This window comes from Microtus pennsylvanicus, chromosome 10, assembly GCF_037038515.1.
Source record: "Microtus pennsylvanicus isolate mMicPen1 chromosome 10, mMicPen1.hap1, whole genome shotgun sequence".
Lineage (NCBI taxonomy): Eukaryota > Metazoa > Chordata > Mammalia > Rodentia > Cricetidae > Microtus > Microtus pennsylvanicus.
The window spans coordinates 27,944,432-28,054,742 of record NC_134588.1 but is presented as its reverse complement, the minus strand read 5'-3'; the positions used below and the strand labels follow the sequence as shown (position 1 = coordinate 28,054,742).

At 50.4% G+C, this 110,311-nt stretch overlaps 1 protein-coding gene across 1 annotated transcript; it reads right to left on the bottom strand.

Moving 5' to 3' along the window:
- Positions 1 to 1,871: 1,871 nt before the first annotated feature.
- On the bottom strand, positions 1,872 to 61,154 carry Lrrn2 (leucine rich repeat neuronal 2). Its single transcript, XM_075987931.1, has 2 exons — positions 60,711 to 61,154; positions 1,872 to 4,875 (listed from the first exon to the last, which is right to left on the bottom strand). Exon 2 carries the CDS (start codon positions 4,656 to 4,658, stop codon positions 2,520 to 2,522), a length of 2,139 nt encoding a protein of 712 aa, XP_075844046.1. The 5' UTR covers positions 4,659 to 4,875; positions 60,711 to 61,154; the 3' UTR covers positions 1,872 to 2,519.
- Positions 61,155 to 110,311: the final 49,157 nt, after the last annotated feature.

Sequence of the window (110,311 nt, the reverse complement as noted above, 5' to 3'; positions counted from 1 at the left end):
CAATGCCAGCCGTTCTTGCTTTCCTAAAAACACATAAGATGCTCTTCAAGGGAAGCTGTAAAAAACGAAAACAAACGAAACCCCAAAACAAACAAACAAAAAACCAAACCATTCTCAGATGGGTGAGAGCCATACAAGGTAGACTGAAGCAGGGACCTAACACTTGTGGCTCCCATGAGGAACATTCACTGGTAAAGTCACACTAGACAAGGCCTTGGTAGTGTGAGGTGGGAGAGCAGGCGTGACTTTGTCATGGCAGTGCCGTCTCCCTGGTGACACACGTTCACAGCAGAGGCAATGCAGAAGGCTGGGAGAGACTGTTCCCGCCACCTTAAGTAAGCTTCCACCTGTGTTATGAGCTGGGCAAAGCACAGCCTACAAATGCCGTGATGAAGGCTTGCTTAAGTAACAGGGGCTATTGTGACGAGTCTAGCCAATCAGGAGCACAGCCAAGGTACATCGGAAGAGAACCCTGGGAGGTCAACAGTGCCCAGCAGGGATGCGGTCAGGCACAGTATGAAGACCATACAACCCTGGGAAAGAGCATCGGGTGCTCAGGGTAGTGGAGACCACCCTGTAGTTGCTACTCCAACTTTCTTTAGCTGTCTATAAAAAAGCCAAAAGTGTGATGGTACGTGCCTGTAATCCCATCACTCCGAGGGCTGAAGCAGGAGGATTGCCAATTTGAAAACAGCCTGAGCTATAGAAAGCTTCTAGACCCTGCCCCCCCAAACAAAAACAAAGCAAGGTGGGGATAGCAGAGGTGTGGAGTAGGTATGGAAAATTCTAGCTATCTTAGGCTGGGCTCCAGTGATTCTGAGTGTAATGCCAGGTTGGCAGCATCTGCCTTAGCCATGTACATGGGAAACATTCAACCAGGTCTGCAGGGGAGTCTGCACACTGATGTGGGAGTCCCTGCCAAGGAGATGGCACTTCTGAGAGCCCGGCTATGGAGGAAACTGCCCTCTGATTTTGGGGGGTCATCCCAGTTTAGGTTCCTGGGACTGTGCAGATGCTGATCTGGTGCCCATCTGTGTGTTCATTTGCAGTCTTGGTGACGATTTGGGATCCGCGTCACCAAGTCTACCACACATGTTCTGTAACTAGATGACCCTCAGACTCCTGTGTGGATCTGACAAGTCTCAAGAAACTCACTCCCTTCCCCAGCTCGGTTGCCCAGCGGCCTCTGGTGTCACCTGTGGCTTGGCCCCTCAGCAGCTCCTTTAGTCCTCTGCTCTGACGGCTTTCCAGCAGATGCTTCTCTTCACTCCCAGTCGCCAGAAGTTAATCAGTTAAGAACAAGAGAACCAAAGCAAACCAGGCTCATTGTGAACCACAGCGGAGTGGAGCGGAGATAGAAACAGCAATGTCCTCCTCATCCACCACCTCCCTTCCTCGCACCTTTGATCACCCATGCTCGCTCCTGCCTGCCTGAGAGCCAAAGTTCTTGCTGTCTTCATGATCTGTGATTCTCTGCATGGTCCTCCTACCTCTTGGGTTTGTTTAATTATAATCAGGCTGGGGATGTGTGTCCCAGGCATGTTAGCTGCTCAGCAGATGAGAAAGGAGGACCCGGTCTGGGGATGGAAATTCCCACTCTCTCCCTGTGCCTGTGTTCATCTCTGTCTTCCTCTCCCACTCCGCCTTTCCTTGCCTGTGTCACGCTCTTTCTAGCTGGCGACACCTCCTCAATTCCACTCTCTTCCCCCAGTGCCTCTGCTCCCTGCTATGGGGACACTTTGTGTTTGGAGCAGACATAGAGGCCAGCATTCAAAGTGTCTTCTCCGGGCTCTTACCCTACCCCTGCCGCTGAAGAGATCCAAGAGATTATTTTCTGACGCCCACATGCAAAGGATTTTTCCTCTCCCCGCGGCTGTTGTTATTGTTTATTTTTATTTTTTACAAAACGGGAGAAAAGAGTGAATTGGGTTGGGGACAGGTGACACATTTCTCCACAAAGGTACAAAACTGCCTGTAGAAAGTCAACTTCAGAGCCCAGGCTATGAGACGAGGCATCCCTGGATACCCCTCTCCCCAAATATCCTTCAGATCCAGCTGGGGGACACTCCCACTTTGGGGCAGGCTCCCAAGACAGAAAGGAGAGGCCTCTTTCAGCCCTTGCCCAGGAGGGGGATGAGCAAGCAACCGAGACTGTACAAAGAAAGGGAGGGAGGGGGCAATCCTGTGGGCCAGGGGCCTAGGGACACAGGCAGGGGACAGCCAAGCTGAGGTTCAGATGCCTCTGGGGAGGTAGGAGGCTCTAGGCAGAGTCCTTCCTGTTCCTTGGAGACACTCCTCAGAATAGTAGCTGAGGACCCCCAGAAGGCAACAGCCACCATTTCGGAAGCTGCAAGAGCACCCCCAGGAGCCACAGAGCCCCATCTTTCTTGGTCAAGCTGCCAGGCCTCGAGCACGTGGATTGACTCCACTTTCCTGGCAGGTGTCTGGCCCAGATTACTTTTCTTTTAGTGTAGAGTTGGCCTAGTTATATTTCTCTACTGCTGAGACCTGGCGGAGCTTCAGGAATGTTGAGACAAAGGTGGTAACACTGTCTCTCCATCTGAGCATCTGGGCAGGTTCCTCCCTGGATTCCAGGGCAGGACCAGGGGTGCAGACACTACTCGGAAAGAGGGGGTGCTCCAGCCCCAGAAAGCCCAGGCTGGAAGCAGAGGCTTCTCACCCACCCCCTTCTTGGGCTGGCCTCTGCCAAGGTGGGCTGCAAGCCCAGCTGCCAGCAGAAGGACGGCAAGAGCCAGAATGGCTATGAGCCCAGGCTGGTCCCCCAGGGCTCTATGGCAAGGAGAGGCCTCTTTAGTCCTGGCCCAAACACAAGCCAACTGGGTGTGGGCATCAGCGAAGGCCACTTGCAGGCAGGCCCAGTACTCTGTGGCCGGCAGGAGGCGGGTAATGTTGTAGTGGTGGGTGCCCTGGGGCAGCCGAGCCAAAGCAGTGGCTTCATGGTCCTGGAGGGAGGAGGCGCTAGACCAGGTGAGGTTGGTGGAGACTATGTTGGGTGGGGGTACCCAAGACAGCAGGACATGATATGGGTGTGTCTCCTGCACACGGAGCTCCAGTCCTGGTCCCTTGTCCCTGCCTTGCTGGAAGGGAGTATGGCCAACCACAACACTGACTGTCTTGGTGTCAGTCCCAACCAGGTTCTGGGCCACACAGGTATATAGCCCCGCCTCTTCTGCTGTCACCCTTCTCAACTCTAGGGTCCCCTCGGGGAACACCCGGTACCTCCTGCCTGCATGAGCAGGTGTCAGTCGCACTCCAGCTGGAGAGACCCAGTAGATCTCAGGCTCTGGTTCAGCCAGTGCCCGACAGTGAAGTACCATGCTCTCTCCGCTGGCCACCTGCAGCCTGGAAGGGAAGCTGCGGGGAGAGATGAGGGGCAGGCAGTGGTCTGTCATCTCCCGGAATGGTACCTCCCGGACTGGGAGGCGCTGCAGGTCCGGAGGTTCAGCACACAGGGTGGACTGTGGTTCAATGAAACGGACGTGGGTGCCCGAGGCGTTGGCCCAGCGGATGACACAGTCGCAGCGGATGGGGTTGCCGTGGAGCCCCACCTCCTGCAGGTTGGGCAGAGATTCTACTGTCTGCTGGTGCAAGGCACTGAGAGCGTTGTTGTTGAGCATGAGGGTCTCCATCTGGGGCAGGTGGTGGAAGGCGCGCGGATGGATGAAGGAAAGCCGTGGGTTATTGGTGATGTCCAGCTTGGTCAGCTCAGGGAGATTTACCAGGGCGAACTTGTCAATGGAGACCAGCTCCTCCATGTTGTTCAGTCCCAATTCCTTGAGGTGCAGCATGTTGGCGAAGTCTCCCGGCCCTACCCGCTGCAGTGGGTTTTTGTTCAGGTCTAGGAACTTGAGCCCAGGCACCTGCTCCAGTGCCCGCTTGGGTACCTGGGCCAACTGATTGTCATAGAAAGAGAGGCTCTCCAGACTTTGCAGTCCTTCTAGGGCATAGTCTGAGATCTCCCGCAAGCTCATGCCTGCCAGCACCAGGCTGCGCAGGTTGGCCAGGGGTCGGAAGTTCATGTCCAAGATGGCGTCCACCTTGTTGCCACCAATCATGAGGATTTCCAAGCTGGGCAGCACATCGAACCAGCGGCTGTCGATGGTCCTAAGCAGGTTGGAGTTGAGGTGCAGTCGCAGCAGGTTGCTGAGTCCTTCAAAGGCCCTGGGGGCGATGCGGCACAGCTGGTTATGGTTGAGATAGAGTTCCTGCAGGCTGGTCAGCCCAGCGAAGCTGTGGTCCTCCAGCCGGCTTAGCTGGTTCTCTTCTAAATGTAGGCTCAGCAGCTGAGGCAGGGCCTGGAAGTCACAGTCTCGGGCATCTGAGAAGCTGTTCTGGGACAGATCCAGCTCTGTGAGGTTGGTCAAGTAGGCGAGCTCAGTCTGGTCTATCCGGCTGATGCTGTTACTCTGCAGGAGCAGGGTCTGTGTCCCCGCGGGGATCCCTGGAGGCACTGCCATCAGGAAGAGGTCATTGCAGTCCACAGTGGCCGCCTCACGGTAGGATGACCGGGGCGTGTACCAGGGCCGGATCTGGCAGGCACACTGAGGAGGGCAGGGCACACGCCAGGGTACCACAGGTACCGCGGCAGTGGTACCAGCTGCCCAAGATAGCAAGAGGGCAGCCACGAGGAGCCTCATGGTGGAACTGGAAGGCAGGGGACCCTCCACAGGAAGAGTCCTGCTCTTCACAACTTGCAGACCGAGGGTCAGCAGCCCTGCCAAGGTCTGGGGAACCACCCTCTCAGGGCAGTCATTCTACATGGCGTGGGTGGGCATCACTTCATGCCCTCCTGGGTGTGGGTCCTCATTTTTGTGCACTAGACTTGGACGTCACTCATTTCCTCGCTGGGCAGCCCTGGAAGAAGACAACAGATTTAGGGATGTGCAGAGTTAAGCGGTGGAATCTGCTCCTCCAGCCTCCCCTGGTGGACTCCAGAAACCAAGGGAGTAGCCCAGGAACTGGCCTGGATGGGAACCAGGCTTCCTGGGCCCTGTTCTGCAGCACTCCAGGTTCTTCTACCACCTTCTCTAAGTCTTTGGATAACTCAGAGGTGTGTATGTGTGTGGTATAGTGTGGTGGGCGATGGTGGGGAGTATAGGTTATGTGTATGGTATGGTGTGGTGTTGTGTGATAGGTGACGGTGGGGAGTATTGGTTATGTGTATGGTATGGTGTGGTGTGGTGTGGTGTGGTGGGTGACGGTGGGGAGTATTGGTTATGTGTATGGTATGGTGTGGTGTGTGTGATAGGTGACGGTGGGGAGTATTGGTTATGTGTATGGTATGGTGTGGTGTGGTGGGTGACGGTGGGGAGTATAGGTTATGTGTATGGTTTGGTGTGGTGTGATGTGGTGTGATGTGATGTGGTGTGTGACGGTGGGGAGTACTGGTTATGTGTATGGTATGGTGTGGTGTGGTGGGTGACGGTGGGGAGTATAGGTTATGTGTATGGTGTGATGTGGTGTGGTGTGGTGTGGTGGGTGACGGTGGGGAGTACTGATTATGTGTGCATGTTTAGGAGGAAAGAAGAATGTGTGAGCTGAAATTGTCATCACTGGAGCCCGGATAAATGTGGAATAGATTTTTTGACCTTTTTTGCTTTTTCACTGGGTAAGTGAGATAAATGATGGTTTCTAGACATTTCTCTGGTGAGGCAGGAGGAAGGAGGTAGTGGAAACAAACCCAGATCTAAAATATGGGGTAGGCTTCCCAGGACTCTGGAGCTGGGCAGTGGATCTTGACCACATTCACGTAGACTGGGGTGCTGGGCATCCTTCCTGGTCTCCTGGGTGAACTTCCCATCCTGAAGGCACGGGCCTTCCTCTCTCAAGGGCCTGTTAGAGATTGCCAGGCAGATGTTCGGGGATGGAGTCCATTTGCCTCAGCCCTCAAGTATGGTCTTCTGTAATCTGGCCTGCTGTTTCTGCCCCTCATACTCTCTCCACAAACCTTTTGGGGTGAACTGACATGCCGCCCCCTTTTGTCTCATTTCTCCCAGGCAACTTCTGCTTGTTCTTCATGACTCAAGTCAGAGAGTTTCTCTGGGGCTACAGGATTTCTTGGAGGACAATAAACTCGTAGACAACAGACATTGGAGCACACGTCTCCACTTCCGGGGCCGAGGTGCTAGCATGGTGCCATTGCAGTGTTGTGCTTGCTGCTGTCCCCAGCCCTGCCTACACCGCCTGGAAAGCTTCCTCTGGCTATAGCGCTGCCCTTTCATGACCACAGCTGTAACACAGGGCATGGCTGGTGCTCACTGTAGTCCCAAATCCTCAGAACCCTCCCCTCAGGAGTTTCCTACACCTGGAACCCAAGGCACTGGTTTCCTCCCTCCTGGGTGTATGCAATCAACCTGGCTTCTCTTTCAGACCCTCAGGGAAAGGACATCAAGCCTTGGCTTAGAACAGAAGATGGATACAAAACTGGGCCAGATCCGAGCTGTCTTTTTCAGCCTGGTCTGACTCCTCAGGAGAGGTCTGGTCTGGCAGCCCTTCAGCGGTAGGTATGCAGGATGCGTTTCTAAGACTCTGAGCAGCTTGTTTCCTGTGTAGCTGTCCTAAGAGGCCTGTGAGTATGTACACCTCCAGCGTGTATAGGTCCAGAAGCACCCAGAGAACTCTGGGAAACATCCACAGATAGAAAATAAGCCCAAACTAGAGGCTGTGCCGTTTATACGTCACTGCTCCGCCTCGGGTCTGGCCCAGTTTGCTTTGGACCTAAGGTTGGGGTGCCCTGGCTGTCCTGAGGCAGGCTGGTGCCATTCCTGTCTTCCCGGAAGCCAGGAAGCTGCAGGAAGCTCAGAGCGGTGTTTACCAGCTTCCAGGCAGTGCCTCTAGCTGGCCACACGGGGCTCTTTGCCTCAGCATCCTGCTTCCGGGCTGCTGGGAGGGGAGCCGTGGGGGCAGGGCGCCCCTCCCTGAGCCGGAGAGCGGCATGCCCGTGTACAGCCGACTGCGGCCCACTTCCCTCAGCAGCTATTTCTGAAGGTGGGAAAAACAACGGTGACTTGAAAGGCTCGGAGGTTTGCGTGGGGGGGAGGTCTGCGTGCACTGTCACGGAGATCGCAGGGTAAACAAACACACGTGTGCACATGCGTGCCTGCCTACATACATGTGCAATGGAAGCCTGGGGAAACCAGCCGCCCTGGCTAGTAACTGGGGCTCGTGGAGGGGGAGGGGTGCTGTGGTGTCCTTTGTGGGTTGGGAAGCTGCAGGAAACAAGAGGCACCTGCCATGAGATGATGCCTCTACCTCTGCCCTAGGACAGGCTCCTTGACCTCTCTGAGCGTCTGTTGCTTTCTGTTCCCTTTATTTTCTTAAAGAAAGATAGTCATGAGGCTGAGACTGAAATGGCATGTCGCTCACGTAGAGGGTTCTAGAAATGTTAGCTCCTTTTCCAGGGTTGGGAGATGCTTCTGCCACATAAGGACCTTTCTCTTCCCTCCCCTCTTTCTTTCTTTCTTTCTTTCTTTCTTTCTTTCTTTCTTTCTTTCTTTCTTTCTTTCTTTCTTTCTTCCTTTTGCTATGTGGCTGAGGCTGTCCTTGAACTCAGGACCTCCTTCCATCTCCCAAGTACTCTGAGCACAAGAAGGCAACACTGTGCTCAGTGGTCACATGACTTCTGAAGGAACAATAGTCTTCTAGGCAACAGACAACAGGGTGCAATAAGCTTCCTCTCTACTAAGCTTAGCCCTTGGGTTCCCAATACTGGGGTGGAGAGCTGTGAACTGGCAACATCCAGCAAAGAATGCCAATGGGTGAGCACAGCCCAGGACAGTTCCCAGCTGGAGAGAAAAGTGAGGTTCAGTAGGCAGTAAGGACTCCTCAGAGGGGATCTCAATATGTCACTTGACCTTTAGATAAGATCTGAGCCCCTTCCCTCTCCTCCTTGTTCTGAGTGTCAAGCTAGCGTTCAGCTATGCTCAAGGTGCTGGGAAGTCACCAAAACCTAAAGTTCCATGGCAGACAGCTCCCCTGCTGGCCTTATCCAGCTACCTATGCAGGAGCTGCAGAGTGTGCTATTCATGGGCTAGTAACAGGGCTGGTTTTAAGAGGAAGAGAGAAACGGCAGCTGAATCTGGGACCCTAAAGTGTGGCAAACTCTTAGAGGAGTTCTCCTCTTGAGGCTGGGCACCAAGCTCCTCCTTGGATGGAGCCCAGAGCTGCCCATTCGCTTGCCATCACTATAAAGGCTGTCACAGCCCTGCTCATTCAAGCTGGTTAGCGAGAGTTTCTGCAGAGGAAGCAAATGTCTTTCCTCTCTAAGGTCCAAGTGACCAGGAGTGCATGGGCACACGCACGTCTTCCAGCTGGTCTGCGAGCTCCCCCAGTCCACAGAGAATCAAGTGAAGCTGTGCACTTGGGGGCGAATATGAATAATAAAACCTACAGAATACAGAACATTACGTTTCATATCTCCACCCGCTCCATGCGTGGGCAACGGAGGGATTCTTTACTTAAATTCTGTCAGGGAGACAACCGAGGTTCAGAAAAGTTATAGCAGAGGTTACACAGCTTCTATGTGGTGAGGGAAACCCGATTATTATTATTATTATTATTTTACTATAATCTACCCCACCAGCCCAATCAACAGAGGTCAATGTTTGCTTGAGGGCAACTGGTGTCAGACTGGCTTGAAACACTTGCCTCCGTTGCAAGGACTTGGGTCCTTAGCAAATATATCTTGTCCCCTGATGGCCCACCAGCCCCCTTCCTTGGCTCCTGGCTAGACTGACATCTTTGAGGAGCATTCAGGAAGGACTCTGTTACTGTTTGAGTCTTGATGGGCCTGGAACCACAGGGTCAAACAAAGCTCGGAGCTGCACACGGACCCGACCTTGCCATTTGACTGTGAAGTGGGTGTTGGAGGGTCCTGGAGTCATCCTCCAGGCCCCACGGCTGGTGGCTTCCTCCAAAGGCACACCATTAGCTTGGAAGGGCTCACACTACAAATCCCAAAGGACTCATTTTCAGTTGGATTCGCTCCAGGAATCATCTTTGAACTTGGCAGAAGGCATGGAATCAATCTTCCAGTCCTTCTAAGAAGACCCTTGGCAAATCTCTGAAGGAAGAGTTTTGGGGGACACTGTCATTCCATTTCCCTTCTCTGTCCCAATCTCCTGCGGCACGGAGGGGTGGGGGTGGGGGCGGGGGGCGGAGTCTACTGAGGTGGAGGGAGTGCACCTAAACTCCCTCCCTTCCACCTTCCTACAGTCTCCCCCTTCCTTCCCTAGTTCCCGCCTCCCCCCAGCAGCCTTTCAGCAGGAGGCCAGCAGGCAGGAAGCTACCGGTTGCCTGGTCTTGACGGCTTTAGTACCAGGTCTCTCTGAGCTGTGGAGAACAGATGGGCGGGTGTAATTGAGTGCAGCATTGATAAACTCCGGCCTCCTCAGCAGCAGATAAGCCCTGGGCAGGAGCTGCAGAGGAGGGTGGTAGGCCGGCTTCCATCTCTACACGCGGCCTCCAGTTCCTCTGGGAGGTGACTAGGTCCCTCACTTCTGCCTCTCACTTAATCATACACAACCAGAGCTTCTGCACAGGAGCCCCCCATGTTTATCTAGTCTTCCAGAGCCTGAATCCCATAGATAACTTCTATGAAGGGGGGCCGTTGGTGCAGAAGGCTTTGCTTTGGAGTTTAAGCCCTGCTCTTCCACTCTGCATGTGACTTTGGGCAAAGCAGTCAGCTTCCTAGGACCTTATGTGTTGCAGGCGTGGAGACGGCGATGTAAAGAGTCTGTTCCCTTCACTTCTTCCGTCATCATGGCTTCCTATTGTATCTCTGTGCCTCACCTTTTGTAACACTTTGAGTTGTGAGGTATAAGGTTAACTACACAGGCGTATGTATAATGAAGACACTAGCCCCAGGCTCCATGAACTCAGGTGAATACCGGCTCAGCCACACTCAGATCTAGATGTGACTATCCCAGAATACATCCTTCATGCCCTTGCAGGTCAATCCGCAGCCCTACCTGGTAACTGCAGTCCTGACCTCTCACCTCACCAGCCAGTGTCCTGCTTCCCTCTTTCTTCTCCACCGTAAGTTGAGAACAAGGTCAGTGGACCTGGGTGATTCACAGAACAACTCTTATTACTCCCAAGTGGGTCAGAGCCTCTCTGCATCCTTCTCAGGCAAGGTGGGGCTTATTTCTTGTCCTTACACCTAGAAACAGTTCTATGCATCAGGGTCCCAGCTCTGACTAGAATCCTCATGGCCTGGACCTAGGTGTTGAGACAGGAAGAATGCTTGGTGATTTCTGCTACCCCTGTTTCTAGGTCTTCTCCTCACAGAGTCCCAGGGCAGTAGACAAGAGGATACACAGGAGTTGCTGTGCACTCTTAGCTTCCCCCATATCTCTCTACCTGGCAGTCTCAGAACCCCTCACATTCATCTCATCCCAAAGCCAGCAGCCCTCTCACCAGCCTGCTCCTTTGGTCCCATGGTTGTCGATTTCAGCACCCACCAGTGCCTAAGGCCGGAAATCACTATTTTGAATCGCACCTCTCCCCTTGGCAAATACACCTACATTCTGTCTTTATTGCCAGTCTCGACTCTTATGGTGGCTCTTCCATGCTGTCCTATTCACATTAGAGGGGACCTCACATTCCTCGCCCTGCCTCTTTCTCTGCCACACCCAACCTGCCACTGTCTCACCCGCAGGTTCTCACCCTGACTGTCAAGTTCCTTTCAACCATCAAACTCTTATGCAGCCACCAAACCTATCTTCCAAACCACTTCAACTGTAGGGAGATGCGTGGCTTTCCCAAGGGTTCTTGTGCCACAGCCACTAAACCTATTTCAAACACTGTGTCAACTATAGGGAGACATGTGGCATCCCTGGGGGCTCGTGTGCCAGGTTTCCTGTATGCCAGCTACTTTGCCAACAATCCTGTAAATGAAGTGCTTCTTAGATGAGAAACTTAGCTCAGAGAAGTTAGGGGACAGGATTGAGGTCCTACAGCTGGGACATAGAGGGTCAGAAGGGACCCGGTAGATCTCATTCACAGCCATGCTTATTTCTGGGATTCTGGTGCCAGAGCTCAGCTGGTCTGCCGGGGGCGGGGCACAGTGGGGAGGGTGAGATTCCTTTATTTCAGCCTTGCTTTCTCCTCGTCGCTGGAATTTTAGAGGTCCAGGTTCTGATAAATCTCTTTCCTGTGTGGGGAGGGAAGGGTCTTGTTGCCAGGCAGGAGTCTCTACAGTGTCCAGGCAGAGGGTGCGAGAGCTCCAAGCCTGGAAGGGAGCCTGCCTCATTATTTCTTGATTAGAACGGAGGGTGCCAGTAGGTAGCACACAGTCATTTCTGTCTGATCGCACTGCACCAAAACAAGCTGCAGGGGAGCAGGGCCTGCAAGCCCAGGCAGAGAATGGCTCAGGCTGAGCCCATCTCCTGATGCTGCCAGGGTTTCTGCAAAGCTGCAGGAACTGCTCCCTGACCAGGACCTTTCTCCTGAGCTCCTAGGGTGCCCTGAATCCCTCCGTGAGAACCTGCCTGTTCTCCTGCAGACTGAGAACTCTGCAGGGCCAGGTGCCTTGCTCAAGCTCACCGTAGGAACTCAGAATGTGTCTGGACGAGGGACAGGCAGGGCAGGGCAGGGCAGGGCAGAGCAGGTTTGGGCAGGGCTGGGCAGGGATGTCTGTCTGTCTTAGAGATCAGAAGCCACAGGGACCAAGGGCCCAGAGAAGAGGCCATTGTGTAGGCTATTCTTTCAGCCTCTTTTCCTGCCCTTAAAGGAGGCCAGCATCATCCTGGAGTCTGTTTTTCCTGGTTCAGGCCTTTCTATGGCTGTTTTGCCCTCCAGGTCACTGCTCCTGTGTGAAAGTCACTTTGTTCTCATTCAAGTTTCTATCTGGCTTAACAGGATCTTGCATTCACCTTCACCCTTTTGGAGCTTTCTCTGAACCCCTCCAGACTCCACTAGCCTCTGCTCTGAGGCCAGAATTACTGGCTGTGGAGGGGGCTCCACCATGGAATCCTGTTGCCTGCTGCGCAAGTGTTCTTGGGCCGCCTCATCTGTTACACCGGGAGAAATGTGCCTCCTGCTGGAGCTGGAGAAAATGGCCTTCCACAAGCGCCTGGGGCTCTGAGACCCCCTTTCCCTTAGCATCAGTGTCCTCACATTTCCTCGGCTGGACTGTACTTCGCCTTCTAGATCACCCATGTTTTAGGAGGTAGGGCCATTTCCGCTGCAGCTGGTACCCTTTCCAAGAGAATCAGCCCTCTTCCAAAGCGCTGAAAGTGCTCCCTGGCACCTTCAATGGGGATCCTTGGCTCCAAGTTTCAGGACAGCTCAAGGACACGAGCCACCAGCAGATCACAGATGCCTGACAAAACGTTTGCTCAATGAACAGGTCAGAGGCCGCAGCTGGTGAGCAGTGCCTCTGCGCCCCTCCTCTTCCCCGTGCTCCCTGCCAAGACCCCGAGGGCTGCTCCTGGGACGGACCTTCCACTGCCCCAGTCACAAGCCAGATGGGCAGTCTAGACCGGATGCTGCTCAGGTGGAGGTACCAGGCAGATCGGCAGCCTTCCCCGGCTATCTCATGAGCCAGGGCTCCAGGATGGCCCTTGGCCACAGGCAGCTAGGATCAGGAGAAACGAAGGCAAGGTAGAAAAGAGGGATGCAGATAGTTCTTTCCGGTCCCCGTGCCCTTGCTCAGTCAGGTCCTCAACCTGAAGTTCTGTTCTCCACGGTGCATCTAGGAAAAGCCTCTAACACTGGCGCCTCTGTGGATGAGTACCCCGTCCCGCTTCCCCCACTCCCTATGAAGCCACAGCCTGCAATCCTGAGGGGCTCTTGTCTCCTCTCTGTGCACGGTTAGGGAGGGTAGAAGGCCCCAAGGCCCCGATGACAGGGAAGCACGGAGAGGAAGGACTCTGCCCTGTGTTTGAGGAGGAGCTTTGGGTCTCCCTGGCACCTGGTGACGCGCAGGGGAAGGTGGGATGGCAGGGCGGACGGCAGAGCAAATGCGGAGCAGGCTAGTTAAACACGGAGAAAGGCTAAACCCTTTCTCACGGAAAAGGAAAATGAAATCAGAATGAAAATTGATGAGGCGGGGAGAAGAGGAGACTCGTTCCATCAGAGGTCTACCAGATGAAGCCCCGAGATAAATCACACTGCGGAAGGAGGCCCCGGGCTCGAGGGCACAAGCCTTCCCCTGTCAGATGTGGCAGGCAGGCTGGGAGATAAATGGCTGCAGATGAGGCTCTCAGTGGGCGTTTTTCTTTCTCTCTTTTCCCCTCACTGCAGCGAGATAGCCTGCGGGTCCTCACCAGTCTTCCAGGTTCACCCTAGCCATCCTTTCGCTCAGTTATTTCTTCTTTAGCTCTCCCGACCCCAGAGGCCTCATTGGTGAACTCGTAGCTCAGCTCTTTCTTACTCTCTCCATGATTACCTGGACTGCCCTACAGCCACAGAGAACACAGGGCAGGGCTTGGGGATCAGCGTTAGTCAGGGCTGGGAGCAGGCTTTGGATCATGGCCTCACCCCTGAGGAAGTTCTCAGAAACGCAGATTCTTGAGCTCACTAGCCCTCCAGGATCAGAGGCTGAGGGTGGTGCCTAGAAATCCAAGTTTGAGCTTGGATGACTTCTGCAGTCCAACTCTGAAAACCAAGGAACGATTGTTAGAAATCCCAAAAGCATCTACTCATGATGTTCTCCATGTTACTCTCTTGAGAGGTTAGGTTGTCTTGACATCCTAACAGGATGGAGTCTTCCAGAACTCCCTCACCTCCTCTGTCCCCGGCACAGATAAACTTCCAGGAGCATCGATAAAGGTCTGGTGGAATGCTGGGCCCTCTACCTATGGGAATGACAAGGGACACAGCGTATGGGAAGAGCAGGTGAGGTTGCTCAACTTGAGAACAAGACAAAGGAAAACTCCCTATGGAATAAAAAGTTGTTACAGGACAGTGGGCTCAACTGTGGGAACAGGCATAGCCCCACCACAGGTAGGAAGTTAGGCAAGTATTCAGAGGAAATACGCTAAAAATTTTTGTGCAGGCTAGTTTTATATAAACTTGACACAAGTTATAGTCATTTAGGAAGAGGGAGTTACGGCTGAGAAAATGCCCCTACCAGACTGTCCATTTTGATTGGTGATTGACATGAGCGGGCACTGTGGGCAGTGGGCAGGTTCTGGCAGACTGAGCATGAGGTGCAAGCCAGTAAGCAGCACTCTTCCGTGGCCTCTGTATCAGTTTCTCCTTCCAGGTTCCTGCCTTGAGTTCCTGCCCTGAGTCCTTTGATGACTGGAAGCTTAAGAGGCAATAAACCCTTTCCTCCCCAAATTCCTTAAGGTTATGGCATTATCACAGCAGCAGAAACCCTCGCTGAGACAATGAGTGAACTTGGTGGGTGCTTTGATAAGATTGCTTTAAAATCTCCCTTGGGGGGCTGGAGAGATGGCTCAGTGGTTAAGAGCACTGCCTGCTCTTCCAAAGGTCCTGAGTTTAATTCCCAGCAACCACATGGTGGCTCACAACCATCTGTAATGAGATCTGCAGGCAGAATACTGTATACATAAATAAATAAGTAAATAAATAAATCTTAAAAAGAAAATCTCCGTGGGGTGGAGGACGAAGATCCTAGAGGGAGCCTGGACCAAGAAGGTCTCTAGAAGTAGAGGATGGTGGAAGACATTCAGCACTTAGCAGAGGCCTGGGAGCAAACTGTACGAAGTAAATGCCGAGGAGTATTTCCCGAGGACTGCAGGTGAGAGGCAGCATGGTTGGACATGATCCTGTGGGCCAAGTGTAGTCACAGGGACCGTGGAGGTCATTACAACGATGCACCTTGCAATTGAGATTCTACCATTCCCACTGTCTCATGTGGCTGTGGTCTGAGTGCACGCCCCAGATTCTTGCATTAAAAGCATGATCCCTGGTGGGCATGGTGGCTCAAGTCCCATTACTCAGGAGGCAGATGCAGGACCATCTCTGAGTTTGAGGCTAGTCTGGTCTACAGAGTGAGTTCCAGGACAGCTGGGGCCATTACACAGAGAAAATAAAAAGGAAAAAGAAACACAATCCCCAATGGTACAGTGTTGGAGATGTTTAGGTCAGAATGGCTCTGCCTTCCTGAATGAGCACGTGATATTTTGAAAGTCGTGAGAGAGGGACTTGGTCTTTGTCTGCCAGTCTTCTTTCTTTTCATGTGGAGATACTGCATTTCCTAGAGAATCCAGAGTTCAGAAAACTATCTTGGAAGCAGACAGTAGGCCTCACTGGAGGCTGACGCCTTGATCTCGAGAAACCAATTTCTGGTCTTTATAGATGCCCAGTCTTTGGTGCTGTCTTGAAGCTGCTCAAGGGAGACATGTTTGACGGTCACAGATGCTACTGTCCCTATTTTAATGGGAAGAGTATCAAGTGACTCAATCAACTTCACACAGCAAACAGTAATGGGCCAAGACGAGAAGGCACAGTGTGCTTCCAGCCTGGTCCTGATTTCCCCTACGGGAAGGCAATAATCACGGTAGCCACTGAGACAGTCTGATGGTGATCCAGGCCTTGGACTGGACATCTGGCAGGAGGGGCTGCCTGTGTGCTCACAATGCCACTGTGATGTGGGAACGACAAACCCCATTGCCGTGTGAGAGGGTGAGGGCCTGGCCTGAGAGCATTCAGTAGCAAAGCCAGGTCACTGCTGGCTGGTGCCAACGCCTATGCTCTGGGATCTGATTCTTCATGACCCTCCAGCCCCACTGCCCAATTCTCTTCCATCCTAGAATGGAATGGGAGGTTCCAGTTGACTTCTTGTTCAATCTCTTTTGGGTCCGGGCCAATGCAAGAAAAAGAAGCAGGTCTCTGGCCCAGGTTTACAGGCCTTCCTCAAGGACGAGCTCTACCCGGGCACAGCTTCTCCTTCCTCCATACCTGTGCAGCCTCAAAGCCCAGAGTGCCAGGCAGGCTGACAGCTCCCGAGCCCTGAGCCCAGTGGAGGGAAATGCTTCCATCTGTGATCAATACCAGGCATAATTCAGTGACTGCAGCAAGTACAAAGGAGTGGAGGTTAAATCAATATTTAGAAGCTTCAAAATTAAACTAATTAAGAGCAAGCCTTAATGATTTTTTTACTGTCTGGGAATAAAAAAGACAAAAAGCCCGCCTATATTTCATGATTTCGCTTTGGTGGCTGGTAATAATTTGGAAGAGCAGAAATGGATGGCACTCTGGCTGCCCCGTGCTACACTGTGGAAGAAGGGCACCTTGTCTGTGGAGACAGAAGATGGGAGAAACGGGAGCAGCAAGGGTGCATGGGAAGAGTGCAAGGCCATTAGCCTGATGTCAGGGGTACTGTGTCCAGCACAGTGTCCCCCCAAATGAGATATCGAACTCCCACTCTGGGTATTTGTGGATGTACCCTTAGAAAATAGGGTCTTCATAGATGTAGTTAGGCAAAGTTGAGGTCGTCAGGGAGACCCTAATCCTATATGGCTGATGTCCCATAGGAGAAAGAAAATGGCGCATGAGGTGGATACTTAAGGAAAAGGGACAGGCCGCAGCTTCAAGCAAAGGAATGTTTCCCCCTCACCACCCTGCCACTGATGGCTGTCAGCAGAATCCAGCAGATGCAAGGATAGGTTCTCTGATCTTCTTGAGGGAGGCTTGTTCTGCTGACACCTTGAATTTGAACTTCTAGCCCACAAGACTTCGAGACAATGAGTTTTTATTGTTTGGAGGGATAAGTTTATAGTGCTTTATTATGGCAGTTCTAGGATGATAATCCAGGGATTCTGGGTTCTCATTCCAACTCTGCCCCTTACTAACCATGCCAACCAACTAGGGTGAGATGCTCACCCTTCATTTCCTCTTATAAAAAACAGGGTAAGACCACTCTCTCTTTTAAAGACCTGAAACGTGAGGGCAAACGTGCTTCACAAGCTGTAGGGCTGGCTCAGTCCCTCCCAGTGCCAGGCCACCAGCTGTCAGATGCACCTGGCCCTAAGCCCATTCTATAGATCCAATCAGATCACAGGGGAGTGTCCACTGTGTCACTAGAGAGGCTGTAGACATCAAAGGTGTTTTTATTGTCATTTTTAGTCGGGTTTTACTTAATGCAAGCTGATCTTTTCTAATCAATAAAAGGGAAGGATTGAATGATATCACCTAAAAGATAGTTTCATTATCATATATATACATACATATATATATATATATATATATATATATATATATATATATATATACACACACATCCCATGCGGCAGTCAGCATTCTTCTCAGAAGGGCGTCACCAGAGCGAGTGAACATGTGTTGGCACCTCTCTCTCACAGGGATGGGCAAGGACAGCACCACAACGGCCACCACCCACCATCGCAATGCCACCATCTGAGATTGACTGCCATGTCACCACGGCGGGGTCATCCCTCTTTCTCTCCACCAGCCCCATGACTGCCATGTGCGTCATTGCGACTGTGGTGGTCAGTGGCTCTGTCATCACTGCCCAATGAGTGACCTCCCTGGCATGCTCATCTTCACCTGCTGCCACCATCCTGGGCTCCCCAAGATCCTGATCACCATAAGAACACGGTCATGTCTCACAGCTGTGGAGTGCACGAACCCCAGAACAGACCACCGGCAAAGACACACGAGACAGCGAAATTGCAGTATGAGATGTGGGGACAGAAGTGCACACAGAGGAGTGTGCACACAGGCACGTGGTGCTCACGTGCAGAGTCAGAGGAACAGTCATGGCATGGGAGGGGAGAGCAGGGTTGGGCCCAGGTGTCAGGCTTTCGACCTACTGGACAGGAAAAGGGTAACCATTTGGCCCCTGTGATGTGTTTTTCAGCTCTTGCTATATCAGAGAATTATGAAGGCAATCTTAGCGAGGTGTGGTGCTGGGTTGCCATAATCTCCATATTTGGAAGGCACTGAGAGGGATCTCTGTCTGTCTGTCTGTCTGTCTGTCTGTCTCTGAGAAAGCATCTCACTACATATCTCTGACCAGCCTGAAACACTCTATGTAGACCAGGCTGGCCTCAAACTCACAGAGATCCGCCCGCCTCTGCCTCCCTAGTGCTGGGATAGAAGGTGTGCGCCACCACCGCCCGGTCTATCTACTCTAGCTCAACTGTATCAGTCTCAGAGGGGAGGATCCAAGTACGGCATTCCAACAGAACTTTCTAGGAATTCTTTGTATGTAAATAATAGTGAAACAAACAAGCAAACAAAACCCTCACAACACTTAAACTCCGGCGTTGTTGATGTTGAACTCTCTAGGGAGAAATGTACCAGAAGGAAGATGGATGATGGACAGAGCTGGTGGAGTTATGGTGAAACCAGGTGGTGGGAATGGGAGCATCACCAAGATTTCTCTAACCTTGAGGTCCATGGGAGACTCTATAGTTCCCATGGTGTTGGGGTGTGGGGGACCCCTGACTGTTATACTACTGCAGAGCTAGGGCTGGAAACCACGTCTTCAGAAGAAAGCAGATGTTTCTCACGCCTCTCCATGTCAGTTAAAGAGCAACCCTGGCTTCTTGTCCAGCCAGGCAGACTGAGCAGGGTTTTGAGGCTCTGCTGAATGAATACAGATGGATCTGCACAGGCTATCAGGGAAGGGAGAGGGGCTGCTTGGGAGATAGTGCTGCGGCCCCCACAGGGCTGCTCTGTAGGGCTGGGCTGGCACTCACCCCAGTCAGAATAGGAAGAAGTTCTACCCTTTGTAGACACCCCCAATCCTCCCAGTTCTAAAGCCCAATTCAGCATTCCCAGCAAGGATTCTTTCCCTCTTATGAAAGACTTGTTTCCTAGCTGACTGATGCAATGTGTGTGGAATGGGACCAGGGGTTGGGGCTGGTGCTTTGGGCATCACGGTGAGTGGCTGGGAGGATGCCATGGGCGGGCACCGTGATAGCAGGAAGACCTGCTCATCTGCATGCTCCTCCATAGCCTGCCCTGGTGCAAATGCCATAGCAACCTCGTGCTCTTTAAACACCGGAGTTTGTGCTGCCATTGCAGAGCAGAATTAGGCAATTTAATTAAGGAGCTGGCAGCAGACAAACTTTGTGAGTTAAAGGCATTTTATTAAATCCCATTGTATTCTGCAGCTTGGTTCCCGCAGGGACTGTGGAACTGGGAGAAGACGGGAGAATTCACAGGGGGTTTCTTTTCCCTGCCTTGCTGCGTCTGGTTCTCCCTCTAGCTTCAAGACAGCACAAGAGCACGGTGGGGGGCTGCGGGGACAGGAAGGCAACTGTGATTGCTTACTCTCCCACCCTTGGGCCCAGGGAAGCAGTGTGGGGAATACTATTCAAGCTGTGGGTTTTCTTCAGGCCTGGGTCCAACCCCAGCTTCAGTGTCAGCAGTGCAGCTCTGGGTTAGGTGGATCTTGGGGGGCTCTAAGGCCTCACCTCATTGGGCCCCATTCCCAGTTGTTCCCCTGCAGCAGGAACAACTGGCATTCCCATTTTACAGATGAGGAAATGGAGGTATAGGGAAGTGAAAGAAATAACTTCCCGAAAGTCTTGACAACTGCACGTCACAGAGAAGCCCTTCAGGTTTTCTGGGGTATCCATGGTGGTGATACGGACACCGTGAAGCTCATGTGACTCCTTGTTTGCACTAAGTGGAACAGGCCCCCTAGCTGGTAATCTCAGTATGCCCCTGGGAGGCCTTCCTGTGTTCGCTACCACAGGGGCATGGCTTAGTCCTGGCCAATTCTGGAGGCCACTGGCTCTTAGGTTCTCAGTGGGCTCCTGGTCATAGTGCCTCCTTGGCCTCCCTAGGTGCTTAGACCTGTCTGAACTCAAGAGGAGCTAGAGCCCTGCTTCTCAGTGCCAGGGCCTGCTGCAAAGGGAAAGAATTGCCCTCTCCTGACTCTCTTGGACATGGCATCATGGCCTGGGGCCACCCAGCCACCTGGCTCCACGCTTGCTTACCAGGGCAACCTCCTGGATATCATCTTCTCAGTTTTAGAATGGGGGGGGCGTAATGTATGAATTGGATGCAGTAAAGTTAGCAAAGTCCTCTGCCAGGTACTTGCCAGTATCTGGCTTCGTAGATCCTCATAGTTCTGCTGCATCATCCCCGTCACGCAGACGCGGAAACGAGGGATAAAAGAGGGGAATCCTCTGACCAAAGTCACACAGCTAGGAAGGGGCAAGAGCCAGCTGCCGATAACAGGTGGTTACGTATAGGCACACCCGTAGCTGTTTGTGTGCATAGCTGTGCACACATTCATACTCACTGGTCAGAGTTATGCTAATAACTTCTTTAGAGAGAATTCATGGACAGTGAGCTCACAGCCACATATTTTATTTCTTAGCTTGATTGGCCACTGCCTTAGCCTGCTTGGACACAGTCATGAAGCACCACAAACTAGGAAGTTAATAAACAACGGAACTGATTCTTACAGCTCTGGAGCTGGGAGTCCAAGGTGAAGGCATCAGCAGACATGGTTGAGGAGGGCCTCCTTCTGGTCCACAGGTGAACGCTACCTTCTCAAGGTGCTTGCATGTGGTAGGGCAGCTCAGGAAGTCCTGGGGCTTTAAAGGAGCACCCACCCCACTTGTGTGCAAACGCCAACGCCTTGCAAATTAGGTTTCAGCACTTGGACAGTGGACACAGCCACCCAGTTACTGCAGGGTGCAAAACCTTTGTGAAGCACTTCCTGGGTGCACCCCCTCCTTTTGCAGCATGCTCAAGAGCTGCAGCCCTGGGGTCTGGCTACAAGGTCTCTTAGTGTGGTTGGGAGGCCTCCTCTCTTCCCCCCTCCCTACCTCTGAGACCCTGGGGCTTCCATGTGGTTGCTCTTTGATCCTACAGCTTTGGACATCAAGTGTCAGCCTGAGCAGTGTCCAGGTGAGTAGACAGGACAGAGAGGGCAGAGCTACCACAGAGGAGAGTCAGGAGGCCGAGCGGGAGGGTGCTCTGTCCCACAGCACCACACAGGTCTTCCCAGAAAACAGTGACATTGGTAGTAAGAAATCTGCTCTCCCTGGGCAGTGGTGGCACACACCTTTAATTCCAGCACTCAGGAGGCAGAGGCAGGCAGATTTCTGAGTTCAAGGCCAGCCTTGTCTACAGAGTGAGTTCCAGGACAGCCAGAGCTATGGAGAAACCTTGTCTCGAAAAAAAAAAAAAGTCTGGTCTATGTGGACAGTCTAACCAATCTAAAATTTCTTGAGTATCTCTCTCGAGTGCTAACAGGTGCCATTTACTAAATGCTTACAGAATACTGGGTCTTTTTAGGCTTTGAAAAGAATGGTGGTTTGTTTTTTTTTTTTAAAAAAAGATTTACTTTTACTGTGTGTGGTCAGAGGCCAGAATAGGGCACTGAGTCCCCTGGAGTTACAGCCACCTGACATGGATGCTGAAATGGGCCACCGCCAGCCCGTTTTCTCAGGGAATGGACAGGGGGACTCTTCTCCCAGGAATAATGATTAAAATCCGAATAATGAACACCCTGTAGCTACTATGTCTCCAGTGTCTCTCCTCCAGACCTCAAAACTCTGGGCAAACAACCAACCAGCTGCCTTACAGCTACACACCAGGGCCCAGGAAGGCTTCAGGATGGGTAGATTTGTGTCCTCCTGTTGACAGAGAAGGGCAAGTGCCCAGGGACCAGCCTTGGAAGCTGCTGGTGAGTACCACAGGGGCAGCTGAAAAAATGGGTGCCCACTTCTTGTGACTCTAGTTGTACCTGCGCCCAAGATGATCTGGCCAGCTGAAGAAGGAGTGAGTCCCACCTGAAAACAGCCTCTCCCAGAGCTCCCCAGCTGCCTCTGCTCCAGTAAGGCTGTCTGTTCCCACACCAGAGGGGATCACATCCTGTAGGGCTAGCCCCGCCCCCCGCAGGCGACAGAGGATGGCTTTCTCTGGTCTCAGCCAGGAGTCATTACACACGGAATGCCTGGTTTAAACAAGTGATTAGGTGACTCTATTAGAAATGCAGGTGCTTCCCACCAGGGAAGGACGGGAACTTCCCAGACCAGCGTCTCTCCAGCAGGGACTATTCTGGGGACCCTGCATCCTTCCTTAGAATGCATCCAGCCCCTTTGGGAGAAGGGCTTTAAGCTGGACTGGTGGTCAGTCATAGAGCCCATTTCTGCTCACACCTGTCAGACACCAGGACCCTGAGCAGTTTAAATGATTTTAAGGCGCTCAGGAGTCAGTGACCCACCACGCTAGCGGTGACTGGCTGGGGTGTCGCGTTTCCTTCACCTTCAGGAACTTCAGGGCAGGAAGGAGTCAGAGGGGAGATGAAGACTGACTTCACAATAAATTTGCCCCACCTGAAAAGGTCCAGATATCCAAAAGCTCTGAGCCTGGGAGTCCATGATGGGGATTCTAGGCTAGGGCGGGGCTGTAGGCAGCCTGGGGCCCTGATTTGATGAGGTTCTCAGCAGCTGCTCTGCCCTCTCATGCTGCTTGGCCTCAGCTCGATTCAGGATGCTGGCAAGCCTCTGGCCACGGCCACAGCTTCCTCCTTCCCCACTCAGGGATGAATCTGGAAGAGGGACTGAGTGAAGATGCAGCTGAGGCGGTTTACAGAAGCCTGTGTGAGGCAGAGCGCTGGCCTCCTCCACTACACAGGCAGTGATGGAGTGCCTTCTGCACCGCCTCATTTTTCCTACTGTGACAGCTCCGTATCTACCGCTCCCTGTCACCACGCTGACAGCCTTTAATGATGAAAACAGCCCCACTGTCATATAAATTCTTCCAGCATCCTAGGGGCTAGAAGGAGAGCAGTTTCAGATGCTGGGAACCAAATGCTTTTCGCTGCACGGTGAAAGAGAACAAAGCCTCCAGACATTAAAGACTTGTGTTCAAGTCCTGCCCTGGCATCTTTCTAGGTACTAACCTGAACAAATTACTTAACCATTTTAAGCATCAGTTTCTAGATCATGAAATGAGAACAGTACCTCACAATATTATCTGGAGCGTTAGCTAGAATCTTGATAGAGAATCTGGCGTACAGGTTTAACAGCTGAGTTCCTTTCCCCGGTGGGCATGGGTAGGGACATGGAATTTCTATCTATTGGGCCTCAAACCCGGGACAAAAGCCTATCTGAGGTGCCTATTAACATATCAAAGTGGACACTTCCTGCCAGCTTCTCTTTCTCAACATCGACAAGTACCTGTTATGGAGACATCCTGGCTGGCATACCCTTCACTCACTCCCACTTCTTCCTACCCTAAACTCCCTGGTCTCTTGTCTCTTGGCTGCTGCTCTTGGTTCCTGGCTCTGCTGTCTCCCCTCCCCTCTCTCCTTACATGGGACCAGTTCAGTCTGTCATGTTCACTCTGGACTCTACCAGATGCCTCTGCCTCTGGCTCTGCTCGCCCTCATATCTGTAATAAACCCTCTCCATCCCTACCTAGGAACATCATGTCCTCCTTTTATTTCTTTTCATTCACTGTCATTTTGGCAGCACCAATGGAGTATGATGGAAAGGGGGCCCTCGGGGTGGTCGGGTGGAAGTGCTGGTCAGAGCTCCCTTCCTGTGCTGCTTCTGGCTGGAGTCTACCAATCCTCATGGCTTCATCACACAGCTGTCCCTGGAGTTATTCCTCGACATCCCACAGTGGCCATCTGGGCTTCCCTTCTGTGTCTCTCATCTCTTCTCTCTGTCCCCATGAGAGCTGCTAATCTCCTTAGTGACTAGGGCAGCTTCTCCTTCGGTCTTGCCACCACCTCCGTCTCCTGCACTCACAAGATCTGGAGCTTTCTAAGTCCTTGAATCTGTCCTTCTGAAATTTTCTTCTCTGCTCAGGGAATTCTTATTTATTTAGCTCTCTCTTGTCATACTTCCTGTGCTATAGTGCTGGTCCACCTTTAGCAGGCGCTGGTGGCCTAGGCTGCCTCTCTAGGCTGAGTTCTTCAGGGCAGGGGGTGGGCACATGGCCAGTGTTCATCAGTTTGTGTTAGGTGGAACAGATTATGGGGGTACCCTTTGAAGGAAGCTTCCTGTTAAGGGGGCAGTTCCTCTCCCACTTGGATCTTACCAGAGCAGGCCTGGCCCCTGTGTATAGACAAGACATAGGGACCAGGCCTGCTCAGTTGGAGAGGCAGCCACCTGGAGTCTGTACTTCTCTACTCCAGGCAAAGGCAAAGAGCGGCCATCAGTTCAGGTACCTGCTCCCTCTCGCACCTGCACAGCAAGAGGGAGAGGACATGGAGGGGACGAGGAAGGGAAAATGCAAGCATGAGAGAACTCAGAGTCTTATGTACCTCTAAGGCTGACACCCTGCTGTTATTAGACAGATGAAGAAACCAAGGCAACTGACTGGTCAAGAGCCATTTGAGAAGTTACACAGCTAAAAATGAAGCTATACTTGTCCAGCCAACCCTGAAGCAAGAATTCTTTTTTAAGATGCCTCCTTCTGTAGAAATTGCAACATAGGCCCCAGAGGAGTCGGGGAAAGATTCACACTGAAAAAAACTGTATCTGTGTGGTTTGTGTTCCTGCCATCTCTTCTTCGTAGACAACCGACTATAGGTATAGGTATGTGTGTATTGATGGGCTGGCAGGTGCATGGATGGATGAATGGGTTTATGGGTGGGTGAGTGGATGAATGGGGTGGGTGAGTGAGTAAGTAGGTGGGTGGATAGATGGATGGGTAAATGAGTGAGTGGGTGGGTGGACAGGTGGATGTGTGAGTAGATGTGTGAGTGGGTGGGTGGATAGATGGGTGGGTGGGTGAGTGAGTGAGTGTGTGAGTTGGTGGGTGGATGGATGGGTGGGTGGGTGAGTGAGTAGGTGGGTGGATAGATGGATGGGTAGGTGAGTAGGTAGATGGATGGATGGGTGGGTGAGTGGGTGGGTGGGTGGATGGATGGATGGATGGGTGGGTGGGTGAGTGAGTGAGTAGGTGGATGGATAGATGGATGGGTGTGTGAGTGAGTGGGTGAGTTGGTGGGTAGATGGATGGATGGGTGGGTGAGTGAGTAGGTGGGTGGATAGATGGATGGGTAGGTGAGTGGGTAGATGGATGGATGGGTGGGTGAGTGGGTGGGTGGATGAATGGATGGATGGATGAGTGGGTAGGTGAGTGAGGGGAGGGGTGGGTGGGTGAGTAGGTGATATGATTGCTAATGTTGATTGTCAACTTGACAGGATCTAGGATCACTGAAGAGACAAGTCGGGGTTCATTTCTATGAGGGATTATCTAGATTAGATTAATTGATGTGAAAAGACTGTTCCTAAATATGGGTAACACCATTTCATGGACTGGGGTACTGAACTTCATAAACAAGAGAAAGCTAATTGAACATCACATTCATTTGGCTCTGCTTCCTGACTCTGGATACAGTGTAACCAGCTGTCTGAAGTTGCTGCTGCCATGACATCTCCACTATAATGGATTGTAGTTTTGAACTGTGAGCCAAAACAAGCCCTTCCTCCCTTAAACTGTTTGTGTCACAGTAACGAGAAAAGTTGCTTATACGAGTGATGGACAGATGGATGCGTAGATGTATGTATGGGTTGCAGGGTGGAGAGACAGATGTATGGGTGGGCAGACGGATGAATACATGGGTGGATAGATAGGTGGATGGGTGAGTGAGTGGTAAATGCATGGATGGATGGGTGAATGTATGCATGTGTATATGTATGCAAGTATGTACGTGTGCTGGATAGTTTTATGTCAACTTGACACAAGCTAAAGTCATCTGAGAGGAGGGATACCTCAATTAAGAAAATGCCTCCAGAAGATCGGGTTGTAGGTATATCTGTAGGGCATTTTCTTAATTGGCGACTGATATGGGAGGGCCTGGTATGGGAGGGCCCAGCCCCAGCCCATTGTGGGCCGTGCTACCCCTGGAGTGGTGGTCCTGGGTTTTGTAAGAAAGCAGGCTGAGCAAGCCGCGAGGTGAAAGCCTGTAAGCAGTCCCTCCCTCTCTGTGGCCTCTGCTTATGCTCCTGCCTCCAGGCTCCTGCCTTGTTTAAGTTCCTGTCTGGCGTCCTTCAATTGTGGACTACAGTGTAGAAGTGTAAGGCAAATAAACCCTTTCCTCCCCAATTTGCTTTTGGTCATGGTGTTTTTTTTTTCAAAGCAATAGAAACCCTCACAGTATGGATTACTGATAGAAATATGGATGGGTAGGTGGGTGAGTAGATGGTTGGATAGATGAATATATGGACACACACACACACACACATGTCCATATGTGTCTGTCTGTCTGTATGGATAGAAAATTGGCTTATTTCATTGTTGAGGTACTGGACAGCATGCAATGTGGGTCCCAACATCAGCTTCTAAGGCATCCTCTACTAAGTGACACTATGTGAAGTGGGGGTGCCCTCTCTACTTACAAGAAGCTCCCGAATGGCTCCTTCTTTGGTTTGGTGACATCCCTGACCAGTTGGTGACTTGCCATTTCACTGTGTGTGGTCACCTGTACTACCTGGCCAAAGTCTGCAGATCAAAGCATGGAGAGGAGGGTTGGAGGGAGAAGTGAGGAAGAAGTGGTCTGTGTGGGAGAAGACAGACATCTCAGACACAGGAGAGACACAGGAAGGGCTGGGACCAAGCTGCTGTGACCCAATCACATTTCCCCAGGGACTTAGTGCCGCTATTTGGATCAGAAATAAATGATCTGAAAACACTTGGTAGGTATTTATTTTGCTTTTTATCACTTTCCCTTTTTTATATGTGTGTTACTATTTTTCTTTAGTTTTTCATGAATGCTCCTTTAAAAAAAATAACCCAATAAACTCTGTTGTTTCCATTGAAGTTAAGAGGAAAGAGGGATGGAGAGCCACAGTTAAGGAGCTGGAGTGTGTGGGAGGAGAGGATGGAGAAGAGGAGCTAATGGCCAGGAACTGGGCGGATCTCCTTCCCGCAGAGATGAGCTGCTGCATAGCCAGGACACAGGTGGGCCACTCTGATTCACAGCCCAGCCCAGGGTCCCAGCAACACTCACATACTTCCTTTGTGGGTGTCGGGGCTACCAAGACAGTGGCTGGCTTGGCTGCTGAAGCCGTGGGAGAGAAGCAGCTCAGAGCTGGTCTCTGTTGACTGGAAGACTCTGAGTACAGTTAGCAAAGGAAAGAAGGAGCCACACAGGCTAGAAAGGAGCAGAAGGGCCTTGGGAGCAGGGCCTGTGGGGATAATTATTCATTTCCTTCCTTCAGGAGATTTCATGTCACATGGACTAAATAAAATACTACATAATTGCAAAAGAGGCACCCGCTGTGCATTAGATATACTACACTGTCACCGTGTCTGTCTGCCACCCTTAGAGTGACAGATGGCATATCAAAAGCCACTCTGACATTTCCGAATGGGATGTTTTGATAGAGGTGCCATTCAACAGGCCGAAACCTCAGGGAGGACCTGAATGTAAATGAGGAACATTTGCCTCCTTTGTCTCAGGACTTAAAGGTGAGAAAAGCTGACAACAAGGCTTTCTTCAGGACAGCTAAGGATGAAAAGAGGGCGTGGTCCCAGAGGCTAAGATTGGGAAAGAGAGCATGGTCCTAGGGGCTAAGATTGGAAAGAGGGCGTGGTCCCAGGGGCTAAGATTGGAAAGAGGGCGTGGTCCCAGGGGCTAAGATTGGAAAGAGGGCGTGGTCCCAGGGGCTAAGATTGGAAAGAGGGCGTGGTCCCAGGGGATAAGATTGGAAAGAGGGCGTGGTCCCAGGGGATAAGATTGGAAAGAGGGCGTGGTCCCAGGGGCTAAGATTGGAAAGAGCACCTTCTTGCCCCGGTGCCAGAGACAGCAGCTGGGCAGATGAGTGGAAACGGAAGTGGATGTTAACCCCCAAAGAGCCTAAAGAAGAATGACAGAGGCCAGGACAATCTGAAGTACAGGTGAAGCCAGGCCAGGTGAGGTGGCTTAGGTTTTTGCCCTGGGTCACCTTGTAACTAAGAACAGTGACCTGAATTGTCCAATGCGGCAGCCTCACAAGTGGCCACTGAGTAGCTGTAGCTGTGTGTGTGTATGTGTGTGTGTACATGTAGGGTCCCAACGGAGCTGGGCTGTGCACAAGACTACATACCTAACATGGGTACTTGAGATGGAACCTAGGTCTTCTTCAAGAATAGCAATTATATGTATGTATTGTGTGTGTGTGTGTGTTTTAACTGACGAGCCATTGCTCGAGCCCCTGAAATAATATTTTTGTGTATAGGTTTGGTGATAATAATTCCTTTTACTTGTTTAATGTATTCATTCAAATAGGACCATTACGGTGTAGGCTGTATTCTCCTATTTCTACAGAAAACTGGATTAGAGATTTAGGTTCAAATCCTACATCTACCACTTACTTAGGGACTGTATTGGTTGGTTTTGTTTGTCAACCTGACACAAGCTAGAGTCATCAGAGGAAGGAGCCTCAGCTGAGGAAATGCCTCCATGAGATCCAGCTCTAAGGTATTTTCTCAATTAGTGATCAATGGTGGAGGGCCCAGCCCACAGTGGGTGGTGCCATCCCTGGCCTGTTGGTCCTGTGTTCTATAAAAAGGTGGGTTGAGCAAGCCGTGTTGAACAGGCCAGTAAGCACACCCCTCCACGGCCTCTGCATCAGCTCCTGCTTCTGGGATCCTGCCTTGTTGGAGTTCCTGTCCTGACTCCTTCAGTGATGAACAGCAATACTGAAATGTAAGTCTAATAAACCCTTTCCTCAGCCAGACAGTGGTGGCGCACACCTTTAATCCCAGCACTCGGGAGGCAGAGGCAAGCAGATCTCTGTGAGTTCGAGGCCAGCCTGGTCTACAAGAATTAGTTTCAGGACAGGTTCCAAAGCTACAGAGTAAATCCTGTTTCGAAAAACAAAACAAACAAAAACAAACAAACAAACAAAAACCCCTTTCCTTAGCAGCTTGCTTTTTGGACATGGTGTTTTGTTGCAGCAATAGAAACCCTGACTAAGACGGGGACTCTGATAAAGTTGAACTGTCAGAAGGAGCAGAAAGAGCACAGAGTACAACTGGTTGAGTCAGGGGTTGGCAGTGGGGCCAGAGAGGGACCAGGTCAGAGCACAGGTGAAGGGACCACCTACACGGTGCTCTCACCATCAAGGGTCTTACTGCAGATGCCTGGTATGACAGAGCTGGAAGAAGCCTGAAAGATCCTGCACCCAGGGCCCCAGGAAGGCAAGCAGAAAATCCTTTACTTTCCCCATGTCCCGATGGATACACGTTTAGCTCTGCAGAGCCTCGGTTGGCGCGTCCACCCCAAACCCGTTATGTTACATGGTCCTCTCTGCCTTGCAGGGTGGACTCATGGGGCCAGGACTACTTGTTCCCTTGCAGTTGGGCACTACCATCTCCGCTTTTCAGATGAGGGGCCTGAAGCTCTGGACTCAGGGTTACCCAGGGTGGTAGCGGGCCTAGATCTTCACCTCTCTGAGCAGAGTGGAACCCTCTACTCTGCTTCTTCTGCAAGCACCTGAAAAGCAGCAGCAGGCTGGGTAGCGTGAGTATCTTCCAGTCACCCACAGCCTGGTGGACGCTCCAGAGCCAAGGCCCTACCTTCAAGCTTGAGGAGATCAGAGAAAATGATTTGTAGAAGGCCATGGAGCAGATCAAGGACAAAGCCAGGACAAGAGCTCAGAATTCCTGTCCCAAACATGTCCTCGAGCCACAGGGACTGAGAGGGGTAGGTAAGTGGCTCCCTCTGCAGTAAGGGACAGGAGCTGGGGGAACAGTACCTTCCTTCCTTCCTTCCTTCCTTCCTTCCTTCCTTCCTTCCTTCCTTCCGCTGCTGCTCAGGCCCCAGGGGAACTAACGCCGCCGATGAACAGCTCCTGAGGGCTGGGACTTTGGGCTCCATATCTGGAGTCTTAGGAAGGTTGAAGGGCAGGTGGGGGATTATTCTTCTCATCCTGGCCTGGTTCTCAGCACACAGCTGTAGTAGAGAATGACTGCATAGCTGGATGGACGGGTGGATGGATAAATAAATCACACCACTCCAATCAGACACGGGGCTAAGTGGGGGTGCGAAATAGTCAGGGCAGAAGAACACATGGGCCAGAAGATGTTTCTTCCATCTTTCCTGCACCCTTGGATGTAGGGGGTGTTGTTGCGGGTGTGGACCACAGCAAGCACTTTAAGAAATACATAGGGGAGGGGGAGGAGATTCTGCAAGCATTGACAAAAAGCAGCAAGAGTTCTGGGTCCTGCAGGGTTCCGACCTTGACCGAGACCCTCGCTCTCCAGGCCTTGATTTGTTTATCAGGAAATAGAGTTAGACTAACCAGACCAAGGTCACTTCCTAACTGACCCCAACAGCTGGCAGATGTGAACACTAAGCATTCTCTCAGCTACTGTATCAAGGCAGGATGGTGGTAGGAGCAAGGCCAGGTAGAGACTCCCTGACGTGAGGGAGGCCGACAGATGCTTCTGAAAGCCGGCCTCCTGAGACTGCACAGCCAGAGGTAACTGGCTGTGACAAGGATCAAGCCCGTAGTCAATTCCATTCAATAAAACTTTGATTGCCTATGAGCCTTGTAAACATACAGCTTCACTGCGGGCCGGAGACTCTCATCTTTCCCTCTTCCTGCTGCACCCGCCCTGGGCACTGTGCCAGTCCTAAAAGGCCCCTCAGCCCCAGCTGCAGGATGGGCAGCTGAGGGTTAACTACCCACTGACAGGTGAGGGCCTAGGCCTGGGGGTGGGGGTGGGGACAGTGGGAGTCGCAGGCAGCCGGAATCACTTAGCCCTCATTAGTCCAAATTAAAATCAGTAGTGAGATGACAATTACAATTTGCAGTGGGCTAATTGTTTTTCCTCAGAAGCTGATCGTTTTGCAGATTGGGGAAATTAATTGTTTGAAATCCCAGGTGTACTGGCTTTGAACCCAGTGAAGGGAGGCAGACCGGGCCTCCACCTGGACAGCACTCTCTGAGGCAGCCAGCAGCGGTGGTCTCACTTCTGACCTTACTGATCCCCATGCAGGGCCAGGGCTGGGGGGAGCTGTGGCCTGCATGACTGACCCCACCTGCCATCAGGCTAGAGGGCCCTGGGCCCTGGGAAGCCTCCTTGGGTTTTCCAGATGCTTTCCTTTCCCTTGGGGATTTATTGGCCACCATAATGCTCACTCATTCAGCAAGCCCAGCAGCCCACTCTGTGCCAAGCACTAAGGGGGGTCTTTGCCGTGCACACTTCAGTTACTGGTCTCATGGGGGTGACATGGGTCCTCACATTGCATGTGACGAAGGTGGCAAGTGCTCAGAAGGCACTTTGTAGGCAAACAGCCCTCTAAAGACCTCCACTCTGGAACATGGTGACTCTGCTACCTCACACGGCAAAAGACTTGCAGGTTAGAGAGCGTCTCTGGTTATCTGAGGAGGATGGCTCTAAGCAGGTGAACCCTCCAGAGAAGGATCTTTCTCTAGCTGGGAGCAGGAAAGTTCCAGCATTTTGGGATCTGATCTATGTCTCACTGCTTCAGAGGTGCAGGGAGCTGTGCAAAGGGCAGCTGAAAGCCTCTGGGGGCTAAGAATGGCCCTCGGCTATCAGCCAGCCTAGAAACAATGCTGGTTCTACACTTAGGACCTAAATGTCACCAACCATACAAGTCGGGCGTAGAGCAGACGCCCCCCCCATGGTCTGCCTGACACCCTAATTTGACCTTTAGTAGCCTAAATCTGAGAAAAGTGTCTGTCCGCACAGCTGGATCTGTGCCCTAGGGGTAGGACCAGGGGACTTGATGAGTGTGAGACTCGAAGCCACTGTGGCTGTGGTGACATGTCATGGCAGCAATAGAAACCCGAGCCAGGGTAACAGGGTAGTGACGCGGGACTCCTGTGTTTCAGGCGGCCTCTTGGAAGAGGAGACTTGTGGACCGAGACCATGATGACAAGGAGAGAGGCAGGGCTCTTGTCTCCATCTTCCAGCATTAGCCCCCAAACCTCTCCAGTCTGGGGCAGGGGAGAACCCACGATTGGCAGATGGAACAGCTGTCTGGGCAGAGGCTCTGGGGTGAAGGTATCCTGAGGGGAGCGCTCTCAGATACAAGGCAGGAAATGAGGGCGGCTGGGAACGAGTAAGGAAAGTTCTAGGATGAAAACTGAGTATCTGAGAAGAGACCCATTTCCCCAGCCCTCCTCCCACCTGACACACTGGCAGCCTCCCCTCCCCTGGCCTGCCCCGGGTCACCTCCCTCCTCTTTGCCCCCCTTCCCCAGCTGGCCCCTACAGGTGCTCAGGTGTCTCCATTTGCCAAGGCACCAGATGCCTACTGCTGCCTTCTCCAGCAGGGTGCTGGCACACTGCCAAGCGGCACATTGCAGGGGGAATTTTTCAAGCCATCTTTAATTAGGGAGACAATAGGAGGCTGGGAAAAAGGGAAGAGAAAGGTGGTGGACAGCGTCAAGGTCTGTCAAAACAGTGGCGGTACACTGAAGACTTCACAGAAGCGGAAAAAGAGGGAGGGAAAGCCGGGCAGGCACGGAGACCCTCCCGCCTGCCCCGCCACTCACCCCTCCCGCTCCCTCTACCTAGGAGTGGGTGTGCGGGCACTAGAGAAGAGCGAAGGGCTGGTGACAGATTTGGCTTTGTCTCATTCTGTTTGATGTCTGGCAAGCTAATTGCCCCGGGTCTCGGTTTCCTCTTCTGTACAATTAGTGTAGTAATACCTACTTTTCAGGGTGGTTGTGAAAATTAAGGATGTCAAAAAGTGATCCGTGTGGAGCAGGGACTGGATAAGTGGTGGCTGTTTCCCACCGTTGATGCGTAGGAGAGCCACACCCTCCGACCCCTAGACTGCAGCCCCCTTTCTGAACAAAGCTGAGCTTGCTGGCGTATGCCTATGGTCAGCAGTTCATGGCCATCCTTGGCTACAAAGCAAGTTTAGGGTTAGCCTGGGCTACATGAGACCTTGTCTCAAAAAGAGAAAACAACAAACGGAAGGCAGAGAGTATATCCAAGAACCACAGAGCCCGGGCTAGCACACAAACTCCATTTTCCTTCAGTCTACCCTGCTGCTCTAAGGGTGGGGTCTACAGACCTACGCAGGGGACCAGTCCCCAAGCAGGTGATTCAGATGTGAAGCTGGGTCCACCCTGCTGTCTCAAGGCAGCGTCTGCCTTGGAAGCCACTGTCTCTTTTTCTGGACTCACACACGCAAAGTCTTGAGAGAGCTTGGGGGTGGAGTCTTCCTCACTTCTACGCACACTTTAGGGCTTATTCCTTGGGCAGCTCCCACCCCTAAGCAAGGCAAGCTGGTCCTCAGGTCAGAACTAATGCAGCAGAGACCTCCGTATCTGCCTCCTTTTGCTTTCTTGTTTTCCAGTGGAAGAAACGGTGGGCCAGGTCTGGGCCTACCCAGGAGCACATGCTCAGAACTCAGTGTCTGCCGCTCACAGGGAGAACGAAAGCACAAGGCCTCTCCACTGAATTCTAAATGTCAGGGATCCTCAGGCTTCTCTGGGTTCTGCTCCTCTACTGTGAAGAGACAATAAACCCGCCCCTATGCTGGGACCCGCCGGAGACTGTCCTAAATGTGTAGTGTGGATTCCTGCACCTAGCCCAACGGCACTTTTACCCTCCTTTGTAAGCAAGAGTGTAAGAGACAGGGCCATGCAGCTGAGGCTGGGATTGGAATCTCTGCAGCCTGGCCTCAGAGTCTGTGTCCTGAAACCCTCACGCCATACCTGGGCATTCTCTTCTTCCTCTCTTTCTCATTCCGAGTGGATGCTACCTTCTCTCTGCCAGGGATAGGGGCAGGTGGTATATAAGCTAAGCAAGACCCAGTGTCTGTCCTGAGGTAGCTTTCCAGCCAGCAGGGCATGCAGGTAGATGTGGCTAATGGCAATGGCGTGTTGCATGGGCATCTGTAATCTAGGGTGCTGGCTTTGGGGTCTGTACCGTGGCCTCAGAGCCACCCATCTCTTAGCTTATGTTATTTCTGTTTCCTTAGCACCGTCTCCTGCCTGTTGGCTCTCAGGATCTGCACGTGACAAATCACAGCCATTGGTAGGTACGCTACAACATTATTATTGAAAAATGAGAAAACACAGAAGAGCGTGGAGGTAATTTAAGCGACGCTCCCTTCCGCCTCCCAGGGCTGACTGCTGTCACATTCTAGCATTGTCTCTTCAGCCTTCAGCTTTGTCCTACGGTGGCAAACAGTTTTTATCTCTATCCCTGGTCTTATGTCATCTTTTTTCAGATCTTGTTTTTGATATAGTTTATCTTCCAGTTGTCTTTTTCTTTTTCTTTGAGACAAGGTTTCTCTGTGCATTTCTGGCTTCCTTGGAACTTGCTCCGTAGACCAGGCTGGCCTCGAACTCAGAGATCTACCTGCCTCTTCCTCCAGAATACTGGGATTAAATGCGTGCGCCACCACTGCCCGGTTTCCAGTTGCTTTTGGAAATTATTATTATTTTATTTCATGTGTAGAGTGTTTTGCCTTCAGGCATGTTTGTGTACCACAGGCACACAGTGCCCTAAGAGGCCTGAAGAGGGAGTCAGAACTCAAAAAATGGAGATAGAGGTGGTTGTGAGCTGCCATGTAGGCGCTGGGAACCAAACCCAGATCCTGTGCTGTGGGCAGTAGAGGAAGGCCTGCGTGGATGAAGCCCTGAGCAAACGTGTGTTATTGACATGGGAAGCCCATGCCAAGTACCCTAGTGCCTCTGCCTCATGGCAGTGGCGATGCCTTCGCCAGGTGGAGCTCAAAGAATGGCAAAGCCTTCCTAGGGGATCCTAGTACACATGTTGACAGTATGTGCAAAAAATATCCAGTCGTAGCTTTCTCTGTCCCTGCACCATGACTATAGCCCGAACACTATTCCCCTACAGAGACCATTCCTCCTGAGATTCATAACCTGCCTCCTCCATTCAGCTGTATGCTGTAACCCTGCCGCTCTACATACTAAACAGGCTAAGTTTCCGTGTGTTTGTTTTTTCTTCACTCCTTCACTGCCTCAGCCAGGTCAATCCCTGGAGCCCTGCAAGAACTTGGCATCGCACAAAAGCCGTAAGTGCTCTTAATTGCTGAGCCATCTTCCCAGATCCTTCCTGTTGCTTTGGAAAAAAGAAGTAAATTTCTTGAAAATTCGCATGCTTACACATCTTTATTCAATCTGCATGGGTGACTGACATTTTGGTAGGATTTGACATTGAAACAGCCTTTCCTGGCATTTCTGAAGGTACTGTTCTATCATCTGCTCGCTGCTATGGTAGCCATAGAGAAGTCTGCTGCATCCCAAAACCTATCTTTGGGTTTCTGGATGCTCATAGAATCTTGTTTTATCCTCAGTATTGTAAAATGTGAGACAGGGTCTTGACATGTTCCTTACAATAGTTCCTAAACTCCTGGATTCAAGCAAGCTTCCTATCTTAGCTTCCCAAATCCTGTCCTAACAACAGATCTATGTTGTTACATTTAGCTTTAGTGGGGCTTTCTCTCTCTTTCATTAATTGTGCCCATCACCAAGTAGATCTTTGCAATCTAAAAAGTAACATCATTATTTAAGGAAAAAGAACACCCACAGATTGTATAGATATGTATTTACAGTGCCAGCAACCAACCCTAGAGTCTCACGCATACTAGGGAAAAATTCTACCACTGAGCTACATCCCAGACCTTAGTGTGTTGGGAAAGTGTCTTGATATGTAGCCCAGGCTGATCCTCCTGTTTTGCCTGGAACTCTTGATCCTCCTGTTTTGCTTCATGAATTGGGATTTCAGGTGTGAGCCACTATATCCAGACAGAACATATTTTAAATTTCCAAGAGCTCATTCATTTTTTCTATATTTCCCCTTAAGGAGACTAAATTATTCAAAAGCCTACCAGCATGGTTAAAATGCAATAGGTAACAAATAGAATAAAATATATTCATGAATTGCAGCATTGTTGTCTAATCGCATCCAGGAATGCAGCAACAATGTGTGCAGCAACATGGAACCTTGAACACATGTCAGTGCAAGAAGCCAAACATGAAAAAATACATCCTAAATGATTCTACCAATGTGAAACGTCAGAGTAGGCTGTTTTATAGACACAGGAAAGAGTTAGTAGTCTCCAGGGCTGGGGGGGGGGAGTGGCTATTAATATGCACAGGGTTCCTTGGGGGGGGGGAATCATGAAATATTTTAGAATTAGGGTTGATGGCTGCATAGCTTTGTGAATCCCCAAAAGCTCACCAATTTGTGTGCTGTGACAGCGTGACTTTTAGGATGTGTGAACTAGTCCCCAGTTTTAAAAAGCATCCTGTGTTCTTATTTTGTAGCCATACTATCTCCTTGTCTCTTGGAGAATATCAACTATGTTGGTCTGGTGTCCTGTTGGGCCTCCCCTCCTCCTTCATTATCATGTTTGATTTTTTTCACATTATTTTCTATTTATTTTACCTTTCCCCCAATATTAGATGTTTTCTTTTAAAATTGCGAATTCATGAGGGAGGACTGGAAAGACTGATTAACAGTTCCACACGCCCAAGCAGAGTGGTGACTAGGCAGGTGTCACTGTGCGAGGGCTCAGCACCTGTGCTCCCAGCGCCCCCAGCATTCCTAGAGCTGCTGGAGAAAGGGAGTAAAGGGCCCCTTGGCGTCACCTGCAGGCTTTGGTCAACCCTCCATTTTTCACCTCTGGCCTCCATCTCCGCTCCCATGTATGCTCGTGCCCCAAGGGCTCACTTCTTGGTCAGCCTATCTGGGAAACAAAGTTCTCTCCGGGTACTTTGGGGGTCAGGTGGGGACAGCCGCAGGATGAGATGCAGTTAGGAGGTGCCCTAGGGTGTCCCTATTCCATACCACACCTTCAGGACCATGGCGTCTGAGCCTGAGCCTCTGTGGCGGGAGTCTGCCCGACCCTCCTCACTGCCCTCCCTGCAGCCCTTTAAGAGCCCTTTTGTTCTCTGCCAAGTCAATGTACTCTGTTTAATTTCCATAATGGGATGGATGCTGCTTATTAGCTTTGTTCGCTTCTCTCTGCCACTCCGTTACCTTCATTTCAGTGTGACTTGGGAGGCAGCAGAGAGACTCTCGGACGTGTTTAGTCTGTTATGCTAACCAGAATCCCCCCCCCCTCCCCAGCTACTGCTGCAGCAGACTCTAGAATTTCAGGTTTAGGGTGAAGTGAAGTGATTTGACACAATACAGTCTATGTTGCTGACCCGTATGGACTGAGACTGGTCCTCGGAGGGACTGGGCAGTTGGGAGTCAGGTGACTATACCCTTGCTAGCGATTCATTACATTCCCAAGCCACACTTACTGCATTTTATGGGGGGACGATGCGTCCTTCCTAATTCATAGACTCATGAAGGGCTGGGCTGTATCCCTGAAGAATGTCAAGGGTCCACTGTACCTCTGTCGCTATGGAAACTAGTTCCCCAGTGGCAATCATGTTTGCAACATCTGCAACGATGTGATGTACATGGACTGGAGCAGAACAGTCCCCAGAGAGAAAGCCACCCTCCCCTTAATGCTGGTCACATCCTTCATGATGTCTCCAGGGTCTCCGAGCCCGAGAGCCTTGCCTGGGGCTTGCCCTGGACTGTGTCAGCTCAGAGGTAAAGGAGGGAGACGATGAGCCTGTTGGACTGCTAAGGTCTAGAATTACTCAAGACTCCCTGGAACTCCTCTGAAACCTGCTGCTTAGGCCTTCTATTTCATGCTCACCTGGTCGGGGGTGGTTGGTACAGAGTTCCTAGGCTGTGTATGGGTGTTGTAGAGTTCAAAAGTCATTTCTGTTTGGCTTTGAAATGCATCATGAGTTGCTTTTTTTTTTCCCTCCTAGCATACTTACTATGCAAATGAGTTAATATGTGTGAAGTGCTCAGAACAGCCTGGCTCATGGTAAGTGCTTTATAAGTGTTTGCTATTATTATTATTACTAAAATTGTATTTAGCTGGGGTCCGTATGAAAACAAATTTGCATTCCTTGCCTCTCTGCAACTCTCTTAACAAAGAAAATGGATGCCACAGAGACCCAGAATCTGAGAAACCCTGGCTCTTTAAACTTCCTTACATAACAGGGAGAAGACACCACACGTGGTTTGTCCTGGGCTGACCCTTTACCAGGGACTAATGCTGCTGCCTGCAAGGGCGTCTGTGGCCTCTTCCCAGGGCATCCTCCTGGCCACCCTCTCTGGGCCTCCGCTTCTCCTCTCTAGTTTCCTGCCCTGCTCCTCCCAGATCTTCTCTCCCTCATCTATAAATGTGTCCCCCGTCTTCCTGCCCTCTCGACTGCCATCGCTGTCATTGCTTTTCCACCCCTAGGTGAAGGACTCTTAGAGGCAGATCTTGTTCATTTTTATGGTCAGAACACCCAGCACGGGGCTTGGCACGGAGTAGATATTTGAAATTTTGAGGTTTTTGGAGGAGGGGGGATTGAATGCCACTTTTTTTCCCTAGTACCTGGCCAGTGTCTTCTGCTTGTTTTCTCCTCTCTTACACACCTGTGCACATGCACACACTCCTACGCACACATACATACACACACGCACACACACACACCCTCTATCTTCCCCCAGGAGCCTCTTAGGCTGCTCCTCTGCCTGGCTGGCTTGGGGAGGAGATGGTGTTTCCCACTGTTAGGAAAGCCCTTCTCACCCAGCTGCAGAGAAGGGCTGGAATCAGTTCCACGGCACAGTGTGTCAGCTCCGATACCTACACGCGAGGAGGACGCTTGTTCTGTGCAATTTCCATCTCATTTGTCTCTTCATTTGTAGATGGAATTGGCCAATTTCACCTGGAGTGTGCCTGGACTCTCTAGCAACCCACAGCCAGCAAATGAACAACTTTAGTCGCTGTCTAGAGAGGAACCGGTGGGAGCCGGCCCAGGGTCTCCCCAGCCGCTGAGGTTCCCCTGTACTCAGGCTTGAAGAATGACACCCCTACATGTGGACGCCATACTTGAATGTGGTCTCCACAAGGCCGAGCTAGGAGGAGCGGGGAATGGAGGTGGCAAGGATTTAGGGTTAGACCTGACTTCTCCCAGTGTCTCAGGAGAGGCCAAAGCACACGGTGGGTGCTTTCATACAGAGAGGTGGTTTGCCCCGTTGAACATAGGCAGTGCTAACATAATGCTAAATGAAAGAAGTCATACGTACTCCATTCAGGTGAAGTTAGAAACAGGGAAGATGAATCTGTGCTGCCAGGCTCCAAATGGCAGTCCCCTCCTCCTGTTACAGAATGCACAGGAACGAGGGGGGGGGGTGCTGTGTGTTCTAGGCCTCGATCTTGGAGACCCCGTACATCTCACATGTGAGTTAATCAAGTTGCACACAGAGAATATGCTTCTTCTTAATTCTACCTCAATGTAACATGGGGGGGTTTCCCCAAGTGTTTTTTCAAACTTTATTGTGCTTATTAATCTCATGGGAGCTTATTTGAAGTACAGGTTTCTGAACCCCCAGTCTGAACTGCAAACGTATTATTAATTTTTTCATTATGTATTCATTGTACAGGGACTCTGCATTTTAATGCTCCCTACCCTTAAGGATATTTTGGAGCAGGTAGTCCACAGGGCAGATGAGATCACATAGAAGCCTCTACAGCTGTCTAGACAAAGGGTCCTAATGGTTCAAGTACTATTTTCCCAGGAGCCACACAGGTGGCGAGGTGGTGACGGGCTCTCAGATGCCCTTGACTGGGAAGGTCAGAGGTTGGCCAGGCTGTGGCGTAAAGGAAGGGCTGTCAGAACTGCAGGTGGCACAGTTGAGTCAGCTTGGATCAGGACAGGAAGTGAAGTCAAGGGGAGAAAAATCCCCCTAAACTAGGAGCATTCTCCAGCACTCCTGGGACTGGTCCCTGCCCATAACTGGACAACCTCATCAAGTGGTCAGCTGCCCAGGGAGTATGGTCCCCAGCAGAGGGATGGCCTAAGATCGCAGGGTCTGCAGAGTGGTTCACATCAGTCTGGCATTCTTCACATGCATCTGCTGTGGGAAAAAAGAAACCAGATCCCGAAGATGTGTGACTGGAGACGTTTCCCTGGGGAGGATGCAGACAATGTGGCATTTCCAAAGGCAGATGCCAGGGTAGGCTGGGTGTCTGCAAACATGCAAATGATGTCTTCTGAGCTGCCCTTGACTTGATGATCTAAGAGGGCTTTGACAAGAGGGAATGGAGCCACCCACAGGACATGGGACAAGTTTACATCCATGTTGGCCCTTTCCAAGACCATCACCACTGAGTAATGCTTTGACTTGGTTTACACATGATGACACCAAGACAGATTCACCAACCTGTCCAAAGCCATGGACACACACAGTGGAGAGTGGACTCAAGTCCATATGGTGGACCAGAATCTGTCCACCATCCTTGCCGCCCTCCTCAGCCTGTGATAGTACATTTAGGGATCTAGAAACGACTCTCTAGTGTATTTTCCCAAGTACTCTGTGTGAGGCAGCTGCTGAGTTCTACTCTGTGGAGCAAAGTTGATCTGCGGTCAAAAGGATGATGAACCCAGGCTGAGTGGTTCGTTGGTCAGTGGCTGGGACCTGGAACTTAGGTAGAAGCTGAGCACTTCCAAGTCTATTGCAGTCTTTTATCATCGGGGCTGGCCCTTATTTTATGAGGATCGGAAACTGACTTTTCTGGGCCTCTTCTGTTCTCGGAATGACTCAGGGAACTGGGCTGAGGGAAAGGCCTTGATGGGGAAATAGAGGCCCAAAGAGCTTTGGTGAGGCTCGTGGCTACATAGGATAACCCAGGACCCCAGGCCAGAAGGGAAGCACGGATCCACATTTTCCCACCGCTTTCTTTCTGCAGACTTGGTGATGTCCTTGTAGCCTTAGGTTTTCTGCTCCAGGCACTCTCCTGTGTCCTTCATTTGAACCACAAATGCCAAAGGTACAGCGGAGGCACCGGCCAGCACTGACTGAGGAGAGGTGGCAGTGCACAGATCTCGGCTCATGGACATGGGGGCGTGCCAGCAGGGGCACAGGCAGGGGCAGAGGATGTCACCTGATGACAGCTGTGATGACTCTCACTCCTGGTTAACCTGGCTAGCAGGGGACCCTCGTACAACACGGGAGGCCCACTGAGAAGCAGCTGGTTTTGGAGTATCCTGCCGTAGCTGCCCTCATTCTGTGCGCCATGCCTACAAAGAAAGGCAGCTACCACCGGCCCTGTAGGCTGCTTGGGCCTGCGTGTGGCTATTATTCACTTGCTCCTTTGCAGCGAACATTCTGAGCCAGACCTGGTTTCTCCTGGCTTTCCACTGGGAAACACACCCTGCCTTCTCCCACTCAGTGCTGATTAGACCGGCAACTGGGGGCTCTCCAGTCAACACAGCAGCACAGCTCGGCATGGGTGGACACTCTGCTGGCTCCATCCTACGAGCCCTTTGCTATGTCTGCTTGTGTTCTCCATTCTCTGCGCCCTGCCTTCTATCACCTCCCCCATGGAAAGGCAGGACACAGCCCCCACAGGCTAGCATTCATCTTCCCAGCCTGACCCCTGGGGAGGCTATTAAGCTGCTGTTGCCAGATCTAGGAGGAGAGGAAAAAAAAAACAGTGCTCAGGGGAGCCATGGAGGGCAGAGGGACTCGGAGTCGGAGCCATCCATAAGTCAGGCCAAGGAGAAAGAATGGAAGCTTTCTAGGTAGAGAAAGTCCCTGAACAGCAAGGCCGGGGGCAATGGGCTGAACAACGAAAGGAGCCAGGCTCTGCAGGAGGGTTAGGTCACTGCTGCCTCATCTTGGTTAAAGCATTGGAAAGTGTCCCCTCCTAGGCCACTGTGGAAGAAAATCGGGAAACCAGCAGAACTGCCCTGTCGCAGATGTGTGATTTTAGCTCATCCAGTACCTCAGCCTGGTCCCTTCTCCCCTCTGGCTGCTGCCCAGGCAGTCAGCACAGCCGTGGGAACAAAATGCACTGCTGCATACCGTCTGCACCATGGACGTGGGCAGGTGTGGTCTCTGTCCCGTCCTCTGAGCCACTTCTGCCAGCCTGCCCGAGCCACCTGCCTTCCCTCTGGTGTACAGGGAGAGGACTCTTAGAATCAGCCTCCGCGCTTCTCCGCTCAGGAAGCCCAGTCACTTACTTTCCTTCTTCTGCCTTAGTACCCTTGGTCTGTCACTCCCAGGTACAGGTCCCTCCTGCTTAAGCCTCTGTGAATTGGTTTTGGACTTTATGGTTCTTCCATATCCATCCTCATCTCCCCAGCTTTCACCTCTGGGAAGTTCTGGGGTCAGTCAAGCTGAAAACCTTGATTCCTGACTCCTTAGTTCCATGCCTCCTGGACTCTCTTACTGGGCCCAACCTCTGCCCGTCTGCATCCTTCTCTTTATAGGCTCTCCTTACATCTTCTTGTAAACTCTGTACCACCTAAGTTAGACCAGTGACCATTTTTTGCACCAAGTTTTTCTTCCCGTTGGTTCCCTCAAGTACCAACCTTCTAATTGTGTTCTTAGAACCAACCCTAAATCAGATATGTCACCCCTCTGCTCTTGGGGTGGCCCCACTTCCTAACAGTCCATTCTGTGTCCCCAGTTACCATCCTAACTGTTTTAGTCAGCTTTCCACTAATGTAACAAAATACACAGGATACATCAACTTACAAAGGGCAAAGGTTCATTGAACTCACTTTGGGAGGCTTCTGTCATGATTGATTGGTGCTATTGCTTTGGACCATTGGGAAGGAAGCCTGTCATGGTGTGGAACATGTGGTTCACTTCTTGCCAGGGATGGGAGAAGAGGAAGACATGGCTCCTACAATCCCTTTTGAGGACATGTCCCCAGTGACCTAAACCTTCCAACAGAACCACTCTGGAGAATACACTTCGAACACACCACCCTTTGGGCGTCCCTACTGAAGTCAGCATACAATCTCTTCTGTGCTTCCGATGGTAGCGTGCTCATACGTTCCGGGGGCTGAGGGCACAGTTACTATGAACTCTCATTTACTCTCAGCAGACTGTATTTGCTTTCCTAACCCCCTCCCGGGGGGGGGGGGAGTTTGTGTGTCTATGGGGAATCATTGCTGAGAAGTCTGGGACCTGCTCTTTAATGCCCAGCATGAACCCACCCAGACAGGAGCACCCTCCAGGAAAAGGGTCAACATGGACTCCACATATAACCTTGGTGCTGGAGCGTGTCTGACGAGGTGGATCTGATTATGCAGAAGCACTTCAAGGGGGAGTTCTTCCTTGAGGTAGAGCCCAGTTTTACCTGTGGTCCTTGGTGAGGTCTCGGTTGGCCCAAACCTCAGGTTCTCTTCAAGGCCATGTGCATATTTCCACATGTTCTCTATAGTGGGGACCCAGTGTATTGTTAGTGTGTCCCTATGGGCAGGGGTTGGTTCTTGTCTTAGTTAGGGTTTATACTGATGTGAAGAGACACCATGACCATGACAGCTTTTATAAAGAAAACATTTAATTGTGGTGGCTCACAGTTCAGAGGTTCAGTCCATTATTGTCATGGCGAGGAACATGGCAGCCTGAAGGCAGACATGGTTCCAGCTACATCTTGATCAGAAGGCAAAAGGAAGTAGACTGAGTATCTCACTGAGAGAAGCTTGAGCATATACAAGTCCTCAAAGCCCACCTCCATGGTGACATGCTTCCTCCAACAAGGCTACACCTCCCAATAATGCCACTCCCTGTGGGAGCCATTTTCTTTCAAACCACCACAGTTCTTATTACCCTACCTCTACAGAGAGGGTGGCAGGAGGTGCTCAACAAGACATCACCAGGACAAGGCTGGTCCAGCTTGTGGTTCCTTTATCTCACCTAGTGCTCCACACTTCAGGTTGGGGACTAAGAGCTCCACAAATCTTCCTTAGTTAAACCTCCTGAGGTCCTGCAGAGTGGTCATGACTTGTCACCCCTTTCATGAGCAGAAACACCCAGGCAGACTTTGCAGCATAGGCTGGGCATGTTCAGGACCCAACAGGCAGTTTTTATAGGCTGCTCCTGCCCAGTCTGACCCAGGATCTGACAGCCTGACCCAGCACTTCCTGGGTGGCAAGAAGCAGGGACCACAGAGGTTGCTCAGCATTTTGATTAACCGAGCAGCCTGCAGATGAGATACAGACAATCATGCAAATATGGGAATTACAAGACAGCCAATAGCTTTGGGCATCTGAGGTGATACAATAGCAGACCTGTCTGCAGTCAATATTTACCGCTCCAATTCCATTTTCCTCTCATTCCAAGCAAAGAGGAAGTGCAGATATCAGGCACGATACTGAGCCTATCAAGTCTTGTCCTGCAAATGGTAGCACTCAGGACAAGCTGGACATGGTTCCCGCCCACACAAACACAGCTGCAGCTTACTGGCAAGCATTTACTGAGAACCTACTATGTGCAGAACGACTTTCTGGATGCTAGGGTAAGAGCATAGCACCCTCACGCAGCAGAGCTCAGCACAATAAACATCATTAGTTTTCTCTCATTTAACATTTATTAAATGCTGCTTGCTAGTCATGGGACCCCAGACGAGTTAGTTTCCTCACTTGTAAAACAAGAGTGAGACAATTATCTCCTAGTGAGTGGCTGAATGGTTCAGCAAACTGTAGTGTGCCCATCCCTATCTCGGAATACTACTCGGCAACAGATGATTGATATGGACCATGACTTGATGGATCTAAGTGCAGGAGAAAAACCAAACCTAACAGTGAAAGATTCCAGCCTGCTAGATTCATCTTATGGAACATCTGGGCATTCTATAACTGTAGTGCCAGAGAACAGAACATCTGGATACAGTATAACCGTAATGACAGAACAGATTGGTGGGTGTGCACTGTTGTAAAGGGGCAGCAGAGCAGACTCCTTTGACTCTAGTTAATTACCTAATACCATTTAGTAACTTGAGATAGTGTCTCATTATGTAGCTCAGGCTAGCCTGGAATTCTTTATGTAGCCTAGGCTAGCTTTGAACCTTCAGTCCTCCTGCCTCAACCTTCTAACTGTTGGGATTACAGACATGTTCACCATGCCTAGTTTCTGTTTAGTATCTTGATTTTGGTTGTACTTACACAAAGCTACACACACACACACACACACGAACATGAAATGTGCATAAGGGCTATGGGTCATACCAAGTCAGTTTTCTGATTTTCTTCCCTCCCTCCTTCCCTCCCTCCCTCCCATCCCCCAAGACAGGGTCTCACTATGTAGCCCTGGCTGTCCTAGAGCTCATTTTGCAGATCACACTAGCCTTGAACTCAGAGATCTGCCTGTCTCCCAAGTGCTGAGGTTAAAGGCATGCGTCTCCACACCCGGCTTGGTTTCCTGGTTTTAATGTTGCAGTGTAGTTAGGCAGGATGTTAACTCTAGGGAAGGCTGGATGAAGGCTCCTTAGGACTTCCCTGCCCATTTCTTTGTACCTCCAGTGAATCTATACTTGGTTTAAAATAAAAAGCTGTTCTAAAATTCAGTGCATTCAGCCCCAAACAAGTGTTCAATACGTGTTATTTTATTGCTACCACGGCATGCCAGCATGGGAGTACCCCTGTGGATAACTCAGGCTGTTTTTGAGGCGCGTCCAACCCAACAGAAGAGAAAGACCAGTGGAGAAGGGCATTTCATAGACTCTGCAGAGTGTGCACAGCATGTGGGAGGAATTTCCTGGAAAGCGCTGTGCGTGCTGATGTGAAGAGGAGCCATCCAGGGGAGGAGGCTGTGAAGGTCCCTAGGGTCAGAGGTATGGAGCAGCAGGGGTGGCTGCGGACCCAGGGCAGCTGGCTCTACTAGAGCATATGGAAAGCAGTGAAGGGCTGAGGAGAGGCTGGCAGAAGTCATGCCAGGGAGCGCATGGCTCTTGTTCCTCAGGAGATGGTATGAGGAGCCACTGTCTTCCACCAGCTGCCGTGTCTGCCTTCTTCACTATGGTTCTCTGGGTATTTCTGCTTCTGGGTGGGGCATTCTGTCCTTGGTGTGGAGTAAAGGAGGATCTCTGCAAAAAGTGAGAGGCCCAGCTGGCTCTCCTCAGCTGCAGGTTGTACCCCAGGTCCTGTCCTCTACCTGCTGAGGGTCTGATTTTGTGTGACTCCTCCATCCCTTGTGATCATCTTGAGTCTGCAACCGTCTCCTCCTCCCCACAGGCATAGCCATGCATGGAACATCAGGAGAAGCATTAGAGTGACAGCCCAAGCACCAGACCCAAATTAACTCTCTTGTTCCTCAGCTGTGTGCCTGCAGGTGACCCATCGAACCCCTGCTCGTGGCTTCCTCCACCGTGCAGCAGCAAACACCACACATGCGCCAGCTTTCTCACAGGTGACACCAAGGACAATGCCGTTGAGCGTCATAATGCTTGTGAAGTCCTGTAGTTTGCAACGACAGCGTCAAATGTCATGTGTGAAAGGGTACTACTCCTGAAAGAATGGCCGGTGAGGAGGGGCCTGCACTAGAGACTTTGGCTCTCCTGGGCTGGATCTGCAGCTAGTGGGATAGGGGAGAAGAGAGAAGGGACACCCAGAGGCCACTGACAAGGTGTGGGCATCTGGTCTACCAAGGCCACACTCAGAGTCAGACTTCCCTTTAGCTTAAACATCTTTTAAAGATTGATTCATTTTTATTATTTTTATGTGTATTATGCTGTGCTTGCATTTATGTATGTACACCACACGTGTGCCTAGTGCCTGTGGAGGTCAGAAGGGGGACTCAAGTTCCCTTGCATTAGTTACAGTTATGAACGACCATGTGGGTGTAAGGAGTTGAACCTGAGCCCTCTGCAAGAGCAGCCAGCACTCTCAACTGCTGAGCCAGCTCTCCAACCTCTTCTTCTGCTTTTGGCTTTGAGATTCTTTTAGTGCTTAAAATTCTTAATGAATTCACTGCTTAATAATTTTATTCATTTTTGGCTCCCCCTGCCCTTTTGTTTTGTTTTATTTGAGACAGAATCTCACTATGTAGCCCAGACTGGCCTCAAACTCATATTCTTCCTGTTTCTATCTCTGGAGTACTGGTGTTACCCTACCCAGTCCTCATTTGAGCTTTTCCCAAAAGATCTTCCTCTATAGGGAGATGGGACCTGGCCCCACACTGGGCTTAGGTGGTGAAGGAAGAACGGCTAATGAGTCCTAGTCTATGGCTTGTAGAGCAAGCATGGGCTGGTAACATTCACAAAATCAGGCCACATGGTGGAGGTGGGGTGGAAATGGCATGGGGAGTTAGAAAAAGCAGGACTCTGGCTTAGATATGCCAAATTCAAAGCTTCCTGGCATATCCATCTTAATCACCTCCGCGGTGGCTACGAGGACACAGCATTAAACTCAAAAGACACAGATTAGAGATCTGGATGTCACCTGCATGTGGATGATAAGGGGAGCCATTCTTGGGAAGCCGTGACCTGGAGACAGGATCCCTGGGGAGAAAACAGTACCGCCACCAGGGACAGCCTCCAAGGACTGCTAACATTTACAGACTGAGGGGAGGAGGAGGAGTCAGCAAAAAATGACATTGGAGTATCCAGAAAAGCCAGGACTATATGGGGTCGGAGAAGCCCAGAAAAGCGGGAGTGCCAAAAGTGAGGGAAACGCATCTACAAATGGAGCTTGTTCCCCAGCTTGAGCAGAGTGGAGAGCGGCTTCCCAGGGCTGGAGGAGGAAGCCGTACCCGAGTGGGGCTGAGGAAGGTGTGGGCGGTGTGAAGTAGAGCACACTAGTGGAGCCAAATCCCTCAAGACACTCGCTTGATAGGATGAAGGGTGTGGGCCGCAACTGGGCTTGAGGAAGGATTGTGTCGTTGGTTTCTTTTTCTGAAGCCAGGAGAAACTACTGGAGGGCTGAGGGTAGGCTACAGAACCCATGGGGAGCACTGGTCAGTGGTGGCACCTTGTGGCCTGGGCTGAAAGAACGGGAGGAGCGGAGGATGAGGGGCAGTCAGTGTGCCTGAGGGTTTGGTAGGGACACGTCGGGAAGTTCTGCCCGAAGACAGCTATTTCTCTGTGTGGTGGGAGGTGAGGTCCTCAGCTGAGATCACTGAGGGAGGCGGAGGTTTGGGGAGGAGGGTGTGAAATAGTCATCGGAGAGTTAGGAGGGAGAGCCAGGGGGATGTGATAGGAATATCAGGCACTTTTGAAGAACAAGTCGGATTGATGATGGTGAGCTTGTAGATGTGCCGATCTGCCTTTGCTGTGTGTGTGTGTGTGTGTGTGTGTGTGTGTGTGTGTGTGAGCTTGACCTCAGCCAAAAGCTAGAGCAATTAATCTAAACCTGGGGCTTTGGAGCAGTAAAAAGACCGAGAGTCTAGACAGCTTTGGGTATTGGCAGAAGGATCCTTAACACGGACCATAGAATCTGTCTGGAGTCAGAGGAGGGAAAGAAAAGGGTCCAATAGACCCAAGATCCCAAAGTTCAGGAATGGTGCTGTGGGGTTGCTTGGCTAAGCAGGTTGGGAGACCAGGATGTGGCCATCAGAGGGCAGGGTGACCCTCTAGGTGACTGGCAGGTGATGGCTAATTCTAGAGCAAGACCTGACAGGGAGGAGCCACCGAAGGGCTGCTGGGCCCCAGGAAGGATGTACTGTCCATAGAGACACTGATCTTACTATGCCACAGACATGCTTGGGAAGAGAAGGGTGCGTTTGAAGGGGAGGGTGATTGTACGGAGGGGACGATACCAGGGAAAGTGTGAGTACGGGGGAGGGGAAATACGGGTGGATGCCAAGGGCTTTACCTAATGAGGCCAGGGGCTGGCAAAGGGGTAAGGAAGTCAGGGTGACTGAGACTTAGAGAAACGACCTCCTTTCACGTCTGGGAACTAGATCAGGATAACCAAGAAAACCAGGAAATTGGAGAGCAGGTAACAGACGCAGCACAAGGACAGAATTAGGAGCTTTATGTCCAGTTCCCACAGAGCTAAACACATGGCGTGACCTCAGGCAAGTCATTTCCCTTCCACGCAGCTTAACTTTCTCATAAATAAAAGTAGGTGTGGGGAACCGGCTGAGGTCTGGCTTCCAGGCCAGGTTAGGAGCGACAGTATGGTGTGTTCAGGTAGTAATCCCTGGAACCCCTAAGTCATTGTCACCTGGATGTGAGCCCCAGTGGGAACCTGAGTGGCGAGAACACCACTAGCTAGCCAGTCCCCGGGGTCCCAGCGTCACTGACAGTACACCTGAGTCCAGTGTGCCTTTCAGAGGTGGCTGTGGGAGGGCTCAGAAAGACACGTGGTGTTGGCAGGGAGGAAGCAAGTGTCCTAGCTCCCCTTGCTGTCCTATCTCTGTCCCTGCGCTGGTCAAAGGAGCATGTGCTCTACTGAGCAGGAGAGAACAGGTACCTCCTGCTCCTCTTTTAGCTGGTGGCCGCAGTGGTCCTTGCTGGTCCCTTAGTACCTCAGAAGCTCTTGACAGTGGAGGAGTACTGAACACTCATCAGTTTCCTAACCCTAAGCCTTTCTCCTCCTCAGTTTAGCTCTGAAAATACTCTGCAGAGTTTGGCACTATCTCCTGGTACCACTCAGAGCCTCCGCAAGGCTGGTCTTTCTCTGGGGACCACTCCCTTCTCAGACAGTCATACAAGGACCACTTCCAGGGTACCAGAATTCTGAGAGATGCTATGTGCTCAGAGAATGCTCTGGTCAGCTGATCCCGCCCTAACCACAACACCAGGAAAAACTCAGGGTCTGCTGGATGCTTGTGCTCAGTAGTAGATGCTCAATAAACATTTACTGAGTAAATGAAGGCATTTCAAATATTTAAAGAAGAAAACCTCACCACGTCCATCCTTTGTTATTGATTGCATTGCTCCTGTTTATTTGGGTAGATAATTAAAAGTCTGTTAAAAACATTCTCTGATATTTATTGGGGCCAACCATGGACCAAGCATTTTACAAATATGAGGTGATTTTATCTCACAATCCCGTGAACTGGGGATGTCAATGCCATTTTAGAAATAAGCAAACTGAAGCTTAAAGAAAAGTCAAGAGCCTGTCTAAGGCCGTAGAGGCGGCAAGTAAGCAGTGGGCCTTGGATTCTAACCTAGATTGGGAGCTACTTTTAAAGGTGAAGCCAGGATCAGCACACTAGCCGCCCCCCATGACTTCAGAGTGACAGGAACGAAGGGGAAGACAGAGTGTGTGAAGGAAGAAGGCAGCGGAGGCTCCACAGCCTCTCCCCATGGCCTTGTCCAGGGGGCTTTGCCCAGGCAGAGCAGAGAAAGGTCAGGCTCCTGTTGTTCTCACCCTCTTTAATGACTGGGCCGGTTCTCCCCTCCCTACAGCATCCTGCATTTCATTAAGTACTATATCCCCCAGTTCTCTGAATGTCCCAGAGGCCTAGAAACAGCAAGGACCTAGGGACTGTGGACACTGTCCTTGCTCTTGTCCCCATGAAGCCTACTGAGTCCTGGCTCCAGAAGGGCCCCGAGTAGGCAAGAGAGTGCTGGAAGGCAGGCCTTGTCTGACCTGTCATAGCAGAACACCTGCTCAAGCTGCCTGGTAGGTGAGCAGCTGTGGTCCACACCTGCCTTTCCATCTGTTTCCTTTGCAGGGCTGTGGAGACAGTTGATGCTCTTCAGAGGGGAGGCCTTAGCCTGAGGCAGCTCCCTTACTTGGACTATTACTCTGCAGGGACTAGAAGGAATAGGGAAGGAAGGCTTGCACCTCGGTCAACACTCTGAGCCCCTCCCTACGACCAAGTCCCCTCACTGCCTCCAGTTCCTCCTCCTGGCTTCTCAAGCTCTGCCTGCCAAGTTCTGCAAATTACCACACATGCCAATAAGTCATTAGAAACCAGAACGGCAAATGTGGGGTTGCCATGGAGACTGACACCAGGAACTGGCAGCCCCGGGGGCTGGCCAATGGCTCAGGTGTATTAGGGAGAGAGCTGGGAAGGCTGCCTGCCTGACAGAGGCTGATAAGGTGCTACTGAGGCGCTGCCTGTTCTGCCTCCTTTCCTCCCTTCCCAGTCCCAAGGCCTGTGCGTTGCTCACCTGCAGCTTGCTAGGGTGATGAATCTACACAGGCTGGGGTGGGAGGCAGGTGCAGAGCAGGTGATTGCGATCGTGCCCAGCTAGCAACTAGCCCCGGGGCAAGGAACATTGTAGCCCTAAGCAGCTGGGTTTGGTTACCTCGTTTTGGGGAAATTAAGGGCCCAGTGAGGGTCTAAAGGTAGGGCAGACCCAAGCAGTGCCGTTCTGAGTCTTTACCTCTGCCAGGCACTTAGCATAGCACTTTTTGTAGATAAGTACACACACACACACACACACACACACACACACACACACACACACACACACACACACACAGTAAGCACTCGTGACTGGAACACAGAATTCATGGAAGCAGCCACTTTCTGACAAGATAAAAGCAAGCCCTGGGGGTGGAGGCCCAACTCGTTCACCTCCAGCAAAGTCCCTTCCCTCTGGGCCTTGACTTCACGCTGTCTGGAGGATGTGGAGCTGCTACTTTAAACCTAGTGTGTTTCAAATTAGCTTTCAGGTCACAGGTTATGAAATAATTCCTCCAGGGTCACCGGGAGGTCAGCGGGAGGCTGAGTGGAGTTCTGGTCTACCTTACTACATTTGCCTTCTACTCATTTTCCTGTAGTTACTACAGTAACAAATTCACACAAATTTAGCATCTTACTTGGGCTTAATTATTTATTATAGCCATAGAGGTTAGACTGGAATAGGTCTCTCTGGGCTAAAGTCAAGGTATTGACAGGTTTATTCCTTTCTGGAGGCTCCAGGGGACAATGTTTATACTGCTTTTCCGGCTTCCAGAAGCAGCCTTCATTCTTGGCCAAAGGCTAGCCACCACTGGCCAAGTCTTTCTCATGCGCGTCTCTCCAACACTACTTCTGCCCCTTTTCCACAGGACCCTGTGGTTACACTGACCCACCAGGATAATTCAGGACATCTGAAGGTCAGTTGGCACCCTTCATTCTATTTACAACCTTACCGTCTCTTTTATTTTTTAAGCAAATTTATTTATTTTACATCCGGGCTGCAGTCTCCTCTCTGTCCTTCCCCCTCCCCCTATTCTCATCCCCCAGTTACTGTCTCTTGTCTATGTAACAACATATTCACAGGTTCTGGGGACTAGGGTAATACAAAATGGCTCTTACTCTGCCTATCACACATTGCAGTTTTATTTTGAAACAAAGCAAGACATCACATTCTAAAAGCACTGGAAAGCTCAAGGCCAGATGACTTCCGGTTATAAAGTAACCCAGACCTGGGTTCCTCTTGGGAAATCCCTCTGGGGAAACCCGGAACCCAGGAATCTGCATGCCTAATGGGATTGTTGACAGGCTGGTTTGGACTTCACAGAGGAGTCTAGCTCCATCTGAAAATGGGATTTAAGGAGGAGCCAATGAGGACCATTCTAAGGAACTTCCTTGCCTAGGGCCCACATGCACCCTGGCATTCAGTTACCCTGCAGCATCTGTCTGGGTTGACTTTCCAGATAAGGTCAGATGGAGCCGTGTGTGTAAGTCAGGTGCAGGAGGCACCCTGATTCAGCACTCACGAAGCTGAGATACCAGCCTCTCTTCCACATACCTTGACCTTCAAAAACCCATACCCAAGTTCGGAAAGCCCAGTCTTGGAACCTTTCTTTGGGCACCTTGACAGTTCTAGGGGTCATTTCTAGCATTGGCAGGAGAAACATCTTCCTTCTTGCCCTCTTTCTCCTTCCACCTGACCTCTGGTCTCATCTCCATAGATACAGCCCCACAAGGGCCTGAGCTGAGACCCAGTGAGGTTGAATACCATTTCTCAGAGAATGGTGCGAAGTAATCATAGCCTGGTGTCTTTAGATTTTTTTCTAATGGATCACCCTGTCCTCAGCCCCGTCTCTCTTGGTGTAAGGCGGCAACTCGTTCCCATCATGCATATCATGTTTCAGTTCCAGGGGACTCTGGAAAGGCAATGCGTTACAGAAGGGGGAAGCTGTTCTCTAGAGGAGGGGCCTTGGGGAAAAAGAGGGGAAAGGAACTAACGTTTATTGAGCTCCTACTTTGTCACAGGCGCTTCACACAGATTAGATCATTTCATGTGGTGGCTGAGAAGCAGAGCTCTGGAGTCACAGGGGCATGGGGCTGCATTCTGGCTCTGTCACTTGCTGACTGTGTGTGGCCTCCGGCAAGTGACTTAAAGCATCTCAGCTTTAGTTTCCTCAGCTGCAAAATGGGAGAAAATAATGTCGACTTCCCAGCGTTCTGTGGATTAAATGAGATGAATGCGGAAAGCCCTGGGCGTCTTGTAAGCACGCACAAGTGTTAGCTATTATTATTCACAACCTTGGGAGGCAGGCGTTATTAACCCGGACTTAATGCAAGCCCAAGTTGAGGCTCAGAGAGGTTAAGCTAAAGCACCCCAGGGCAAGTGGCTAGAAAATGGGGCTCTCACCCAGCTCCAGCTGACTCCACTTGCTCAAGATTGTGAGCCGTAAGGGCAACAGCCTTAGACTCAGCCCAACAGTTTCGAGGAGCAGGACCTGGGGTACAGAACGAGCCCTCCTTTCTTAGCTCTTGAGGGCCCAGAGCAGGAGAGTGGGCTATTGAGTTAACAGTGGCAATTCAATCCCTGTGACCCCTGACTTCTCCTCTTTGGCTGACATCCAAGGGTGGGTGTGCATTTTTGCTTATTTTGAGTAGGTGAAGGTACCCCAATGGGTTCTCTTCCTCCTTGGCCTTCTCACCCTCCACTGCAGAGGTGAGCCACCTCTTGCTCCATAGAAGACCCCCCCAGCTCTCAGGAAAAGGAGCACCATCAAGTTGTCTCTGCGTAACCTGCCAGATCGAGGAGGCTCAGGGGCTAAGATTCAAGAGGAGAGTCTGGTGCTGATTGGATAAGAAAGTGGAGCCTAGGGGCATGTCAGAACAATGGGCCACAGATACCCGGTGGGTCAAGGGCATTCGAAGAAGAAGCTCAGAGGGATTCTGAGAACCTGGGAAAGAGGTTAAAACCGCTGGAGGACAGACTCCTAAAGGACCATAGCCCTTTTCCTTGGAGGGGTTAAAGAGGATGCGAGAAACAGAGGCTGCAGGGAAGCGACCATTCCAGGGGCATCCCGTACATGTCCCCTGTTTCTCTTCCCTAGGATGGAGCTTGCTGACTTCCTCCCACCCCAAAGGTGAACCCTGACCCTCCCCTCTTGCTTGATTACCCTTCTCACCCCTTCCAGGTTTAGATTCTTGAATCCCCCCCCCCTGCAGAGTGGAACCCCACTTTGTTCTCCAGGCCCCAATCTGCCGCACCTCCCAAGGAAGCGTTCCCTGTGTACGCCCACACAGAGTGCACAGCTCTGATAACATTTATAGTCTAAATCACACAGTTTAGCACTTGGTTTTAAATACTGTCTGGTATTATTCCCTCATTATTTCAGAGTATGAGTTCTGCCTCCTCATCCGAGCAGCTCCCTACCAGCAGCGACCAAGGCTTACACTATGTTCTCCCCAAACCCACAGCCGCATCCCCACCCAGACCAAGTTCCACAAACAAGCACACACACTTATGGACCAGAATAGTTGCAATGGCAAGAGAGTGCTGGAATGGATGACCCCAGACTCCAGGGTCTCAAGAATCCAAATCCTGCCGGGCAGTGGTGCACACCTTTAATCCCAGCAATCGGGAGGCAGAGACAGGCAGATCTCTGTGAGTTCAAGGCCAGTCTGATCTACTGAGCAAGTTCTAGGACAGCCTCTAAAGCTACAGAGAAACCCTGTCTCAAAAAACAAAACAACAACTAAAAGAATCCAAGTCCTGAAATGTCACCATCACACTCAGAAGACACCAAGTCCTCAGCCAGAACCCTGATTCCAGCCTGGCCTCCTGGTTATGGCCCCAGCCTTGGCTTCTGCCTTTTCCACCATGCACCACACTCCCACTAGCTCCTCCTAGCATCTTTCCAGCACCCCTGGCCCCATCCTGCCTCCCAGATGGCACACCAGCTATTCCTTCTGTGCAGTACCCTTTCCACGTCTGCTAGTGGCGGTGGCCACCCTGGACAAACCTCAACCTCCAGCCCTCCCATCATGCATCTTCTATTTCTTTTCCTTGCTGTATTTTTCTCTGGAGCACTTAACACTAATATGTCATTTGCTTTCCAAGTTTACTTTGCTGTATCCCCAGACAGCAAAATAAAAGCTCCTTAAGGGCAGAGCTCTCTGTTATTCCCTGCTGCCTGTATCCCTGGGGCAGGCACCGAGGAGGCTCGATAAACACTAGCTAATGAAGATGCGCACCGCCCACCCTGTGTACGATGGCAAAGGCATGGCTTTGCAGAGACGGGCTGTGGGTGGAGCCAGTCCACAGATCCCCTGGGTTGTGGGAGTCCATCCTGCCTCCTTGACTGGGCCATCCTGAGCGTCAGGGTGAAGTGGCAATCTCTCTCCTTTCCCCTTCCTCCTGCACAGCTTTTATAGCGGCTGTACCTGCAGGATGTCTCGCCCTTTGCCTTCCCAGCTAGACGTGCTCTCCACTAGCTTTGCATGCTCAGGTGCAGGGCTTTACAGACCTACCCCTTCCCCGCTGTCATTCCCTCTGCTTCTTTCATCTGGGAAGGATCAAATAAGACAGACCCACTTCTCCTGGGGGACCCAAGCTGGCTGTTGCACAATCATCGCCTCTTCTGCCACCTGTCTTCTCTGAAGGAGCTGTCTCAAGAGATGCTTGTAAACACGGGCTCTTCCCAGGACACATGAACCTGCCATGTTAACAGCGGCCCACTGGCGGGCCTAAATAGTCCGCCTGTCTCCTCTCACCTTCACCACAGGTAGCCCTTCTCCCCTCCTCTGGGGAGCCACACTTTGGGTTGGCCCTTTCCTGTGTCCATTGGCACAGGAAACTCCTCGAAGGCCCTGGTGGCTCTGGCCGAGGCAGAAAGAAACAGTGTTAGAGCTTTAACTACCTGGGGGCTACAGACACGACTCATTGGTAGAGAGCTTGCTTAGCACGTAAAAGATCCTAGGTTTGATCCCTAGTACATAAGATACAGACAACAAAAACAGGTTAGAGGCATTGGCGAGCACAGCCTGTTGGAAAAGGAAGAAGGGGTCAGGGAGACACTGAAGTTCCCTAACGAGTGACAGGCAATACTGGCTTGAACAGGGCAGGCATGGAGAACTTGTTCCAGTAGGGAGAGGCTAGCTAGGCGAGTGGGCTATGTGACTCCAGGGTACCCCTAGGCCAATAACTGCTGGATCCTGGGGGTGCTGCAGGGGCTCATTTATGTCTCCTTGAGCAAGCCTGAGCCTCAGTCATTCCATTATGAAATTAGGGACAAGAGTAGCACCCGGGTAAGAGGGGTGTTTGGGGTCTAGCTGAACAACACAGGTAAAGCACTTGGCACCGGGCCTGGCACGAGCGCTCAGCAAATGCTAGGGGCTGTAATGTATGTCATTACAGGTGGGGAGGTGGAAGCTGAGAAACCATTTCTGCCCCAGGAACCCTGGGCCTGCTCTTCATGTTGGAACTTGCTTCAAGTCCATCAAATGCCGAACAGCAGGGAAGATGTGGGTGGAAGAAACACACAGAGACAAACTGAATTCTAAAGCAGACCCTGGTTAAACTCACCTCCTGCAGCAGCTCTCCGAGGCCAAGGCATCTCCCAGGTCCCCAGAGAAGTACCAGAAGCCAGAGTGCAAGACCTTGCTGCTGCAGAGTCTGGGCACTGATGACTTAGAAACGTGTGGGAGGCCAAGGTCACACAACCAAACCCAGCAGGGCTGCCCCAGCCCCCTGCTTGGCAGCCCACTCTTTTAGACCAAGGGGTATGGGGCTGTTCCGGGCAGCTAGCCAGTACCACTAGAAGTCCAGCTCCTAGCACCAGGACAAAGAGCTGAAGAGGGACACTAAGTGGTGTTAGTGATGTTCAGAAAGGGACAACAGAACACCTACACACCACAGTGCCTTTTCATATATACCCTTGGCACCCCGTCCCGAGACCCTCCACCTTGGCTCACTGGCCCATTCTAAATAAAGCCTTGCCCCAAATTTAGCAAATCTAGTCTGCAGATGTGAGTAGCCTCCTCTCTTCAGCCCTGAACCACAGCACTGACTCCTTGATAATAATAATAATTTATATAGCATTTCTTATATTTCAGACACTGTTCTGGGCTCCTTGCCCTGTGTTCCTGCCTCTTATGAAGTAGGTACTATGATCAAACCAGTTATAGATGAGGAAACGGAGACAGAGAGAGGTCGTATGACTTTTCCAGGGTCTCCCAGCAACAAGTGTTAAAGCCTGTTATAGAACTCGGGCGGGCGGCTCCACCTACTCTATACCCTTCATGCGAGCTCCCCAATGTCAGAGACAATAGCTGATTCATCTGTTTCTGCACAGAGTAGGTGCACTAGGGAAGACATCTGCCTGAACAAGTAAAGCCTGAATGAGACAAACGCCACACAATTTCAGCCTGTGCGTTTTAGCCTAGAGACACCTACGCCACACAGGAAGTCAAAGACAAGGACGCCTCTCTCTGGTTTGGCCAGTCACACACATTCCTGCAGCAGGACCTGTCTTACTGTGGCTATTTTTCCACGCCCTGGGGTTTACTTTGAAGTTATCCTCTACCATTGTCTCCTTCCTGTTTGTGCCCCCATCACCTGTCCCACTTCCAGCCTTGACTGCTGACCTTGTCCTAGCCCTGCAGTCCTTGAACCCAAGCTGCCTACCCCCATTCTCTGTCTCTGGGCTTTTGCGATAGTGCAGGCTTACCCAAGGAGGCTGAGAACAGGAGCAACCCTGATTCATTAGGCCGACCATGGATGGAGCTCCAACACTGACCTCAGATGAACATAGCGATGTCCTCCTCACTCTTATCTGGCCCCCACGAAGGTGGAGGCCTAGGGAAAGAGACAGCTAGCTACAGCTTGTCGCACTTGTGGGTCAGGAAGATTCTCTGCCCTCTCTGTGTCCTCTGCAGCACCCTCACTCCTATAGAAAGCATCCCCGGATCATGTGAGAAGGGTTATTCATGCAATCGTTCAGCAAATACAGTCTGTACTCCGAGTAGAGAGACAAGACCCACTCCCGAAAAGCTAGGGCAAATGTAGAATTCAGCAGATGTCATAAACATCGTGAGAGCCAACTGCAGCGGGAGCTTCACAAAGCGAGGGTGAGGCTGAGAGCTCCGTTCTGTCCAGACTCCTCAGTTAGAAAGCAGGGGCCATGATGCAGCTCTTTTTTTGTTTTGTTTTGTTTTTCGAGACAGGGTTCTCCAACAGTCTCGGCTGTCCTGGAACTCACTTTGTAGGCCAAACTGACCTCGAACTTACAGAGTTCTACCTGTCTCTGCCTCCCAAACGCTGGGATTAAAGGTGTGCGCCACCACCGCCCGGCTTCTGATGCAGTTCTTTAGGAGGACCGAATGCGATGGTTTCTGTAACATTCCTCACACAGGCTGGTGCAGAGCAGCTGCTCCCTAAACCATTACTGCCTCCCTCCTTGCACAAACCTCTGCCTTCTACACAGCCCTGGCCTCCAAGACAGACAATCGTATGTAAACTGCTACATCCTTTCAGATTACAAGTACTTAAGTGGTACATCATCTACGCTTAGCAATGAACTCGGGATAGTAAGGGTCATTCTGCGATTGTGTTGTTAATTTGGTAGGGTTTATACTCCTCTCCCTCTACTAAACCTTTGAAAGAAACTGGTGGTCATGGAACTAACCAACTATCACGTTCAGCTCTGCCTGAGACATGGAGGTTTGTCTGTTACTTGTATCCTCCACTCTGACAATAGTATTAGGCACACAGTAGGTGTTCAATGAGTAGCTGTTGCATGAAAAAGTTTTTTTTTTTTAAAGCAGCGTGTTTTCTCTTTTCCTTCAAATAAAAGAAACAAGGGAGTAGAGAGTAGGAGGAGCAAGTGAGCGGATAGCAGGATACAGGGGATGCAGGGACAAGGACATTCCGGTGCCAGACCTGTCAGCCTGGCACTCTCTACCAAGGGGATTCACGGGGGGTAACTGTACATATGCTCCCGCTGTCAAGACGTGAGTGAGCCACTGTGCGCCCAGCTTGGGGTTTAAGCTGCATCTTACAGAAAGGCAGAGGTGGAGGCAGAGACCTGGAAGGAACGGAGGGAAGGTAAACTTGGAGAAGAGGAGGAGGGCGAGAGATGAACGGTGTGGTGTGAGGGCAAAGGGAGACAGAGAGGTGCTTGAGGAGCAGAGAGTAAGGCGGGGAATGGGAGGAAATGGGGAGCACCAGCAGTCAGCAAGCAATCGGCCGGCCTACCTAGGTTGCAAGAGGCTTAGATCTCTGAGTTCCTACTGCCATTGGGTGTCTCCCTCAGGCCTGTCAGATGTGGAGGCTCTGTCAGGAGATGTGGGTTTGGGGAGGCTTCTAGGTGCTGGACCACAGGAGTGTCAACACCCCTGAAATGCCAGAGAGTCCTTTTTTTCCTACCCTTTCCAGATAGCATTCTAGCCCAGACCCTGGCCAGGCACCGGTAGTCAGGCAGCGCAGGGAAGGAGGAAGGCCTGAGAGACACAGACCCCCAGCGGTGCTCCTTTTCTTCCACTTCTTCACAACATCTCCTGGTCAGGAAAGTGGGTCAAGCCACCCACATGTGACTTTCTCTGGTAAGTAGAGGACCCATTGGCCAGGGGGGCCTTTGTGTCCTGCGCTCAGCCCTGCCCATCTCTGCTCTTTTGGAGGACTGTTCAGTGGACAGGAGGTTGCCGGCCTTCTCCCCCGGAAAGGGAACACTGGCCAGAGAGATGTCGAGACAGGGGGCATGGAGCCAGTCATCTTTCTGGATAAGGAAAGACGCCTAGGTCTTTGCTTCTGGTCCCCTCGACAACGGTGAAGAAGCTGGCAAGAGGCCATTCCTGCTGTCCTGTCCTGACCTGGTGTCTCTCTCCACTACCCCCCCCTCTCCTGGGGTCGTCAAGTAAAGGGCCTGCCAGTCCATCTCTGGCAACTAGCGGCAACCAGCGCTGTGCCCAGCCCACCCCCTCCAAGCCCTGCCAGTTGCCCAATTAGAAGCTGCGTTGGCTTCAACAGATGGGAGCTGCGGCAGCCTGAGGAACAGAGCACAAAGCCCAGCTGACATTTTCCTTCCTGTTCATTTGGTGGGGGAGGAAAGGAAGGGGCCGCCAGGAGCATTGTAACACCCCACTAGGGCCCACCCCCGGGGTCCAGTTCACCCCACCTCTTCTGTCCTCTCCGTTCAGCTGCCGCACCCCGCCACTCACGGCTCTTGGCTGGCTGGGCAGCCTGCGCCCGCACAGCCCTGTCATGCCAGCAGGACAGACGGCCCACCTGTGGCTGACCAGCCCGGCCTGCCGTGATGCGGTGGTCTCGGAGCTGCTTCAAACCACACAGCGCCCAGGCTAAGCCCGGCTGGCCCCTCCCCCTCTCAAATGTCCCATCCTAGACTGCAGTCAGACCCCAGTCTCCCACCCCGGAGAAGCATGGTTCTCGGTGCCAGATACTTCGAACAGACCCAACCGAGGCCACATCCTGTCTTTTCCGCACTGCCACCACCCGAGCTCCCAGGAAGAGAAAGTCCCCTAGGCTCTGGTGCGCTTCCATCCTGTGAGTCCGCCTCTGTCACGCCCTCTCTAACCCCAGGGCCACCTCTACGGCTCCTCTACATCTCCACGGCTCCCCGCTATCCAGCAACAGTTTGAAGGTTTGGGGCTTCTCTTAATAGGTTCAGGCCTCTACCCCCACCCCCGCCGCTCGGGTCCAGGCGGTGCAGAGGCCACCTCCTTTGCATTTTCCAGCTCTCCTTCTCTCGCCCCTCCCGGCCTTCTCCCAAGTCACCAGCTCTCCTGCAGGCATCTTGGCGACCGCCGCGGTCGCGGCCGCGCTCCCCTCCCCCACCCGGTCAGCAGAGTCCGAGCTGCGGGGACTGGATCGCGGCGATCCTCGCGGCCAAACCAGAGGCCTCGGCGTCCACGACCCCGGCCGCCCCTGAGCCGCACACTCACCGCGTGGGAGCCGTTCTATGTCTGTCGCTCGCCTCTCGGCTAGGGATGTTGCTCGCGCCCTCCGCGATGCGCCGCCACCCAGGCCCGGGAAGCTCGCAGGGCGCCTTCCCCAACCTGCACTTGTCCTGGGAGTGGTCGCTATGCCGGGCCTGCGAGGACGTCAAGGGAATGGCAGTGTCCCCAGTCCTGTGTGTCGCGGCCGGAGGCTGGCGGCCAGGGCCGGCGCTCCCGGAGCGCCGCGCGTCTGCCGACAACAGAGCAGGCCCGCGGCGCCCGGCGCCCCCGCCGCGCCTCCTCCCTCCCGGCTGCTCGCGCTCTTCCTCCTCACTAGCTGCTCCACCGCGCTCCCAACCTCCCCAGCCCACTCTGGTCGCCTCCTCCCTGTCTGCTTGCCACGCCAACCCCCTCCAGTCCCGCTGCCATTTTAACTCCTGAGTGGCCAGAAGCCCCTTCTGCTTCACAAGGCACACACCCCAGAGGAAGGAGTTGGGTGGAGCACGATGATGTAGTTTGAGCGGTTCTTCTGCATCAAGATCCAAGGTTTGCGGGAGAGAGGGAGAAGGGCATGACGCTTGGGGCTCCGTGGGGAGAAGTGAATGGCATTACTGATGCTCCCTCCGACCCTCTTGCAAAAGCCAGAAGAACAGGTGGGGGATTCAGCGTGTAGGACAGGTGTGGCTCATAGGCACAGCTGGGGCTGTGACCGCAGTTTTGCATACTGCTACCCTCCCCGTGTTAACGGTGGGTAAAGTCAGTAGCGGTGGGTGAGTTTGTCCATGGGACTGGTGACTCTTCTCCTAGAGGGAGGAGTAGCCTTTCCAACATTGCCTCCAGAATAGGCAGCTCTAGGCTTCCGACACTTAGGAAAGGGGGTTAGTCTCAGTGGGATTGAGGAAGGAACTGACAGGACCCACCCAAACACCGCTTAGGGTTCTCCGCCTGCAGGCTGGCCATCATGAAGCCATTAAACTAGGAAGTGGAGCAAGATCCCATGTATGCAAAAGGGGTGCTGGGCTACTGCTTGGTGGCTTAGGAAATTTGGGTCACTACCACACATTGGGGCTTAGACGAGCACATCTCCTGCTGCAGTTAAGGCTTCAGGCCCAAGGCTTCAGACCCAAGTCTTTGAGAGGCCTTTGGTGTGGGCCACTCAGAATGGACACCAGAACTCAGCTTCATAGCAGGCCACGCCCGGTCAGAGCCTGGAAAAATCACTAATAGAGAAGATGGAGCCCAAGGCATGGGAACTTCTGTAAGTCAGAGCCTCCAGAGGTCAAGATTATTGACACGGGGCTTCAGCTCAGTGCCCCTGGCTAGACACAGAGCTTCTGGGTCTTGCTTTTTCGAAGGGTACAGCTAGCAGTGACAGCCATGCCTACAGGCTTGCAAAGAGGACTTGAAGTTCTGTATAGATGGAGGAACTGGCCCCTCATTCCATCCAATAATCGCATACTAAATTTCCACTGAACTGCTCCCAGGCCTCCACCCGCCACCCCTGCTGTGGGGTATAATGGCCTGCAGGAGCCAAGGGAGACAAGTTGGAAGTGCATGAAACAAATTTTAGCATTTCAAGGCAATGGAAGGTGCTGTAGAGACACAGAAAGAAAACGCCATTATGGGCTCTGGTTATTCATGGGAGGTTTTACAGAGGAGTTGAGCTTCCAGCTGAGCCCAGCTGGAGGGATAGGATTTAAACTGGCAGAGAAAATGGGGTCCAGCAAGGCAGGAAAGTTGAGGCAAGCAAAATAGAATGGGCTGTTTGGAGGGGGAGGGCAGCGGAAGACACTTAGAGGCGAACTATGAGGCACCAAGCCTTTCCTCACAGCCATTGTTGCAAACTGACTTACAGTCCCGTTTAACAGCCTAGAGAACGAAGGCTGGGAGCAGGTGGAATTCCAGCCCTAGTCCTGGTCGCGGGCCAGGAAAGCTGGGAGCAGGTGGAATTCGAGTCCTTGTCTTGGCCACACTCTCGCACTAGTTAGTAGTAGTTACTTCAGTTATGCAGACTGGGAGCCCGTGATCAGGGCCTTGAATCTGTGGGCGCAGACATTCATCTGTGGCCCAGTTCACAGTGATTGTGATAAAGAGAGGCCAGAGGCTGGGAAGGTGGCCGTTCTAGAAACATGGAGAGAGAACAAATGCTCCACCCTGTAAGGAAGACTAGCAGAGCCTAAGCGAGTAGAAGGGTTCAAAACTTGGCCCCAAGCTTTTGAGTCTGAGATTAGGAGACACTTGCCCAGTCAATGGAGCCATTTTTCCAGCCTGAAGGCCATCTTCAGTGTATGCAGCCTGATGTCCAGAAGGAGGAGATTTTGCTAAGCCTTCCCAGCTCCAGGTCTGAGTTGGCACTCACCCTCCTCCCTGACCCCCATTACCCACACCACCAAGTGTGTCTTAGCCCAGCTGGGGCACACCAACTCGGGAAGGCTGTGCCTGACCCATGCAACACTGACATGAAGCTAGGATGTCCCAGTGGCTGCAGAACAGCTGGCTGCAGCTGCTACCACTGTTGTAGCTTCTGAGACAGGGTTTCTGTTTGTAGCCCGGGCTCTCTTCAATCTTGTGAGCCTCTCCTGTTTCACACTTCTGAGTGCTGGGATCACAGGCGTGTGCCACCACATCTGTTAATAACTAGATTAGTGAACGAAGACTACTGGCTGATCCCCGAGTGACAGACCCTGTTGCACACTAGGTGTAAACATGAAGGAATCGCGTGAGCTCTTATAACCCAGTGGGAAAGAATTTAGAGTCAGGGAGAGCTGGGCCTCAATCTTAGTGGTCCACACTCTGTGTGGCTTTGGGAAGCTCATTGGACTTCTTTTTGCTATGTAAAAAACAGTTATGCTTAATTTAATTCATGGAGACCAATCTATTAGTCAAGAGTAGAATGGGCATTTGCTGATTGGGCACCATAGGCAAGGGTGGTGATCTCATCCGTGAATCATCTAACTGAAAAGAACAACAGGCACAGTGATGCCTAACCCAGCTTTTTTAGAGGCTCAGGCAGGAAGAGCATAAGCCTGGGCGATTTATCAAGACCCTGTTTCAAAACAAAAGTAAAAAAGCGGGTGTGTGGTTCAGAGGTGCGGCACTTGCCTAGTGTGCATAAGGCCTTGGGTTCAGTCCTCAACACTTAAAGAAAACAAACACAGCAACAAAAGAAGACTCTCCCACCAAGCCTACGACTCTGGAAACAGGAGATCAACTTCTTATAATTAGGACATAAAAGGGCTGAGATCAGAACTCATGGCCATTGCGCGAAGAATCCACACGTGGAGGAGGTTGCCTGTTACACTTCTTTCAGAACGGGGATATCAATGAGTGTGCATTCGAGGCTGATCTGAGGTAGAACAGGGGCACACATCTAAGGTAAACAACAACACTTTTCTCTCAACTCTCTCCATGCTACCATTTCCCCTTTATTTTTAATTTATATGTATGGGTGCTTTTTCCTGTGTACCACACGTGTACAGTGCTCACAGAGGGGAAAGAGGACATTGGATGCCCTGAAATTGGAGTTACAGTTGGTTGTATATGTGGGTGCTGGAAATCGAACCCAGGCCCTCTGGGTGAGCAACCAGTGCTCTTGACTCCAGCCCCAAATAAACTTTTTTGTTTTTGTTTCTGTTTTGTTTTTTGAGACAGGGTCTTGCTCAAAGTCTTGTAAGGAAGACTTGGAAGAGTCTAAGTGGGTAGGTAGATGGGTTCAAAAGTTGGTCCCAGGCTTTTGAGTCTGATCTTACAGACACTGGTAAGGAGTCCTTCGCTCTTCTAGCCTTAAGGCCACCATCAGTGTCTACAGTCTGGCGTCAGAAAGGCGTGGCCTGGAATGCACTGGTAGACCAGGTTTGCCTTGAACATGCAGAGATCCACTTGCCTCTGCCAGCGGTGCCATCCTCAGGCAGATGCTTCCTTGGGAGGAGATGGGGACTCAATGTACAGTCCTTTGGAAGCCTGTGGGGACTTATGCAGAGGATTTAATGGCTCTGTTATTGACCTTTTGCCCTCCAAGTTTAATCTCTGGGTTTTGTAAGTCCGTTGTCCTGCCAGGAAGCCTAAGACTTGAGAACATCAGAGGGTCTAGAGAGAGGGATGTTGGGATTATGTACCCCTAGAAATAATCCTGGGCTCAACTTCACTCAGCTGTGTAGTGGAGGGATCAGGACCCCGAGCTGGTGGGTGTGCAGTGTGTGTATTTGGGGGCTCTAAGGAGAGGAGCCTGTAGCCTGAGCATACAGCACCTAAGGAGAGTGTCTCAAAGATGAGCCCAGACCGAGGAGAAAGGCTGGACATGGTAGCATTTTTCCCTTTCAAGGACCCTCCACTGCTGCGGCCTCCTTTGCTCAGCTCCCATCTCAGGGAGTGTAGGATGGGGCCTCAGGGGTCAGGGAGAACATCTGTTCCACCAGAGAGGCTCAACCACAGGGAGTGTGACCCTAGGGGAGTAGGCGTCAACGTGGGAGTCACTCAGAATGTTTGGATAGACCTTGCTTTTAAATGTGCTGGCTGGAGCGTCCACTGCTCTCTGCGCCCCTACCCAGGCCCCCCAGTTGTCTTAGTTACTGTTGTATTGCTACGACCAAGGCAATTTTTACAGAAGAAAGCATTTAATTAGGAGTTTGCCTACCGTTTCAGAGGCTTGGTCCATTATTATCACAGCCAGGGCATGCTGTGGGCAGGTATGGTGCTGGAGAAGTCATTGAAAGCTGCTGCGTCCTTACCTGCAAAGGGTGCGTGTGGGGGGACTGTGGTGATGGGGCTGGCATGGGTTTTTGAAACCTCAAAGCTTAACTCCAGTGACATACTTCTTTCAACAAGGCCACACCTCCTAATCCTTCTAGTCCTTTCAGAGTGCCACTCCCTGGTAACTAAGCATTCAAATCTATGAGCCTATGGGGGCCATTCCTATTCAAACCACCACACCAGGGTACAGCCTTGCCTTCTGTCCTAGTGGATGGACAGCTTAGCAACTCAGCCCAAGGCATATGAATGGAGAAGCCAGTGCAGTTTAAAGCTTGAGGCTTCTCACCTGAGGGCACCCGGAGCATCAGCTCGGGAGTTAGGAGCTGTATAATGTTCTTGGTGGGGAGGGAAAGCCAGCTTATAAACAGGAAATGTTTTAATATAGGCGTTTATGATAAACTGAACGAAGGGCTATCAAGAGAAAAGGATCCCATTTCCAGCGCTCATGTACTTTGCTGTGTCTTTCTGCCTAGTACTAGCTAAAGATCACCCCTGGGAGTCAGGGTGGGTGAGTCCTGGAGAGAGGGCTCAGCAGTAAAGAGCACTGACTGCTCTCAGGAGGACCAGGTTTGATTCCCAGCATCTACATGGTGCCTCGCAACTATCTGTAGTTCCAGGGATCTGATGCTCTCTTCTGGTCTCCTCAGACACCAGACTTGCAGGCGGTACATGGGCATACATGGACATACAAGTAGGCAAAGTACCCATACACATAAAAATAATAAAGTTTTAAAAGTTAAAAGATTACCATTGGAGCTGATTTTGTGGGTGCTTTGTTATTTTCTTTGGAGTTTGCTGTTTATTTTTATTTAATTTGATTTTTTTTTTGATGCCACTGGGGATCTAACCCAGGCCTGACGCATGCTGGACAATTGCATTGCTAACTAAATTACATCCCCAGCCCCAGAAGCAACTGTTTCTGTCCTCTGTTTCTTAAGAGGGCCCGATGAAGCCAGGATCGTCCCTGGCCACCTGCCCTTAGGAAGCTGCCAGCACCCACAGATACCTTGGGAGCTCGGTGAGCCAGAAAGGCAGCCAGCCATGTACTGCAGATAGCTAAGCTTGTGGAGCCGCAGGAAGCCCTTGCATTTAGCCTGGGATTCCTGGAAATGGCACTGCTGGTAAGACCGGTGTGGGATGAATCTGTTTTCACCCGTACACAATGTGATAACGGAAATTACATTCCTCACCGAGGTCCTGGTGCCCAGTTGTTTGTAGGTGTGAACATAAACACCATATTTAGTCACCTGCAAATGGTGCACCTGTACTTTGTGTTTCGGAAACGGAACCCGAGTATCTATCTAAAACAGACTGGGCAATATGGTAGCCAAATCCCATGCTGTTTACTTGAATGTATTCATAAAATTCCCAGGGGAATCAGGTGTGGTTGTGCACACCTGTGATACTGGCACTCCGGAAGCAGAGGCAGGCAGACCTCTGTGAGTTCGAGGCCAGCCTGATTTACAGGGAGACTTCCAGGGTACATAGGGAAATCCTGTCAAAAAGAAAGAAGAAAGAAAGAAAGAAAGAAAGAAAGAAAGAAAGAAAGAAAGAAAGAAAGAAAAGAAATTGCTGGAGAAAATGGTGTTCTGGGGAGGAGCATGGAGCAGGTGAGAGATTGCTCTTCCTCCATAAGGACCCAGTAGGCAAGAGGGCGGCTCTCAGAAGTCTGAAGCTGGAGGCAGGGCTCTGTATCACACAGCACATCTGGGAACAGACTGGCCAGGCAGCCTTGGTGGTGGCGCAGCCTGCCCATTCCAGTGGACATACTTTTAAGCCAAGGGCAATCAGTGCATAAATCAAGAATTGGGGCTTCTGGGGGGGAGCCTGGAATGCCTGGGTCGGAGCGACGCTGGACCTTGAAGTCCTGCTCCAGAAGTATTTGCTGCAGGAGTGAACTTTCCGGATGCCCAGGTAGCAGGGAAGGTGAGGCTTACCAAGAGTTCGGCGCCACAGATTTAACTTCTGGCCACCTCAGCACAGTCCTCAGGCTGTCAGGAAGACACAGGGCTCATCACCCCCTCTCTTCTACTTGGTGTCCAAACTGCAGGTGGAGGCCCACTTCAAAAGCAGATGACATAGAAGAGGGGCGTATTTCAGTGGCCCCTCTGTCCTGGGTTCCCGTGGACGCATGCGTGGGTACTGAGTCCTGGCATCCAGTAATCCCTCTGTCCCGGGTTCCCGTAGACGCATGCGTGGGTACTGAGTCCCTCTGTCCCGGGTTCCCGTAGACGCATGCGTGGGTACTGGGTCCTGGCATTAAGTAGTCTCTCTGTCCTGGGTTCCCGTGGACGCATGCGTGGGTACTGAGTCCTGGCATTCAGTAGTCTCTCTGTCCTGGGTTCCCATAGACATGCTTGGTTACTGAGTCTGTGGATCCTTCCTGTGGGAGTTGCTGTTGAACCTTGGTTATTTAATCCCAAAGCCTGCAAAAAGGTTCCAGGTCGGGTGTTTCACGTGCTAAGAAGGAAATGCATCCCTGTGCTGGGCATTCTTAGGTTGAACACCGTCTTCTTTTCCAGTTGGACTCTGTTCATTTCGGAATGTATCATCCACTGGGACTCCAAGTCTCCTGATCCTGTTCTTTAAAAACAAAACCCAAAGGCTCTTTCTCTAATCACTGTCTCCTCCTTCCTATTATTACTTCTTCTTATTTCAGAAAAAAGGTCATTATGGTCTGACTTCTAATATTTGGATGAATTCCTCTCCAAGGACCACGCCCACAGTCTGTCCCCTCAGCTGCTACCTGGTCTATTTTTAGTCTTTATTCTTGTTGGCCCCACTGTTATAAATGTACACAAGCCAGGAGTGTGCAGGCCGGGCTCTAAGGGACTGAATGTTTCCCCGGATCAAACAATGTTCTGTCTCTCCAGGAAAGAAAATCTAGAAGGAGAAAAGTAGGAGAAGGAGGAGAAACTCATCTTTCCTGGGCAAGGGAGTCTGGCAGCCTCAAGACAGAGATTACCCTAAAATACTGAGTAGAGTCCAGAGCCCTCGGTCATCATGCCTTGTTTCTGCATCACTAAAAGTCCAGAGCCTGCAGACACCCCAGGTCTCTGCCTCTGTGCTGTGGGACAATGGTCATTCATCCTGTCACTTGTATTATTTTTTAACAAAATGCTGATTGGCCAGTAGCCAGGCAGGAAGTAGAGGCAGGGCAATGAGAACAGGAGAATTCTGGGAAGAGGAAGCTCAATCTCCAGTCGTGATCCAGCCTCAGGGGAAGCAAAATGTGACTGCCTTGCCAAAGAAGGTACCAAGCCACATGGCTAACTCAGACAAGAATTATGGGCTAACATGAGTTATAAGAATTAGTTAATAAGAAGCCTGAGCTAACAGGGCAATCAGTTTATAACTAATGTAGACCTCTGTGTGATTTCTTTGGAATTTAACTGCTGCAGGAACAGGCAGGACAGAAATCTCAGCCAACACCTCTGTCTAAGGAGATCTCACTCCAAAGGGAAGATGTTTTTCCTATGCGACTTGCCTGGACACCCCAGCCACAGAACGGTAGGATTTCAGACATCGCCAGGGAAACCCAAGGCCGAGAACCTGCATCAGAAACCAGCACTGCTCTGTCCCTGGCATTCCTGCACAGTGTCAGGGGCTTGAATGAGTGACCAGTGTTTACCATTTCTAGGCTGCTCTCTGTACAAGAAGGCATGTTCAGATCCAGGCTTTAATTGTGTGTGATTTTAGCTGAGATGGCGTTAACTTATTTCCTTTGCTACTTCAGCGCTTCCTTCTCCTCCGTCCTGGTGAAATTATCTGGAGTGTTTCTTTCTTAAGGACAAAGAGAAAATGCTGATCTGGCTCCTTTCCCATGGACTGGCACTCAGAATACTTTGGTGGCTGCCAGATGGCTGTGAGGGGCTGGTGTCCTACTACCCACCCTCCTGTCCTGCCCTCCTAGTGACACATGTGCCCAGTGAAAAGCTTCCTGTTCTAACCCCTACCCCCAAGTGGACACCAGACACGTCCCCAACTGAGGAGACTTTCAGCCCATCCACTTCTATTTCCAAAATGACATTTCTGCCTTCACTCAGTCTTTGGGGCAAAAGGGACAGCTTGACATCCCCTAAAGGCCTGGAGGGACAGTGCCAACTTCAGAGAGAGGGACGGAAGAGCTGCAAGGGTCCCCGAGAGTGCTACCTTCTAACTAGTTAGTGGTGTTTTAGTTTTTCCTTTTCATTCAAGTTATTTTCAGTATAAACAGAATGCCACTCCTATATGGAGATTCTGCTGCATCTTGCTCCAGAATTTCATCCTCAGTTGAGAGTTACTGCTTTTCTGTGTCCACACTAGCTAAGGCCATAATGTTGATCCCAACTTACTCGACTTTTTGTTAGATAAATTAATAAAAATAAAATCATATTTATTTTTCCAAAGGCAGAATTTTGAATATGTTCTTTTTCCAGTTCCAGCTGAGTCCCACCTTGGAGGATAAACTCCTCCTATTCCCCACTGGAGAATGGAAACACAGGAAATCAGAGAGGCCTAGGCCATGCCTGGTGGGGATTACCCAACAGTTTTTTGGTTCCTTGTCCAAGTCTCTTCCTCGTTCTTCGAAATCTTTGATCATTCTGGCGTCTAGTAGGAAATTCAATAGAAACATGTTTCTCGAATCTTAAGGTATTAAATCATGAAAACATGGGCCTGGAGAGATGCCTCAGTGATTAAGAGTATTTTTTTGCTCTTTGGTTCCCAGCACCCACCTTGAGCAGCTCACATCTATATAACTCCATCTCCAAGGTATCCAGTGCCTCCTTCTGACCTCCACAGGTACCCTACATGCCATTCCCTCATATGTATGCACATGCATATAACAGAACATTTAAATTATCATAAATTGCTTACCGCTGCACTGGGGCCTGGCACCCGGCTGGGTGTGCAGCACTAGCCTTTGCTGCCAAGGCTCCTACCCTGCCTCTTTCACATGCCCTCCTGTCTGCCCTCTATTGAGAGGCTCTAGCTGGGCAGATGCTAATTTTCTTAAGGTAGTCTAAGCCTTGGCGAGACCCCAGCCCTCAAACTTGCTTCCCCTCCAAATGTGATCGCCTGCTCACATGCCAGTCTCTTTGGCACTGGCCAGAAGCCTAGTGCAGAGCAGGGCTTCCTCAGTGTCCATCCAGGAGGAGAAGTGGTCAGGGGCTCTCTGTTTAGCAGCCCTCCCAGTAGGTGAGCCTTGGAGAAGCTGGGGCTGGACCATGAAACTTTCTATCTGATTGTGTGCTACGTACATCTGGCTCTGATTTACCAGCACATTATTATGGTGTGGTTATCATCCTGAGCACCCCATCTTTCTAGCATGGTTAGGCATTTATTGGAGGCCAGCATCACTTTGATGACTGAAATTTGTTCCTAAGTTCTCCCCGGGTTGCTCTGAGTAGCTCTGAAGTGCGGATTGCTCTTTCTTCCATTACCCTTTTCATTTCCCAGCCATGAGAGTAGCGGCCTCAGTCTCTAAAGGGCCATAAGTGCCTGCTTCTTTCCCTGTGGAGCCCTATCCCAAGCACAGAGAACACCCCTGACTATATAGCAGAGATCCGTCTGGCCCCCAGATGTGCTCTCTGCTCACTCACCCCTAACTGAAACTTCTTTCAAATCAAACATACTTGCTACAATGGTTAGTCTTGGTTGCCAACTTGAAGGGATTTAGAATCGCCTTGGAAACCAGTCTCTGAGCACGCCTGTGCGGGAGAAAGCGGACTGAGGACCGCAGTCACTGTCCTCTGGTTCCTGACTGTGGATGCCATGTGAGCTGCCTCCCGCGCCTGCCGCCATGCCTTCCTCGCCATGTCGGGCTGTACCCCCTAGAACTGTAAGACAAATAAACCCTCCCTTCCTTAAGTCGCTTTTGCCAGGTGTTTTGTTGAAGCAAAGAGAAAAGTAACTACTACGCTACGTATGCCTTCCTAGAGAGTGTCGTGGGTCATGAGAATCCTGCATAGGTCACGGCAGCTTCATTTGTCAAAGGCATTTAGTGGGTGAGTGATTAGACCAAGTGTGGTACATCAGCGTCACCAAGCACTGCCCAGCAGCAAGAAAGAAAAAAAAGAAAGATTATTTGAGGGATGCATGTGGCAACATGGATGGATGTCACAGGCACTGTGCAGAGTGGAACAACCACTGATTCCAAAGGTCACACACTGCATGATTCTGTTCCCAAGACGTCCTTAAAATGGCAGAATTATACAAATGGAAAACAGGTGAGTGGTTACCAAGGCTTGAGGAGGGAAGCTGTGCTATGACTCGTGTGTGGGGTCTCTGTCAATGGAATAATTCTGAGCTCTGGCCATCACGATGGTGACGACGTGACACCCTCCAACACACACAGCACACACACACACCACACACACACACATACACCACATACACACACCACATATACCACACACCACATACCACATACCACACACACACACACGAACAGCACACACAGCACGCACACACACAGCACACATGCACATACACCACATATACACACACAGCACACACACACAGCACATACACCACACATACCAAACAGCACACATACACACACACAGCACACAGACACCACATACACACGTATATCACACATACACACACAGCACACACATACATACCACACATACCACACACATATACCACACATACTACACATATACACACAGTACACACATACACCATATACACGCCACACATGCACATCACACACACATATACACCCCACATTCACACCTCCCACACACACGCTGCACATACCACACACACACCACACACACTGCACACAAACACCACACACCACACACACACACACCAAGAGAGGTCTGTGCATTGTCTAACCTTCATTTCCTGATTTGTCATTGTACTGTAGCCATTCAGCATGGTTTGCCATTAAAGAGATGTGGGTGAGGAAGTCATTGTTCTTCCTCTACTATTTTGCAACTTCCTATGCATATGTAATCACTTCTAGATAAAGTGCTTATTTCTTGTTAAAGAAGTTTCTTTCGTTTTACCTTACTATTGTCTTCGAGTCCTGAACCTGCCTGATCTCTCCTGGAGCTGGAGTGATTTGGGATGGTCAGAGCCTCCTTGGCAGGCTCAAATGCTAGGAACAGAGCTGAATACTTCATTTCTCTTCCAACCTCCAATGAATCCATTTTCCCGACTCATCATAATCATGTTTGGGAGGGCCTGATTCTCAAGCCTATGCCAGCTCTCGGGACATTATATTCTAAGTGGATTACCTACTCTGTGAATTGTGATGATAAACTAGATTTGTTTTTGTTTGTCCTAAGCCTAATCAGCTTCACCTTCAAATTGGAGGAAGACCCTGAATTCAATTATGGTAGAACAGCATTTGTCTCGCTGCCTTATTCTGGAACCAAATCTGTGTTCCCTGAACCTGCCTCTCTTCTGACAATCCCAGCCTCCACCTTGTCCTGGGCATGGGATCCATGGTGCTTCCCTCCACTCAGGAGCCGGAATGAGCTATTCGAAGTCTTTGTTAAATTAACAGGCCTGCTCCCCTTCAGAAACCTAGCTCATTCCGCCTGCACAGATCTCTGAAAGAGAAAGACAGGCCTTTTTCTGCTCTTATCAAAATTGAACAGGCTGCTCACCCAGCTGCACGCCTGTCTTTTGCTGCTCAGCCTTGTAGGAGCTCCCAGGAAGACAGGCAATCAGATCACCTGTACCCCACCCCTTCCTGTCCTTCCCCCAACACTTTCTTCCTGGCTCCTTACAAACGGACAAGGTTTTCTGGACCAAGACCCTCATGTTGTGGGTGGGACCCAGAGTCTCCCAGAGGATAAAGGCAGTGCAGGTCTTTTGACTCTAAGCATATACTTGCTTGTGGACCATAGCTCTGGTTTCTTCACTGAGGAGTTTACAAAACAGCAGTCAGTCATAGGACATCCATTGTCTGAGGCACCCGGTGAAGGCTAAAGAATACCCACACCCCCCACTTCCCTTGGGGCTGATTCTTCTGGAACTGGGGAAGCAGGTAGAGAAAAAGAAGCATCTCCGATTTAGCCTTTCTATGCTCTGGCATTTTTAACTCCAGGCTTGTCATCCTTCACAGTGGGCAGGGTGGCCAAGGTCCTGAAGCTGTGGGTAGTTGGTGTGACCTGGGAAGTACTGCGAGAAGCCTAAAATTCTCCAATGTGTTACACACACACACACACACACACGCACACACGCACACACACGCGCGCGCGCACACACACACACACACACACACACACACACACTCCTGTCTTCTTTCGTAGTTGCAACAGGGACTTGCAGGCTTTCCAAAGCAAGTGTCAGGACTTTTTTTTTGGTATCCCCTAATGTCATGCCCTATGGCCTCAGAGTTCAGTAAGATGATGAGCAGCTAGGGACACATCTGTACCACCTCCTCGCCGCACAGCTTTAGAGAAGCCTGTAAACACCCAGCTTCCATTCCTTCATTTCTAAGCAGGGTAATTGATAGCATCTGTCGCACACGGTTGTCCTGAGCGTCAGAAGACAATGTGTGTAAAATGCCTAATCTAGTCCCTGGCATTTATCAAGGCCTCACCAAATGTATGCTCTTTTGACAATGCCGATGATGGTGATAGTAGCTATGACTGTCTCTGAGTCACTCTGTGGATGTGTCCCTCCTGCTTCGGTTCAGCCCCCACTTCCTCTAGGGAACCTTACCTGATGATGCCACAAGGACAGAAAAGGGCCACCCTTTTGTTCCCTTGGATCCTATCCTTTGGTGCCTGAGGGAGATTGGTGCCAGGCCTCCTCACAACTCCACTGATAGGTATTCAAACCCTTTATACAAAATGGCACAGTCTTGGCCTGGAACCTAAGCATGTCCTCCTTGAGACTTGGAATTGTCTCTCCTAAACAATATAATATATAATTCCTAAATAATATAAATGCTATGAAAATAGCCATCTTTGGTATTGTTTAGCAAATGATGACAAGGGGAAACTCTATACATATTCAATCCAGACAGTCTTTTAAAAACACTCTTCAGCGGTGGTCCTTGTCTTCCTCCATGTCTCCCCTTATACTGTGATTGGTCGGCAGCCTGAACTGAGAGCTGTGACCTTGTTCATCCCCATCACTCACCACCAAGCCTCAGCGCAATGACTGACAGCCATAGCTGCCCCAGAAAGATTTACTGGCTATTGAATGAGTAGAGGGAGGAATGAGAGAGGGCCGGTAAGATGACTCCGCGGGTAACAGCACTTGCCTCGAAAGCTCAGTGACTTGCGGTTAATCTCTAGGAACCACGTAAAGGTGGAAGCAGAGACTCAGCTTCACAGTGTGTCTTCTGAGGTCCACATGCATGCCGTGGCACCCATGTGCCCATGTGTACTTTATTCACACACAGTACTAATGAAGTTTAAAGAAGGGAAAACAGACAAAAAAGATGGTGTATGAGGGGCTCCCGTGTGAGGGGCTCCCCAACCACTTTTCACAGAGACACCCATCCTGTCCCTGGGCCTTCGTTTATTTTTTTTCCTATTGATAACTTTGTAGAGAGAGTATCTCAAGTAGCCTGGGCTGGCCTTAAACTCCATATGCAGCGGAGGTTAACTTGGAATCCCTTACCTTCCACATCCCCAGTGCTGGGTTACGAGTGTGCACCCCCACACTCAGGTTCACTCAGGTTATCTGTATCATTTCCTATAGCATCTGCTCTCCCAAGCTCCTCCTAGAGTCCCTAACTCTTTGTGAGACCTTACCTTATTGCCGCACCCCTAGGACCCTTCTTGGGTCCCACTCGTGTGGTCTTGTTTGACAAAGGCCTGGAAAACTGGCTATTGTGTATATTAGTGTCCTTCCTCCCCGAGCACTCTGTCCTCTGTTCCTCTGCTTGGTAAACACCAATAGATGCTCACGGGCTAAGGGTCAGAGGGTTGCTTAGGAGGCACCTGGGCAGGGACAGCCATGTGAGGGAGCGGAGTTTGTGAGTACTCTGTCTCCACATCTCTTGGATGGGGCTCCAGGGCCAATTTCTTTCTCTTGTTGTCTGAAGAGCCTGGTTCAGAGGGTAGACGTGAGGAGCCGCACACCAAGTGACTGGCACACAGCAGTGTCAGCTCCTATGGCTCTTCCTTCTTCTCCTGCCTCCGCTCCTGTAAAATGTCGGCCCTGAACTGGGTCTGCTGTGCCCAACTGTTGACCATCTCACAGTCCCCACAAGCATCGCCCCTTGTCACACGTGCCAAGAAACCAAGTCCCAGACATGTTGGCCGTACGCCAATGGTCCACATCTAGAAGTCGGCAGTGCCGGGAGGGAAGTCCAGGCTGTCACCAGATCCACATGAGACATTACATGCTTCAGGTCTAGCCTTTGCTCTGCCGTCTTGCTCTGGGATATGGCAGTTCACTTCATCTTTCTGGTTTCTTTACCATTGCGCCACCTAGACAGGCAGTCTTGGTCATCACTCCTGACCACCAGGCCGTGATCATGCACTCCTCTGTGACCTCCTCAAGGGCAGCCACTAAACATCAGACAAAGCAACTGCCCCCCCCCCATGGCCCTCACTCTCCTGGCCGAGAGTGGCCTTGTGTGGCTGCTGAGTGGTGGGGGATGGACAGAGGGCAGTGGGTAGGGAGAGGAAGAAGGGGGTGGTACTGGCCAAGAGTGAAGGGAGAGAGCAGTAGTGAGTGAAGAGGACCGGGTTGTGGCCCTCTGTGTGTAGACTGGAGAGTGCAGGTGGGACCCTTGCTCACTCTGGCTGTCCTGAGCAAAGGGGCTTTGAGCAGACCCTGAAGAGCCCGTGGTTTGGGAAAGAGGCTGGGGGGGGGGTCTTACTCCAGGGCTGTGGCTGCAGCTGGTTTTCTGTGCTGAGCCACGGCCGACAGGATTCAGCAATAGTCATCATGAATTTCCCTCTTTTCATAAAGCAGAACAGCTGTCTTCTCTCCAGCCAGGAAATCCAGGCTTTAGCACTCAGCCCTCTTCTGTACAGGACTCAGAGTCCCTGGGGAGGTCATCACTCCTCTGCGCTCAGCAGGAAGAATGAGAGGCCTTGACAATGTCACTGGAGACACTGGAGAGAACCTTTTGGGGAAGGGTTTGAACATTCCATGGGTGGGGAGTGTGGAGTAGCAGCCAGACATGACCATGACCTGCAGGCATGGAGGGGGTATGGGGTGGTCCCAGCTCCAATTGGTTAGTTCTCCCACACTCAACCCTCTCGGCCTCATCCTGTCTGCTGCCACTTCCTGTGACTCAGACCTGTTTCTCCCCAGAATCACTCAGTTCCATCCCTCTTCTAATTTGTGGTCCCCTGCATATCGCGGGCCTGGCCTAAAGAGACAAAAGAAGACATGGAAGCGGTGTGAGGTGCCCCGTGCTACGGGGGAACAGGTATGTGTGGCCACCCACAGCAAACGGCACTAGTATAGAGGTGCTGAGCTGGCTTATTGGTGCTGATAACACAGAACGATGGATCAGGAGGGCCGAGTGTGGCAGAGCAGTGGCTGCACTGTCCCCTGGGAAGGATGAAGGAAGCCCAGGGATGGCAACATCATCAGTCTTCCTTCAGGCAAGCATGCTCTTGGCTTCATCCCTTGGCGGTTGAGAGAGAACTGGGGAGGCAGTCATTTAAGGGATCCTGCTATCCTGGGCCGGGGGCAGTGAGGTCTGGACACATGCCCTCTCTCCGGAGGAGGCCTGGGAGCTTTCTCTTGAGGCATCCCTTGAGGGAGCAGCTCATTTCCTACTAGCCTGGCTGACCACGTCTTGTCCTGTTAACCTCATAGAAACCTGGCCCTGAGGAAGTGACTTTGTAGGTCTGCTCAGGGGCTCTCCATCCGCCAGCCCCCACAGAGAGCCGTCCCGATGCAGCAGACAGGCTGGGCGGGCCAAGGTAGACAAGACATTGCTCCTTTGGCTACTTCATTTCTTTGGTTTGTGGCTGTTTGACAACAGCTGTAAAAACAGCTTATGAATTAGGTGCCTGCTGTAAACTGCAGAAACTCACCAGCGCTGGGAGAAGGAGCTCCCAAGGTGGGACCGGCCATTGCTCCCTCTCCAGCAGCTCAGACCCCAGTGCACAGGCGCATCCAGATCTAGGTTCACAGGGCAGGACAGCAGGAGGGAGGGCTGGAGTCTCCACATCCTCCATGGTAGCTACCCACATCAACAGAGAGCCAGCGCCGAGGCGGCTCCGCAGAGACTCTTCAAACACAGACATCTTTATGTCTTTTCGGGGTGGTTCAGATTACAAGCAGGGAACCGGAGCCCAGGGAACATAAAGCCTGGGAAACAAGGTAGTACAAGGTAGGGACTGTAGGGACTATGTTTATTTATTTTATTTTATTTTTTTAAAGCCTAGTTTAAATCAACTTCCAGAAGACCTCAAATGAGGCCAGTTGGGAGTAAAAGAACCCTACGCAAGCCTCCCGTAAGTACTGGGTTCAGGTTTCCAGCCACACTGTGACCTTATTTGGAAGACCATTAACCTAATAGAGACCTGGCCCTACAGGATGGAGGACACGGTCCTGGCACAGCTGTGCGGCACTGTCGGGGCAGGCCTGGTCTTCTTGCAGACGTCAGTGATATCTTTGCCTACAGCTCGTAGCCAGCCCAAGGACTGTATGGAAGCACTTGACCCCAGTCCTTGGCGGGGACACGCTGTTTTCCTGTCCCTTTCATGCCTGCTCCAGAAGCCTCAGTCTCTAGGTCAGAGTCCACAGGCTTAAGATATCCACTCAGTCATGCTCACTGCCAGACTGAGTGGCCAAGGCACAGGTACCTGCTAGAGCAGACCCTGAGAGTCTGTCTGGGCCCAGAACCCAGCACCCCCACTTTTGTGTCCCTGCGCATAGCATCCGCCCCCTGGCTTGCCATGCAAGGCTCTCTCTCAGCTGGGTTGTTACTCTACGCTTGTTTATGTATTTTCTTTGACTGTGTTAAGTCATTGTGTGTGCATAACCTGCCCACACAGGGAGAGCTTGGAGAGCAGGGACTGGGGCTGCTCCCTCAGCTAGATCTGTAATTCTGCTCTGGGAGCTGTCTTGAACATGGGGATTCAGGAAGAACACTCAGGACATCAGAGAGAGTGCACCTACCTGCATGCATGTGTGCACACACACCTGTACCTGTGCATGCATACAGACGTTAGCCGAGCTGCAGGGTGCGAGTCTGGAGGGAGCCACTTTGCTCGAGGCAGATTAGTTTTTTTAACTCATTCTTTTCTCCTGCATGGAAGCTGCCCACATATTGCAGTCAGCAGACCTAAGAGGCATATATCCCAGGCTGCACTGGACCAATGTCAGATCTTTTGCATGTTAGACCAGCACGCTGCAAAGCAGTGTGCCATCCTTTGTTGGTAAATTTGACATTTCTAACCACTGGAAGACCCAGGAAGTTTATCTGTCTCTAAGTATCCCTAGGATTCTAAGTCCTCCCAAAGATACCAGTCTATGGGCGTTCACATCCATTATATAAAGGCATTGTATCCGCATAGAACCTATGTAGTCTCCTGTATGCTTCAAATCACAACATAGAAGCTCTGGGAATAAGGAAAAATCAAGGCAATAATGACAAGGAAAAACTCTGTTAGTTCAGTACAGACTTCGAGTTTTTAAGATTATGTCATCTATTTATTTTATGTGTGTGTTTTGTCTGCATGTGTATTTGTGCAACATTTGTGTGCCTAGTACCCACAAAGGTCAGCAGAAGGCACCAGATCCCCTGGAACTGGAGTTACAGACTATTGTGAGCCTTTATGTGGGTGCTGGGAGTCAGATCCTATGACTGTTTCTCTAGCTGCCTAATTTTTTTTTTATCTCTGGGTAGTGGGGTCCAAGGTTGTGGAATCCATGGATAAGGGGGGGGGGTCATATTGTAATCAAGCATTTTGTTAAGTCTAACGTGCAGAGTGATTTTAGACAGGCCACACAGCATCTCTAAGTTCAGGAAGTGAGGAAGGTGACCCCTAAGAAATAACTATGAGGATCCCATGAGGTCATAGATGAGAATGGGCTCTGAATGCTTCGGTTTGTTTGACAACCACAGCTAATGGATGAACAGGGATAGAATGTAGAGACCGCAGGGAAGAATTCAGCTAGATCTGTGATTCTGTTACAGATATGCTCATGTGCTCATCAGAGTCACGGTGTACCTGCTGATGACTGGTCCTCACGGTCTGTCTCCGAGTCACACTGTACCTGCTGACGACTGTTCCTTATGGTCTGTCTCAGAGTCACATTGTACGTGCCGGGTGACTGTTCCTCATGGTCTGTATCTGAGTCACATTGTACCTGCTGACAACTATTCCTCATGGTCTGTCTCCAAGTCATATTGTACCTGCTGGATTACTGATCTTCATGGTCTGTCTCCGAGTCACACTGTACCTGCTGACAACTATTCCTCACGGTCTGTATCTGAGTCACATTGTACCAGCCGACAACTGTTCCTCACGGTCTGTCTCAGAGTCACATTGTACCTGCTGATGACTGTTCTCACAGTCTGTCTCAGAGTCACATTGTACTTGCCGGATAACTGTTCCTCATGGTCTGTATCTGAGTCACATTGTACCTGCTGATGGCTGTTCCTCAAGGTCTATCTCAGAGTCACATTGTACCAGCCGACAACTATTCCTCACGGTCTGTCTGAGTTATCTCACTACACAGTCTCTCCAAGGGAGACTGAATGACATCCTAGGACACCTTTTGCTAGCCTGGGGGCAATATAGCTGTTCTAGTATAGATGTTTCAGGGTTCAGAGACTTGGACATAAGGACCCAGCCACTTGAGGAAAGATGCTTCAAGGCTATTAGGAACAGCCCTGTCCTGTTGATTGGCTTCATTAATCCAATTTTAGAAAAATGAAATTCAGAGGCCCTTCCTCAGAACCAAACTTTGAGTCTAAAAATCATCTTTCTGGCTTCTTGTCCAGTGTCCCTTTCAGGCTGACATGTCCTCCTCTGCAAGCCCAGCATGGTTCCTATGGGCCTACAAGGTGTTCCAGTCGCCCTGAGAGACCCTGTCTCCCCACTCTCCATCTTGAGAGTTGAGGGGTGTTTCGATTTGGGTTTTGCTAAACTCTGAAAGACAGAATAGCCAGGGTCCCTGTGGGGCTTGACGATAGGAATTCCTCTAGGGACTTTTGTGGGGAGCAAGGAGAGCAAGAAGGAAAGGCATAATCCCAACCAAGTGTCTCTTCATGCTGTCGCCTACTCTTCTGGCTTTGGTATCAGTTTCAACAGAAAAAGGTGGTCGGGGGAGAAGGGAGACACTAAGGAAAAAAAGATAGGAGGGCAGAAGAGGGCCGTGGAGGGCCCAGTGGGGCAACTGAAAAGCACAGAGTAGAGAATATTGGAACAGGAACACGAAAAGGGAGGAGATGGGTGCCATGCCATCTGACTTTCTTGGTATTTGGTATTTGCTCCAGAGAGCCCAGGGAGAGCAGAACAGGTGTGCCCTGCTATTTCAGAGTAGATCCCTGTGTGCCATGCAATATGTGCTGAGCAGGAAAGGGCCACCTCTGAACCAACTTCTTCTGCTCCCTGTGACCCAGACAACCTGTGTGTACAAGCCACGGGCACACTTTACATCCCTTTCTGCAGAGGGTGGCACAGACTAGACACAGGAGGAGAGATGCAGGCTGCCTGAGCGATCCCCACACCCTGGGCTTCATGTCCCCATTTCTGCCTGTCTTGGGTTCTGTCTCAGAAAAGGACTCACACAGAGTGGTGTTTGCCGCAGAGTTGGATTTGTCTGTGTTGCCATGACAATAGTGAGAGCTGCCCCTGTTCTCTCCCATCTCATCCTCTGCTCCTTTCACAAGCAGCAGAGCTCTCTCTCCCACCCCACCATCATTATTTCTAATTTTCATAGAATTTGAGCCCCCTGCCTTATTTCCCTCTTTATACATGTTGCTTCCCACAATCTGATCCCACACAGGGGTGGGGAGTGTCTGATGCTACTCCAGAGGCCTTTGAACAGACTTGTAGGAACTGGAGGATGCTGGGCCTGTGGCATCCTCTGGTATTTCCATCTCCCTTCTCAGGCCATCCCCTAACTCATTCCGTCCTGCCAAGCCATCAATGAGGACCCCTCAGGTTCCTCTTTCCCAAAGACCCATTGCTTTCTTTCTTCTAATTCCCACAAGCCTCCCCCATTTAGTTCCATCTGACCCCAAACACCAAGGTCCTTCTCAACATTTAAGTGCAGTCTGGAGAACTGATCTGCCCTTGCCTCTCGTGTGCATGCAAGGAGTCTATGTTCTCAGCTGGGCTTATGTGTCTAGCCTTCTCAGCAGCCTGGAGCAGTGGTTTTGTCTGTCTAGCACAGTTTGCTGTCCCCCCCTCCCGTTTCAGACTGTGTCCTGTGACGAATCCTCTGTCTCACCCTCCTACCCCCAGATATGCCTGTCTATAGAGATGGGCACCCAAGCCAGGCGATGCCAACAGGGCTGCCTCTGAGGTGGAAGACTGAGATGCTGGCCTCTTCCTCTGCTCAAGACAACTCAGTGTATAGGTTTCCTGGGGCCACATTTCTCATTGCGTTAAGAGATTGGGAAACGACTGTTAAGTTCACAGAGTTCTGGGAACCTGCTGGGGGCAAGAGACATGCCACTCTTACCAGAATGGTGTTCCCACCTCAAGGACTGTTGTGGTGGGTCTTAGTGGTGTCTGTGGTAAAATACCAGGCGTTTATAGCTTCCCTGGTTTGGATTCCTTTATAAAGCCACTTGATTCTAAGTGTCACCTAAGCAGTATCTGTCTTGTTCACCGCATGGGATGCTGAGTCAGAAAGGACAGCCAAGGCAACCTGTTGCTTTATCCTCAGCACAGTGGCTGCGTCTTAATCTACTGCTATGTCAGCAACTGCAACTCCACAGTTACCGGCCTGTTTCTCTAACAGCAGCCTGGCTGCTCAGGCTGCATCCTGGTGGGAATTCTGTTCCCAAAGGCAACAGTCCTGTCTCCGCCCCTCAAGGTAATTTTAACTAAACCTCTACCATTCTATTTATAAATAAGACTCAAGATTCAAAGGTTGGGGTGAGAACTGGCTAGCTCAGAGAGACTGAGTAGCAACTAGCTAACCCTCTCTCCTTGCTGGCATCTCTGAAGATCCCATCCTTCTGCTCCACCAAAAGAAAAAAGCCACAGCACTCCAAATCCCTGCCTACTCCTTCTGGTGCATCTCTCTATCTCTCCCGGATGCCCTCTGTTGCTCTATGATTACTTTCTGTCAGTAGCTGCTAACTCAGTCTCCTGACCCGAGGTTAATTTTATTTAGTTAACTCAAATGCAAACCTGGGGTTCACAGTGTGATTGACTATCCCCCAACAGCAACCTTTGCTCTAAGAAAATGTAGGTAAGAGGAAAATCTCTGCACGATGAGGAAGGGCAGAACACATGGGGGTGGCGCAGGAGAATCTAAGGACGGGTCTTGAAAACCTTCAGATAAGAAGCATCAAGACTACAGAGAGTCCATGCTCTAGACAGGAGAGACCAGAGTTCCAGGCTAAGGAAGATGCGTAGGGAACTCAGGAACATGGGTGGATGCAGGAGGGGAGGGAGGCAGGTGCCCTTGAGTACTTAGGTGCCTCAGCCTTCTCACTCCTCCCCTTGGCCTCTCCTTGGCAGCAGCCTTCGGTAGAGCCAGCCTCAGGTGTCCTCAGGTGCTTGTGTTTGCTAGTCCCACCCTCTACTGGCCATTTGTCTCAGTTCTGCCCTGCAAATGCAATGATCCCTCGTGTGCATAAGGGATGGGTTCAGGGCCCCCTGCAAGTACGATAATTGGAGGAGGTTGGAGATTCTTATAGAAGATGATAATTTGCATATAACAACACACTCTCTGGAACACTCTAAATCATCTCTGAATGGCTTAGAATATCTAGAATAATATAAATGCTATACAAATAGTTGTTATGCTGTGTTGTTTAGGGAATAACAATCAGAAAAACAGTCTACATGTGTCATGCAGGTGTATTTTCTCCCCTAATTTTTTGTAACCTTTATTATTAAAAGAAACACACACACACATTTGCAAATAAATAAAAGCATCACACACTCAGATTAACCAGAGCTGAAGTCTATACAACTCTGTGAACTTCTGTGCAGTTAGAATAGGCGCTCGCAATGGAAGCCGTGGAGCAGCACAATAAACTTTACCCTTTCAGTAGCGAATGTACTTCACGTGCTACCCACCACCAAACAGGACTCCTGACAGAGTCAGAACCAGAAAAACAATATCTTGGTCTCCTCCTTCGTATCTCATGTCATTACCTGCTTACAGTCCTTTCTCATGCTCTGTTGTCTTCATGTTATACGGTACCCGCAGGTACAATCGTTTACATATGCATTCCAGACTAGACTCTGCATATCGTAAAGAGCATGTAGTTTACTTCTTTCTGAGACTACTGCATCCTTGCACAACTCCCAGGACTTGGACCTGATCAGGACAGCACAGGAATGAATGAAGAAATGACAGACACGCAGAAACACGGGAATGTGGTGGCCTAGACTCTCTTGCTGGAAAAGCTGCTACGCCCGAGAAAGCCAGCGTGTTTATCATGTAGAGTTGGAGTGAAAGGCAGGGTCATGGCACACAGCTGAACAGGGAGGCGGGTTCATCGTATGCAGATAAACAAGGAGGCGGGGTTTATGGGATACAGCTGGATCTAGGAGATGGTTCAGCTACCTCTGTAGCAGCAGTCTCTATTGGGGAGCAGTCTTCAGGCCTTGGGCATGGTGGGAGAGCTATGGTGGACATTTTCTACAAACATTGTCAACACTTATACTCTGACATGGCTGTGCTCATGTCAATACACATTCTCTTGGGACTTCACTAGCTCAGGCAGAGCTTTCCCTGATCCCTACAATATGTTCTAAGTCCACCCAATCTCCTGCAAAGATTTTAACTTTCTTTCTTAGAGCTATGTAGTATTCCATTATATACATGTAAGCCAAATTTTCATTAGTTATATGTCTGTTGATGGACAACTAGGTTTACATCAGTTATTCGCTATATCTATCTATCTATCTATCTATCTATCTATCTATCTATCTATCTATCTATCTCCTTCCTTGGGCTGAATCCTTGGATGAACCTGTGAACATGGAGGGTCAACTATACCAATAGCCACCTCTTCTATTAGAGGCATAAACCAAATATTTTAAATGGTGAAAGATGACCAGTGTGGCCTGCTTCACAGTTTAGGGCACAATGTTCACAGAGCTTTTATTTTTAAGTTTTTCTTTTATTCTTACTTTATGTATGTGAATGTTTGCCTGCATGTATTGTTTGTGTACCGTGTGACTGCAGAGCCCACAGAGGCAGGAAGAGGGTGTCAGATGCCCTGGAACTGGAGTTACGCCCAGTTGTGAGCCACCATGTGGGTGCTGGGACTTGAACCCAGATCCTCTGGAAGAGCAGCCTGTGCTAACTACTCAGCGATCTCTCCAGGCCTGACGGATCTTTTAATATGTGAATGTATCCTCTAAGCTGCCCTCTGAATAGAAAGTTCAGCATCCCCATCTTGGTGTCTTCTCTTTCACTCCTCCTGATGGTAAGAAAAGCTGTGTGTATACGCTTGTGTGCATGTGTAGTGTGTGTGTGCATGCATGCATGCGTGTGTATGTGTGTGCGTGTGTGTGCATGCCACACACACACACACACACACACACACACACACGGAAGGAACAGATGACCAGATTCAGGGGTGTCTGCCTAGCCCGTTCCTCCATCCCTCCCATCAGCAATGGTTTTCGTTTATTTCTACAGCCTCACAGGGCTTCGCCACAGATACCGCTGCTGACCAAATGTCAGCACAGACCCACTCTTACCCCCTCACCCAAGGACCCCATCCTGGACCTGGACATTATGGACATCATACAGATGACTTATGCTCCTAGCTAGGCAGTAGGGCTTGAGTTTCTAGCCATGGCTTTCAGGCCCCTGCAGTGGAGTAAATAAGAGAGCAGCGTCTTTAGTCTCTTCTTTCCAGAAGTCTCCTTGGTCCTATGAAAGTTTGTCTCCTGTCACGCCCAGCTGCCTCTCAAAGTTCGAAAGGCGAAGTCCCAAGCTGGGGCAGTAGCACTCTTTGATGTGACTGTTAGCTTGGGTGGTCACAGAGGAAGCTCAGGGAAACAAGATTACCCTAGGTCCAAGAGCCTAGGCATTATTTTCCTCACAGCCTGTGGGACAGCATCAGGATGGACAGGAGTTAGAGAGGAAGGGTTGAGGGGAGAGCCCAGGAAATGTCTTCATGGGGACTTCAGGGGAAAGTGAAGCAGGGTGAAGGCATGGGTCAGGGCTGCCAGCTCTGACTGCCTGAATCTTGGGCCTGGGAGGGGTAAGGTCAGGCAAAGCAGGGCTCTCTCCAGATGGGCCAATCTGCATATTAGAATGCTCTAAGAACCTGGCTCTCCTGGAAGGCTACTTCCCCGCCCAGACATGTCTTTAAACATCAAAGCATACAAATATGCTCAAAAGTGAAAACGTGAACAATGTCTCTGCTGACCCAGAAGCCCTGGGGTGGGAGGGGACCAGCTCTCTGCTTTAAGAGCCGGTGAGTCCAGTGCACACAGGTGTAAGAATCATACATCAGAGCCCCTTGACAAGCAGTCTGTCAGTTATAGACAGTCCCATCCAATGTGTGTGCAGAGGACACCTCCCCAACTTCACCTAAGCAGCCGGACACTCTCAGGGCTTTCCTAAAGTAACAGGTATTCATCGCGGTCAGATGGCACCCAGAGGAAGAGGGCGGCCACACAGCGGCTACCAGCTGTTGTCTCATTCTTTACAGCTTGCCTTGCCACTGCCTGGCTGTGTCTGGAGACGCATCACAGACTTCTGTATGTCTCCCCAGCAGAAGATGAGGCTTGAAGGGGTGACCTTCTGGGTTCTTCTCGCCTCAGTTTATCTGGATCCTCTTTGTTACTCTAGTGTCCTTGTCCTTAGTAGTGAAGAGATACTCTGAGGAGATGAGGTGGTGTGTGTGTATGTGTGTGTGTGTGTTTGTGTGTGTATGTGTATGTATGTATGTGTGTGTATGTATGTGTGTGTATGTATGTGTGTATGTATGTGTGTTTGTGTGTGTATGTATGTGTATGTTTTGTGTGTGTATGTTTGTGTGTGTGTATGTATGTGTGTTTGTGTGTATATTTGTGTGTGTGTGTGTGTGTGTGTACCCAACACCCGGTAGAGGCTTGATAAATGTTCTCATGTCCTTCCATCCTGCTCAAACTTTTCTTTCCTTCTCCTTCCTGTCCCCACTCTGTGCTTGCCTCAGGTTCTGGGACCCCTCCTCTCTGGCACAGTCCTCCCCCTGGCATGAGCAGGCATCCTCACAGCCACAGTCTGGAGGGGAGGGGAGTCTCTCAGATACTTCCTCAAGAACCAGGGTGTGGACTGAAGGATTGGATTGGCGCAATAGCACCAGGCTTACAGCCACTGGAAAGCCTGGGAACACGAGCTTTAGGCATCCGAGCCCACAGGAGGGACCTCTGTTTCCTCACTGCTTGTTGCCTCCCCACTCTGCCCCCTCCCACCCGGCCCAGGGCGCCTCTGCCAACGGCTGGTTATTTATATCCTGGAGCAGCTGCTGACAGACAGCTGTGAGCTGGGAGGCGTCTGACAGGGACAGAGCTAGGCAGAGATGACAGGGTGGTGGGTGGTGCTGTCACTCTCTGCAGGGACTACTGGGCAGAACTCCTCCACTGTCACCAGGAAGGTGAGCCTGACAGTCTGACAGGGCATCTGGGTAGGGGCCTGTAAGGAAAGGGAGCAAGGGCTTGAACCCCGGAAGCGGGAGGCAGCTGCGGTTGCTATAAGGAACTTGCTCTGAGGCAGGATGGGAACGCTAAGGCTTATCTGGATACTGGCACACAGCACCTGCTTGCAGGCTGTATGACCTTGGAAAGGTCAAAGACTGAGTCTCTGTAAAGCTAGGTGATTTGATGGCAGCTCTCTAAATTCTCCCCTAGCTGTGTTAGTGGAGGTCACAAGCAAAAACTCTACTCTCCCACCTGCTTGCTGTGTGACCTTGGACAACTTATGTAACTCCTCTGTGCCAACTGCATCTCCATAAAGTGGTCGTTCTTAATGGCACCTCTGACCTAAGGTCTTTGTAGGCATGAAACAAGGTAATGGATGGGACTGGAGTCACACTTGACACACGCAGCAGTTGTGAGATTAAACAGAATCTTGAGTCTGTGACTCTTTCTACCATGAAGGTGTTTATCAGGAAATACTACAGAAATAATCGAGGAGGGCTTCTGACATACACTGTAGGAGGAAGGCGTTTTTACAGGCTTATGTACCAGGTACTATCAGGTAGGCAACCTGCAGATTGCAAAATGTACAGGATAAACCCACATTTGTGTAGAGCCCAAGTCCTGGCCTCTGATTAACGCCTTTGCCTGTAATCTCTTTGGGGCTGTAACTGACTTAAAACAGAGGGAGTGACACCCACTTGGCAGGTAAAGGCCAGAGCACTGTTGGGAGTCAGGCTAGCCTGGGCTATGCAGTACCAGGCCAACCAGGGCTACCTAGTAAGACTCTGCCTCAAAACAAGCAACCACAAAAACTACCACGGGATCTGGAGAGAGGGCACAAAACTTGCTGCTCTTCCAGAGGAAGCAGCACGGAGTGCCCAGCTCCCATGTCAGACTGTTTGGAACCTGCCGAAACTCCAGGCCCGGGGGTTGTGATGCTCTCTCTGGTACCTGCGGGCACTTGTGTATGCTCATGCACAGATATATAAATAAAAATTAAAAATTATTTTTAATTTTTAAGCTAGTGAGGAGTCAGAGGTAGTTGTCCCCTTCCTTCTGGCCTGTCCCCTTCCTCCTGGCCTGTCCCCTTCTCCTGCTCTGTCCCCTTCCTCCTGCCCTGTCCACCTTCTCCTGCTCTGTCCCCTTCCTCCTGGCCTGTCCCCTTCTCCTGCCCTGTCCCCTGTCCCCTGCCCTGTCCACCTTCTCCTGCTCTGTCCCCTTCCTCCTGCCCTGTCCACCTTCTCCTGCTCTGTCCCCTTCCTCCTGCCCTGTCCCTTTCTCCTGGCCTGTCCCCTTCTCCTGCCCTGTCCCCCGCTCCCTGCCCTGTCCCCCGTCCCCTGCCCTGTCCACCTTCTCCTGCCCTGTCACCTTCTCCTGCCCTGTCCCTTTCTCCTGCCCTGTCCCCTTCTGCCCTGTCCCCTTCTTCTGCCCTGTCCCCTTCTCCTGCTCTGTCCCCTTCCTCCTGCCCTGTCCCTTTCTCCTGCCCTGTCCCCTTCTTCTGCCCTGTCTCCATTCTTCCCTCTAGCGCTTCCATCTGTTTCCTTTCTAATTCCGTGTTGTTCTTTTGTTTTAAAGACCAATTCTGGTCTCAGAGAATGTGAAATCCAGAGTGTGTATCTGGGTCTCTGGGCACAGCCAAGCCTACAACACCAGAGGGTTTTCATGGCAGGGTGGATTCTGAGAAAGTGGTGACCTTGGAGCGGGAGCTGGTGACCCACTGGCTCTGTGCCCATCACATCAGTGAAGACTTGCTGGGTTTACAGTCGTTTCTTAGCCAGTATCTAGAGCAGCTGAGGCTGGGTGGATGACTTCCCTTCTTTGTAACCACCCTTGGCCCTCCTGTTGAAAGGAGTATCTCCTATCACAGAGGAGGGAAGGAGAGAGGAGAGCAAAACAGCTTTGGGTTACCATGGAAACCACCTGACCACAAACTCTTAGCGTTAGCTAATCCTTGACTTGCAGTAATACACCCATAACTACAATAACCACAATTTAGACGGACACACATACACACATGCTCTCTCTCTCTCTCTCACACATGCACATACACACACACACACACCTTTAAGAATAGATGTTGGTTCATTCTTTTCACAGAAATTATGTCTAATGCTGGATCCAGGTATGAGGTGTGACTGGCCTGAATGTGCCCTTCTTTAAAGCCCTCGCTGTCTAGTCTTTCTGGAAACCCAGGGGCTGATTTGAATGCCCAGACGTTACTTGAAAATTTGCCCAGAGTGTTGTGTCCTCCAAGTCCCTAAGGCTTCGCTGAGTCATGATGGCTACAGGCAGAGGTTCACATGTTTGCTTTGCCATTAACCAGAGCCACAACACCCAAAGAAACAAGTGCCTAGTGCCAGGAATGGACAAGTGCTAATAAAAAGTCCAGTCCCTGTCATCAAGAACTGCTGTAAACTTTGCAAAACAGTGTTACATTTGTTTAACTATGCAATGATGTGTTACATTTGTTTCACCTTGCCTGCCTAAGGCACCTGATTGGTCTAATAAAAATCTGAATGGCCAATAACTAGGCAGTAGAGAGATGGGTGGGACTGGGGGGCAGAGAGATTAAGTAGGAGGAGGAATCTAGGCTCAAGAGAGAAGAGAACGTGGGAGAAAAGAAAGGGAGATGCCCAGGGTCAACCAGCCAGGGAGCAGCTAGTCAGCCAGCCATGGGGGAAACAGGAAAAGCAGGACATACAGAATGAAAGAAAGGCAAAAAGCCTGTAAGCAAAACAGAAGAGAAACAGTTCAAATAAGTTCTAAGAGCTAGTGGGACAAGCACAAGATATCATAACTAATAAAAAGTCTCCGTGTCTTTTTTGGGGAACTGATCGGGTGCCCAAAGAGAAAGCCTGCTACAAAGAACCATTTAATCCAAGCAATGAAAGGTAGGGCACAAATTATCTGCTGCTGATAATAAAGGCATATTTACAGACACCATACTCAAGCTGATCCCGCGATGTCTTTTCTTAAGGGGAAGAGTTGAGCATTGGCTCAGAGAGAGAGAGAGAGAGAGAGAGAGAGAGAGAGAGAGAGAGAGAGAGAGAGAGAGAGAGAGAAGAACGATCTAAGGCCATGTCCCTTACTATTCCCAGTCGTCCATCTTCACCACCCACCCCACATACCGCTGCTAACCTCTTCCTCCCAGTGTTGCCTGCCTGCTCAACTCAAACCCTGCGGGGATTCTGAATTCCATATCCTTCCTCCACTTCAAGGCTGGGTTTTCATCTCCTCTCTGTACGACTGGAAAGCGGCCCCATTCACCTGAGAATCTAATTGCCACTTCTAAGCGGTGCTTGGTCTCTGCTATGCAAACGTGGCTGTGTCGTATCAGGCAGGTTTTGTGTTTGTTCTCTCTGCCCTGCCCGCCCACCTCCTTTCAAGCTGGAGTTGTAGCTTCCCGTTTCTCACTGTGAAGGATCCTGAGGTTCATCCCCCCCCCTGCCCCCCCCTCCCCGCCAGTGCCTAGCCCCTGCTCTCTGCTGGAGCCCCACCCCCGGAAATCAGGAATTGATTACCCACTGAGGATCACAGGAGACACAATAGGTCTGTCTTGGGTGAACGGAAGGAAAAAATAAACAGCTGGCATTGGAATTTATTTTATTCCTTTGGAGACGCAATCAGAAGTTTCCAGATAAGCTCTGGGGACAGCTGTGGGGACTGGAGATTGTTGACTCTGGGAATGATAGCTGTGTCTACATGGAGAGCAGGCTGCTTTGCAGGCCAGAGGGACACCCTGATCCCGTGAGAGGCAGGAGAGGCACGCACGGCTTGGTGCCAGTCACATTTGGACAGACTTGATGGGTTTACAAGCCCTAAGCCTCTGAATTCTTGGTTTGCACTGCTAAACGCTCCTGTGCCTCTCCAAATGGAGGCTACTAAGAAGCTGGCTTGTTTTCTCCCTATAGCTTTAATGGAACTGTGCGCCTAGGGTCCCTAAGAGAGGGCTCGCTTTGCCGGTGGGGAGGGGGATATCCAGCAATGGTCTCCGACTTCACCCCTCTAAAGGTAGGGGATTCTAGCTTAGAACACAAACCCTTTTGTCCTTCAGTCATTGAGAAAAGCCGAGAGCAGCTGAGCAGCGTGTGCTTGCTTGTGGTCCCACGGCTTGGGAGGAGAAGGCAATGGGATCAGAAGTTCAAGGTCATCCTTGCCTATAGATCAAGCTCAAGGTCAGACAGGGCTGCGTGAGACCCCTCCCAAAAACCAAATAAATTAATTAAAAAACCCAAGTGCCTTCTATGCTCTAGGCAGTATTCTTGATACAGGGGATATATATCAGTGAACGAATTAGATGTGAGCTTCCAATCTGAAAAAGACATTCACAAACAAATGAATGCATCGTTGCAGATAGCAATGACAGAAAACTCAGGAGGAAGACACCAGAGTGTGATGCTGAAGGTGCAGTTTGGAAAAGGGATTTTTTTTTTTTGAGAAGCACCTTGATGGAGGTGAGCACCCACCACCAGATACACAGCCTGAGCCCAGAAGCATAAGCCTGACTTGCTTTCTGTGCAGAGGGTTCCCAGACAGTTCTGGGCCTGGCTTAGGAACGCCAGCTGAGGTGTTTTTTTTTTTTTTTTAATTGAGCTATATATTTTTTTCCACTCCCCTCCTGTCCTCTCCCATCCCCTTCTACCCTCTCCCATGATCCCAATTTACTCAGGAGATCTTGGTTTTTTTTTCTATTTCCCATGTAGATTAGATCCATGTATGTCTTTTGTTCTCATTGTTGTCTAGGTTCTCTAGGATTGTGAATTGTAGGCTGGTTTTCCTTGCTTAATGTCTAAAAGCCACTTATGAGTGAGTACATATGACATTTGTCTTTCAGAGTCTGGGTTACCTCACTCAATACGATATTTTCAAGATCCATCCATTTGCCCACAAATTTCAAGATGTCATTTTTTTCCTGCTGTATAACACTCCATTGTGTAAATGTACCACATTTTCCTTATTAATTCTTCAGTTGAGGGGCATTTAGGTTGTTTCCAGGTTCTGGCTGTGACAAACAATGCTGCTATGAACATAGTTGAGCACATGTCCTTGTGGCACAATTGAGCATCCTTTGGGTATATACCCAAAAGTGGTATTGCTGGGTTTTGAGGTAGGTTGTTTCCTAATTTTCTGAGAAATCACCACACTGATATCCAAAGCAACTGTACCAGTTTGTAATCCCACCAGCAATGCAGGGATGTTCCCTTTACCCCACATCCTCTCCAGCATAAGTTGTCATCAGTGTTTTTGATCTTGGCCATTCTTACAGGTGTAAGACGGAATCTCAGAGTTGTTTTGATTTGCATTTCTGTGATGGCTAAGGATGTTGAGCAATTTCTTAAGTGTCTTTCAGCCATTTTAGCTTCCTCTGTTGAGAGTTCTCTGTTTAGGTCTGTATCCCATTGTTTTTATTGGATTATTTGTTCTTTTGATGACCAATTTCTTGAGTTCTTTGTATATTTTGGAGATCAGCCCTCTGTCTGATGTAGGGTTAGTGAAGATCTTTTCCCATTCTGTAGGCTGTCGTTTCATCTTGTTGACCATGTCCTTTGCTTTACAGACCAGCTGATGTCATTTAAGGGCAGTTGCCAGCCACGAGGCTGGAACTGGGGAAAGGGGTTGGGGGAGGAGAGGTCAGCACTCAGATGGCTTTGGAGGTCATCAGAGAACTTGGGTTTTTGCTTTGAGGAACAGGGAGGCCGCTGGGAAGTTTCAAGCAAAAAAGAAGCTGGGTGTGTCTTCTCAGGGCAGTTCTAGCTCCTGCTCGGCTGGCTGTGTGAGGCAGAGCTTGTGGGTGCAGCAGGCAGAGGCCCAGGCAGGAGCAGCGTTTCCAGGTGGGGACAGCGGTGAAGGCGGGAAGTCCTAGGAGCCGAGAAAAATGGCTCCAGAGCGTGTAGATGGAGGTGGGAGGGCGATGCCTTCTCTGAGCAATTAGGGCTACCACTGACTAAGGTGGGAATGGATGTAGGAGGAGCAGGCTAGGGGAGGACATCAAAGCCCTGTTTGGGGATGCTGGGTTTGAGATTCCCCTGGGATAACCAGGTAGTGAAGAAGATGTGGTTAGTAATGGGAACCTGACGTTCAAGAGCAGGATTCTGGCACATACCTGCACACAGGACTCACAGTAATGAGGCTAGGTGACCTCACTGGCTGAGCGAGCGCCTCTGGGATGAGAGCGGCTTACACCGGGCCTAGCACTCAGCACTAGTGGCAGATCTGTGGTATGGGAGGATGGACCGTCCGGGTAAACTGAAGCCTGGGTTTCAAAGATTCTGATTCCCCCACCTGCAAACACTCAGCTCTTAGGGTCTCAGATCTTGAAAGGAAATAGGCAGGACCTGAGGTGACCCAAGGAGTCACTTCATTTCCTAAGCTTCCGTTTTTTCCCTTGGTCTGAGAATGAAGGGACCTCTGTCCGTGAGGACTGGTTGCAGTTCAATGCCAGAAAGCCCAGTGCTCAGCCCGTGTCACAGATGTTACCGGGGTGGGCTGGTGGATCCCTCATTCCCCTGGTCTGTCGTTGTCTACAATACACAGCCTGTCCTCTTATTCACAGCTCAGGTACTGTAGGGCAAATTCTTCTACTAACTAAACTTCCTTTGTAACCACATAGCCAGCACTCAGGACACTTTGTCAGTCCAGAGCAGAGCACCAAGCAGCTGCAGCTCACACACTCCATCCTGGCTGAGGTCAACGGGTCTCTGGCTGCTTTCTGCTGCTAAAAACAAAATCCTCTTCTGCAGTAGTTAATACCATGCTTCCCGTGTGTGTGTGTGTGTGTGTGTTTCTTATTGGTGATTTTGCCCTTTAGGAGGCCTGCAAGCATGGTGTCAATGTGTGGCTTAGTCTCCCTATAAGCAGGCTGTGGTGTGCCTGGCAGAGAAAATATGTGGGTTTGGGTGAATTTCATACAGATGTGAGTTCTAGGTGTCAGCTGTGAGTTCAATGTTAGCAGATCAACAATATATGTTAGGTACGGTGCTTTAAAAACAGACACATATGTTAAAACAAGCTAAAGTATTGGTGGTTCTTGAAAGGGGCTTCCAGGAGCCGAAGTCTGTGCTTGTGTTTTCTTTATGGACATACTTCTGTATGTACAGTGACCACTCATTCAGAGTTTGCAATCACTGGTGGAACATAGTCACCTTAGAAGGAACATGATGGACTTGCTTTTCTAGCCACAAGTTCTCACAGAAGTGGTGTTGAGCTTGTAAAGCCCCTGGAGACATTTTCTGAGCACAGTGTGATGCTGCATCAGGCCTTTGAAACCATTTCATCGTTCAGGGTAGCTATTTTCTTTCTTATCTCTGCTATTATTTCGGTATAGCTATATAATTCATTTATAACACAGTTCAGTTTATTAGCTTATGTTATATTTTAGGTTCTTTGAACTTTCTGGTAAACTTTTATGCAGCTCTTCTTGAATTCATCACCACATTCACAATAGAGAACAATTCCTGCCAGAAGTCCCTTTGTCCTGCAACCATACATCTATTTTTATTGTCCCTATAGCTAAGCCTTCCAGAACATCATGTTTAGGGACTCTTACCATCTTGGATCTGACATCTCTCAGTGAATATTTAAGGTTCAGCATTGTGATGCTGCTGTATCAAATGGTATCCCCTTGTCTTTTCTGAGTAGTATTCCATTCTGCAGTTTGCTGTGTGTTTGTCAGCTAAAGAAGGTCTAGGTGCTTCTAGCTCAGCAAAAGCGCAGGTAAAGCTGCTGTGCAGTCTATGCCCGCGGCTCAGACAATTGCGTGAACACAAGTTTCTGTGACTGAGCAAAGAAGAATGGAGTTGTAGACCATATAGTAGTGTGTGTGTGGCATCAAGAGAAGCCATCCAAGAAGCTGAGCCTTCTGCTTGAACAAGGTTCAAGAGCTCCAGCTGCTCCTGGGTCTCCCCGGGACTGGTGCTGTCACTCACGATTAGTTACTTGCCGTTGTAACAGATTCGCAGGTTCTGTCCAACATCCCTCCAATGACCAGTCCTAGAGAACTTTTCCAAACGTGTGCTGTTGTCCTTGTGAGAACTGCCTTTTCTGATCTTTTGTCTATTGCTGTCTTTGAGTGTTTATCTTCTTACTGTTGAATTTTGTTGTTGCTTGTTTTGTTTGGGATTTTTGGCTTGTTTTTGTTTTTGTTTTTTTTGAGGCAGGGTCTCACCTTATAGCCCAAGCTAGCTTTAAACTCACTGTATAGTCCAGACTGGCCTCAAATCCACTATCCTCCCACCTCAGCCTCCCAAGTGCTAAATTACAGGTATATGTCTCCATGCCCAGTTTATTGTTGATTTCTGAGGGGTCTTTATATATTCTGGATCTAAGCACTTTGCCAAATGTATGATCTGCATTTATTCCCTGTTTATGGCTTGTGTTTTCCTTTTATTACCAGGATCATTTGCAGAACAAAGTTTTGAATTTTATATCTAATTTATCATTTTTTTTTTCATTTGTGGATGACATCTTTGGAATTTCATGTAAAAGCTTATTACCTAACCAAGATCACAAAGATTCCCATGTTTTTTCTAGAAATTGTGTAGTCTTATGTTTTATGAATGATCCAAATGTGACCTGACCCATTCAGAATTAAGTTGGAGTTAATTTTTGTATAAGTGGTGCAGTTTAGGTGGTGTATGTATGTATGTATGTATGTATGTGTGTGTGTATGTGTGTGTGTGCATATGCGTGTATGTTTGGTTTCTCCAGAACTATTGTTGTTGTTTTTTTTCTTTTTTTTTAACGCACTGAGGAAAAAGATGAAGTTCCACAATAGCTTGAAATTGCACAAATGGGAAAAACTTACGGAGAGGAAAGGATCAGAGAGACGGTCTACCCACTAGGCAACTCACCAAAAGCTCAAAACTGGAGTGTCAAGTCCGTAAGTCAGAGAGTCTGGCAGAGCCTTTGGCCATTGCGGAAATGATTAAAAGGTAAGCAGGTTCTTGAGCTAACCTCATGCCCCTCCCTCTGGGGAGAGGGGGCTCACCAATGGTCAGTGGCACTGGGCGGTGAGATCCTCACCCCCCAGGGCTCCTTGGACTCTGGAGAGGGTAGATGCTGCAGCCTGGGCTGGACGCCAGACTTATCCATCGGTCCAGGGCGAGTGTCTCAGGGAAAGGTTGTTTTATTTGTTCTCGTAGCAAGCTCTATTGCAATAACAGCTCCCAGGTGTCCCAGGGTTTTGGCTCTCTCTCCCTGGGTTCCTAATAGAGACTGGCAGAACCCAGCATCCAGGCAATTCCATTGTCAGTTTCAGCAGCCTTCTGTACCTCTTTAGACAGAAGCCGAGGGAAATGAGTAGAGAAGGGATGTCAGCCCTTCAGCCTGTGTGAGTACACAGCTTCCAGGAGACAGCAAGGCAGTAAGGGAATTATCCGGTCCTTCCCATCAGCCCCTTATCCCTAGGATACAGGATGCTGGTGTAAACTGTTCAGTTTGGGCAGCAGGCCCTGTGCATTGAGTGACAGGACTGGGGTGGATATGGCAGTCTTCGGGACTACTCAACCCTTGGGTCACAGGCTCTTTCTGGTGATGTGAACCTAGATAGCATCTCTGGGTGATTCAGGTTACAACAATGAGTGTTGGGGTCACTGTGGGTTGAAATGGTTTGTTCCCCAAAGGTTTATATGCTAGAACCTTGGTTCCCAGTGGCAGGGCTTCAGAAGGTGGGGCCTAGGAATGACTGGATTAGGACCACCTTTATAAAGGGATTCATGTTGGCCTTGAGACTGGGTTAGATCTTGACGCATGGGTTAGTTCTCATGAGGGTGGGTTCCTATAAAAGAGACAGGCTGATGTGTTTCCATGCTCATCATGTGACCTCTCTTGCACGCACTCTGTCATGTGATGCTATCCCTGTGTCATCCTCTTGGCGGCCATTACCAGAGGCTCACAGACTGTGACTCCAAGATCTCAGACTTTCAGCCTCCAAAACTGTGAAGAAAATGCATCTCTTTGATTTAGAAAGCACGCAGGCCTCCAGCCTGGGGTTTCTCATGGGAAATCCCTATAGACTAGGACATATATGGTCAGAGCCTTATTGATTTAAACAATCCAGGAAAGCAAGATGGTGCCAGTAAGGATTGCTGCATCCTCACAAGCCAGAAGGACAGGCAGCTTCCTTCAATCTCTTTCCTAAGGATCCTTATCGCATTTTCAAAGCCCTTTCTCTTAAGACTGCCATGTTTGGGAGTTTATCAGTGTGGGGGTGGGAAACACCAGCATTCAGACCACAGCAACACTCGACATTAACACACACAAGCTCGAGTGTGGAAACAGTGTTTGTCTGTGAAGTTTCTGTCTTCGGTTTACGGCGTCAACCTCTTTGCTTCCTGTTTACGTCGTGGATGTGTACAGCTCACACACATATTCACACCCACCCACTGCTCTCATAACACACAGCGCGCATTCAAACACCCAAGCCTTAGGCACATCCGCATATCCGTACACCCAAATAGGAGCCTCTTCCAGCTTCCAAGTTCAGGAAATCTGACCAGAAGTGATCACCTGAATGGCTGCCCTTCCTCTATAGATGTACACCCCTTTACACACTCTCTCTCCAGCCGGCCCTACCTGCTGTGACAGCGCCCACACAAGGACTGATCGCTCTCTCGCCTCCTTCATGCCACCATGGACATACAGCACCTGTCTTGTCTTCCGCTCGTCACACTCTGGCTTCGCCTGGGTGAATGCCAGAGTCTGCCTGGCCCAGATCCCAGAAGCAAGGGTCCAATGGGAATGAGCCTCCACGAGCCCAGAATGGGTGTCTGCCAAGTCAGGAAGGGCCATCAAGGAAAGAGGCCTTGGGAGGTGACCTAGCTCCTCCCCCAAGGGCTCTAGACAGCCAGGGGATGAGGGAACATGGAGCGGCCCCTTTCTGGTCCTGCCTCTAATCTTCTCTAACGTCTGGACACTTTGAAGAGTCGTGGTCTTTATTGCCCTAGGGGTGTGAGTGAAGCCTGAATGACAACCCAGTTTAGAGAATCCCAAGACAGAGTCTGGGCTGCTGTGTCCACCAACCTTTGTTTGTCCACCAACCACCATAGCTTTGTTTTAGAAATAGTTTGCTCCCAAGGGTTCAAATGCTGGAAGCTCACTACCTGCTGCAGTGATGCTGGGGTTGGCAGGGCATTATGAGATGGACCTGCTGAGTGCTCCTTAGGCAATGCTCTTAACCACTGAGCCATCTCTCCAGCCCCCCTGAGTGCTCCTTAGGTCGCTGGGGCACTGTCCTTGGAGGAGATTAAGGTAGTTCTTATGGAGCTTCTGAGCAAATTCTCATAAAATCAATCTTGATTTCTGAGTTGCCCTATGGCTCCCTTCTTCAGGATATGAGATATTTTTCCCACATGTGCTGTCATCATGTTGACCACAGGGTCCCCATCAGAGCTGAGCCAAAGCCAGTGTCGTGTCCTTGAACCTCCAGAACCATGAACTCAATAAACCTCTTTATCAAGTTAGCTTGCCTCTGGTATTTCGTTATATGAAAGCGAAGCATAGTAATAATATAATCACTATATTCTTATAAGTTAGAACATGCCCGGAAACAAAAAAACAAAAACCAAAAGCATAACTGAATAAATAAATATGAACGCTCATTAGCCCATGAAACAAGGCAGACAACGCTTTGTCTCCCGGGGCTCTCTGAAGTTAGAGGAGATAGGCAGATACGGAGAACGTTTGCTGTTGCTGTGAGGAAAGTGAGTAGATGAGCAATTTCTCCCCAGTTCCCAAGCTTCCAACTCTCTCCCACCCCACTGAGTACTGTTGTCTATCATGAGCATAAGGACGCCAGCTGCCACGGCCCTGTGGGCGTACTGGGTACTCTCCAGCCCCCCCAACAATGCCCAGGAATTGAGCATCCGCCATCAGGGAACCGGGGGTTCTGAGAGGCTGAGTAACTCACCCAAAGCCACACAGCTGTAAACAGCAGAGCCAGGATTTGATTTCGGGTCTTTGCTTCTCAAGCCCATACTCTCTGTAGCATACTAAGCTTGCGTTTATATATATCACCAGTCAGGGAATGCACATTCTAGACATTTATTCGTTGTCTAAGCCTACATAAACTCTCGTTCTACGTCCATTCCTCAAGGTTAAGCTGCAGCTGGACTGTTCGGACAGCAGGAACTGTGTTTACAGAGTTCATTTCATGGTGTCGAGCGTAGTTCCTGGAATAGATAACTTTTTAAAAATAATAATGGCTTCACAAATTTCAAATGGAGTGTGGAGACAAAGTTCTACTTCTGTTCTTTGAAAGAAGAAACTTCAAGAAGAGCTGGTCTGAATAAAAAAAATGTTCTCAGGGCTGGGAAGTTGACTCTGTGAGTAAAGTGATTTCTGTTTAGCATGGGGTCCTGAGTTAAGATGCCCAGCACCTACATAAGAGACATAGCAGCATGCATCTCTGTAAACCAGCCGCCAGAGAGACAGATGGATCTGGGGGCTTTCTGGGCAGCTAGTCTAGCCAAATTGGTGAGCTCCAGGTTCGCGACTCTCTTGTAAAAAATAAAGTGGAGAGGGATAGAGGAAGGCATTCAAATTGACCTCTGGCCTGGAAACGTACACACACATGCACACATGTGCATGCATGGATGCACACATATGCACGCATACTTACACACACACACACACACACACACACAATTTTTCACCATAGCGTACTTCTGTGGCCAGATGTATAGGTTTCTTCCCTTCATACCAACTAGTTATCCAGCAGACGCCAAAGGTTCTGTGCTTCAATTCAGCCCTGAATTAAAGCACAGAGCACTCGATGCTGTAAGTTGAGAGCATGGTCTCACAAAATCCCCTCAGTGTTCTGGAGCCGTCCTCCAAACCTCAGGTGCAGCTTGTGTTCCCACGCTCCACATCCAAGCTGCAGCTCCACCTCGGCTCTAGGGTTGGGTTAATTTGCCAGGACAACTCAGAGAACTGAGAGGGGGAAGAAAAGAAACTGCTGTCGGCTAGCAGTTTATTACACCGGGTGTTTCAGGGCTTGGGGTGCGGACACCAGGATAAGGTGTGTAGGATAGGTGTAGAGCTTCCAGGCCCTCTTGAGAAATGTGGCCCTTCAGAATTCCCCAGGTGTTCAGCTCCTCCAAAGCTCCATGAACCCTGTCTTCTCTGAGCTCTGTCCTTTGGAGGTTTTGGCTACTTCATTCCATAGATGCGGATGACGTCACTAGTCCTAGGTGATCAATGAAACATTTGGTTGACTCTTCTCCCCAAAGGTGGGAGGCACGACTTGTTGCCTTAACCTGGTGATCATGGCTTGGCATGACTCAGTCGTCCTGGTGAGCAGGTCTCTCCTGAAGCTATCTAGGACTCGCCAAAGCTAGTCATCTCACTAGCGCACAAAAGCAGTCATCCATCTGGTGAGACACATGTAGGAGGAGCTGTGGGCAAGCAGGAGGCGTACACTGCTCGTGACCTCACAGGGTCCAGCTGGATAGAGGAACAAAGCTTTAACCCATAAACCTAACTTTTCTGATAATTTTCTCTCTCCACCCCCCACTTCCTCATCTGTAAAGTGCAGTTCTGGATGTGACCGTTTCTTGGGTTTCTTCCAAACATGACTTTTAAATGCCTACTGTTTTGCATAGTACTGAATGGACGAGATGACATATAATTATTGCACGTGCCTTCTGGGAGGATCTCTCCCTGAATGCTGTCCCCGGTTTCCCTGTGTTCAGCTTCCTATACTGTTCCTGAAGGAGCACACAAGTCAAGATGTCCAGTCCTCTCATCGGAGAGTGAAGACGTCCCTCTCCAGCACAGCCTCCTGGCACTTCCCAAAGCCACGGTCAGTCACCTACCTGTACGCCAAGCATGTCATGTGCTGAACGCTCGCTGTTAGGAAAAGGAAGACCATGTGAGGAGATGACTGGGAGGCCATGAGAAGGAGGGCCGGCGAGGATGTGGGAAGCTGCAGGTACTTGAAAAGACAACATCTCCATTCTGGGAAGACCTCGTCTGCTGGGAGGAAAGTGTTCTAGGTTTGGCCACTGCTTGGCTTCAGGCAAGTCATTTGTCTCCACAAACCTTAGTGGCCCCATTTTTACACAGCTGTCTCCTTCAGATTTCAGCGTTTTGCAAGTATAACGGAAAGCTGTGGATCACTGGATGGCTATGGACACTAGGGCTGTAGGGGTTCTGGGGAAATTGCTGAAGTCTGAGTCCCCAAATGTTCTTCTCTGTGGGCCAGTAGTCCTAGGATAGATGATCTCTGTCCCTGTCATCCCCATTCACTTGTCCTGTCTCCCTTGTGAGTCCCCTAGCCAGAGGGGTCCTGGCCCCAACAGTGCAGTCATAACTGTTTGACCAACAGATGTGAGAGGGAGCAATGTCTGATTCATAGAGTTTGCCGTTGCCAAGGTGCAAATGTTTCCACCATGGCCAGTATACCAAATACGATACCACTGGTGCAGAGTCAAGGAGGGGGGCGATAACAGAGCGCCGTTAGGTCTGAAACTCCGCTCACTCTTGCATGGTCTGAGAAGCCACCCCCCTCTCTTTCTCTCTCTCCAAACCCTGCCCTTTTGGAGACTCTCTAACAAAGAAAAGGCACCAAAAAGCCCAGTTCCATATTCTTGGCAGATGTGGTACTTGCTCCTCTGAAGTTTCCAGCAGCCCAAGTCCCTGCCTAAAGCGTTCAGTTTGGGGCCATACTTGGACACAACCCCAGCTTGTGGTGAGCACACCATCACCCCTCCCTGCTTTAGTTTGGGGGTGTGACTTCTCCAGCCTCCATCTCTGGGGCTGGAGAAACTACCCCGGAATTGCTTTGCTTAGATAAACTCGTTCTTTTACTTTTCCAGTTTGGCTTGATCTGGCTTTACTGCATCAGTAGAGAAACCTATTATTGGGCTAAAAAAAACCTATTAAGTGCTACATGCTATTTCTACCACACAGAGACCATAGATCTAAACAACCTCAAGAGCACAGACACTAATAAAATGCAGTCAAGAATTAGGAAGTGATCTAATCTACATGGGAAGTAGAAAAACACAAGAAAAAGAAAAGATTTCCTGAGTAAATTGGGAGCATGGGGACCATGGAAGAGGGTAGAAGGGGAGGGGAGAGGAAGGGAGGAGAGCAGAAAAAAAATGTATAGCTCAATAAAATCAACAAAAATAATTTAAAAAGAATTAGTGATGGGATTTCTTTACTACCTTGCTTTTAATAAAAATTTATTTAATTGGAGTCAGATGAGAAAATGTGGTACATTTACACAATGAAGTACTAGACAGCAGTAAAAAATAATGACATCTTGAAATTTGCGTACAAATGGATGGATCTAGATAAAAACCATATTGAGTGAGGTAACCCAGACCCAGAAAGATAAATATAATATGTAGTCACTCATGAGCAGCTTCTAGACATAAAGCAAAGAAAAAAAACCAACCTGTAGTCCACAACCCTAGAGAACCTAGACAGCAAAGAGGACCCTAAGAGAGACATACATGAATCTACATAGGAAGGAGAAAAAGTCTCCTGAGTAAATTGGGAGCATGGGGGTCACAGAAGAGGGTAGAAGGGGAGCAGGGAGGAAGGGAGGGAAGTGGAGAAAACAATAAAAAAAACCCAACTAGCCAGCACAGTAAAAAAAAATTATTGAATTGTAAGTTTGTGTCAATTTTTTATTTGTTTGTTTCTTATTATGTTTTATTTTCCAAGACAGGGTTTCTCTGTGTATCTCTTGCTATCCTGGAACTTGCTCTGTAGACTGGACTGGCCTCAAACTCAGAGATTCTCTTGCCTCTGCCTCCTGAGTGCTGGGATTAAGTGTGTGCCACCACCGCCTGGCCATTGTATTCATTTTTGATGGTATGATTAACAACTTGTCCATTACATTCTTGAAAAATTCAGTGTTTCCCTTATAGACAGAGCTGCACACCCTGGGTTTGCAGAAATATGTAGCTCTGGGGCCTTGCCTGGACTAGGTCTTGCCTGGATTCCAGGCATGCAGCAGTGTCTGGCCATAGCCAGCTTTTTTTTTTTTTAAAGGACTGGAGGGTAAATATTTTGGATTTTGCAGGCCATGCACAGTCTGTTGCAGTTGCATGGCTGTGCTGTCACAGATCAGAACCTCTCGGGACAGCATGCACAGTCTGTTGCAGTCGCATGGCTGTGCTGTCACAGATCAGAACCTCTCGGGACAGCATGCACAGTCTGTTGCAGTCGCATGGCTGTGCTGTCACAGATCAGAACCTCTCGGGACAGCATGCACAGTCTGTTGCAGTCGCATGGCTGTGCTGTCGCAGATCAGAACCTCTTGGGACAGCATGCACCGTCTGTTGCAGTCGCATGGCTGTGTTGTCACAGATCAGAACCTCTTGGGACAGCATGCACCGTCTGTTGCAGTCGCATGGCTGTGTTGTCACAGATCAGAACCTCTCGGGACAGCATGCACAGTCTGTTGCAGTCGCATGGCTGTGTTGTCACAGATCAGAACCTCTCGGGACAGCATGGAAGCCAGCATGAGTTACACCCCGATGAGCTTGATTTAGGGACAATGAAAACTGAATTATGCAGAATTTTCACAGGTCACAAAATGTTACTATGCTTTTGATTCTTTCCCAGCCACTCAGAAGTATAGACACGATCATGTTGTTAAGCTGTTGGTTTTGTTGGCTTAGATGTCTTCAGAGTATTTTCTATGATATCCTCAATGTATGTGTATTTATGGAGATAACCCCACTGCAAGTTGAGGGACATCTGCCTACTGTAAAATGCTAGAAAATGTTAGCCATGTCTTTTGGCACCTCTACAGCGAGAATAACATCACCTTCCCATGTCTTCTTAATAATTATAAATTTGTACATACTTAGCTATTACTAGAATCCCACCTGCTTCTGGAACCTACTATTTCATTGTTCTGAAATATTTTATACCAGGGTGAATAAATAACTGCTCACTCAAAAAAAAACAGAAATAAAAATGTAGAAACCATGCTTAATTCAAAGGCCAGATGAGGCTAAGCCCCGGGCAGAATAAGGCCCACAGGCAAAGTTTAACTATAAATGTCTTTCCCCAAGCTTTCTGAATTGAGTAGCTGGTTATCTTTGTTAAAGAGAAAGAAAAAAAAAAAAAACAAATAGGCAGTCCAAATGCTTGTTACAGGTGCTAAGACAGGTTTGAATCAAGGGGCCCGTGGCCCTAGGACCACTGTGACGGGGCCTTGCAAGGGAGAGGGACTGGGCTCAGCCGTGCCTCCAAAAAGCACAGGTGGGGATAATGAAAGATGGGGGGCTGCCAGTGTGTGGGGAAAATGAAGGTTTCTGGCTGAACTGATTTGCTGAGGTAAATTACTGAAGTTGTTTTTAAAAAAGGAAGTGTCTGAGCAGGGCTCTTGTTTAAATGGACTTCTACAAGAACGGAGAAGGAACCTTGGCACTATGGGGCAGTGAACCCAGGGGAGGTTGGCTGTAGTTTGGTCAAGAGCCAAAGAGTCATTGCCATTCCATACACTCAAGAGTTTAGAAAATATAGCAGACTCTTTACCAGCTAGGCTCATAGATGGGTTTGTGTCATCCTCATTTAGAAAATTAACAGTCGAGAGACTGTGGGTATAGTGTTGTAGAAGAGTGTTTGCCTAGCTGGGTTCCAGCCACAGCATGGGAGGGCCGGAGGAAGGGGTAGATGAACAGTTTTCCTTGTGGTATTAATTCTTCTTCCAGTCATCGTTCTGACAGATGTGCGAGTGGTTACAGTTCCAGAGAGAAGGAGAATTAAGAAGCAGGGATGCTACTCCACAGGCAGGTTTCGGGCCAGAAGCAGAGGCAGACCTGGGAAAACCCCTGGATGGGCACACACGCACTCACGAACAAACACATGCACACACACACACACACACACACACACACGAACACATGCACACACACAAACACACATGCACACACACAAACACACATGCACACATGAACACAAACATGCACGCGCACACATACACACACATGCACACACACACGAACACATGCACACACACAAACACACATGAACACAAACATGTACGCGCACACATACACACACATGCACACACACACGAACACATGCACACACACACGAACACATGCACACACACACGAACACATGCACACACACAAACACACATGCACACATGAACACAAACACACACGCGCATATGCACACACACACGTGTGTGCATGCGCACACATATGTGGAGGGGGATGATGGGGCTGAGGGGAGTTGTCTGGGAGGTGGTGGTGAGAAAGCATACAGCCTCGAGGACCCCCTCTCCTCCCGTCCTGGAGCCACACTCAGCTTCTCTAGCCCCATCGTCCCCTCAGGACTCTTTTTCCTGTAGTCACCTGCTGGAGAGGAAAACACAAATGGAGCGTGGGAAAAAAATCAGCAGCATAATTACAGGTTACAAGAAATCAATTGAAGCTGTGTAAATAGCTTGTGGCAGGTAGCCGAGTCAGGCTTAACACCCGGCCTTCCCCACAGCTGCAGTGTGAGTCCCATGACAGGAACTGAAGAGCCCTGACGTGATGTCTTGGAATCTGCATGGGAGCCCCAAGCCTGTCCTACCCCACCATGGGAACATGGCTGCCCACTCCCTCCTGAGAACACGCTGCATCGCTAGGACACCGCACTAATCATTCTGTCTACTTGTATCTCCTGGACGGCTGAAGGTCAGTGCGCTAATGATGGGAACGTGCTTGGGTTGTACAGAGCTAGACAGGTGGATCCTCTACCTGCCCGCCTTGAGCCCCTTGACTTCTTTACCTCTCTTCATCTGTTCTTGGGGGCAGTGTCGACACCGGCAGCCTGGTATGCCGTAGCAGGCTCTGTATTCCCTCTAATCCTTTATAGGACTGTTGCCAGCCTGGTCTTAGGGGCACCTAATCTCTAAGGGCCAGGGGAAAAGTGTTATTGAGGGCTCAGTGGTAGAGGTAGTTTGGATTAAGGGAAAAGGGGAATGCAGGTTCAAGAAACTTCCAAAGTGCATCCTGTATGTTGTGGCGAGGGCTCCTGGGAGCTCGTGTCCTGCCCTTCTGTGGCTGAACCACTCTGAGGGGAGACAAAGTTTGCCACAATGAGGCAAATGGAGTGCAATTAAATGCAAACTGTCTGCTTCTCACTGTGAACTGTCTGCAGCAAGACAGTTGAGTACAAGCCCAGGAGGTTCTCAGTGCTCACCAGGCTGGGAACAGAAGGAGATCCTGAAGAGCACACTGGACACGAAGACAGTGATGGGCCCTGGACAAGACAATCACATAGGGTTAGTACTTGAAAAGCAGGGGCAGTGGTGAGGGGGCATGCAGGGGAGAAGGTCCTGACTGGGAGCATCGTGGCCACCTCTATCCCAAAGATGCTGCATGGTAGGATCAGTCGGGGAAGGCAGGATTTCTAAGTCCAGCCTGGGGTGATGTTGTGTAATCTGTACTAGAGGTGGATAGGCTGATGCGGTATTGATTTGCTCAATAGATAATTTCATACTCAGAAGTGGGGGGAAACAGGAAAGAAGTAGGGTGCCCTGGGCTCTGCTCTGACTAGCCCCACGGAACACTTGTTGGCAGTGGAGAAACTGGGTGTTTGGAGTGGGTCACAGTGAAGGCCCCCTGGACCTGGCAGGGTAGGTGCTGAGCTGGAGGAAAGGGAGCTGGGAAAACACTGCTTGGGAGAACAGGCCAGACCTCTGGCTAGACTCAGGGACAGCGGAGGTGGCACATGAGGAGGAGATATGGCTCTCAGAATATGGAGCTGCTGAAAGTGAAAACCTGCAATGAACCCACAAATAACCCCACAATAGAATAAACATGACACACACGGGCACACACAGGCACACACGGGCACACACGGGCACATGCCCTATGTTCTCTGGCTCTCTCATTAGGCACCCAGACAGTCAATTCTCTCAGGCAGTAGCAATGGCACCAGGAGAGTTGTCATCAGGGTGGCATTGCCAGGTACATTACAAAGTCTCTGGGAGCAAATAGGGCAGGGATTCCCTCCCTTGGCTCCTACAGGAGATTCCTGCCTGTGTACCTCATCCCAGACCCACCCGGGGCCCATCCCTCTGTGCCCTATCCTGGGCTGATGTGGAATTTCCCTCTGTATGCTGTCAATACCATTGGTTAATAAAGAAGCTACTTGGGCCTATTCTAGAGCAGAATAGGGCAAGGTGGGAATTCCAAGCAGATAGAGGAGTAGAAAGTAGGCAGAGTCAGGGAGAAGCCTTGGAGCTGCTGGAGGAGAAAGACATGAGCCTCCAGCCAGAACCTTGTCGGTAAACCACAAGCCTTGTGATAAAATATAAAATAATAGAAATGGGTTAATTTAAGATGTAAGAGCTAGCCAGAAATACGCTTAAGCTATTGGCCAAACAGTACTGCAAATAATATAGTTTCTGTGTGGTTATTTCAGGTCTGGGTGACTAGGAAACAAATGAGCGGTCTCTGCCAACACTGGGCTGTTGGCCTCCTCCTATTCTTCCATGCCACCCTATCTGTGCTCCACTTCAGGTTTGTGACCTGAAAAAGGTTCCCACCTCTGTGTGAGCAGAGGGTCAAAGAGGCAGGGAGAGTCCCAAACCATGTGGCCATCCTTTTCCATCAGCTTTAGACCCAAATGGCTCACCAGGAAGTGAGGACAGTTTCCCCCTGGCCTCCCCCAATCATACAGGATCATCTCACTCACTAAAGTACAGTACCCAAAAGATGGTGGACACCTGCTTCTGGATTGAGTACGCAAGGGCTTGTCAAGCACTTACTCTGTGCTCAGCCTTAGTCCAGACTCTTGAAAAGTACTGGGGAACCAGAGGGACCCCCATTCCCACAATGAACCCTACCAAAGGGAGCAGGGCAATAGATACAATAAACAGGTGAACTGTATGCTGTGCTCTAAGGGGTCAAATGTTGTTCGGAAAACAGAGTAGAGCAAGATGAAGAAAGTGCTGCATCCTGAAGGAGGGTGGTCAGAGCATGCGTGCAGAGGAGGTGACCCTCGGGGAGGTGAGCAGCAGTGCTGCAGGCATCAGAAACAGCAGGAGCTGTATGGAGCGCTGATGGTTAGATACGGAGACTGATGGTCGGTGATGATTGATAGGGAGTGATGGTTAGTTTTAACTCAACCTGACACAACCAGAAGCTTCTGAGGAGAGAGTCTCAAGGAGGGATCATCTAGGTCAGATTGGCCTGCAGGTATGTCTGGAGCTGGGGTGGTGGTGGTGTCCGATTACACTCATTGGTGTTAAATAGCCCAGTCCACTGTGGGTGGCACCATTCTCTGGGCTTGTATAAGAACGGAGCCGGTGAGCTGAGTAGTAGGCAAACATGCACTCTCTCTCTGGCCTTCACTGTGGATGTGATAAAGTTTCTACCTGCGACCACTTCAGCCATAGATTATACATCGGATCTGTGGGTTCAAACAAACCCTTTCTCTCCTAGGTTGCTTTTCTTCGGGCATTTTGTCACAGCAGCAGGATGCTAGGACAGAGGGAGGGCACTTTGGAGACAGCATGACAGGTGGTATGGCTAGGGCAGCCAGGTGGAAGCTGTCAAGAGGAGCAGGAGGCTGGGCAGACCCCGCATGGGCATCACACTGACCCTGGCTCTCTTCAGCCCCTTCCCCAGTCTGACCGCCACCTGAACTGTTCTGTGTTGAATCGTATTGTCTGCCTCCCTATAGGATGAAAGTTTCCAGAAGGCAGGCCTGTGGCCTTTTTGTCCACGGCTTCTCACCCCAGGCCAGCTCATGGTAGAGACCACTGGTGCCAGCTCATGGTAGAGACCACTGGTGCCAGCTCATGGTAGAGACCACTGGTGCCAGTGTGAGAAGTGATGCTGCGTAGGAGGGATGGGAGTGGGCATTGCTAGTACCAGACAGTGGCTGTTGGGAGTCTTCAGGAGATGACCCCAGCTTCCCTGTCCCATAGGAAGCTTCTCCAACCCAGGTCAGACTGGGGGAAAGCCACAGAGGTGTGTCATGAATTTCTCTCATTGGCCTTGGTTAGTGGAGGGCAGCGTTGCGTGGTGCAGGTGGGGTCTCCTGAATGTGGTCTTTGAACATTTCTATAGGAGGACAGACATTTGCTTTCCTTTGTCCAACTTAACATTTTTCTGGGCAGCTACTTTATGCCAAGCACTAAACTCACTGATTTGAGCTGGTGGCAGGGTGGAGTGGGGACCGGGTACCCCAGGGTCAGGCTTCATTGTACAAATGGGCAGTACAACAGGGGACGTGCCAGGCACTCCGTCACCTGCTGTAGGTGTGGAAGACAGAGACATGTACACAAATATGCACAATGAGGAGATGACTTAGCAAAGGCCATGGGTCAGGTTTCACAGAAGACCAATGTCTGAGCTGAGCCCAGAGTGGAGCGACTGTCACTTTGGGGTCTGGTTTAAGAGTTCCAATCCATTTTCTTCTGCTCCGGAAGGAAGCATCCAGTAGGCTGGTGTGAGTATTGTCCCTCTCCTGAAGAAGTAATTAATCCTCCACACAATTCTGGGATCCCTGCCTGCCAAGTGAGGGGACCAGGTGGTATAAAAGGGGGTTGATGAGCGTGATCATTAGTGTTCATCATCAATTTGACTGGGTCTAGAGTCATCCGGGAGACGGGCCTCTGGGTGTGCCCGTGGAGGATCATCTTGATGGTGTCAGTTAAGGTGGGATTTCTGTACCCTGTGCGTGGCACCATTCCCAGGCTGGGATCCTGGACTGTGGAAGTAGAGAGGGCTCTGAGGAACAGCAGGCATCCATCCACAACTCTCCACTTCCTGGTTGCTGGTGTCATGTGACCAGCTGCTTCAGACTCCTGCTGCCTTGACCTCCCCTCAACCCTGGAGGTGCCTTGAACTGTGAACTTCTTCCTTAAGTTGCTTCTGGTATTTTATCCAGGCAACAGGAAAAAGAGAGTGAGGGACCTTAGCTCCTAGCTCTCTGTTCTCCTGTTTCAGTAGGCTCCACTTAGGTGCCAAGCCTGGCATTTCCTGAATCCCAAAGAAAAAGAGTTTGCTTATTTTTGTATACAACTCAGCATAGCCTGCTTCTACCTCTGAGAGCAGCAGGTAGATGCCGTACTGCCCAGAGCTGCAGATTTGATAAAGATGCTGGTTAATAAACACACTGGGCTCTCATGGCAGCTGTGCATCCCTGGCCCTGATCCATCAAATGGAG

Coding starts and splice junctions, on each gene's coding strand:
- Lrrn2 (XM_075987931.1), bottom strand. CDS start 4,658: ATGAGGCTCCTCGTGGCTGCCCTCTTGCTATCTTGGGCAGCTGGTACC.